Below are 144,179 nucleotides of genomic sequence, written 5' to 3'. Positions count from 1 at the left end.
AAAAAGAATGAAAAGAATTTAGGACAGTCTCACACCTCTAGGACAACATTAAATGCACCAACATTCGAATTATAGGGGTCTCAGAAGAAGAGAAAAAGAAAGGGACTGAGAAAATATTTGAAGAGATTATAGTTGAAAACTTCCCTAATATGGGGAAGGAAATAGTTAATCAAGTCCAGGAAGCACAGAGAGTCCCATACAGGATAAATCCAAGGAGAAAAACACCAAGGCACATATTAATCAAATTATCAAAAATTAAATACAAAGAAAAAATATTAAAAGCAGCAAGGGAAAAACAACAAATAACATACAAGGGAATCCCCATAAGGTTAATAGCTGATCTTTCAGCAGAAAGTCTGTAAGCCAGAAGGGAGTGGCAGAACATATTTTAAGTGATGCAAGGCAAAAATTTACAATCAAGATTACTCTACCCAGCAAGGATCTCATTCAGATTCGACAGAGAAATTAAAACCTTTACAGACAAGCAAGAGCTAAGAGAATTCAGCACCAAGCACCACCAAACCAGCTTTATTTAAAACAAATGCTAAAGGAGCTTCTCTAGGCAAGAAACACAGAGAACGAAAAGACCTATAATAACAAACCCAAAACTATTAAGAAAATGGTAATAGGAACATACATATCGATAACTACCTTAAATATTAATGGATTAAATGCTCCAAGCAAAAGACACAAACTGGCTGAAAGGATCCAAAAACAAGACCTGTATATATGCTGTCTACAAGAGACCCACTTCAGACCTAGGGACATATACAGACCGAAAGTGAGGGGATGGATATTCCATGCAAATGGAAATCAAAAGAAAGCGGGAGTAGCAAGTCTCCTAACAGACAAAATAGACTTTAAAATAAAGACTATTACAAGAGATAAAGAAGCACATTACATAATGATCAAGGGATCAATCTAAGAAGAAGATATAACAATTGTAAATATCTATGCACCCAACATAGAGCACCTCAATACATAAGGCAAATACTAACAGCCAAAAAAGGGGACATTGACAGTAACACAATCATAGTAGGGCACTTTAACACCCCACTTTCACCAATGGACAGATCATCCCAAATCAAAATAAATATGGAAACACAAGCTTTCAATGATACATTAAACAAGATGGACTTAATTGATATTTATAGGACATTCCATCCAAAAACAACAGAATACACTTTCTTCTCAAGTGCTCATGGAACATTCTCCAGGATAGATCATATCTTGGGTCACAAATCAAGCCTGGTCAATTTAAGAAAACTGAAATCGTATCAAGTATCTTTTCCGAACACAATGCTATGAGACTAGATATCAACTACAGGAAAAAATCTGTAAAAAATACAAACACATGGAGGCTAAACAATACACCACTAAATAACCAAGAGATCACCAAGGAAATCAACAAATACCTAGAAACAAATGACAATGAAAACACGATGACCCAAAACCTATGGGATGCAGCAAAAGCAGTTCTAAGAGTGAAGTTTATAGCAATACAATCCTACCTCAAGAAACAAGAAAAATCTCAAATAAACAACCTATCCTTACACCTAAAGCAATTAGAGAAAGGAACAAAAAAAAACCCCCAAAGTTAGCAGAAGGAAAGAAATCATAAAGATCAGATCAGAAATAAATGAAAAAGAAAAGAAAATAATAGTAAAGATCAATAAAACTAAAAGCTGATTCTTTGACAAGAGAAACAAAATTGATAAACCATTAGCCAGACTCATTAGGAAAATAAGGGAGAAGACTCAAATCAATAGAGTTAGAAATGAAAAAGGAGAACTAACAACTGACACTGCAGAAATACAAACGATCAGGAGGGATTACTACAAGCAACTATATGCCAATAAAATGGACAACCTGGAAGAAATGGACAAATTCTTAGAAAAGCAAAACCTTCAGAGACTGAACCAGGAAGAAATAGGAAATATAAACAGACCAATCACAAGCACTGAAGTGGAAACTGTGATTAAAAATCTTCCAACAAACAAAAGCCCAGGACCAGATGGCTTCACAGGCGAATTCTATCAAACATTCAGAAAAGAGCTAACACCTATCCTTCTCAAACTCTTCCAAAATATAGCACAGGGAGGAACACTCCCAAACTCATTCTACGAGGCCGCCATCACCCTGATACCAAAACCAGACAAAGAGGTCACAAAGAAAGAAAACTACAGGCCAGTATCACTGATGAACATAGATGCAAAAATCCTCAACAAAACACTAGCAAACAGAATCCAACAGCACATGAAAAGTATCATACACCATGAATAAGTGGGGTTATTCCCAGGAATGCAAGGATTATTCAATATATACAAATCTATTAATGTGATAAACAGTGTTAAAAAATCGAAGGAGAAAAAGCACATGATCATCTCAACAGATGTAGAAAAAGCTTTTGACAAAATTCAACACCCATTTAGGATAAAAACCCTCCTGGAAGTAGGCATAGAGGGAACTATCCACAACATAATAAAGGCCATATATGACAAACCCACTGCCAACATCGTTCTCAATGGTGAAAAACTGAAACCATTTCCACTAGGATCAGGAACAAGACAAGGTTGCCCACTCTCACCACTATTATTCAACATAGCTTTGGAAGTCCTAGCCACAGCAATCAGAAAAGATAAAGAAATAAAAGGAATCCAAATCAGAAAAGAAGTAAAGCTGTCACTGTTTGCAGATGACATGATACTATACATAGAGAATCCTAAAGATGCCACCAGAAAACTACTAGAGCTAATCAATGAATTTGGTAAAGTAGCAGGATACGAAATTAATGCACAGAAATCTCTTGCATTTCTATACACTAATGATGAAAAATCTGAAAGAGAAATTAAGGAAACACTCTCATTTACCATTGTAAAAGAAGAATAAAATACCTAGGAATAAACCTACCTAAGGAGACAAATGACCTGTATGCAGAAAGCTATAAGACACTGAAGAAAAAAATTAAAGATGATACAAACAATGGAGAGATATACCATGTTCTTGGATTGGAAGAATCAACATTGTGAAAATGACTCTACTACACAAAGCAATCTACAGATTCAATGCAATCCCTAACAAATTACCACTGGCATTTTTCACAGAACTAGAACAAAAAATTTCACAATTTGTATGGAAACAAAAAGACCCCAAATAGCTAAAGCAATCTTGAGAAAGTAAAACGGAGCTGGAGGAATCAGGCTCCTGGACTTCTGACTATACTACAAAGCTACAGTAATCAAGACAGTATGGTACTGGCATAAAAACAGAAATATAGATCAATGGAACAGGATAGAAAGCCCAGAGTTAAACCCACGCACCCATGGTCACCTTATTTTTGATAAAGCAGGCAAGAATATACAATGGAGAAAAGACAGTCTCTTCAGTAAGTCATGTTGGTAAAACTGGACAGCTACATGTAAAAGAATGAAATTAAAACACTTCCTAACACCATACACAAAAATAAACTCAAAATGGATTAAAGACATAAATGTAAGGCCAGGCACTATAAAACTCTTAGATGAAACACAGGCAATCACTCTATGACATAAATCACAGCAAGATCCTTTTTGACCCACCTCCCAGAGAAATGGAAATAAAAGCAAAAATGAACAAATGGGACCTAATGAAATTTAAAAGCTTTTGCACAGGAAAGGAAACCATAAACAAGATGAAAGGACAACACTCAGAATGGGAGAAAATATTTGCAAATGAAGCAACTGACAAATGATTAATCTCCAAAATATACAAGCACCTCATGCAGCTCAATATCAAAACAACAAAAAACCCAATCCCAAAATAGGCAGAAGACCTAAATAGACATTTCTCCAAAGAAGCTATACAGATTGCCAATAAACACATGAAAGGATGCTCAACATCACTAATCATTAGAGAAATGCAAATCAAAACTACAAGGAGGTATCACCTCACACTGGTCAGAATGGCCATCATCTAAAAATCTACAAACAATAAATGCTGGAGAGGGTGTGGAGAAAAGGGAACCCTCTTTCACTGTTGGTGGGAATGTAAATTGATACAGCCACTATGGAGAACAGTATGGAGGTTCTTCAAAAAACTCAAAATGGAACTACCATACGACCCAGCAATCCCACTACTGGGCATATATCCTGAGAAAACCATAATTCAAAAAGACACATGCGCCCCAATGTTCATTGCAGCTCTATTTACAATAGCCAGGACATGGAAGCAACCTAAGTGACCATCGACAGATGAATGGATAAAGAAGATGGGGCACATATATACAATGGAATATTACTCAGCCATAAAAAGAAACGAAATTGAATTATTTGTAGGGTGGCGGATGGACCTAGAGTTTGTCATACAGAGTGAGGTAAGTCAGAAAGAGAAAAACAAGTACCGTATGCTAACACATATATATGGAATCTAAAAAAAAAAAAAAAGAAACAAAGTGGTTCTGAAGAACCTAGGGGTAGGACAGGAATAAAGACGCAGAAGTAAAGAATGGACTTGAGGACATGGGGAGAGGGAAGGGTAAGCTGGGACAAAGTGAGAGTGGCACGGACATATATACACTACCAAATGTAAAATAGATAGCTAATGGGAAGCAGCCACATAGCACAAGGAGATCAGCTCGGTGCTTTGTGACCACCTAGCGGAGTGGGATACGGAGGGCGGAAGGGAGATGGAAGATGGAGGAGGTATGGGGATAATGTATATGTATAGCTGATTCACTGTGTTATAAAGCGGAAACTAACACACAATTGTAAAGCAATTATACTCCAATAAAGATGTTTAAAAAAAAAAATGGTCACACACCATTTTTAGCCAGGTCTTCTATGCCTGAGTGGGAAACAAGGCAATGGTCTAGTTAATTTTTATCTCAATTATCTGGGCAGCTGCTTGATTCTGACCCTCCCTTTGTCAGTGAAAATATGACAGATTGGAGAAGTAAGACATTACAAGAATGGGCTTAGAAAACCTTCATAAAACTGCCTGATTTCTCTCTTCAGTAAACACGTTCATGCCCATCTCTCTTCTACATTTACCCTCTTATACCTGCTCCTCAAAGTGTGACCCAAAGACCTGCAGCATCAGCATCAGCTGGGAGCCTTCTTAGAAATGCAGGCACATCTAAGGCAGCACCCTAGACCCACTGAATAAGATTTCCAGTTACACCCCATTTCCTAGGGTTTTCACATGCACTGTAAATTTTAAGAAGCCCTACTGTGTTAGTTTCCTTTGGCTGTTATAACAGATTATCACAAATTTGGTTGCTGGAAACAATAGAAATTTAATTTCTCACAGTTCTGGAGGCCAGATGTCCCTGTATCACTGGGCTGAAATCAAGGTGTTGGCAGGACCACACTCCCTCCAGATACTTGTTGGAAGAATCTGTTTCTTGCCTCTTCTATCTTCTGGTGGCTGCTGGCTTCCTTGGCTGGGTCCAATCTCTTCCTCCGTCTTCTAATTACTTTCTCTTCAATGTGTATGTCAGATCTCACTCTGCTCTGTCTCTTGTAAGGACATCTGTGATGGCATAATTCAAAATAATCTCTGTCTCAAGACTCTTAATTTAAATCACATCTGCAAAGACCCTTTTTCCCAATAAAGTAAACACTTCAGGTTCCAGGGATTAGGATGTGGATAGCTTTTAGGGAGCCATTTTCACACCTATCACAGCCCTGCATCTAGAAATATTTACTTCCACATGCTAACAAGGATACAACCAGACCACATAAGTGATCTGTACATATACCATCTCCAAACATAAATTTAATAAATTTAACAAAGGGTCATCCTTCAAAACCTATTTTCAGCAAAGAAGCATTGAAATTTCAAAACTGCTCTGTGAGCCAAACCCAAGGACTCTGAAGCTTCCTCCTATTAGGAACTCACAAATGTAGCACTTACCCACCTGGGGCTCCTATCAAACATTTGGATTTCTATGCTCCACATGCAGGATCTGAGTCACCAAGGAAGGATCTGGGAATTTGGATTTTTAACAGGCATTCTCTGGTAATTCTACTGGTAATTCTAACCATCAGACACATTTGAGAAACACTGCTTAGACCAGTAGTCCTCACCCCTCACTGCATATCACAATCATCTGGGGAAATTTTTAAAAGTACTGAGTCCCAGGTCTACCCAGACCAATTCAATCTGATTCTCTTGAGATGGATATTTTCCAAAGCTCCCTAAATGATTCTAATGTGCATCCAGGCTTGAGAACCACTGATTTTACCTCTCCAGGTTAAGTGAATTAGAGGTGATTTACAAGACCCAGGTAAGCCACCCAATAAACGAAAGCCTATCTGGGCTGCTGCCCTTTTCAGGAGATGTACTAAAGAGTCCCTCTTCACATGATGGGCCAGGCCTGTGAAGAACTAGGCAACTATGAAAGTGCTTTGGAAAATCTGCCCCACAGGAGTTCCCACCCCAGCCGTGAGAGCCCATGCACAAATGACATTCACCAGCCACTCGTGAGCACTCTGCATCAAAGAATAAAGCCATGCCCAAGCCAGCCTCTTACTCACCCCAAATCCCATCCTTCTTTATGGAGAAGAATTTATTTTCTTCTCTTCTCCACATCCTTCCCCAATCTCCATCATGCCACGCACTTACTTCTAGCCCCATAATACCGAAGTAATAAAGTTAAAGAAAAAAACTGAAATGTTTAATTACTAATCAAAATATTCTCTACTCCACTAAACGCACTGGCCCTGCCCACACAAGGGTTAGCCAGTCAGTCCTTAGGGGTCTGTAACAAATGCGATAAGACCCTCCAAAGTTAACAAGGCACAGGGCTCATCTAAAAAGGACAGTTTGGCTAGAAGTCCTGAAAATTTACTCAGCGGCCTAGAGTTAGATACCATCAAAAGTTAGAAGTTGGAATAATGATGTCCTTGCAGAGAAAGCAACACCATGAAGGATGTGTTAAGAGCATCCAAGGAACTGCACCATGAAAGTAGGAGTTCTGTTCATCTTGCCAGCATGCAAGGACATGTAATGCACAGCGTCTTGCCATTTTCATTCTATGATGTAGAGAATGAATTACAAGGGCAATTGAGGAGGCAGAGAGACCGATTTAGGACACTACTGGAATAATCCAGATGCCAGATGATGGCAGTTTGTACCAGGGGCAGTGTTGGGAAGAGGTGTCTGGATTGGGGATTATTTTGGAAGTATAATTGGCCAAACGTCTTGGTGGATCAAATGGAGGGAATGCATGAAAGGAAGAACTTGTGAATGGCTCCAGTGTTTTTGGCTTGAGCAACTGGGTGGGTGGAAGTGGCATTTTCTGAAACAGGGAAGAATCGAGGGGGTATGACTGAGAATCCACAGTTCTGCCTTGGGTACTGAGTGTTTTTTTTTTTATTTCTGACACCAACTATGTGGTTTCTTTTACAACACTACTCTCAATTGCCCCATACCAACTAGATGTCCCACAATTCAATTTAATTCTGACACAAATTACCTGGAGTTAGCATCAGACTCCACGGGTTTAAGGACTCAGTCTTACAAGACTGCCTTCACTTCAGAGGCCAATTACAAGTATCAAGTCACCTATACTTCTGACCAACCAGCTATAAATCAGGGTTCCCACAACCCCCTCCTCAGGTTCCATAATTTGCTAGAACAGCTCACAGAACTCAGGAAGCCACTTTACTTACATTTACAACTTACTACAAAGGGTACAAATAAGCAGCCAGACGAGGACGTACCCAGGGTGAGGTTCAGAAGGGTCCCAGGAGCTTATGTCCTCATGGAGTTGGGATGCACCACTCTCCCAGGACATGCATGTGTTTACCAACTCAGAAGCTCTGTGAACTCCACTGAGGAGTTTTTGTGCAGGCTTGATTATGTAGGCACAACTGATTAAATCACTGACCATTGATGATCATCAACTCAATCTCTAGCCCCTCTTCCCTCGCTGGAGATTGGGGTAGAGTTGCCTCATTTCAACAAAAGACCCTCCTATTACCGCTATTATCAGGAAATTTCAAAGGTTTCAGGAGCAAAGATCTTTCTGATACCACAAGCACGTAAGTTTCATATGGTGTCACTACCATTTCACCAGGCAGGCAGTCATATACAAACCTGGGGCTCAGGGAGAAATCAGAGGCCAGATTCAAATCCCCTCTCTACCACTTATTAGCTTCTGTGACTGTGGACAGGTACTTGGCCTCTCCATGCCTTAGCGTCTCCATCTCCAGCTGGGTTCTATTAAAATAAGAGAGAGAGAGAGCATGTAAAGTAACCATTCATTCAACATATATGTATTGAGCCTCTACTGTGTGTCAGGAATTATCCTAAGGGCTAGAGGTAGAACATAGGACAAAACAAACAAAAATCCAGCCCTCAGGAATCTACATTCCAATGGGAAAGACAGAAAATAAACAAATGAATGAGAGAACACATACCATGCACTTGACGGTAATAAGTACTACAGAAAAAAAAGTCAGTAGGAAAGAAGAATAGGGAGTGGAGCGTGGGCAATGGTGTCATCTTAAATAGAAGAGTCAGAAAAGGCCTCATTGAGAAGGGTCTATATAAGACCCTTCTGCTATAAGCAGAGACCTGCAGAGGTGAGGAAGAAAGTCAGGCAGACATCTGGGGAGGAGTATTACAGGCATTGAGAAAAGCAAGTGCGAAGAGCCCTGAGGTGGAAGCTTGCCTGGCACATGTGCCAAGCCCAGCAAGGAGGCTGGTGTAATCAGAGGTGACCCACTGAGAAGTGACAGCCGCTGCGCAGAATTCCAACAATGTTCATCATCAGGATGGCCCATTTGGCCTGCATCTTAAGCTACAACTTTCCAGATATATATTGTTTTCACTCTTCAACTGCAGTCTAATTATTTATCTGCTGATTAACTCATTGAGAGCAGAGCCCAGAATACTTTCGTACTGCTATTCCTATCCTAACCAAATACCTCAGACAGGAAAGATCAACTGACCAAACACACACACACACACACACACACACACACACACACACACACGCACAAATTGCCAACTCATTTTACTTCCTGAAATTTTAGTCTCTTTGCCCAAGATTCCTTATTTCCACAATATGACTAAATTATTTTAAAATTATTTGTATTAAGAAGTGTTTGCAGGAGGAGCTTCAAGATGGCGGAAGAGTTAGACACGGAGATCACCTTACTCCCCACAAATACATCAGAAATACATCTACATGTGGAACAACTCCTACAGAACACCTACTGAACGCTGGCAGAAGACCTCAGACCTCCCAAAAGGCAAGAAACTCCCCACGTACCTGGGTAGGGCAAAAGAATAGGGACGGAACCTGCACCTGTGGGAGGGAGCTGTGAAAGAGGAAAGGTGTCCACACACTAGAAGCCCCTTCGCGGGCGGAGACGGCGGGTGGCGGAGGGGGAAATCTTCGGAGCCACGGAGGAGAGCACAGCAACAGGGGTGCGGAGGGCAAAGCAGAGAGATTCCCGCACAGAGGGTCAGGGCCGACCAGCACTCACCAGCCCGAGAAGCTTGTTTGCTCACCCGCCGGGGAGGGCGGGGCTGGGAGTTGAGGCTCAGGCTTCGGTCGGAGCGCCGGGAGAGGACTGGGGTTGGCTGTGTGAACACAGCCTGAAGGCGCTAGTGCGCCACGGCTGGCCGGGAGGGAGTCTGGGGAAAAGTCTGGAGCTGCCAAAGAGGCAAGAGACTTTTTCTTGCCTCTTTATTTCCTGGTGCGCGAGGAGAGGGGATTTAAGAGCGCCACTTAAAGGAGATCCAGAGACGGGCGCGAGCCGCGGCTATCAGCATGGACACCAGAGACGGGCATGAAACGCTAAGGCTGCCACTGCCGCCACCAAGAAGCCTGTGTGCGAGCACAGGTCACTCTCCACACCTCCCCTCCCAGAAGCCTGTGCAGCGTACCACAGTCAGGTCCCGTGACCCAGGGACAACTTCCCGGGAGAAAGCACGGCGCGCCTCAGGCTGGTGCAATGTCATGCCGGCCTCTGCCGCCGCAGGCTCGCCCCGCATCCGTGCTACTCCCTCCCCCCGGCCTGAGTGGGCCAGAGCCCCCGAAGCAGCTGCTCCTTTAACCCCGTCCTGTCTGGGCAAAGAACAGACGCCCTCAGGCGACCTACATGCAGAGGTGGGGCCAAATCCAAAGCTGAACCCCGGGAGCTGTGCGAACAAAGAAGAGAAAGGGAAATCTCTCCCAGCAGCCTCAGGAGCAGTGGATTAAACCTCCACAATCAACTTGATGCACCCTGCATCTCTGGAATACCTGAATAGACAACGAATCATCCCAAATTGAGGCACTGTACTTTGGGAGCAACAATATATATATATTTTTCCTTTTTCTCTTTTTTGTTAGTGTGTATGTGTATTCTGTGTGTGATTTTCTCTGTATAGCTTTGCTTTTACCATTTGTCCTACGGTTCTGTCTCTCCGTTTTTTGTTTTTTTTAGTATAGTTTTTAGCACTTCTTATCATTGGTGGATGTTTTGATTGGATTGCTCTCTTCTTTTTCTTTTTTTATTACTTAAAATTATTTTTTGTTTTTAATAATATTTACTCTTTTATTTTAATAACTATTTTATTTTATTGTATTTCCTTTTTCTTTCTTCCTCCCTCCCTCCCTCCCTCCCTCCATCCCTCTCTCTCTCTCTCTTTTTTTCTTCCTTTCTTCCTTCCTTCCTCCCTCCCTCCCTCCTTTCTTTCTTTCTTTCTTTCCTTCCTTCCTTCCTTCCTTCTTTCTTTCTCCCTTTTATTCTGAGCCATGTGGATGACAGGGTCTTGGTGCTCCGGCCAGGAGTCACGCCTGTGTCTCTGTGGTGGGAGAGCCGAGTTCAGGATATTGGTCCACCAGAGACCTCACAGCTCAACATAATATCAAACGGTGAAAGTTCTCCCAGAGATCTCCATCTCAACACCAAGATCCAGCTCCACTCAACAACCAGTAAGCTACAGTGCTGCACACCCTATGCCAAACAACTAGTAAGACAGGAACACAACACAACCCATTAGCAGAGAGGCTGCCTAAAATCATATGGTCACAGACACCCCAAAACACACTACGAGACACAGACCTCCCCACCAGAAAGACAAGATCCAGCCTCATCCACCAGAACACGGGCACTAGTCCCCTCCACCAGGAAGTCTACACAACCCACTGAACCAAACTTAGCAACTGGGGACAGACACCAAAAACAACAGAAACTATAAACCTGCAGGCTGCGAAAAGGAGACCACAAACAGAGTAAGCTAAGCAAAATGAGAAGACACAGAAACACACAGCAGATGAAGGAGCAAGGTAAAAACCCACCAGACTAAACAAATGAACAGGAAATAGGCAGTCTACCTGAAAAAGAATTCAGAATAATGATAGTAATGATGATCCAAAATCTTGGAAATACAATGGAGAAAATACAATAAACGTGTAACAAGGACGTAGAAGAACTAAAGAGCAAACAAACAATGATGAACAACCCAATAAATGAAATTAAAAATTCTCTAGAAAGAATCAATAGCAGAATAACTGAGGCATTAGAATGGATAAGTGACCTGGAAGATAAAATAGAGCAGAGCAGAATAAAGAAAACAGAACGAAAAGAATTGAGGACAGTCTCAGAGACCTCTGGGATAATATTAAATGAACCAACATTCGAATTATAGGGGTCCCAGAAGAAGAAGAGAAAAAGAAAGAGACTGAGAAAATATTTAAAGAGGTTATGGTTGAAAACTTCCCTAATATGGGAGAGGAAATAGTTAATCAAGTCCAGGAAGTAAAGAGAGTCCCATACAGGATAAATCCAAGGAGAAACACACCAAGACACATATTAATCAAACCATCAAAAATTAAATAAAAAGAAAAAAATATTAGAAGTAGCAAGGGAAAAACAACAAATAACATACAAGGGAATCCCCATAAGGTGCACAGCTGATCTCTCAGCATTAGCTCTGCAAACCAGAAGGGAGTGGCAGGACATATTTAAAGTGATGAAAAAGAAAAGCCTACAACCAAGATTACTCTACCCAGCGATGACATCATACAGACTCAACAGAGAAGTTAAAACCTTTACAGATAAGCAAAAGTTAAGAGAATTCAGAAGCACTAAACCAGTTTAACAAAAAATGCTAAAGGAACTTCTCTAGGCAGGAAACACAAGAGAATGAAAAGACTTACAAAACAAACCCAAAACAATTAAGAAAATAGTAATAAGAACATACATATCGATAACTACCTTAAATGTAAATGGATTACATGCTCCAAACAAAAGACAGACTGGCTGAATGGATCCAAAAACAAGACCCGTATATATGCTGTCTACAAGAGACCAACTTCAGACATAGGGACACATACAGACTGAAAGTGAGGGGATGGAAAAAGATATTCCACGCAAATGGAAATCAAAAGAAAGCTGGAGTAGCAATTCTCCTATCAGACAAAATAGACATTAAAATAAAGACTATTATAAGAGACAAAGAAGGACACTACATAATGATCAAGGGATCAAACCAGGAAGAAGATATAACAATTATAAATATCTATGCACCCAAAATAGGACCACCTTAATACATAAGGCAAATACTAACATCCATAAAAGGGGAAATCAACAGTAACACAATCATAGTAGGGGACTTTAACACCCCACTTTCACCAATGGACAGATCATCCAAAATCAAAATAAATAAGGAAACACAAGCTTTAAATGATACATTAAACAAGATGGACTTAATTGATATTTATAGGACATTCCATCCAAAAACAACAGAATACATTTTATTCTAAAGTGCTCATGGAACATTCTCCAGGATAGATCATATCTTGGGTCACAAATCAAACCTTGGTAAATTTAAGAAAATTGAAATCGTATCGAGTATCTTTACCGAACACAACGCTACGAGACTAGATATCGACTACAGGAAAAAATCTGTAAAAAATACAAACACATGGAGGCTAAACAATACACTACTAAATAACCAAGAGATCACTGAAGAAATCAAAGAGAAACCAAAAAATACCTAGCAACAAATAACAATGAAAACACAATGACCCAAAACGTATGGGATGCAGCAAAAGCAGTTCTAAGAGGGAAGTTTAAAGCAATACAATCCTACCTTAAGAAACAAGAAACATCTCAAATAAACAACCTAACCTTACACCTAAAGCAATTAGAGAGAGAAGAATAAAAAAACCCCAAAGTTAGCGGAAGGAAAGAAATCATAAAGATCAGATCAGAAATAAATGAATAAGAAATGAAGGAAACAATAGCAAACATCAAAAACAACTAAAAGCTGGTTCTTTGAGAAGATAAACAAAATGATAAACCATTAACCAGACTCTTCAAGAAAAAAAGGGAGAAGACTCAAATCAATAGAATTAGAAATGAAAAGAAAAAGTAACAACTGACACTGCAGAAATACAAACGATCAGGAGAGATTACTATAAGCAACTATATGCCAATAAAATGGACAACCTGGAAGAAATGGACAAATTCTTAGAAAAGCACAACCTTCTGAAACTGAACCAGGAAGAAATAGGAAATATGAATAGACCAATCACAAGTAATGAAATTGAAACTGTGATTAAAAGTCTTCCAACATACAAAAGTCCAGGACCAGATGGCTTCACAGGTGAATTCTATCAAACATTTAGAAGAGCTAACACCTATCCTTCTCAAACTCTTCCAAAATATAGCAGAGGGAGGAACACTCCCAAATTCATTCTATGAGGCCACCATCACCCTGATACCAAAACCAGACAAAGAGGTCACAAAGAAAGAAAACTACAGGCCAGTATCGCTGATGAACACAGATACAAAAATCCTCAACAAAATATTAGCAAAGAGAATCCAACAGCACATTAGAAGGATCATACACCATGATCAAGTGGGGTTTATCCCAGGAATGCAAGGATTCTTCAATATATGCAAATCAATCAATGTGATACACCATATTAACAAACTGAAGAATAAAAACCACATGATCATCTCAATAGATGCAGAAAAAGCTTTTGACAAAATTCAACACCCATTTATGATAAAAACTCTCCAGAAAGTGGGCATAGAGGGAAATTTCCTCAACATAATAAAGGCCATATATGACAAACCCACAGCAAACATCATTCGCAATGGTGAAAAACTGAAAGCATTTCCTCTAAGATCAGGAACAAGACAAGGATGTCCACTCTCACCACTATTATTCAACATAGTTTTGGAAATCCTAGCCACAGCAATCAGAGAAGGAAAAGAAATAAAAGGAATGCAAATTGGAAAAGAGGAAGTAAAACTGTCACTGTTTGCAGATGACATGACACTATACATAGAGAAACCTAAAGATGCCACCAGAGAACTGCTAGAGCTAATCAATGAATTTGGTAAAGTTGCAGGATACAAAATTAATGCATAGAAATCTCTTGCATTCCTATACACTAATGATGAAAAATCTGAAAGAGAAATTAAGGAAACACTCCCATTTACCACTGCAACAAAAAGAATAAAATACCTAGGAACAAACCTACCTAAGGAGACAAAAGACCTGTATGCAGAAAGCTATAAGACACTGATGAAAGAAATTAAAGATGATACCAACAGATGGAGAGATATGCCGTGTTCTTGGATTGTAAGAATCAATATTGTGAAAATGACTATACTACCCAAAGCAATCTACAGATTCAGTGCAATCCCTATCAAATTACCAATGGCATTTTTTACAGAACTACAACAAAAAAACTTAAAATTTGTATGGAGACACAAAAGATCCCGAATAGCCAAAGCAGTCTTGAGGGAATAAAAGAGAGCTGGAGGAATCAGACTCCCTGACTTTAGACTATACTAAAGCTACAGTAATCAAGACAATATGGTACTGGCACAAAAACAGAAACATAGATCACTGGAACAAGATAGAAAGCCCAGAGATAAACCCACGCACCTATGGTCACCTATTCTATGACAAAGGAGGAAAGGATATATAGTGGAGAAAAGACAGTCTCTTCAATAAGTGGTGCTGGTAAAATTGGACAGCTACAAGAATGAAATTAGAACACTCTCTAACAGCATACACAAGAATAAACTCAAAATGGATTACAGATGTAAATGTAAGAGCAGACACTATAAAACCCTTAGAAGAAAACATAGGAAGAACACTCTTTGACATAAATCACAGCAAGATCTTTTTTGATCCACCTCCTAGAGTAATGGAAATAAAAACAAAAATAAACAAATGGGACCTAATGAAACTTCAAAGCTTTTGCACAGGAAAGGAAACCATAAACAAGACGAAAAAACAACCCTCAGAATGGGAGAAAGTATTTGCAAATGAAGCAACTGACAAAGGATTAATCTCCAAAATTTACAAGCACCTCATGCAGCTCAATAGCAAAACAACAAACAACCCAATCCAAAAATAGGCAGAAGACCTAAATAGACATTTCTCCAAAGAAGCTATACAGATTGCCAACAAACACATGAAAGAATGTTCAACATCACTAATCATTAGAGAAATTCAAATCAAAACTACAATTAGATATCATATCACACCAGTCAGAATGGCCATCATCTAAAAATCTACAAACAACAAATGTTGTAGAGTGTGTGGAGAAATGGGAACACTCTTACACTGTTGGTGGGAATGTAAATTGATACAGCCACTATGGAGAACAGTATGGAGGTTCCTTAAAAAACTAAAAATAGAACTACCATATGACCCAGCAATCCCACTGCTGGGCATATACCCTGAGAAAACCATAATTCAAAAAGAGTCATGTACCACAGTGTTCATTGCAGCTCTATTTACAATAACCTGGACATGGAAGCAACCTAAGAGTCCATCGACAGATGAATGGATAAAGAAGATGTGGCACATATATACAATGGAATATTACTCAGCCATAAAAAGAAACGAAACTGAGTTGTTTGTAGTGAGGTGGATGGACCTAGAGACTGTCATACAGAGTGAAGTAAGTCAGAAAGAGAAAAACAAATACCGTATGCTAATACATATATTTGGAATCTAAAAAAGTTTTTTTTAAAAAAAGGTCATGTAGAACCTAGGGGCAGGATGGGAATAAAGACGCAGACCTACTAGAGAATGGACTTGAGGACATGGGGAGGGGGAAGGGTAAACTGGGACAAAGTGAGAGAGTGGCATGAACATATATACACTACCAAATGTAAAACCGATAGCTAGTGGGAAGCAGCCACATAGCACAGGGAGATCAGCTCGGTGCTTTTTGACCACCTAGAGGGGTAGGATAGGGATGGTGGAAGGGAGATGCAAGATGGAGGAGATATGGGGATATATGTGTATGTATAACTGATTCACTTTGTTATAAAGCAGAAACTAACACACCATTGTAAAGCAATCACACTCTAATAAAGATGTTAAAAAAAAAAAAGAAGTGTTTGCTCTTGGGAATTCACTTTTAACATGCAATTTCCATCAAGCCTGGCTTTCATGAAATTCCTTCAGCAAGGATACTGTTTGCATTGGCTGCATCAACACCTAACCTGGCACTGGCAAAAATTAACCTGAATATCACACACCAGAATGCTTTAGCATTCAGGATGCTTTATTAGCAACATGTATTTTCTCTACAGTTCATAAAAACTTGTTGTTCCAAGGACCATAATTTGAGGAGCAAGCTTCCAAAGAACTAGAAATGCATATGAAGGAAGTTAGAAGAAATCATTAGTCTTCATAATTGCCCTGTTAACAAAGAACAGGCATTCCAGGGAAAATAATCACTACCATTTACTGAGCATTTATGATCAGTCATATAACTGTGCTAAGTGCTTCACTTAGCTAATTAAGTTAAATCTTCACAATACCCTGCAAGGTAGGTATTAGTCCCATATTACAGATGAAAAAATGTCATCTCAGAGAGGTTAAGTCATTGGTCCAAGGTCACGTAGCTAATGAGGAGTAGAAGTAGGATTTGAACCCAGACCAACCAGTAACAAAAACAGCACATCCGCTGTGTATGCAACAGAGATCCAACAAGTGATTTCACTCTGAGGCTCAAGGCAAAGTTCTCTTTGCAGAAGTAGAAGGGTTGTCCCTACTGGTAGCCATGAAAAGCTACAGTTGAATACCTGATCAGACTGTGATCAATTCCCAAGATGAGAGGGAGAGACATGCTGAGCGCCTGGACCCCTTTCCACAGGAGCAAATTGACAGACAAGTTGAATTTGGGTCCATGGTGCTGGAACCTTTCCCCATGAATTAGCTTTGGGTGCTTAATGTTGATGACTGAGAACAATTATACCACTCAGAGCAGATGGAAGCCTATGGTGCCAGCCAAAATGAATCAATGTGTCATAGCAGCAAAATTTTTGAATAAGAGTTAGAAACGTTGCCAAACTATGATTATGATACTACCACTGGGGTGAGGCCAGCAGTTACATCTTTCGGTGAGTAATTTATGGCACTTTCTTTTACCCTTATCCAGCTGTCATTGTTATGCCTCCAGTTTGCAGATGGAGAAATGGAGGTGCAAAGTAGTTTGCCCCAATTTACAGAGCAAGTCACTGGCAGAACTTTTGGGGCTTTGAGAGAGCCTAATAGATTCCCTTTTCCTGTCTGGATCTTGAACCAATTAAGAAATAAAACAAATAAAATGGCAGAGGCAGAGATGGAGCACAAGATACTACCTTTATTACAAATAAAGCTAGGTTGGAAGACAAATGGCTAACTTCCTCACAATCAACTCAAGTATAGACAACCTGAGGTGAAGGTAAAGCTGGTCAAGTCACTGTCCCCCACTCACTGGCTTGGATAGAGGAAGGAGAAATCCCCGGCTCTCAAGGCCTTGGTAAGATAGATTAAAAACTGGGACCAGGCTTCCCTGGTGGCGCAGTGGTTGGGAGTCTGCCTGCCGATGGAGGGGACGTGGGTTCGTGCCCCGGTACGGGAGGATCCCGCGTGCCGCAGAGCAGCTGGGCCCGTAAGGCATGGCCGCTGAGCCTGCGCGTCCGGAGCCTGTGCTCTGCAACGGGAGAGGCCACAACAGTGAGGGGCCTGCATACCGCAAAAAAAAAAAAAAAAAAAAAAAAAAAAAAAAAAAACAGGGACCAAATTCCACCAGGTAGCTCACTTCATCCACCTGGGGAGTCAGTCTCCCCTCTGATTTTTCTCGTCTGGGTCTTCAGGTCCAACCATATTGTTCTAAGTGGGAGAGAGGTTTCCCTTGAATGAAATAGATGTTATTGTTATTAATCATCCTGGGAAGAGGTTGATTAGGACAGGAAATTAGGATTCACAGAGACAAGCCCTACGTTGAGATGAGGACAAAAATCCCTTCTTTCCAGGGCTGGACGTGGTATTGGAGCAAAAGGTCCTGTCTCCAGGGAAGACACAAAAGAAAGTGTCCATGCTGCCACCTTGGCTCACTCCTCGGACTTGTTTCCAGGCCACTCTTTGTCGATGCTGCCTGACGCCACACAGGCATAGGCCCACCTCAGCACCCAGGCAGGAAGAGTAAACAAAAATCTCACTGAGGGCTGGGCAGCACTAAAGGCCGTTACAGCACTGAGCGGATTCCATCAGCCTGAACGTCACATTCGGATGCCCCAGGTCCACAGGCCAAGCCTCACCAGCTCTGGGCATCACCGTCTTTCCTTAGTCTCTAATCTGCAGCCTGTTGCCAAGTCTTCTACCAATAACTCACATCCCAAATCTCCTTCTTCAGGGTCCTTTCAAAGGAAAAACCATTTTATGCTCCCAATCAAAATATTCTGCTATTCCACCCAACTGAAGATGACATTCATTTTCACAGTTTACTTTAGACATTTACTTCAAACAGAAGCAGTTTAGCTTCTGGCTGCATTAAACCTTTCCACTCCAGAATAGGCTCTTGCCTTTATCTTTACGTAACCAGAAGGCCTATTCAAGTGTTGCTTTTGTCGTTAAAGGAGAAATCTACCCTCAAAAGTCAAGTCAGGGACTTACCTGGTGGCGCAATGGTTAAGAGTCTGCCTGCCAATGCAGCGAACACAGTCCGAGCCCTGGTCCAGGAAGATGCTCCACATGCAGCGGAGCAACTAAGCCCGTGCACCACAGCTACTGAGCCTGTGATCTAGAGCCCGCGAGCCACAACTACTGAAGCCCACACACCTAGAGCCCATGCTCTGCAACCAGAGAAGCCACCGCAATGAGAAGCCCGTGCACTGCAACGAAGAGGAGCCTGCACTCACCACAACCAGAGAAAGCCCGCATGCAGCAACAAAGACCCAACACAGCCAGAAATAAATAAATAAAATAAATAAATTTATTTTTAAAAAAGAGTCAAGTAGACTTGCATCTCTAGGAAAACAGAGAAAATGCTGACAATTTTTAAGTAGCTATTACTTCATCCCAGACACTGCTTCTAGCCCTCAAGATTTCAAAAATATTGGGGATTCCATCTAGTCCTATTACAAAAGTTCTAGTCGTGTCTCAAAGTAGAGTACAGACTGAGATAAACATTGTCCTTCTGACCTTAATAGAATCTTCATATTTTCAGAGCTCTGTCTTTCAACATCTTTTTCTGCCCCAATACACCCAAGGGAGATAATAAACTCTGTCGGTAACAGCACTGCACAGACTCCAGCAAGGATTCTTTTTTGGGGTGTGGAGTACACAGACCTTACAGAGACATAGCAAAATATTTGAGGAGAAGAAATTTTGCAGTTTGGAAGGTGATTATAATACCTCTCCACTCTCAATCCCCATATTCCCTGAAAATAAGAATAAATTCTTTGGAGGCTCTAACTTGCCTACTTTCTTTCACCACAGCCATTACATAATTCAGCTGGATGTGCTTATTACAAACCTCACCACTCCCTCAAAAGCCCTAGTCCTTGGGTCACATTAATGACTGCTTTCATTTTTCCTTATTCTCTGCCCAAGCTGTTAATATCTCAAGGTTCAGGAGGAGCGCTATAGAGAAGCCTAAAGCTCACCTCATTAGAATCAAAGTTTACATCTGTAAAGAGGAGAAACACTGCCTCAAAACACAATGACCTGATTCCTTCCAAATTCTCTTTAGCCTTATGGGTGTCCTAAAAAATAGTGTGCATTTGTTAAGAGTCTAGAAGAGTGCTGCCCTATATGCTTAAAGCCTTTCTGTGGTTTTTCACCCTTGGTTTTCAGTTGTTTCAGGACTATTCCTTCTTTAAGCAAGACCAATATATGGAAATTATATGACAAAAGAAAAATAAATGCATATTCACTTTGTAAAGGTCATTTACCCATAAAGTTTCTTTACTAGCAAGTTTGAAAATGACTCAATTTATTTGAAATTTTGATTTACACACACATGGGGGGAATAAACTTATAATGTAAAGTTAGGTATACCTACACCCATAAAAAAATTCTTCCTCAAAAATTCACCAACTCATCTCTGTACATGCCTTATGTTTATTCATTATAGTTATGTATATCCCCAAAGATACAGAATATGAATAACTGCACAAACATATCATTGCTAGCTGCTATTTTGGGTACTTGCTGCAAGAAAACCTCAGGTTTTCACATCACATCAGAAAAGACTGAGCTGAAGTGTCAGTTTTCATAATAAATGCTTCGAAGTATCTGAATAGGTGAGTTAGCAGTTAGGTATCTCAGGTGCCAAAAGGCTCTGCCCTAAAATTCACTCACTCCCAGAGAAAACAGCTATGTTGAGTCAGAGGCAGGAAGATAAGAAAAACTCTTTAAGACTTCAAATTAAGTTAGTCTCTCATTTTGCAACTGTGTTCACTTCTGACAGCCTGATAGACAAATATTTCGGAGGAAATTGTATATAAAGAAAATAAATTGCCATTTGGAAATTTCATGCCCAGCACCCTTGAGAAAAAAAAAAAAAACCCATCCTTATTCTGCACACAGCGCTTCCTGCTGCTTTGTTCTTTATTTAGTTCTCCTTAAAGTTCAGCAGCATATTTATTCTTTCTCAAATTCTCCAAAATTCTAAACCATTCCATATGTGACAGAATTCTGAATAAATACTCAAGTTCTCAAAATGTAAAGTACTGAGCCACAACTGAAAACAGCAGCTGGTGGCTTTGTCAGGTACCCCTTCTCCTCTGGCCCAGCTTGGTGCCCTTGGCCAGCACATCTCTCCTTCCCCACTGACCACAGCAGCCTGCTGTCTGCCAGTCTCCTCACTTAGATCTCTTGGTTCTCTCCTCATTGCATGCATATTAGTCTCATCACCCTCTCCTCCTTCCTCAGATTCATCTACTCCATTTCAGTCACGCATGCTGTTTCAACCCCCACTCCTTTCCACATAATGTTCCCTCCCCTGCAGTCCTTGCCCAAGTCCTTCCTTCTTCACATAGATGAATCCTCCCTGACCTTCAACTGTTGGGTCAAGCATCACCTCCTTCACAAAGAGTCCTCACCTATGTCCTCCCACCCTCAGCCAGGCCACAAGTTCCTCCTCTGTGCTGCGAATTCTGTGCTTGAAACTGTCAAAATATTTATTTTGCTGTTCTGGTTATGTGTCTTTTTACCTCCATTTACTCCCTTGGATGCTGAGGTAGTGAACTGAGGTCATGGTAGTTTCTATACATCTGTAGCCCACTCACAGGTGGGTACTCAATAAATGACTGCTGAATAAATGAAGATTCTGAAAGGAAGGAAAGAAGAACAATAGGAATAAAGAAAGAAAGAGGGAATTCATTTAAATGCAAAAGGATAGACTGCATTTAAATCTTTAAGATTCAGAAGAAAATTCTGAATGAGACCTGAGAAACATTATACCAACACCAAGGGGTAAGACCTGTGGTGACCCTCCCTCATCCACTCCTCTGGTTTTGACACAATGATGTAGAAACCTACCTACCAATTGTAGCCTTTTCAAATTATGCATATTATGGAATTATTGAACACAACAAAAGATAATCCAATATGAAATTACCTAGCTTATCTAAACTAAGCCTTCCTATTAATATACATACCACACTTCTCTGGGATAGGAATAAAAGGGCACAGTAGCAACCTTTAGGTGGGATCTGTGATAGTGCACTATCACCCTGTAGGTAAGAATGTGCTCCATCACCCACCTGCTACTGGAGATTGGATCCAATAGGAGGGCCTCTTTGGAGCAATGTCAAGAACTTTTCTCAGAGGCTCAATCTCTAGGCTCAGGCAAGGAGAAGGAGAGCATGCACCCTGCAATGGGGGCAAGTATCATATGGCTATGAAAGCTTGAGAGTCAATGTAATATACCATATTAATAGAATAAAAACAAACTCTTATATCTTCTTAGTAGATGCAGAAAAAGCATTTGACAATATCCAATATCGCTTTTATGATAAAAACACTTAGCAAACTAATAGTAAGGAACTTAACCTGATAAACAGTATCTATAGCTAACATCATACTTAAGTGTATGTCAATGTCAAGCTCTGCTTCTATGACACAAGTTCCCTGTACTTGAACCCTTAAAACTTACAGTTAGCACATTTTTTTCTTGATGTCCTAAGAGAAAAAAGAAAATTATAAAAAATTACAGGTCAACAGGTTGATGGTCCCATAACAAACAACATAGTTCAAAGATGGAATCAGTACTGATGCAACACATAGCCATACAGTAGAATAAAAAGCAAGGAGACAGATTTCCCAAGATTCATACAAGCCTATTAGTTTCATTTCTGTAGTTGTGCCTCATATGTCAAAAGTCTTTAGGTGGGAGAACTGGTCACCTGGGGGCATAATATCCTCACTTCTCAAATAATCAAATACTTGCATTTACTATGGCAGGAAAGTACACCATGTACTGGGCATCCCTCTCCCCCAAAGCTACGTGGTCATGGGACATGGAGAGGCCATGGGGAGCACCAAGTCAAGGCATAAATACAGCACATCTTCCTAAAGGTCAATTTTACTGAGAGATTTGAATGGGGGAAATGATGTGAAAAAAATGGAAAGTAACTTAAAACATAATTTGGTATAAAAACAATTTATATATATTATAATGTCTAATGCATAGTGTCCATGAATTATAAAGATTAAATGAAAAAAAAAGTGTCAGCTTGCTGCAGGCAAGTTTAGTTCTGACTCCAGCCCCCATTTTCCCCAACCCCATCCAGGCCAGTAAGCACTCCCTTTTGCCTTGGGGTATTTTACCTTGGAGAAGTTTAAGAAGCACTGAATCCCTATAGATTTTCAGAAATATTGAATGAGGGCCTCAACCAAAAGGAATGTTTGTGTGTACATATGGAAAATTCATCTAAATGGGATATAGATCTCTCATTCTAGAGTCTGTTCTCCTTTTTTTCTGTTGTACCATTGTACCTGCCCCAACCCCTGCAAAAAAGAAACCCACGTACATATTTCTGTTGCCCCCAAGCATTCTCAGTCAGCAAAGCTTTGATGCACTGATGACAATATGCATTACACATGGACATATCCATCTATCCCCACATCTAACAATCACTGGGCTGGACACCTCTGAGGACACAAAATGAGTGTGATGTTATCCCTACCCTGGAGAAATTCACAGGTAGGTGAGGGATCCAGATACCAATTTTTAAATGACTTTATAATGTGATAGATCCATTAACGAAGCTACAAAGTGCTGCAGAAATAGAGAGGGTGAAGGGATTCCCTGATCCTCATGGGAAGAATTGTCAGGAAAGACTTGTCAAATAAAGCAGCATTCAGGGCTCCACACTTAGTGTCTCTGCAGCAGCAAAGTGAGCCTCCAACTGGGTGGAATCCAGACGTGCTCTGAAAACTCTGCCCAGCTGGCTTCTTCCTTACGCTTCTCCCTCGCCCCAGGCCTAAGTGCCTCCATTGCCTACACTTCACTCAACAGCCCAAAGACAGTAAACTACTTTTAAAATTATGTTATCGTTGCACCATTTGTTGAACATGTGTTCTATGAAAGGCTGCCCTTGCACAGCTTTTACTCCAACACTTAATATTCCCCACAACGTATTTTATTATTCCTACTTGACTCATGAGGAGACTCAGCCTTAATGAGTTTCAAACCGAGATCAGTCTACACTCTCCACTGTACACACTGTGTCTCTTGGTTATAAAGCTGCCTTTGCCTGCAGGTATTTGACAAGTCTATGTTTATGAATGAAATACCAATATCTAGCCTGTTTAGTAAAAAAGATTCAGAAAGGAGAGGGTCACTTTTGATGATGAAATTATGGATTTTTAAAAAATTCTTTCTGTTTTTATATGGATCTAGAGACTATCACACTAAGTGAAGTAAGTCAAAGACAAATATCATATGATATTGCTTATACGTGAAACCTAAAAATATGATACAAATGAACTTATTTACAAAACAGAAACAGACTCACAGACATAGAAAACAAACTTATGGTTACCAAAGGGGAAAGGAGGGAGATAAATTAGGAGTCTGGGTTTAAAATATACACACTACTGTATATAAAATAGATAACCAACAAGAGCCTACTTTATAGCACAGGAAACAATACTCAACATGGTGTAATAACCTATAATGGAAAAGAATCTAAAAAAGAATATATATAATTATACATATATGTAGTTATATATATAGTTTCATCTATATAGATAAAACTATATTTAGTTATATATATAGTTTCATCTATATAGATAAAACTACATATAGTTATATATATATATATAGCTGTATATATATATGTCACTTTGTGTACACCTGTAACTAACACAACATTGTAAATAACTATATTTCAATAAAAATTTTACCAAATTTATTTTGCCTTAGCCTGAGTATATATTATTTATAAAATGGAAATTATGCATTATTTATTTATTTATTTCTACTGAAAGAAGCAGTGTCATGCTTAGGAAGATAATAGAGAAACCCAAATTAGAAGATGTGGGGGGAGGGGACACAGAAAAAGAGAAAGAAAACAAGCAGCCAGAGAGACCTGACATGAGGCAACTTTAGAGGAAAAGGTCACAGAGCCCAATCTCAACGTCCTTTGAAATTTTAAAAGCCCAGAAACAGTGTTCATAAAACACTGATCTAAAACCAGGAGGCTTCAGACTGCAAAGTGAGCCTGAGAAATGTCAGGGAAGCAAGGCTCTTGAACCTGATGTGCAACGGCTCAAACAAGCAACCCCTGGTGAACCCCTGGTGTCCACTATGCCCAGCGGTGCTCAAGAGGGAGGCCAGCATGGGCTTGCTGCTCCCTAATCAGATGTGGAGAAAGAGCTTTCACTCGTGGCAGCACTGTCAGCTCCTCTGAGCTTGGATGCAAAGCTGAAGCTGGCAACATGATGTCCCGTCCCACCCCACGCTAGGCCCAGGGGGAAAAGAGAACTGCCTGTGGAGCTAGTATCTGGGCCTAGGCTAACGTGGGATGCCGGGAGTCCACGAGCGAGGGGGAGAAACATAAAAACACCCCCCCCTTGTCTAATTCCTGACTTCTGTCTGGTGCCCTGAGAGTCATGAGGGGCAGCACGTCCACGGCCACTTTGTCAAGGAACATTTCTAAGGGTGGGCTTGTTGAGAGGCTGAGGCAGCGCTTTCTGCCAGAGCCCGCCTCATCCTGACCCAGGTGGCTGCAAGAAGGCATCTCAAGATAAAGACTCATCAACAAGAAAGCTAAATTTGACATTTTCAACTCCACTTTGATTTCCCCTCTACTTCTGTGAGGTCCTTTTCAAAATCCATGTGGGTTCATTAAGGCTTGCTTAGACCTATTAGAAGAGGAAAAATCAGTAACCCCGTTCCTTTGTTTTGTAGCTGCCACATCAAAGGACTGGTGGATTCAGTCATAGTTGCCATTTGCCAGGAGCTAGTTATCACAAAGGGAAAGGATTTTATTTAAGGTGAAAAAAATAAAAGCCAGAAAATTGACCAATTTGTTTCTTGGAAGCAGCAAATGCCAGGGACTAGATGCAGATAAGATTATCTGAACTAAGAGTGTAGCAGGGATAGCCTGTCTCCCGGTCCATTTCTCATATTCTATCTACTGATAAAGAACTGCCAATTAAAGAGAACCTCAACCTTGTATTTGTGAAAAGGAAGAGTCAGTAATCAGACTGAAAAACTCAGATGAGTGGTATCAGCAACATTCCGGAAGCAAGTTGAGAGAAAAAGATATACACACACACACATATACAGTATTAGGGGGTAGTCCTGCGGGTAAAAACAGATGCAAAGCTCTGAGGTATAATTAATCCCTGCTCCTGTAACCTCAGCAAAACCAAGACTGTTATCCATCCAAACCCTGAAGAGCCTGTCAAAATGAGTCAGGAAAAAAAAAAAAAAACAAGATCCAGTCCTCCTGGTCAGGTGTTCTGATGTGGATGGAGAAGACAAACATGCCACAGAGGCAGAGTTCTTCTGACACTGAAAGGAGGAAAGGAGGTCCTCTGCGGGTTGCAGCTTCTGATCTCCCCTCTGGTGGCAGCTACAGAGAAATGTTTGTATGTTTCTAGTAACAGAAGATGAACTACATTCTTCTCAACAGTCATGGCCCTGGGAAAATGAGCCTGTGATATCAGACCGCCCACGAACTGGAGCTAATAGGGACCAGCGTGTGTTGCCATTCTGCCCAAGGGTCCCACGTATGGCCTACATCTCTCTCCTGACACTTACTGTGACTCTCCCTGTACTAATGAGTGCTTCTCAGGAAACAGTCAATTGTATTTTCTTCTCTCTTTCTGTACACTTCTATCTAGCTCACTTTCTCACCTCTCATAGAGGATGCACTGCAAGAAGGAGATAGTACAAGAAAACCTCTCTGTAATCCAGCATTTCCCCTAAGAAGCAGTTATCTTAGAACACAGGTAGGGCTATCTTTGCTCACAACATAGTGGGTGTTGCCAATGTATACAGCTGTGTTAATTCAAACTGGCCTACCATGAAGTCTAAAATTCTGCTCTGAATGATTAATTTCTAGAATACCACATACTCAAATGTACCCTTATAAAATTCAACAAACAGAGAATACCTCAAGCATCATTAGTGTGCAGCAATTGACTTACTCAGCTATGTTGTATGACTACATGGGGATCTGGCAGAGAGAAGAACAAGGAAACTCTTAGAACTTTTACTGCAACCCAGTAAATCCCAGATCCAGCCCAGTCCCTACCAACTGGTCTGCCCTGGTATTCAGAGGTCTGTGAGATAAAGCTGAAAGTATCTCCATATGCAAAACAAACTTTTAAAAAAATTATCTTTAAATACAATACTAGGACTTCCCTGGTGCCACGGTGGTTAAGAATCTACCTGCCAATGCAGGGGACACGGGTTCAAGCCCTGGTCTAGGAAGATCCCACATGCCGCAGAGCAACTAAGCCCGTGTGCCACAGCTACTGAGCCTGCACTCTAGAGTCTGCAAGCCACAACTGCCGAGCCCACGTGCCACAACCACTGAGCACCTAGAGCCCATGCTCTGCAACAAGAGAAGCCACCGCAATGAGGAGCCCACACACTGCAATGAAGAGTAGCCCCCGCTCGCCCCAACTAGAGAAAGACTGCACACAGCAATGAAGACCCAACGCAGCCAAAAATCAATCAATTAATTAATTAATTAAAAAAATACAATACTAAACTCTCTTCAGCTTTGCATGCTCATTTTTGTTCATTACTGGCCTTTAGCTCAAGCCATTTCCCATAGAAAACAACCAGTGACCTTCCTGGAAAACTCCATTCTCCTTCCAGCCACTCCCTAACAATTTTTTTTTCTTTATCTCTTTAAATTGAAATATAGTTGATTTATAATATTGTGTTAGTTTCAGGTGTACAACAAAGTGATTTAGTATTTTTGCAGATTTTACTCCATTATAGGTTATTACAAGAAAATGGGTATAATACCCTGTGCTACTTAAAGAGTATATTTTCTCTTTCTCTCTTCCCCTCTTTTCTCCCACCCTGTGCCCCTCCTTCCTTCTACACCCATCCCCCAAGCTTCCTCTCCTATATTTGACAGAAGGGGGATGAGTTACATTATCAAACATACCACATGAAGCTTCATCCCAAATGGATTTCCAGTGATTTAAATGAAACTTGGAGTTCACATTTGTGTTTCCATTGAGCTGATTAAAGCCCAGATTTTAACAATTTGGAGACACGGCAAATAGTAAGACTATAGGAATTTACTGAATGTTTAAGTATTGCATCTAACCCTGCTGGTAAGGAGATATAGTAGAAAGAGCATGAATTTTGGAGGCTGCTGGACTTGGAAGTCAAAAACAACTAGATTTGGGACTTCCCTGGTGGTGCAGTGGTTGAGAATCCACCTGCCAGTGCAGGGGACATGGGTTCGAGCACTGGACTGGGAGGATCCCACATGCCTTGGGGCAACTGGGCCCGTGCGCCGCAACTGCTGAGCCTGTACTCTGGAGCCCGCGAGCCACAGCTACTGAGCCCACATGCCACAGCTACTGAAGCCTGTGCGCCTAGAGCCCGTACCCCACAAGAGAAGCCACCACAATGAGAAGCCCACGCACCGCAACGAAGAGTAGCCCCCGCTTGCCGCAACTAGAGAAAGCCCACGCATAGCAACGAAGACCCAACGCAGTCAAAAAATTAATTAATTAAAATTTTTAAAAAAGTCCATCAACAGATGAATTGATAAAGAAGATGTAGCATATATATACAATGGAATACTACTCACCATAAAAAAAATAAACTAATGCCATTTGCAGCAACATGGATGGACCTAGAGATTATCATACTAAGTTAACTAAGTCAGAAAGAGAATGACAAATATATGATATCACTTACATGTGGAATCTAAAGTATGGCATAAATGAACTTATCCACAAAACAGAAACAGACTCACAGACATAGAAAATAGACTTGTGGTTGTCAAGGGGGAAGGGGGTGGGAAAGGGATGGATTGGGAGTTTGGGATTAGCAGATGCAAAGTACTATATAAAGAATGGATAAACAGCAAGGTCCTACTGTATAGCACAGGGAAGTATACTCAATATCCTGTGATAAACCATAATGGAAAAAAATATGAAAAAGAATATTATATATATTCTTTTATATATGTAATTTATATATATATATAAAACTGAATCACTTTGCTGTACACCATAAACTAACACAACATTGTAAATCACCTATATTTCAATGAAATAATTTTTAAAAAATTACTTCAGGGAAGCAATTGCCCTCTGTTTACCCTCTGCTACATATGTTGCCAGGTCTCTAATTAAAAAACTCAGATTCCTACTGGAAGCAATCTGTACTCATCTTTTTTGGTGAAAAGACAGAAACAGAAACCACACTGAAACTCTTTCAGAGGGTCCTTGAACTTAAAAAAATACCTAATTCCACTTACATCAGAGGTGCTCCTTGGGAGTTTGTAAATGCTTATATTCAAGAAGTCTAGTATATTTTTAAAAAGAAAGAAAGAAAGAAACACCTCAACACCAAAATCACATAACTTCTAAATTTTTAAAAAGACTGAAGCTGATATGGCGCCGCTATTGACATACACTGTATTTTCTATTGTGAATTCTGCTAATGTGTAACTGCAGTCAAAAACGATGTACCCACAGAACCGTCAAAGAACAGAAAGACCAGTTGAAAACCTACTATTTAGAATGTTCATGTTGCTAGTTCAGGTTTCCTCTCTGTGCTTTTCCCAGATAACCTTAATCTCAATTGGGAATTCTAATAGAGTTAGGTTGGTAATAAAAATCAAAAGGACCTCTCTCCTCCCCCCTGCTGTTTTCTATTAGCAGTGCTTTGCATTGTATTATTTTCCAATATTTACTTAAAACATCTCATAAATATTAGAGAACTAGGCTAGCAAGAATGGTGACCACAAAATAATGAACAGTTGAACATTAGACGTTTGAACAGAAAAAGTTCATACAAGCCATACTCATGTGCATAAAGGCATTCCAGGCCCCCCTTCAGTGCAGTACACTGTGTGAAATCACATGGGAAAGAAGCAGATTTATTTGCTTTTGCACTGAATCCTACAGTTACTCCCTTTTTGCTAGTAGATGGTGACTCTGAAGTTGTAACTGGAAACCAGGAAGTCAGCAGGCAAAGTACATACCAATATGCAAAACTACCCACTTCTGATCACCCATCACCTGGCAGACCCAAGGCCAGAAGCCTCCACTGTCTCATGCAATTCTCAAAATAATATTATCTCCATTTTACAGGTAAGAAAACTAAGATTTTTTTTAACATCTTTATTGGAGTATAATTGCTTTACAATGGTGTGTTAGTTTCTGCTTTATAACAAAGTGAATCAGTTATACATTTACATATGTCCCCACATCTCTTCCCTCTTGCATCTCCCTCCCTCCCACCCTCCCTATCCCACCCCTCTAGGTGGTCACAAAGCACCGAGCCTGATCTCCCTGTGCTATGCGCTGCTTCCCACTAGCTAACTATTTTACGTTTAAAACTAAGAGATTTTAAGCGACTTCTCCAAGGTCACTCAATTGGTAGGTGATAAACACCCAGTTCTGATAGATTCCTAAACTCCTGTTTGTTTCTCTACACTGTGAACAGAGAATACCAGAGAACAAGTACCATCATAGTCATTGAGGGATAAAAAGACACCCTATGCTATGGACTAAAATGTTTCCTCCAAAAATTCATATGTTGACCTCCCAATCCCAGTGTAACTGTATTTGCAGATAGGGTCTTTACAGAGGTAATTACGGATAAATGAGGTCCTAAGGGTGGGGGCCCTGATTCAATAGGATTAGTGTCCTTATAAGAAGAGACACCGAAGAGTTCCCGCTGCCCTCTCCAAGGGTACACAAAAAAGAAGTCATGTGAGCACACATCAAGAAGGCAGCCGTCTACAAGCCAGGAAGTGGACTTTGACCAGAAACTCCGTTGGCCAGAACCTTCATCATGGACTGCTAGCCTCTAGAATTATGAGAAAATAAATTTCTATTTAAGCCACCCAGTCTCTGGTATCTTGTTATGGCACTCTGAGCAGATTAAGACACCTACATATCCTGTGAACCTACTCCCCCTTCTCTAATCCTCCTAACATTTCGTCTCTCATCTGTTGCGCTGTCCTTGGTCCACCCTCTATCCTACCACCAATGTGATCTTTCCAAAATGTTAAACTGATCCTCACTCTCCATGAAACATTTCCATTGGCTTCTGAACTGTTAATAAGAAATCCACTCTCATAGAGTTTTCAATGTCACTGGGAGAAATCAAAACAGACATAAAACTGGAGCATGAACTCCAAACTCCTGAGCTAATGTGGCTCCTCACAAAGCCCCAGTCTGTTTTTCTATTTTTATCTCTGATCATTCTTACCACACTCCAACACACTCCCTAACCAAATATATCCTGAATATGTGTTTATACCATATTCTCTCCCCCAAGAAATGTAATTTCTCCTCACTTCATGTTCTCCCCATCCATCTGGACAATTCCTATGCTCTCCTCAAGACCCACTTTACTTCTTCCTGGAAACCTTCTCTGGCAGAACCTTCCCTCCTTCTGGGATTTCATAATGTATGATACTTGCCAGATGATAAGTAATTATAATGTCTGGTTCCCTAGTAGGCCCTGGCATTTAGCCCTGTGCTTGACACACAGAGAGTCCTAATAGATGTCTGTGGTATGAATGAAAAAATATGTTTTCTAAGAGGATTAAAAGGACCATATCAGTGGTTTCCAAACATTGCTGCATATTAGTGCAGTGATTTCCAAACCTTCTTCAAGCACATAACTCTCCCTAAATTTCCATGTGTTCACCAATCCAGAAGCTCTCCAAACCCCCATCCTTTGGACTTTTCATGGAGACTTCATTAAATAGGCATTATTGGTTAGATCATTGGCCACTGATGATAAAATTCAATCTCCAGCCTCTCCCGCCTCTCCGGAGGTCAAGAGATGGGACTGAAAGTACCAACTCTCTAATCACATGGTTGGGTCCACTGGTAACCAGTTCTCATCCTTAGGTGTAGTCCAGAAGTCACCTCATTAACATATCAAAATATATCTTTGTCACTCTCATCTTTGGGAAATTCCAAAGGTTTTAGGAGCTCTGTGCCAGAAATGGATGAAGACCAAATATTTGTTTCTTATTATATTGGGATGGCCAAAAAGTGCCTTTGATTTTTAAGTAGAAGTAAAAGACACATTTTTCATTTTCACCAAGAACTTTATTGAACAATGTATTTACCCTTTTGTTCCACTACCTTCTGCCATTTTTCAGGCAACTTCATAATTCCGTCTTCCCCAAACTTATCTTTTTGAGCAAAGAATTGTTCCAGGTGCCTTTTACAGTCTTCCAGGAAATGGAATTTTTTTCCATTAAGAGTATTTTATAAAGACTGAAATAAATGGAAATCTGAAGGTGCAATGTCTAGTGAATACAGCAGATGAATCAGAACTTCCCAGGCGATCTGAAGTTGTAACAGTTTTTGCCTGGTCATCAAAGAAACATGCAGTCTTGTGTTATTCTGATGGAAGATTATGTGTTTTCTGATGACTAATTCTGGATGCTTTTCGTCGAGTGATGCTTTCAGTTGGTCTAATTGGGAGCAGTACTTGTTGGAATTAATTGTTTGGTTTTCTGGAAGGACCTCATAATAGAGGACTCCCTTCCAATCCCACCATATACACAACATCACCTTCTTTGGATGAAGACTGGCCTTCATTTCATTTGCCCCACTCTCTCTTCCATTCCACATTATTGTACAGTACCCACTTTTCATCACCCATCACAATTTGTTTTAAAAACAAAACATTTTTGTTATGTTTAAATAGAGCATCGCATGCAGAAATACAGTCAAGAAGGTTTTTTTACGCTTATCTTATGTGGAACCCAAATATCAAAGCGATTCACATAACCGGGCTGGTACAAATGATTTTCAGTGCTTGATTTGGATATTTTGAGTATGTCGGCTACCTCCTGCGTGGTATAACATTGATTGTTCTCAATTAATGTCTCGATTTGATCGCTATCAACTGCAACTGGTCTACTCAATTGTGGAGCACTGTCCAGCGAGAAATCTCCAGCACGATACTTTGCAAACCACTTTTGAACACATTTGATCAGTCACAGCACCTTCTCCATACACTGCACAAATCTTTTTTTTTTTTTTTTTGCATTTTGGTTGCGTTTTTACCTTTCTTGAAATAATAAAGCATAATATGCCAAAAATGTTGCTCTTTTTCTTCCATCTTCAATATTAAAATGGCTATCACCAATTTTGATAGGTCTTTTTTAAATTCACACTGATATGACAGCTGTCACATACCATCTAACAAAATTGTTTTGAATTAAGTTAAAGACAACTAAGTGCTACTAGAGTCATCTTCTGGAAAAAAACTGAACAAAGCTTTTGGCCAACCCAACAAATCACAATCACACAATTATCTGCTTTGGAACAATGTCTATTCTGGTCCTTTGCCCACTTTTTAATTGGATTATTTGTAGGGGTTTTTTTGTTGTTGTTTTTTGTTTTTTTGCTATTGCATTGTATGAGTTCTTTATATATTTTGTATACTAACAGCCTATCAGATAATCTGATTTGCAAATATTTTCTCCCATTCCACAGGCTGCCATGTTATTGACTGTTTCTCTTGCTGTGCAGAACATTTTTAGTTCGATGTAGTCCCACTCATTTATTTTTGCTTTTGTTGCTTGAGCTTTAGCTGTCATATCCAAAAAAATTACTGCCAAGACCCATGTCAAGGAGCTTTTTCCCATGTTTTCTTCCAAAAGTTTTATGGTTTCAGGTCTTGCATTTAAGCCTGTAATCCATTTCAAGTTAATTTTTGTGAATGGTTTAAGGGGTCTAATTTCATTCTTTTACATGTGAATATCCAGTTTTCTCAGCACCATTTATTAAAGAGATTGTCTTTTCTCCATTGAATATTCTTGGCTCCCTTGTCAAATATTAACTGACCATGGGTTTATTTCTGGGCTCTGAGTTTTGTTCCATTGGTCTATGTGTCTGTTTTATGCCAGCACCATACTGTTTTGATTACTATAGCTTTATAATATAGTTTTAAATCAGGAAGTATAATGCCTCCTACTTCATTTTTCTTTCTCAGGATTCCTCTAGCTATTAGAGGTCTTTTGTGGTTCCATATAAATTTTAGGATTGCTTTTCCTCTTCTGTAGAAAATGCCAGTGGAATTTTGAGAGGGACTGCATTCATATATAGATTGCTTTGGGTAACATGGACATTTTAACAATATTAATTCTTCCAATCCATGAACACAGGATACCTTTCCATCTATTTGTGTCTTCTTTGACTTCTTCCATCAATATTCTATAGTTTTCACTGTAGAGATATTTCATCACTGAATAAATTTATTCCTAAGTATTTTATTGTCTTTAATGCTATTTTAAATGGGATAATTTACCTCTTTTTCAGACAGTTCATTGTTAGTGTATAGAAATGCAACTTACTTCTGTATGTCAATTTTGTATCCTGCAACTATACTGAATTTGTTGATTAGATCTAAGATTTTCATGGAGTCTTTAGAATTTTCTATATATAAAATCATGTCTTCTACAAATAGAGACAATGTACTTCTTCCTTTACAATTCTGATGTCTTTTATTTCTTTTTCTTGCCTGATTGCTCTGGCTAGGAGTTCCAGTATTATGTTGAATTGGAGTGGTGAGAGTGGGCACCCTTGTCTTTGTTCTGATCTTAGAGGAAAAGTTTTCAACATTTTACCATTGAGTATGTTGTTAGCTGAGGGTTTGTCATATATGGCGTTTATTATGTTGAGATATACATTCCTTCTAAACATAACTTGTTAAGAGTTTGTATCATGAACAAATGTTGAATTTTGTCAAATGCTTTTTCTGTGTCTACTGAGATGATCATAAGATTTTTCCTTTCATTCTATTAATATGATGTATCATATTTATTGATTTGTGAATGTTGAACAATCCTTGCATCCCAGGGATAAATCACACTTGATCATGGTAAATGATCCCCTTTTAATGTGCTGGTGATTTGAGTTTCCAATTTTTTAAAGAATTTTTGCATCTATATTCATTAGGGATATTGGCCTGTAGTTTTCTTTTCTGTAGTATCCTTATCTGGCTTTGATATCAGAGTAATACTGGCCTCATAAAACGAGTGTTTGGGAGTGTCCCTCCCTCTTTGACTTTTTGAAAGTGTTTGGGAAGAATTGGAATTGATTCTTCTTGAAATGATTAGTAAAATTCACCAGTGAAGTCACCTGGTCCTAGGCTTTTCTTTATTGGGAGATTTTTGGTTACTGATTCAATTTCCTTACTAGTAACTGGTCTGTTCATATTTTCTATTACTTCCTGATTTAGTCTTGGTAGGTTGTATATTTCTAAGGATTTTTCCATTTCTTCTAGGTTGTTCAGTTTGTTGGCACATAATTGTTCATAGTAGCCTTTTATGATCCTTTTTATTTCTGTGGTATCAATTGTAATGTCATAGAGATAGTCTTAGAGATATTCTATACTTCTAAAAGAGTATATGTATGTATATATTTTTCATTCTTTCCTTATAGAAATAAGAATATACAATAAATGCTCTTCTGTACCTTGATTTTGTTTAACCTAACAAATAAAATTGAAGGCCATTCAATATCAATACATAAACAGCATCCTCATTTTTTCAGATATTCATAGTTTTCCATTGCATGAATATATCACAATTATTTACCCAGTCTCCTTCTGTTGCACAATTATGTTGTTTGTAGGATTTTTCTTTTACAACAAAGCTGCAGTGGATAGCTTTGTGCATGAATCATTTCATACATGCAATACTTACCCATTTTTGCCTATTGCACAGGCAAATGTTCCAGAATTTGCTCTTAGGCCTTTAGAATTAACCTACTGTTAAACAATTCTCTGATGTGCCCATTTTCTTGCCATTCCATTATTTTTCTTCTTTGCTTTCATCTCCATCCTAATCACATGCCTCTTTCAACTACTACTGTCAACATTCTTTCTGTTTAACACTGAAGAAATATGATGAGGTTAATAATGTTCATGTATAACCTCAAAGCTAGATGCAAACAGGGCAAACATGTGGAAGGCTGATAAGCAATGTAGTGAGTACACATAACCACTGCTTCCATCATCTTTCTGTTGAAAGAGGGCTCTCTGGTAATGTTTGACTCTGGAGTATAGCTTTGTTTCTGATCTGTGACTTCAGGTAAAACTGGGGGTAAAGGAGTTTCTACAGAAATAACAAAGACCATGTTTTCTTCATGATAGAGCCTCTAAATCCTCAGAGCGTGCCTCTGTTTGGCTTACAGGCAATTCTAATGAATAAAGTCCTCTGGGTTCTCTCCCCAGAAGATTAAGAGTAGCACATAATAAAGCTAGAACTAGACACTAATAACAGCTGGAAGTGATGCTTTACAGTGAAGGTGAGGCATCAAAAGCTATAAAAACATAAAATAACACTCAAAGATAATTTAATGTAGAAGAAATAGCCCTATATAAGCAATCTGCTCCTGAGGGCACAACTCATATTACAACACAATTAGCTGATGAACCAGAGTCACAAAATACTAAATTATGGCTAATCTGTTCTTTTTAAGAAAGCAGAAAAAAGGGGAGGGGACATGTGTGGTTTATCTACCTATTAAAAGATAGGGAATACCTTGAGAAGGATTTTCATATTATCTCATTTGACCACCAATTGCTTTGGGGTAGCCATTATCATTCTCATATTACAGATGAGATTCAGAGAGCATAAATAATTTGCCCAGGGTTACCCAACTACTCAAATTCAGGTTTGATTCCAGAGTCCTTGTTTTTACACTACATCGCACACTGTCTCTCTTGCTGTGCTCATTGCTACATTGAGGATAAAGTGCTGTGAGCCAACCCAGGAAGCTAATACCCGTTCATAGCATCATTTCTGTGGAAAGAATGAATGACCTATATCAAGTAGCCTACACATGAATTTTAAAAACTCAACTTATTCATTCCTTGGGTTTTTTCTGTAGTATACTTGTTACCCCTTAAAATACTTACTACCTAGCACAACACAGGACAGAAAAGACTTCATAAATATTTGTTGGATTTTTAGATAGTTTCTCATGTCTTAATATTGTCTATTTAGAATCCTATTTTAGGTAAATCCTTATAATTTACTAATATTTGGGGAAATGTACTTTTTTATGGAAATAAGACATCTTTGTCGATTATGTACCCTATACAGTTGTTGAAACCGTTTACTTCCTCAGATCTATTGGCAGGAAGTTCTCTCCTAAAATAGTACCAGACATACGTACGTGTTTTAAAAATTGCCAGTGAATGAATGCATAAATTAGTGAATGAAGAGTGTGGTTTATAAAAGGCAACTCAACTTTGGGAAACTGGTTTGCCTGGGGAATCAGAATCTGGAAGAAAACCGATGCATTGAAAATCAATTCATTGACTGAGCAATTCGCCAATGTTACAGCAAAACTGAACCAAATTGGTGAATTTATTATCTTCTGAATTAATCATTTGGCAAATTTATGCTGGCAAGCTAGTTAATAGGTAAATTGGTCACTTGAAAAAGCAGTCATTATTTTTAAAGCACCTCTTGAGTAACAACTGGGCCTTGCATTTTAAAAGCAAAGATCTAGCCTGCTTAGACTGTCTCTGTGGTTATGTCCATCTGATCAAGTATACGTCAAAGTTCATCTATATAAGTTCTCCTCTCCCTTACCTAGGCGACCCTTCCCTTCCTTTTTTCTGTGTCCTTTTACTTCTCAAGCTACTGCCTTCTGTCACAATAAATTTCCCTTTCTCTTATGTCTGGTATATGCCTCCATCAGGTCTACAGCTCTGGGCACAAACTGTTGAATGTTTTTGTCCTTTCTGCTCTCACTCCTCATCCTAGTTCTATCCTAACCCTCCATCCACATTGTGGTCTATTTGAGGCACACATTTGGTGAGGGGGAAAAAATGTGTTTCAGTAGAAAACTATGCTTTGTCTAGAGGATGTGCTTCTGGCTTTCATTGTTGAGCACTGTCTACATACAGCACACTCTGACAGGTTATCTGATTTTAGCCCTTTCATTGTCTTTATTTTACAATTCTATAAATACATCTGTTCTTTGAATTGCCTTTTGAACCGGTTATAACATCTGCCTAGTTCCCATATTGAACGAATTAAATAATATCTTTAACATACGTTCATTTTTGTATCTGTATGAGAACCATGATTTTACCTCTTTTTGAAAATTATCTTTTAACACATTCTGTTTTCCTCTAGCTTACTTGCATTAGCACAATTTTTTTAAGAGTGTCATCACAGAAATGGGAGTAGAGGGTAAAACCTGTGTGCTGCTGTCTATGGTCTTGCATAGCCATTATGAGCCAGAGTACCTTGGCTCACTGGTAACTTTTGACCAATTACTGCTAGTGCTCATGGTGTCTTCTTTGACTTTACTTATTTTTTTTAATTAATTAATTAATTTATTTATTTTTGCCTGCGTTGGGTCTTCGTTGCTGCATGCATACAAAGTACATAATTCAATGGTGTTTAGCATATTCACAGAGCTGTGCAATCATCACCACAACAAACTTGGGAACATTCTCATCACTCCAAAAAGAAACTCCACATGGATTATCCATCACTTGCCATTTACCAACAACTCCCCAAGCCTGTGGCAAACACTAATATACTTTCTGTCTCCAGGAATTTGTCTATTCCAGATATTTCATGTAAATGGAATCATACAGTATGTGGTCTTTTGTAACTGGCTTCTTTCACTTAGCATGATGTTTTCAAGGTTAGTCATATTGTAGCATGTAACAGTACTTCGTTTATTTTGATTAAAAAATTATATTCCATTATATGATGGAAATACTACATTTTATTTATCTATTCATTTAGTTGATGAAAATTTGTGTTGTTCTACTCTTAAGCTAGCATGAAAAATGTTGATATGAACATTCTGTACAACTTTTTGTGTAGATGTGCATTTTTATTTCTCTTGGGTGACCCAGACTGGGTCATATGGTAACTCTACGCTGAAACTTTTTAGGAACTGTTCTCCAAGGTGGCCACATCATTTTACATTCCTCCCAGCAATATATGAGGGTTCCCATTTCTTCACATCTCTGTCAACACTTGTTATCATCTGTCTTTTTTATTGTAACCATTCTGGTAGGTGTGCCATGATTTACATTTTACAATTTGTATAACTAATTTCATTTTCTTTGGCCATTAGTTTAATTATGATCATAATTTTTAAGTCCCCTCTGGAAAGTTTTTTTTGGGGGGAGAGTGGAATGGAAGTCCTATAGTACTCATTCATGACTACTCATGACTACTGCCTTCTTACTCCCTTCCTGGCTATCCACAAAGATATTATCATTCTCCATTACCATTATATATGGAGGCCCCAAGTTATCTAACAATGTAAGAGGGTGAGAAGAAGAGAGTTGGTCTCATGCTCAGTCTTAACACCATTTTGGCACCATGTAATTATCATATATATCTGATCTCTTTGCATAGAAGTCATTCTTATATATCATCCTCATCAAATCACTGCTGCTACTGTTTATCACCATGTGGGAAATACTGTTTTCCTCCTATACTCATTCCTTCCTACTCCTCTCATTAACATAATACTCTGTTTCAGCTGGACACATCATCACTACCAGGTAAAGAACACAATTTCAGTCTCCTTTGCAGCTGGTATGGCCATGTATCTAGAGGTTATTTATGTATACAGCTTCTAAAACATCCTCTTAAAAGGAAAGGATACACGCTTCCCTTTCCTTTTTCCTTCTTGCTCAGATGTGGACATAGGGGTAGTGAGCCATCTTTGAATGTGTATAAGAACATGCTTAATCTAGAAATGGCTGAGCAGCAAGAGAGGAGTTTGAGACACCACTGAACTGCCATGCCAGCTCCAAACTATTTTTCAGACTGCTTTGTGAGAGAGGACAAATTTTGTACTGTAAGAGAAACACACAACAAAGCTTTCAGGGATAAAAGGACTAAAATACATGCAACTTAATTTCAAATGGTTGAAATTGTCCTGGACCTTGATCTTTAAGTTGCTTCTAATTTGGGTAAGTCTAATCATTAACTTAACAGTTCAGAATCCAGACTTCTGTTCCAGCTTCTAAGTCCAGTCCACCTAACTTAACCCTGTTATCTCTTCCTCCCTTCCAGAGTGAACTAAACAAACAATATTTTCATGACCTAAGATATACTCACTTAAAAGAATACTTTAAAGCCATTTTTAAAAATTAGTTTGTGAAGACTTTATAATAATGAAAAAGTAGTTATGGTATAATTTTAACCAGAAAAAGATAATTATATATACAGTATTATAATAACAGATTTTTTTCAAATATAATATTTTATTTCTTCCAGGAATCTGATGGGTTCAGAATATTTCCAAAAACATTATTTAACCAACTCAGATAATGGAATTGCTGATTTGTTGCTGTAAGGGATCTTGCCTACATTCCCGAGTAGAGAGCCCAGAACAAAAATCTGACCAAGTCTTTGCCCAAAGGCATTACACCAGGGAACCTTGACACCATGTTTCTGTTTCAACATGCCACTTAAGAAAAATAGCATCAGAAATGCCACTGATGAGAGCAGTAACAAGGTATCAACTTGTCAGCAGAAAGCAAGGCAGCCAGCACAGCTAAGATATATATATATATAATAACAGATTATTTTAAAAGGCTGTGCATGGAGAAAAACTGCATGGAAAACACTAAAATGTGAATAATTACTTTTTAAGTGATTGAAATGTTATTTTATTTCAACTTTTCTAGGTTCTCCAATGTGTGTATACATGTGGTAGTAAAAAATAAACAATATGAAAATATATAACTTTTAAGAAGCAATAAAATAACATAAAGTATAACTTAATACCTTACATTTCTTAATTTTTAAAAAGCAATATATAAATAATCAAAATTTCCTTTGTCAATTCAGTCAGAATCCTAACATTGTCAATAGTTCTACCCAGAATTTGATTTTCAACTTCCAGGCTGCCATGGTCTTCAACGGTCTCAAGTTTCTTAATTCCTAAAGGTCAGTTGCTTTCTGTCTCAGCACGGGTTGGTCTCTTCACCCTTTGCTGTGTAGGCTTATGGTAATATAGGCCACAGCTCATTCGTGTACCACAAACCCTTCACAGGTAAACTACTATACATATACAATTTACTTTTGCTACAAGTAAAAATATAAGGATATATACTGTTACAATAATTTGTATTAGACTTACACTTTATGTGAGAGATTAGCACAGAGAAGATACAACTTGCTGTAAATTAGTAATAAGAGATGTGATGGAGCATCTGGTCAGTTCCAAAAAAAAAATTTGTGATTTGCTAGAACATGTAAGAACTGAAAGCCTCTGAGTATGAAGGAGAATGTAGACAAAAAATCAATAGTGTCAAACAGTAACAGCAAAGAATACAATAACTGTGAAATGCATTTTCTATTTCCCAAAACTTTTTTAAGAAAAAAAAAATCCATCTTCTAAATTCCTTAAATAAAATGCCAAAATTTCTACTCTTCAAAAGTTCATAACAAACAAAATGTTTTGGAACACTGAGGTGGGTAACACTTCCCTCTAATCTCTCTGCATGTAATGCCTCTTTTCCCTTTCTCTCAAACTCTGATAATAATGAAGGAAAGCAAAAACTATACAGCATACCTACTGTGTTTTGTTTGCCCTCAAATTGAGAGATATTTCCCTCAAATGGGTGTGAGAGTTAACAAACTCACTTTAATCTCTTACTCAAACCAGAACTGGTAATTTCGAATTCCATATTACAGTTAATTATTTGTTCTACATAAATGGTCCCTGGCAATGACTTTCGCATGGAAAATGAGCTTCAATTACAAACTGTTTCTGTTAAAGGGATATCTCCTACAATAGTACATTTTGATAAAAAATTAAACATACACAGAAATTAATATTTATTTCTTTACATGTATAGTGAATCTTTCTGCCAGCCATTCAAGAAAATTATCTTTACACTTGAAAATAACAAACTTCTGATTTACCAAAGTAGTCAAATAATGGACAACTTGATACCTAAAGTAAGAGCATTTTATTTCCTGTACAGAAGCTATCCTTCCAAGTGTCACTTCAAGAAAACAATCAGGAGAAAAACATTTTAACTCTCTCAAGAATGTAATGGCAGACTTCCCTGGTGGCACAGTGGTTAAGAATCCACCTGCTAGTGCAGGGGACACGGGTTCGAGCCCTGGTCCGGGAAGATCCCACATGCCGCGGAGCACTTAAGCCCGTGCACCACAACTACTGAGCCTGCACTCTATAGCCAATGAGCCACAACTACTGAGCCCGCACACCACAACTACTGAAGCCCGTGTGCCTAGAACCCGCGCTCCGCAACAAGAGAAGCCACCACAATGAGAAGCCCGCACACTGCAACGAAGAGTAGCCCCCGCTCACCACAACTAGAGAAAGCCTGCGCACAGCAACAAAGACCCAACACAGCCAAAAATTAAATAAATTAATAAATGTAATGGCAATAAACAGACATGCAAAAATTGTAGAGTTCCACTTCATTTTGGACTCCTCTGCTAAGACAGAGTTTTAGGTAGATTCGCTGACCCCAAGATTGATTCACTTTTGTGGGAGACACCACTTTAGGATTAACAGCATTTAGCAAGAGATTCTCCTCTCATTTTCTTCACAGATATGCCTTGTCTCAAGCATATTGAAGGCTTTCTAAAACAGACTCATACCTCTTAGTGTTTTCAGCATCAATCCTGGTGTCCCACACATAATTTCAGTGATGATAAATGTGATCCTTGCCAAAACGTAGTCACTCATGCTTCATTTTCCTTCTTTTTCTGTAAAAGAGGAATAATATTTGCACTTTCTGGGGTTGTTGTGAAGATTAAACGAGACAATGTAGACAAAATACCTAGCATCCATCCACTCTAACTTCTGCACTGAGGTAATTGATGCTACACAGCATTTTATTTTTTCTGTTACTTTTACTTTTATGTATGTATATTCTATACAACTGTCATATTTTCTTTGGAATTATTCTTTTTCACTGTTTGCATTTCAGTGTGTAGTGTTCCAAACCTGCTTTTATGCATCCATACATCTTTTTCCATAAAAATAAGAATGTACACATATTCTAATTGACTATAAGCATAATATCTCTTTTTATAAAGCTGGGGTTTTTTTGTTTTTTTAAGAAGTATAGTTGATTTATAATGTCAATTTCTGCTGTATAGCAAAGTGATGCAGCTTATATATATATATATATATATATACACACATATATATACATTCTTTTTTATATTCTTTTCCATTATGGTTTATCTCAGGATATTGAGTATAGTTCCCCATACTATACAGTAGGACCTTGCTGTTTATCCGTTCTATGTGTAATAGTTTGCATCTGCTAAACCCAACTCCCAGTCCATCCCTTCCCCACTCCTTTTCTTTAGCAACCGCAAGTCTGTTCTCTATGTGTGAGTCTGTTTCTGTTTCATAGATAGGTTCATTTGTGTCATATTTTAAATTCCACATATAAGTGATATAATATGGTATTTCTCTTTCTGACTTACTTCACTTAGTATGATAATCTCTAATTCCATCCACATCACTGCAAATGGTATTGTTTCATTCTTTTTAATGGCTGAGTAGTATTCCATTGCATATATGTACCACACCTTCTTTATCCATTCATCTGTCGATGGACATTTAGGTTGTTTCCATGTCTTGGCTATTGTGAATAGTGCTGCTATGAACATAGGGGAGCTCCATAGCTTTTAATTAGGAAACAAAATAGGAAACAAATGAAACATTTCCAGACTTCAGAAATTTTTAACACAAAAGGAGGGGAGAATTCAAAGCAGTAGATTAAACTAACAACCAAAGTATGTTTTAAAATCAACTGTTATATCAGGGTCTAATGTAGTTAATTTCATTAAAGTCATCTATGACTACCCTGGCTCAGATTTTTACTCTGAATATGCTATCATCGTGTTAGAACAAACCACATCCCTTCCCAACCTGCAAAAATACAATGACATAATTTTGTCAAGCGCATTAACTAGTAAAGAATCAAATTTAAAATAACCTCTAAGCATGACTTTAAACACTACCATACAGGAAAAAAGGTCATTTAATGGGGCATAAAGTTTATTATTTGCTTTAAAGAAAAGGCTGAAAATTCTTACAGAAGCCAAAAGAAATGATCTGGGTTTTCCTACTAAAGCAAATTGTTATCACATATTTATATGCTATGGCTGATGCTTATGCGAACTTGAAAAGGATATATGGAAATAAAATTTTGTGAATCATAAATAGAATTGCAGGAGATGATGCAAGCCATGACTCAGGCAAGTACAATAATCATGACCAAAATTATGCTTGCATTATTCATATACAGTTTGTCACAGCAACTGTAATTTGCAGTTACCAGTTAGTTGCCATAAATGGAGCTGATATCAGATAAAAATAAATCATGATATTCAAGGAAAAGCAAGTAAGTGTTAAGATATTGATATGTATAATATTTTGGGGCAGTTACAGAAACACGATGGTAATAACAAGTCTGTACCTTAGTAGAAGTTGTTCAAGAAATATTTTATGTTTCCAATTTAATTCTTTCAGCAGCTATTAATCTTCCTCTAAATGAACTAGTAATGTTAAAAAAAAAAAGGTGCAGGGAGAAGAAAAAAGGGGAAAGAGGAGATAGGAGAGAAAGGAGGGAGAGGGTATACAAGACAGGTATGCAATATAAACATTACTTACCTTTTAAGGAAATGAAGAATAGTAAAGACCTTCAAAGTCCAAGTCCTTCAGGCTATATGTATACAATGACTCTTCTCCCTTGTCAAGTACAGTTGAAAGAACACATGTAAAAGCAGTATACAGGGCTAATACAAAAAGTTTGTCAATAGTTCAATTCTTGAGCTAAGTAATTTTGTGGTCTTGTTTCTCTGGTATTTCTCTTCTTTCTGTAAAATATAAGTCCTTCTAAATGTTTGTTCTTATCTTCTCCCTTGATGAATTTTTTTTACCATCTTAGCTGAAATTCAAAAGAATGACATTAAATTCTTTGAGAACATCTCTACCTAAACTAAAATTTCCCCAAGACCTTTAACTCTGAATAGCTTTATTTTATGAAAAAGACTACTATGTTTCATAGACTGCTTGTCAAATATTCTCTCCTTTAAAAAAAAAAAAAAAAGACTTTAAATTGGAAAATCCTTCCCCTGGTTATTCCAGTAGACAGTTTGATTTACTTGACCATACAATTGGATTCTTGCCTCCATGATTTTATTCTCTGGTATGAAGAAACAAATTGACATTTGATGACATCTAATGTAGAGAGAAACTGAGGATTCCTTGAAGGGGAAGAAGAGAAAGCAATTTTGGTTAAAATGGATATCAACAAATTAGGCTCTACTTTCTTTTAAAAGTGACTATATTCTGTTTTACAACTAAAAACAGCAAAATATTTTCATCTGGGAGCTATTTTTAAACTATGAAGTATATCTAAAGGTAATCATCTTATCGTTAAAATTAAAATGAATAAGCATACTTCTTAAAGAGTAGATTTACCAATTCCTACAAAATAACCTTCAGTAAAAGTTTCAAATCACTCTTTAAATTTATCATTCAACTAATATTTTTTGAATGTCTGTCATTGTGCTAGGTATAGTCCCAAACCTTATAGAGTTTAAAGAAATACATACATTAATCAAATAATCACACTAAAGAAAAATTATAGTTTTGATGAGTTTTCACTGTACAAAAAAGTCTGAAAATTTCTATTTCCATGACTAATTTAAATCTTCTTAAAATTATCATTTCAAACAGCTAGTAACAAACATATTTGCTGCATAACCCAAAACTTCTGACTCGAAGGCTGTGGAGTAAGAAAGTCAAGTTCCAGGTAAGAGAAATTGTGGCAAAGACATTTTGAACAATGAAATAAATATATAACCTAAATTACTTTACATCTTAATGGAGGAGAAATTTACTGTACCCTCACTCAAGAAAACAAAACAAGTCTGATTGCATTCAGAAGTTACCTTTACTACAACCTTCCTTACAGATGCGTATCCCAGGATGTGATAGGTCCAGAGCTACACCTTGTGGCCATATACATACTTACAAGAGTTCTAAGCCTTTCAGTGAAATTTAAGTTACTCCTCTGTTAATCAAAAATAAGCGTTTCTCAGGAAATGTCATATTATTACTTGAAAACTGGGGGAAATTTTTAAATTTTTATTTATTTACTTTTTTCTGTTCTTTTTCAAATTCTTTTCCCGTTTAGGTTGTTATAGAATATTGAGATAGATAACGAACCAGGACCTACTGTATAGCACAGGGAACTCTGCTCAATATACTGGGGGAAATTTTAAACTCAATAAGAAACAAATATAAAAATATTAAGGTAGGTAAAGAAAAATTATACGGTAAAGTATAGCTACATGTTAGTGATATACCTTAAATGATGATATATGAATAGTCACTGTAAAATTCTTTTAACTTTGCAGTATGTTGGGAAATGTTAATGAAACGTTGAAAAAATGAAGAATTTTTAAAAATGTTTCATTACCCTTGTATTTCTCACAAGCACATTTTTAGGTATTGTTTCCCATATGTATGAGCATTACGTGTGTGCCTTCATAATTTACGCTTGTGTAGCAGTCTATTATACTGATGTACAATGAATTATGAAACAATTCACTTGTTGAATATTTATTCAGTTTCCAATTGAACATTTATGTATGTGTAACTTTATTTCTGTTAAATCACGTTCCTAAGACAAAATTTTAAGACTAGTATCATTAGGATCAAAGGAGAGGATCATTTTCATGGCTCATGAGACATAGGATCAAACTACCATCTACCAACTTCACACTGCTTTCGTAAATGAAAACCAGCACCAATTTAGCTAATATCATAGGACCTTGCCATTTTAATATTTTGCTGCTTTACTAAGCATGAAATCTGCTTTTATTCAGAGGTCAATTTACACTTCTTTGATTTTTGAAAAAAAATTTACATATTTATTTCTGCATTTATCTACTGGAATCTTAATAATTTTCTTATAAATTTGAATAATCACTTTATGCGTTATAACTATTAACCCACTGTCTTCTAAACTCATGCAGATTTTTCTGGACAGCTCTCATCCTGTATTTTTACTATGTTGATTTTTATATATTTTCATCTGTCAGTCTCAACCTTCATGATTTCTTCAATCAATTTAGAACTAGGAGATACATTATTGCTCCACACATATTCTAATTTTTTTGTTTTAATCTATACACATTCAATGAAGAGAGTAAAGGTCCCTTTAAGAAGGGACTAGGAAAATAAATGAATAAAATGTGTCTGGTAAAATTCTCCTAGAGCACTTTTTCTAAATCTGGTCCTCCCAGAGTAGCTACATCAGACATAATTATGGGTACTTGTTATAAATATAGATTCCGAAGTCCCATCTCTGACATACTGAGGCAGAATCTCTGGGTACGGACATTGGGAAACTTGAATTTTTTAAAAAGATTATCAGATGATTCTTATGCAGATTTAGGCTTGAAAGTCACAAACCAGGAGAAAAAGCAGGTGACTCACACACAGTTGGATTAGTAGAAGACAACAAAGCAACATAAGATGGCTGACATTCAGGAATCCCTCAAATATTTATTGAATGAACATATATGTGTATTTTTTCTTATATAATAGCTTTTTGAGGTATAATTCATGTACCATAAAATTTACCCTTTAAAAAAAGTAAACAATTCGGTGGTTTTAGTATATTCAGAGTTGTGAAACCATCGTCACTATCTAATTAGAGATTATTTCTATCACACCAGAAAAGGTCACACACCCATTAGCAGTCATACCCTCTACCCTCCACCTCCATTCCCAGGCAATTACTAATCTAATTTCTGTCTTTATAGATTTACCTATTTGGAACATTCCATAATGCCCAGATATGAAATGTTCAGATAAATGTATGCAGTCTTCTATGACTGAGTGTTTTTCACTTATGCTTTCAAGGTTCGTCCATGTTGTAGCATGTATTAATACTTTATTCCTTTTTATTGTTGAATAACATTCCATTGTATGAATATACCACATTATGTTTATCCATTCATCAACAGATGGATATTTGGATTATTTCCACTTTTTGGCTACCATGAATATGCTGCAATAATTGTTCAAGAACAAGGTTTCTGTGTAAACACAGGTTTTCATGACTAATAAGTAATTAGCTAGGCGTTAAATTCCCAGGTTGTATGGTAATTCCATGTTTAACATTTTGAGGAACTGCCAAACTGTTTTCCAAAGCAGTTGTACCTCTATACACTTCTACCAGCAGTTCCACTTTCTCCTCATCCTCCCCAACATTTTTCATTATCTGACTTTTTAATCGTAGCCATCCTAGTGGGTATGAAGTTGTATCTCATAGTTTGATTTGCATTTCCTAAATGACTAATGATGTTGAACATTTTCTCATGTGCTTATTGGCCATTTGTATATCTTCTTAGGAGAAATATCCGTTCAGAGCCTTTGCCCATTTTTAATTGGTTTGTCTTATTATTCAGTTGTAGGAGTTCTCACACTAACTACAAGTGCTTTAGCAGATACATGATTTGAAAATATTTCCCCCATTTTGTGGGTTGTCGTTTCACTTTCTTGATAGTGTCTTTTGAAACACAAAATACTGTAATTTAATGGAAACTCTCCTGGGCTTCCCTGGTGGCACAGTGGTTGAGAATACGTCTGCCAGTGCAGGGGACATGGGTTCAACCCCTGGTCCGGGAGGATCCCACATGCTGCAGAGCAGCTAAGCCCATGTGCCACAGCTGCTGAGCCTGCACTCTAGAGCCCGCAGGCTACAACTGCTGAGCCCACATGCCACAACTGAGGAAGTCCGCGCGCCTAGAGCCTGTGCTCCGCAGCAGGGGAGGCCAACGCAGTGAGAAGCCCACGTACTGCAACGAGGAGTGGCCCCCACTCACTGCAACTAGGGAAAGGCCTTGCGCAGCAATGAAGACCCAATGCAGCCATAAATAAATAAATAAATAAATAAATAAATAAATAATAAATAGAAACTCTCAATCCTATTCCATGGATCTACATATCTATCCTTACGCCAGCACCCACTGTCTTGATTATCACTGCTTTATAGTAAGTTGGAAATTAGTGTGATTCCTCCTGTTTGTTCTCCTTTTTCAGTATTGTTTTGGCTATTCTGGGTCCATTCCATTTCCACATGAATTTTAGGATCAGCTTGTTAATTTCTGTAAAAACAGAAGCAAAGATTTTGATAGAGACTATGTTGAATCTCTAGGTAATTAAGTATTACCAACTTAACAATATTGTCTTGTGATGCATTAATATATCTTGGAGTTTATTTAGGTTTTCTTTACTTTCTTTCACCAATGTTTTGTAGTTTTAGTATACAAGTCTTACACTTCTTTTGTTAAATTTACTCCTAATTATTTTTTATGATATTGTATACGAAATTGTTATAAAAATTTATAGGCTGCAGAAATGTAATTTATTTTTATGTAATGACCTTGTATCTGCAACCATGATGAACTGATTACTTCTAAAAGTTTTAAAATGGATTTCTTAAGATTCTCTGTGGACAAGATCAAGTCATCTGAGAATAGAAATAGTATTACACCTTTCTTTCCATCTGGATGCCTTTTATTTCTTTTTCTTGTCTAATTGTCCTAGCTAAAACCAATAGTACAATGTCCAAGAGAAGTGGCAGGAGTGGAGGCCTTGACTTGTTCCTTATCTTAGGAGAAATCATCCAGTCTTTTACCATTAAGTATGATGTTAGCTATGAGCGGTTTTTTTGTTTTTTGTTTTGGCTGCGCTGCGTCTTTGTCGCTGCAGGCAGGCTTTCTCTAGTTGTGGTGAGTGGAGGCTACTCTGTTGCAGTGTGCAGGCTTTTCATTGCGGTGGCTTCTCTTGTTGCGGCGCACAGGCTCTAAGCACGCCAACTTCAGTAGTCGTGGCTCACGGGCTCTAGAGGACAGGCTCAGTAGTTGTGGCGTAGGGGCTTAGTTGTTCCGCAGCACGTGTGATCCTCCCAACCCAAGGCTCGAACCTATGTCCTCTGCATTGGCAGGTGGATTCTTAATCACTGCACCACCAGGGAAGCCCTAGCTATGAGTTATTAATGATACTATTTATCAGGTTGAGTAAACTCTTCATTATTAGTTTTTTATCATAAAAGGGGTATTGGATATTGTCAAATGCTTTTTCTGCATCTATTAAGATAAGCTTTTTGTTTTTATTCTATTAATATAGTATATTACATTGATTTTCAAATATTAAACTGGCCTTGCATTCTTGAGATAAATCCCTGTTGTTCATTGTATGTTGCTAGATTTAGTTTGCTAGTATTTTGTTGAGAAATTTTGCATCTATATTCATAAGAGATATTGATCTATAGTTTTTATGTGTGTGTGAGATCTTTGTCTGGTAGAATTCACCATTCAGTCACTTAGCTTGGGCTTTCCTTGGTAAGAATTTTCTGATTTACTAATTCTTTCTCCTTATAGGTCTATTCAGATTTTCTTCTTCTTGTGCCAGTTTTTCAGGTTTGTGTCTTCCTAGGAATTTGTTCATTTCATCTGGGTTATCTATTTGTTGGTATAAGTGCTTCCTTACAATCTCTTTTACTTCTCTAAGGTCTATAGTGAAGTCCCTTCTTTAATTACTGATTCTCATAACTGGAGTCTTTTTTTTTTTTCTTGGTCCATCTAGCTGAAGTTTTTCTCAATTTTGTTGATGTTTTCAGAGAACTGACTTTTGGTCTCAATTTTCTCTATTGTTTTCCTGTTCTTTCATTTATTTGTTTTAATCTTCATTATTTTCTTCCTTCTGCTTGCTTTTGGTTTAGTTTGCTCACCATTTTATCGTTTCTTAACTAGAGAGAAACTAAGGCTGTGTTAGGTTAGTGATTGACATCTTATTCCTTTATTAATATAAGCATTTACAGCTATAGATTTCTAAGCTCTGCTTTAGCTACATCCTGTAAGATTTGGTATATTGTGTTTTCATTTTCCTTCACCTCGAAGTATTTTCTAATTTATGCTATTTCTTTCTTTGATCCATTGGTTATTTAGAAATGGTTTTTCTTTTTAATTTCCATATAGTTGTGAATTTTCTAAATTTCCTTGTTATTGATTTCTGATTTCCACTGTGATTAGAAAACAAACTTATGATTTAAATCCTTTTAAACTGTTTTGAGACTTGTTTTATGATTTCATATATAGTCCATCCTGTAGTCTGTTCCATGTACACCTGAGAAGAACATGCATTCTGCTCTTTTGGGGTACAGTGTTTTAAAGTTGGCCTTTAATTTACAGTGCTGTTCATTTCTTCCATTTGTTTATCTTCTGCCTAGTTATTCAATCCACTATTAAACCTGAGGTAACAAAATCTCCAATTGTTACTGTTGAATTGTCTATTTCTCTCTTCAATTCTGTCAAGTTTTGCTTTATATATTTAGGACTCTGTTGTTAGATGTATATATGCACACATCTTTGTGATGTATTGACTTTTTTCCATTACAAAATATTTTTTATCTTTAGTAATAATTTTTGCCAAAGATTATTTTGTCTGATATTAGTGTAGGCACTACAGTTCTTTTGGGTACTGTTTGCATGGTATATCTTTTCCATGTCTCTACTCTTAATCTATTTGTATCTTTGAAACTAAATTGGGTCTTTTAAAAAAATTCTAATTCTTTAATCAATGTAATATATACTGTATATATTTTATATATATACATGGAAATGACATTAATAAACTATATGTGCAGTTTTCTACCTCATGTACAGGAAAGGAAACGTATAAGCGTTGCACAGGATTTCATAGTCTGTTTAAAAAGCAAAGGATAAAGCCAGGTTTCCATTCTCTCTCTCTCCTTCTCACACACACACACACACAAAGTGACCCAGTAGTTCAAAGGACTCCAAACCTTAGAAGGGTCACAGGTAGTAGTGCTGAATATCACTGATAGACAAGGAAATATGTGCTCATTGTTAATACTGAGCCATCTGATATAGTGTGAAATTTAGGGTCTTGCCTAATTTATTTTTTCTTCTAATCAAGGAAGCTCTACCTACTAACTGTATAATGTCTTAAAAAGAAAGCATAACACTTTAGCTTATTCATTTTTTTAACCAATCATATTTGCATCAGAAACTTTACCCCACTTGCTTACAATCCTTCTCTAAGGCTGCCAAATCTTCCCCTGGTGTCTGAGAACTCCCACACCTCTTCTGATATACCGATGTAGAAACGCCCTCTTGGCATACATGTGGTCAAACGTGTGGTCTAGTAGGGTTAAGGCCTTCACAACTGCTGTGCTGTTGCTCAGCATGCAGATAGCCTTCTGGACTTCAGCCAGGTTAACTCCTGGCATCACCACGGATGGCTGATTGTTGATGGCCACCTTGAAACCATTTGGAAGCCAATCTATAAACTGAACAGAGCTCCTTGACTTTATGGCTGCAACTGTTGCATTCACACCCTTGGGAACAACATCCCCTTTGTATAGCAGGTAGCAGGCCATGTACTTCCCAAGTTGAGGATCACACTTAACCAGCTGGTGAGAACTCAAAGCAAGCAGTAGTGATGTCTGAAATGAAGAGCTGCTCCTGGTAGGTTCTGTCAGCAGACATGATGGGGGAAAGGGTTGTCATGGGGAAATATATTCTCAGATAAGGTACTAATTTGTTCTGGAATTCAATTAGGTACCCATTCAAAGGCCCTTCAAACCAGAAGCAAGCAGTAACAGAAGACCCGTCAGCCTATTAACGCTAACAGAAGAGGTAGCATTATACACCAAGCATATGATGGCATATGTCACAGATGGCTTCATTGTCCACCATGCAGCTACAGTCTGTGTGCTCTTAGAGCTGTAAGACTCTACAGCAGTGAAGATACTGAAGGCTGAATATACAGATAACTCAATTTAGTCTTCCTGCTACATTCTATCATGAGCCACTCTATTAAGAGAGATGTAAATCCTGATTCGATGCTTCCTCTAAAGCTTCAGAAAGTCAGAAACTGTTCTGCCAGCTTTCTGACGCTCTCTAGTCAAAGGCAGACAATCTCTGACCCCATAGTGACCTCAGACATAGTTGTTCCCACTACCCTCCTTTCTGCTAACATGCTGCTCTGGGTAAAAGAGTGACTGGTACTTCCCTGTATGAATCCCATCTCTAACAGTTGGTTCTAGGTTGGGAAGAGCGCTCTGGGCACATGATTCCCAGCTCTTGTCTCACAAAAGATGCATTCATATGCTCTATTTTAGCATTTTCCTACTGATCCTTTTTACTGCCAAGAATGACGCCATCTGGCTGAATTCCATACTCTAGACAACAGAGTTTCCAGCACGTGCCCTCAATCTAGATGTCAGCTTGGCCAATATGAATGCAAAGGCACTCACTCCCTCATGCTGATCTGAAGGTGTCAACACCACTCTGTGGTTATGACATTAAAACTGCATCTCTAGGGCTTCCCTGGTGGCGCAGTGGTTGAGAGTCCGCCTGCCGATGCAGGGGATGTGGGTTCGTGCCCCGGTCCGGGAGGATCCCACATGCCGCGGAGCGGCTGGGCCCGTGAGCCGTGGCTGCTGAGCCTGCACATCCGGAACCTGTGCTCCACAACGGGAGAGGCCACAACAGTGAGAGGCCCGCATACCACAAAAAAAAAAAAAAAAAAACTGCATCTCTTATAGACAGCATATAATTTGATCATATTTTAAAATATATTTTTCCAGTTTCTATCTTTTGACTGGAAAATTTAATACACTTGTACTTAATGTAATTACTATAGCAGATTTACAGCTTTCATTTTGCTGTTTGTTTTCTGTATGTCTTGTATCTTTTTTCTCTGTATCTCCACCACTGTCTTCTTTATTGTTAGGTATTTCTAGTGTACCATTCCTTTGTTGTTTCCTCTACCATACTTCTGATTTTCTTAATGAACCATACTTCTGATTTTCTTAATGGTTGCACCAGTTATTACAATTAAAATCTTAACTTAAATCAATCTAGTTTGGATTAATACCAACTTAATTTCAATAGCAAACAAAAACTTTGCTCCAATATACCTCCATTTTCTCCCCTCTCCTTTGTCAGAAAAATTACATCTTTCCACATTATAAGGTCATTAACACAGTCTAATGATTAATGCTTTATGCAGTTTTCTTTTAAATCAGATAGAAGAAAAGAGTTACAAACAAAAATACATTAATACTGTGTTTTATATTTACCCATGCATTTTCCTTAACCAGTGCTCTTTGTTTTTGTGTGTGAACTGAAGTTACCATCTAGTGTGCTTTCATTTCAGCCTGAAAGACCCCTTTTTTGTTTTTGTAGGGCAGATATTCTAGTAACAAATTCTGTTTATCTAGGAATGGTTTAACATCATAAATCTAAATCTTAATAACTCCTTCATTTTTGCTGGATATACAATTCTTGTTTGACAAGGCTTTCTTTCTTTTAATGCTTTGAATACATCATCCAACTGAATTCTAGCCTCCATTTATTTCTGATGAAAAATCAGATGTTGCTCTTATTGAGGATGCCTCGTGGTCAGTAAATCATTTCTCTCTTGCTACTTTCAAGATTCTGTCCTTGGTTTTAGCTTTCAGTAGTTTGATTATGATGTATCTAGCTGTGAGTCTCTTTGAGTTTATCCTACTTGGAATTTGATGAGCTTATGTAGATTTATGATTTTGTCAAATTTGGAAAATTTTCAGCCATTATTTCTTCAATATTCTTTCTGGCCCTTTTTCTTCTCTCCTTCTAAGACTCCCCATTATGCTGTTGGTATGTTTGATGGTGTCTCATAGGCCTCTTTAGTCTCTTCATTTTTCTTCATTCTTTTTTCTTTCTGTTCCTCAGTCTAGATGACTTAAATTGACCTACCTTTAAGTTCACAGATCTTTTCTTTTGTTAACTCAAATCTTCTGTTGAGCCCCTTTCATGATTTTTTTATTCCGGTTGTTGTACTTTTCAGCTCCCTAATTTATATTTGGTTCTTTGTTATAATTTCTGTCTCTCTACTGGCATTCTCTATTTGGTTAAACATTATTCTCACACTTTCCTTTAATTCTTAGAAATGATTTCCTGTAGTTCTTTGAACATATTTTAATAGTTGATATAAAGTCTTTATGAACTTAAAGTCGGACATCTAACTTCCTCTAGGACAGTTTTTATTGGTTGCTTTTTTTCCTTGCATACAGACCATACTTTCCTGTTTCATGCCTCACCTTTTTTTTTTGCACAAAACTGGACATTTTAAACATAGCAATCTCCAACTTTGAAAATCATATTCCCCACACACACCAACACAGAGATTGTTATTGCTAGTTGTTATTGATGACGATGATGATGTTTGCTTAGTGACTTTCCTGGACTAATTCTGCGAAGTCTGTATTCTTTTCATGTGCAACTTAGCTTCGTTTGACAATTTTTGCCAGTGTTCTTGTTGCTTTTATGGAGGAGTAGATCTTCAGAGGTCCTTACATTCCAGAACTGCTTCCACATGTAGTTTTGATGGCAGAAGATATGGTTATACTAACAACTAAGAAATGATAAAGCATGTCATTTGTTGAGTTAAAAGAGAGATACTAAAAGGAAACTTAACAAATACTGACATTTAAATATACACTGAAATGACTTAGCACTGATACTATGAAATCTATGAAATGGACCAGAGGGTCCCCATAAATTTCTTTTGAGGAACAGTTTATACTCTTAATTCTCTCCTTTTCAATACTTTGATCTAAAACAAGATGTTTTCTTTGCCTCAATTACTTTAATGAAATATGCCATCCTTGACTTTTCTTTATTTCTATTATTTCCCAAATCATTCTCTCTAGTTAGCTATTTTATTCTAAAATAAACATGACTGTGTGATTCAGCTGCTCATACATTTATAATAGAGTCCCATCTCTTATAAGCAACTCACGACCCTCTATGATCTGCCCCCAAAATACCTTCTTAAGCTTTTTTTCTCAGCTACCCCATGAAGATCCTATACTCTAGCCAAATTCTTGCCCTTTCCCAAATCTACCCTTTGAGCTTTCTTAATTTCCTTTGTATGGAATACCTTTTTCCAGTTCTAAGTAAGCAGAATACTACTGCACCTCTAGAATGAGTCAAACAGCTATCCTCCAAACTCATATTCCACTCTTCCCTTCCTCTTCTTTGTGAAGACATACATTTCATTCTTGTAGCTTATTACATACTGCATTATTCTCAGACTGCCCACAGGGCCGTGAACACATTTTTTTGCCTCTGTATTGCCCTTATACATATATACACATATCTCAAGAAACATCTGTGGCATTGAAGAGACACATGAATTTGTCTCTTTCCGCCACACATTAATACTTGCCATTTTAAAACAAGAAATAAAAATAAGTACTATCTAACTTGGTATGCCACAAAATCTGAAACTCTAGTTTCACAAGAGAGAAGTTGCTAGGTATTATGTGAAAAAACGGAGGTCTCATTGTCAATTTTGGTATATGCTGGCTAAATAAAATTAAACAGGTTTCCTTTCTGGAAAACATTTTAGAACCTTTACCCTCTAATATGCATGATCAATCTCCAATTTAGCATTCATTATTTTCCAAACAACTAATCACAGAATTCTTTTTGTAATGAACATCCCAAGGGACTAGTGTTCATTCAGCAGAACACATTTGGAAAATGATAATCTAATTCTTTATTTAAAATAGTGAGTATAAGTAAAGTGATCTATTCTTTGCCCTTTTAAATTATCCAAGTTTATTTTAAACCTAACTGCTGTGTCTTTATTACTTAATCAGGTAGAATTAAGTTCTGCTATAAAACAAGAAACCCAAAATGGAACAATAGCTTGACTGTGTGGCAACAGTTCTCTTTAGTATGTATTACAATGACTTAATAGTGCTTGTTAAAACACAGATTGCCAGGCTCCACCCAACCCCAGAGATTCTCATTTAAAAAATCTGGAGTGGAGCTGAGAATCTGCATTTCAAATAAGCCTCCAGGTGATACTGAGGCTGCTGATATAGGGATCACACTCTGATGTAAGGGTTTATTCTCTCAAATAACATGAAATCTTGAGACTAGTACAAAGGCTCCAGAATTATTAGGAACATCAGCTCCTTCTAACTTGCTGCTCCATCATCCTAGTTTCATGAGTTTCCTCAAAGTCACCTCATGATCCAAGAAGACTGCTCAAATTCTAACCACCATGTTAACTTCTAGGCAATAGGAAAGGGGTAAGGGTGAAAGGGCACATCTCCAAGCTAAGTCAGCTCCTTTTAAGGAGTCTTATTTGCAAAAATTTAGTCAAAAAGCTTCAACTAATAGAGAAGATGCTAAATGTAGTCTTTTAACCAAGTACACTGCAACCCCGAATAAAACTGCTATGTACTACTAAGGAAGAAAGAAAGACTAGATTTTGAATAGGCATCTAGAGACTCTAACATATTACTTTAGTCTACATACGCTTCAATCACCAAGTCCGACAGAACTGCCTAACTATTTCATAAATTGGACCCGTATGTTTCTTCACTGTTTCTTTCTCCTCTGTACATCTTATTTTCATCGCTGCTCACCTACTTTATCATAATATCCTTCTGATCAGTCTCTCTACCACTTAACCTGGTAGTAGGTATAAGACAGATTTTGAGGGAGCTAAAGCTGTTTAAAATTCTTCAATGGCTCCACATTTCCTATAAAATTATAAGGTATGAGCATTTTATTGCTTCATATAAAGCCCTCATCTACCTATATGACTATTCCCTATTAAACACACAAACTGTTTCTCCCTTCAATGCTTTCATCATGCTTTCTCTGCTAGTAAGATACTCTTGATCGTCCTTCACCTTCACCACCCATCCTTTATGATTTAACTAAGGTAGTATCTCCTCCAGAAAGCTTTCCATGACACCCCTCTTCCATAAGATGAGTATCCCTCCTGTGTAATCACATAAAAGCTCTGTCCAGAACTATCATTAGATATTCTATACTGTATTATGAAGATCTGTTTAGATCTCTAACTTTCTCAATAGATTTATGTGCTTTTTAAGTGTAAGGACCACGTTTAACTTATCTTTATATTCCCAAAACTGGGTACAACGCATATGCCAACTATCATCTGTTAAACAAAAGTATTACCCTTCATAAGGAGCTGGCCTACATACTGAAAATCTGTGTAGGAGCTGTCCAACAATCTAATAACCTTTTCTATTACAAGTAACACAGTTGTACTATACAATTTCAAAAAGTAACTACAGACAGAAAATCCTCCCTTAACAACTCTAGTTAAATGAAATTTCAAAGTATACAATTTTTTTGCATAACCAAACATCTTTTATTTTCACAACTGGAATACCAAAGACACACCAACTAGCTCCAGAACACTCCCAGATTTTTTTCTGTTTATTTAACCAAACTAAACAAAGTTTTAAAAAGGAACATCTGCAACAACAAAAGAATATTAATCAATCAAAGCTGGCTTCACCATATCTTGTCTTTTCCTTATCTTTATCCAAGTTCTCCACCTTTAATTATTCTTCCTCTTTTTTTGGGGTGTATTCAGTATCTTTTTCTGAGTTTGGAGTTGATTTCCCCTTTGGTAGCAAGAAACATTCAGCATTGAAAACTTGCTCAGCAGTCATTGAACTTCTACAATAGATCAAGCTACAGAGGAGGGATTTGACATTATCGTCCTGTAAGAAAAAAGATGTTACAAAACAAAAATAAAATCAAACCAAATGAATGAAAGGACAAACTTGTAATAAGTAAGGAGTATCCAATTCAAAAATACTTTTAATCAATGATACAGAGCTAAAATCAATTTTTCCTATTTAGGTTTTTAAAAAATTTTTACCAAACTCAACTGGCTTTTATTGGAAAGGGATTAATCCAGTATTAAAACAATGGAATCAAATTACAGGGAAATAATATAAAAGGAAAAAGAAAAGAATAACAACTGAAATTGATCAAAAACAAGTGAAATTTTTTTTAAAAAACTGTATATTTTCCTTCTTTTTTAGGGCACTGGTCAGAATTTGACACTATGAAAATTTTACACTGAAGCTCCTCTGTCTGGAAGGGTAGCCTAACCTTTACTTTGTCAACTGCTTCTGGTTTCATCTGTGAAATGATCTCCTCTTGAAACATTTCTACCACCCCTAACACATTATCATCATTATTACAGAGGCCATATTTTATTATGTACCACAACTTCGAAGAATGTTATTTGTGTTATCACATGTAAATAACATTATAATGTTCCTCTTCCACTAGTTCCACCTCCCAAAGTATGCTTTTTTTCTTGCTCCCTATGATGAATCCAATCAGAGCACATTTCACACTGAATAAAAATCACCTATTTATTGGTAGTGTCCTCATTAGACTCTAAGATGCATAAGACCAGAAACCTTAGTTTCTCACTTCATCCCCAACAACAAGCACAGTGTCAGGGATATAGCAGGTATTCAGTATACATTTGCTAACTGAATGAATGCCAATGCCCATACTGAATTCTACAGAATATGTTTTTAAACATATTTAAAGATAATACCTTTAGTAAGTATAAACTGACTAAAAATTACAAAATCTAAATGAAAAAAACTAGCACACACTCTTGAAAGCCACAAAAATAGATTTAGAACAAGTAGAAAATCATATCATGTTCTTGGACAAAAAGGATCTCATCAGTAATGAGCCAATTTTTAAGTTAATTTATAAGCTTTACCTGATTCCAATAACATACAATCAGTTTCTCCCTCTTAGAACTAGATTAGTTAACTGTATAGATCTTTTGTAAGAATGGTGAGGACATGAAAGTTCTGATAAAAAGTATCAAGAAGGAAGAAACTAGCCTTTCCAAGTATTAAAAGATATCATACAGTCTGTAAATTAAAGGAATATGGCAAAAGAATACGAATAAACACACCAATGGAACAAAACAGAAAAACTAAAAATACACTCTTGTACAAATAAAATTTTATTATAAGAAATACAACATTTCTAATGGGAAAAGGGGATAACTTTTTAATAAAAGGTACTGGGACAAATGGATCCAATGGAAAAAAATAAAATCAGATCTATTCCTCACACCAAACACCAGGATAATTACAAATGTATCAAAAATCTAAATGTATAAAATAAAATTATCTGATTACTAGGAAAAAAGTTTTCTCAATTCCCAAAAGTAACTATAGACAAAAAATTTCTACCTTAAGGTTATCCCTCTCGCAAATTATAAAATATTGTAAAATTATAAAACACAGCTAAAGAACAAAAACAAAAGCAATCTCTAAATGTCAAAATTAAACAAATGAACTATGTATCAGGTAACATAATCACACAGAAAATTATTTTAACTGACTTTAAAACAAGTATTTTGGCTATACAATCATAGTGGGATAATGATCTAGTGAGATACATCCTAAAGAAAGACCTTCAAAGAAATGTTAAAGTGTACTCAATAACCTTACTGTTTCTAATAATATCACTGTTATTTTCAAACTATCAAATTTATTTCAAGATGAAGCAATTATGTAATTGTTAATATCATAAAAATGAATATTAGTATAAAAGGAAAGAGTGAATTTGTAATTAAAATTAAGTAAAAAGCCTATAATCTTGAATTTTATTTGGAAATACCTATACAAAATATGCATTCATTTTTCTTTTTCTAAAACAAAAATGAACTTCCAATAACAATTAACAACCTTTGCAACCCATATTTTTGTCTCTAAATTTCCTGCTAAAAGGATACCAGCTTCCTTGGGAAAATGGCTAATTCCAGTCATTGGGCAAAGAATGTACAAGATAATAAGGGACATCTTATGCAAAAAGCAAGTTATAAAAGACAATTCAATTTGCGACAAAGGTCACAGGATCCATCTTGAATAGGGTTCTCAACAAATTAGAATTTGAGCAAAATACTTTTTTAAATGACTTCAACAAATTGAGACACATTAAAATATGTTTAAATCCACAAGACTATAATCATACCATTAAAACAAAATTTTAAAATTTGATTGATACCTTTTAGAGGTTGCCAAGACACCAACTAATTTTTCTTAAAATTTCTTTCCCTGAACGAACTAAAATGTAGGGTAACCCAATAATTGTTGAGACAAAGTTTATCAACACATTTCAATTAATAAACACAGATGCAATAACAGAACTGGAAAATCACCAGTATTCAACAAAACGAAGTATCTAGAGGACCATCACTAAATGATGCTAAAATCACTAGGCAGTGAATGGAAAAATTAAATAATGAATGGAACAGTTTAAGAAATAATGAATGAAACAGTTTAAGAGATCTTTGAGATAATATGAAGCATACCAACATTTGCATTATAGGAGTCCCAGAAAAAAAAGAGAAAGTGAAATGAGTTGAGTTGAAAATGTATTTGATGAAATTATGGCTGAACACTTCTCAAACCTGAAGAAGGAAACAGATATACAGGTACAGGAAACACAGAGGGTCCTTAACAAAATGAACCCAAACAGACTCATACCAAGAGGTATCAAAATGTCAAAAGAGAAAGAATTATAAAGGCAACAAGAGAAAAACAAAGCATCACATACGAGGGAACCCACATGAGACTATCAGCTTATTTTTCTGCAGAAATTTTTCAGGCCAGAAGGGAGTGCAATAGCATATTCAGAGTAATGAAAGGGGAAAATCTTGAACCTAGGATACTCTACCCAGCAAGATTATCATTTAGAATTGAGGGAGAGATAAGGAACTTCTCAGATAAGAAAAGCTAACAGTTCATAGCTTAAAGATTTTTCTCTAAATGGAAAAGAAAAGGCTGTAACAAGAAGAAAGAATCTACAGGATAGGAAAAATCCCATTAGTAAAGGCAAATATATAGTAAAGGCTGGGGATAAACCACTTAAGCTAGTAAAAGATTAAAAGACAAAAAATTCTAAAAGCAACTGTAACTACTAAGAGTTAAGGGATAAACACAAAGATGTAAAATATGACATAAAACATACAAAATGTGGGGGAGGGAAATAAAAATATAGATCTTTTAGAACCTGTTTGAACTTAAGTAACTACCAGTTTAAAACAAGCAGATATAGTTATAGGTCAGCATATATGTACACCATGGTAACCACAAATCAGAAACCTTCAACAGATACACAAAAACTAGAAAGAAAGAAACAGAAGCAAACTACTAAAGAAAATCATCAAACCATAAGGGAAGAAACAAAAAGAGAAGAAATAAACAGAAAAGAACTTCAAAAGTAACCAGAAAAAAGTAACAAAATGGCAATAAGTACATACCTATCAATAACTTGAAGTGTCAATGGACTAAATGCTCCAATCAAAAGACACAGAGTAGCTGATTGGATAAAAATTAAGGCCCATCTGTATACTGCTTACACAGAACTCACTTCAGAGCTAAAGAAGCACACAGACTGAAAGTAAGTGGATGGAAAAACGGTATTTCGTGCAAATGGAAACAACAAAAAACTGGTGGTAGTAACTCTCATATCAGACAAAATAGACTTTAAAACAAACTCTGTAACAAAAGACTAAGAAAGGCATTATATAATAATAAAGGGATAAATACAAAAAGAGGATATTACACTCATTAACATATATGCACTCCACACAGGAGCACCTAAAGATATAAGGCGGGAGAAACTGACAACAATACAGTAACAGTAGGGTACTTTAACACCCCACTTATATCAATGGACAGATAGATCATCCAAACAGAAAACCAAGAAGGCCACAGTGGTCTTACATGATACAATATATCAGTTAGACTTACTAAATAATCTCCAGAACATGCCATCCAAAATCACCAAAATACATGCTTTTCAAATGCACATGTAACATTCTCCAGGACAGATCACATGCTAGGCCACAAAACAAGTCTCAACAAATTTAAGAGGACAGAAATTATATCTAGCATTTCTTCCAATCACAAAAGAAGCTAGAAAAAAATTACAGAAAAAAAAATGGGAAAAGTACAAATATATGCAGACTAAACAACATGCTACTAAAAAACCAAGGAATAAAAGAGGAAATCAAAGAATAACTCGAGAAGTGAAAATGGAAACAAAACTTTCCAAAATCTATGGGACGTAACAAAAGCAGTTCTAAGAGTGACACTTATGGCAATGAAGACCCATCTCAAGTAACAAGAAAAATCTCAAACAACCTAACCTACAATCTAAAGGAATTAGAAAAAGAACAAATGAAGCTCAAAGTCAGTAGAGGAAGGAAATAATAAATATCAGAGAGGAAATAAATAAAATTTAAAACTAATTAATGAAACCAAGAGATGGTTTTATGAAAAGATAAACAAAACTGACAAACCTTAAGCCAGGTACATGAAGAAGAAAAGGGAGAGGCCCCAAGTAAACAAAATGAGAAGTGAAAGAGGAGAAATAACAACCAATACCATAGAGACACAAAAACAACAGAATACTACAAACAGTTTTATGCCAGTAAATTGGACAACTAGAAGAAATGGACAAATATCTAGAAACATAAAACCTAGGAAGACTGAGTTGGGAAGAAATAGATAATCCGAACAGACTAATCACCAGGAGTGAAACTGTAATTTAAAAAACTCCCCATATACAAAAATCCAGGAGTAGACAGCTTCACAGGTGAATTCCACCAAACATACAAAGAAGAGGTAATAACTGTCCTTCTCAAACTATTCCAAAAACTTGAAGAGGATGGAACACTCCCAAATTCATTCTACAAGGCCACCACTGCCTTGATACCAAAACCAGACAAACACTCTATGAAAAAAGAAAATTACAGGCCAATATCTCTGATGAATAGAGATGCAAATATCCTCAATAAAATACTAGCAAACCAAATCCAACAATATATAAAAAGGATCATATACCGTAATCAAGACAGATTTATTCCAGGTATGCAGGGTGGTTCAATATTTACAAATCAATCATTATGATACACCAGATTAACAAAAGGAAGGATAAAAATCACATGATCATCTCAGACACAGATAAAGCATTTGACAAAAATTCAACATCCATTCAGGATAAAAACTCTCATCAGAGTTTGTACAGAGGGAGCATATCTCAATGTAATAAATGCCATCTATGACAAATCCACAGCTAACATCATACTCAACAGTGAAAAGCTAAAAGCCTTCTAAAATCAGGAACAAGACAAGGATGACCACTCTCACCACTTCTATTTACAATAGTATTGGGAATCCTATCCATAGTAATCAGACAAGAAAAAGAAATAAAAGACATAAATTGGAAGGGAAGAAATAAAACTGTCACTATTTGCAAATGACATAATACTATATATACAAAACTCTAAAGTCGCCACCAAGAAACTATTAGAACTAATAAAGGAATTCATTAAAGTTGAAAAATGCAGGATTAATATATAGAAATCTGTTTATTTCCTACACACTAGTAACGAAGTATAAGAAAGATAAAGCAAGAGAACAATCCCATTTAAAATCACATCAGGGACTTCCCTGGTGGTCCAGTAGTAAAGAATTGCCTTACAATGCAGGGGATGAGGGTCAGGGAACTAAGATCCCACATGCCACGGGGCAACTAAGCCCACACGCCACAACTACTGAGCTTGTGCACCTCAACTAGAGAGCCTGCATGCCGCAAACTACAGAGCCCATGCACTCTGGAACCCGCGCACCACAACAAGAGAGAAGGCAGCATGTCACAACAAAAGATCTCGCATGCCTCAACAAAGATCCCACGTGCTGCAACTAAGACCTGATGCAGCCAAAAATAATAAAATAAATAAATAAATAATAAATCTTTTAAAAATAAATAAAGAAAACCACATCAAAAAGAATGAAATACCTTGAAATAACCTTAACCAAGGAGGTGAAAGACCTATACTCTGAAAACTATAAAACTCTGATGAAGGAATCTGAAAATAATACAAAGAAGTGGAAAGACATACTATGTTTTTGGACTGTGAGAATTAATATTGTTAAAATGACCATACTACCTAAAGCAATCTAGAGATTAAATGTAATCCCTATCAAAACACGTATGACGTATTTCACAGAAATATAACAAATAATCCTAAAATTTATGTGGAACCAGAGAATAACCCAAATTGCCAAAGCAATCTTGTGAAAAAAGAACAAAGCTGGAGGTATCACACTCCCTGACTTCAGACTATACTACAAAGCCACAGTAATCAAAACAGCATGGTAATGGCACAAAAAACAAAGACATAGGTCAATGGAACAGAATAGAGAGCCCAGAAATAAACCCATGCACATATGATCAATCAATCTACAAAGGAGGCAAAAAAAAAAAAAAAATACAACGGAGAAAAGACAGTCTCTTCAATAAGTGGTGCTGGAAAACTGGTCAGCTACATGTAAAAGAATGAAATTAGAACATTCTCTAACACCATATACAAAAATAAATTCTAAATAGATTAAAGACCTAAATGTAAGACCTGAAATCATTAAACTCCTAGGGGAAAACATAGGCAGAACATTCTGTGACATAAACCCCAGCAATATATTTTTTGGGTCTATCTCCTAAAGCAAAGGAGATAAAAGCAAAAATAAGCAAACAGGACCTAATTAAACTGAAAAGCTTTTGCACAGCAGAGGAAATCATTGACAAAATAAAAAGACAACCTACTTAATGAGAGAAAATATTTACAAATGATATGACAGATAAGGGGTTAACATCCAAAATAAACAAACAGCTCATACATCTCAACATCAAAAAAACCAACCCATTTTAAAAATGGGCAGAAGACCTGAAAAGACATTTTTCCAGAGAAGACATACAGATGTCCAAGAGGCCCATGAAAAGCTGCTCAACATCACTAATCATCAGAGTAATGCAAATGAAAACGAGACATCACCTCACACCCATCAGAATGGCCATCATCAAAAAGAGCACAAATAACAAATGCTGGAGAGGGTGTAGAGAAAAGGGAACCCCCCCTACACTGTTGGTGGGAGTGTAAATTGGCACAGCCACTGTGCAAAACAGTATGGAGGTTCCTCGGAAAACTAAAAATAGAACTACCATATGATCTAGCAATTCCATTCCTGTGTATATATACAAAAAAAATGAAAACAATTCAAAAAGATACATGCACCCCAATGTTCATAGCAGCATTATTTACAATTGCCAATATATGGAAGCAACATAAGCGCCCACTAACATATGAATGGATAAAGAAGATGTGGCATATATATTCAATGGAATATTACTCAGCCATAAAAAATAATGAAATTTTGCCATTTGCAATAACATGGATGGACTTGGAGGGTATTATGCTAAGTGTAACAAGTCAGACAGAGAAAGACAAATACTGTATGATATCACTTATATGCGGAATCTAAAAAAATAAAACAAATTAGTGAATATAAGAAAAAAGAAACAGCATCACACATATAGAGAATAAACTAGTAGTTACCAGTTTATTGGAGAGGGGAGGGGGGAGGGGCAAGATATTGGTAGGGAACTCAGAGTTACAAACTACTATGTATAAAATACATAAACTACAAGGTATATTGTACAACACAGGAAATATGGCCAATATTTTATAATAGCTATACATGGAACATAACCTTTAAAATTGTGAATCACTATGTTGTACACCTGAAAACTCATAATACTGTATATCAAATATACCTCAATAAAAAAATAAAGTGAAAATGCAACCCACAGAATGGGAGAAAATATCTGCAAATCATATATCTAATAAAGGACTTGTATCTAGAATATAACTCTTACAACTCAGTAATATAAAGATAACCCAATTTAAAAATGATCAAAGGTTCTGAATAGACATTTCACCAAGAAAATATATATATATATATATATATATATATATATATATACACAAACAGCCAATAAGGAAATGAAAAGATGCTCAACATCGTTAATCATCAGGGAAATGCAAATTGAAACTACAACAAGATGCTACTTCACACCTACTAAGATGGCTAGAAGCAAAAAGTCAGGTAAAAAACAAGTGTTGGGGAGGATGAAAACTTGGAACCTTGCCTGATACACTGCTGATGGAAATTTGAAATGGTTGCAGCCACTTTGGGAAACAGTCTGGCAGTTCCTCAAACAACTAAACACAGAGTTACAGCTTGACCCAGAAATTCCACTCTGAGGTACATACCCAAGAGAAATGAAAACATATGTCCACAGAGAAACCTGTATACCAATGTTTACAGCAGCATTATTCGTAATAGCCAAAAGGTAGAAACAACCCAAATGTCTATTAACAGACAAAAGGATAAATAAAATGTGGTAAATCCACACAATGGAATATTATTCAGCCATTAAAAGGAGTAAGTACTGATACACATTAAAACTTGGATAAACCTTGAAAACAGTATGCTAAATTAACGAAGCCAATCATAAAAGTTTACGTATCATATGATTCCATTCATATGTATGTCCAGAATAGAAAAAATCTAGAGAGACAAATAGTACATTAGTGGTCATTTAGGACTGGTGTGGCTGGATAGTGACACAGAGTGTCCATAACTAAGGAATATGGAATTTCTTTTTGAGGTAATGAAATGCTCTAAAACTGACTGTGGTGATAGTTTGCATGCATCTTTGAATATACTAAAAATCACTGAGTTGTAAACTTTAAATGGGTGAACTGTAAGGTGTTTAAGTTATTTCTCAATAAAGCTATTTTAAAATGATTATAAAACTTCACTGAAAGACATGCCATATTTCATTTAACATAAGGGACATTAAAACACTAAGGAATTAAAATATTCCCAATAAAACTATGAACCATGATAAAAAGACTTCGATTATGAGAAATAGCCTAACTTCAGAGATAATAAATTGTTTTAAAAAATAGTAATACTGGGACTTCCCTGGTGGCGCTGTGGTTAAGAATCCACCTGCCAATGCAGGGGACACGGGTTCGAGACCTGGTCCAGGAAGATCCCATATGCTGCGAAGCAACTAAGCCCATGTGCCACAACTACTGAGCCTGTGCTCCTAGAGCCCGCAAGCCACAACTACTGAAGCCCGCACGCCTAGAGCCCATGCTCCGCAACAGGAGAAGCCACTGCAATGAGAAGCGCACGCACCGCAATGAAGAGTAGCCCCTGCTAGTCGCAACTAAAGAAAGCCAGAGCACAGCAACAAAGACCCAATGCAGGCAAAATAAATAAACAAATAAATAAATGTTTCTTTAATAATAATATTGTATTTATATTTGAAAGTTCCTAGAAGAGTAGATCTTAAAAGTTCTCATCACACACACACACAAAAATTTGTAACTGTTATGGTCATAGATGTTAACTAGACTTACCGTGGTAAGCATTTTCACAATGTATATAAATATTGAACCATTATGTTGAATGCTTAAAGCTAATATAATGTTATATGTTAATTATACCCCAATTTTAAGAAATGAAAAAAAGAATCAATTTTTGCTACATGATATATGTACCTTTGAATATAATTAAAACTACTTATGTAATTAGTTAGAACAAAAAATATTAGTAATAATAATAAAATCTATCTTATAATCAATACAAGTAAAATAATGTCCTAAACAAATGGAGAGCTATTATTTTCCCAATCACAAAAATAGTGTATCATTAAGATAGCAATTCTCCTTCAAATTAACCTATAAATTCAATATACTTTCAAAGTCTCAACAGTGTTTTTCAGAAGAGTTATTAACAAGTTGGTGCCAAAATTCATATGGAAAAATAAAGTGACAAGAATAGCCAAGGCAATGTTAAAGAAAAATGTGAGGAAGGAAAGCCAAAGCCCTCTACAAAGATACAGCATTTAAAATAGTGTAGTGCCAGCACAGGGATCAATAGTCAAAGAACAGAATAGGCCCAAAATAGGTTCATGAATACATGGAAATTTGATACAGCATAGACTGGCATTATTAATCAATGGGGAATGACCGATTATTGAATAAATGGTGCTGGGTCAACTATCTGTCCACATATAATAAGATAAAATTAGATCCTTAACTTCATATCATACACAAAAACTGATTTGAGAAGGATTAAAAATATAAACGGGAAATGGAGGGAAAAGGCAGGTCCAAGAAATAGCAGATGAAGATCATTTAACCAGAAAAAATATAATAAAGCAAGATTCATTCATTCAAAAATATTTATTAAGGTCCTACTATGTGTAAAGCAGTGCTACAGACACTGGGGATACAATGATGCATAACACAAAGTCCCTGCTTTATTGAGCTTACAGACCAAATATAAATTTTTTTAAAACTTAATGAAACAATTATCTATTTTTAAAAGGATACATACACAGACTTTTATAGAAAGATTCACAAGAAACTAGCAATAACAAGTGTTTCTAGGGAAGGGACTTGGATAGCTGATGGAATACAAATAGAGAGATTTCTAACAGCATGTGCTTCCTCTTGTAACTCTTGAATTTTGCATCATACACGTTATGTGAAGGAACAACTATTTGAAGGAACTAACCTTATAATAAATATAAGAGTTGTACAATAGTGAAATGGGTTGCTCCAAACTTAAAGGTATTTAAGCAGAGAATGAAGGCCATTTGTTAGGGATATTATTGAAGAAGTTCTCCCAGGAGGCTGGGGACAAGTGAATTAATTATCCTCTCATACCTCTTTCATTGCATAATTCCATGATTTCTCTCCATTTGTGACATGGGCCCTGCAAAGTCCAGACAAGAGCTCCCTCATTTGTTTGATAACTATGCGGGATCACAAAATGTGGGTAAAGACAACACCATTCCCAGCACTAATGGCTGCCTCAGATAGAAGCAAATACTGCACATGCCAAGTATTCTTCTAATTTAATGTCCACACATAGCTACCCACATTAAAGAGAGACTTCTTGTGTTTATTCATCTTCCTTACACATACAGCTAGCAGAGTGTCTAGCACATGGCTGACAGATTACAACCTGTCGTAGGCAGACCTCTAAGATGTCCTCCAGTCAGCCCTACTTCCCAGTATTCATTTTGTTACATTATCCCATCCCTTTGAATATGGGCTTGACCTAGTGAAATGGCTCTAACAAAGAGGAAAAGTGATGGATATCACATCCATGAGCTGGTTATGAAAAACTGTGACTTATGTCTAACTAACACACTCTTTTCTACTGCTTTCTCTGCTTATGCACTTTGATGAGAAAAGTTGCCATGATGGAAATACAGCAAGCTCTGGTCAACAACTAGAGAGAAACTAATTCTGCCAACAACTATGTGAGCCTGGAAACAGATCCTTCCTCAGTCGACCTTTAAGATGACTATAGCCCACCCAACAACTTGACTGCAGCCTGTGAAAGGACATGAAGTAGAGGATCCAAATAAGCTGCACTGCTGGCTCACAAACTTTTAAGACAATAAATGTGTGTTAAATCACTAAATTTCTGGATAATTTGTTACACGGTAATTTTTCTATCAAACCTGAAAGAACATGAGTTTCAAGTGTTCGCTTTGGGTGAAGCTGTAACCTGTAACTGCTAGTTTTTTAATGGCAAAAACTCTGTATCATACATTTTTCAAAAATGTAAAACATTATCAACCTTCTTCGTTATTCCATTCTATAGAGATGGCCGGTAGGTGTAATGAATAGTTTCATAATCTCCCAAAAGTTGTCTCCAATGTTTTTTACTACTGCCCAAGAAGTGGGGCAAAACTCCTTAATAATCATTCTTAATGTGTGTTTAAAAATTAATTTCATGGGCTTCCCTGGTGGCGCAGTGGTTAAGAATCCTCCTGCCAGGGCAGGGGCCACGGATTCGAGTCCTGATCCAGAAAGATCCCACATGCCACAGAGCAACTAAGCCCGTGTGCCACAACTACTGAGCTTGCACTCTAGAGTCTGTGAGCCACAACTACTGAAGCCGGCGCGCCTAGAGCCTGTGCACCGCAATGAAGAGTAGCCCCTGCTCACCGCAACTAGAGAAAGCCCGCGTGCAGCAATGAAGACCCAATGCAGCCAAAAATAAAGTAAAAAAAAAAATAGATAAATTTATTTAAAAAATTAATTTCATGGGATAATAGTAGGTACTACAAAACAAAAACTTTTTGGTCAAATAAGAGACCATACAGAGTTAAACAAAACTATGTGTGTTCCTTCATTGCAGTTCAAACTACCAAAAGAATATGAGGTCATGTCAGCTGGAAGGAAGAAATAAAACTGTCTTCGTTCATAGATGACATGACTGTCTATGTAGAAAATATGAAAGCATCCAATAAAAAACTCCTAGAACTAGTTGAGTGACTATAGAAAATTTGTAGGCATAAGGTTAATATACAAAATTCAATCATCTTCCTATATACCAGCAATGAACAAGTAGAATTTGAATTTTAAAACACAATACCATTTGTATTTATACCCTCCAATATTAAATACTTGAGTAGAAATCTAACAAAATATGTACAGGATCTATTTGAGAAAAAAATTATAAAACTCCGATGAAAGACATTAAAGAACTAAATAAATGGATATTCCATGCTCATGGAAAAAAACACAACATTGTCAACATATCAATTCTTCCCAACTTCATCTATAGATTCAATGCAATCTCAATCAAAATCCCAGCAAGTCATTTTGTGGATATCAACAAAATGATTCTAATGTTTACACTGAGAGGCAAAAGCCCCATAATAGCCAATACAAAATTAAAGGAAAAGAATAAAGTTAAAGGACTGTTACTATCCAACTTCAAAACTCACTGTAAAGCTAGAGTAGTCAAGACTATGTGGTATTAGTAAAAGAATAAGCAAATAGATCAGTGGAACAAAACAGACCCACATAAATATAGACTGATCTTTGACAAAGGAGAAAAGGCAATACAATGAAGAAGATAGTCTTTTCAACAAATGGTACTGGAACAACTGGACATCCACATGCAAAAAAATAAATCTAGACACAGATCTTATACCTGTCACAATAATTAACTCAAAAAGGATCACAGACCTAAATGTCAAATGCAAACTATAAAACTCCTAGAAAACATAGGAGAAAATATAGATGAAGCTGGGTTTGGCAAAGATTTTCAAAATACAATACCAAAAGCACAATCCATGAAAGGAAAGAATAAACTGGACTGCATTAAAATTAAAAATTTGTTCTGCAAAAGACACATTCAAGAAAATTAGAAGACAACCACAGATTGTGAGAAAATATCTGCAAAAGACGTATCTGATAAAAGACTGTTATTCAAAATATACAGAGAACTCTTAAAACTCAACAATAAGAAAACATGATTAAAAAATGTGCCAAAGACCTTGCCAAATACCTCACCAAAGAAGATATACAGGTGGCAAATAAGCATATGAAAAGATGCTCCACATCACGTGGCACCAGGGAAAAGTAAATTCAAACAATGAGATACTAGTACACATCTATAAGAATGGCCACAATTCAAAACACTGACCGAATGCTAGTAAGGCTGTGGAGCAACAGGAGCGGTTACTCATTGCTAGTGGCAATCAAAAACAGTACAGCTTAGAAGACAGTTTGTCAATTTCTTTAAAAACTAAACTATTTAAATATATTATTACCATACAATCCAGCAGCTGCACTCCTTGCTACTCACCCAAGGAAATAAAAAACTTATGTCCACACAAAAACCTGCACATGGATGTTTATTGAAGCTTTATTCATAATTGTCAAAACCTGGAAACAACCAAGTTGTCCTTCAGTAGGTGAAGAGATAAATAGTGGAACATTCAGACAATGGATCAAGGCTAAAAAGAAATGAGCTATCAAGCCACGAAAAGACATAGAGGAAACTTACGTGCATATGATTAAGTGGAAAAAGCCAATATGAAGAGGCTACATACTGTATGATTCCAACTATATGACATTCTGGAAAAGGCAAAATTATGAAGACAGGAAAAAGATCAGTCTCCAGGTGTTTGGAGAAAGTAGAGATGAAAAGGTAGAGCACAGAGGATTTTTAGGGTAATGAAAATACTCTGTATGATATTATAATGGTAGATACATGGCATCATACATGTGTTCAAACCTGTAAGAATGTACAACACCAAGAGTGAATCTTAATTTAAGCTATGGACTTTAGGAAATAATGATGTATCAATGTAGGTATCAGTTGCAACAAATGTATAACTCTGGTAGGGGATGTTGATAATGGATAAACTGCATATGTGGAGGAAGGAAACCTATGGGAAATCTCTACCTTCTCATTTTTGCTGTGAATCTAAAACTGCTCTTAAGAAAATAAAGCCATAAAAGCAGTTGTAACATAAAATAGTCTCTTAAAAAAATGGCAAGAGAACTTTTACAGTCTGATCATTATGACTTTTTTAACATCTTTATTGGAGTATAACTGCTTTACAATATTGTGTTAGTTTCTGCTGTATAACAAAGTGAATCAGCTATACATATACATACGCCCCCATATCCCTTTCCTCTTGCATCTCCTCCCAACCTCCCTAACCCACCCCTCTAGGTGGTCACAAAGCACTGAGCTGATCTCCCTGGGCTATGCAGGTGCTTCCCACTAGCTATCTATTTTACATTTAGTAGTGTATATATGTCAGTGCTACTCTCTCACTTTGGCCCAGCTTGCCCTTCCCGCTCCCCCAGTCCTCAAGTCCATTCTCTACGTCTGTGTTTATTCCTGCCCTTCCCCTAGGTTCATCAGAACCATTTTATTTTTTTAGATTCCATATATATGTGTTAGCATATGGTATTTGTTTTTCTCTTTCTGACTTACTTCACTCTGTATAACAGACTCTATGTCCATCCACCTCAGTACAAATAACTCAATTTCATTTCTTTTTATGGTTGAGTAATATTCCATTGTATATATGTGCCACATCTTCTTTATCTATTCATCTGTCGATAGACACTTAGGTTGCTTCCATGTCCTGGCTATTGTAAATAGAGCTGCAATGAACATTGTGGGACATGACTCTTTGAATTATGTTTTTTTCAGGGTATATGTCCAATAGTGAGATTGCTGGGTCATATGGTAGTTCTATTTTTAGTTTTATAAGGAACCTCCATACTGTTCTCCAAAGTGGCTATATCAATTTATATTCCCACCAACAGTGCAAGAGGGTTCCCTTTTCTCCACACCCTCTCCAGCATTTATAGTTTGTAGAGTTTTTTGATGATGGCCATTCTGACCGGTGTGAGGTGATACCTCATTGTAGTTTTGATTTGCATTTCTCTAATGATTAGTAAAGTTGAGCATCCTTTCATGTGTTTGTTGGCAATCTGCATATCTTCTTTGGAGAAACATCTATTTAAGTCTTCTGCCCATTTTTGGATTGGGTTGCTTGTTTTATTGATATTGAGCTGCAGGTATATTTTGAAGATTAATCCTTTGGAAACACAAAAGACACTGAATAGCCAAAGCAATCTTGAGAAAGAAAAATGGAGCTGGAAGAATCAGGCTCCCTGACTTCAGACTACACTACAAAGCTATAGTAATCAAGACAATATGGCACAAAAACAGAAAATATAGATCAATGGAACAGGATAGAAAGCCCAAAGATAAACCCATGCACATATGGTCACCTTATCTTTGATAAAGGAGGCAAGGGTATACAATGGAGAAAAGACAGACTCTTCAGTAAGTGGTGCCGGGAAAACTGGACAGCTACATGTAAAAGGATGAAATTAAAACACTCCATAACACCATACACAAAAAATAAACTCAAAATGGATTAAAGACCTAAATGTAAGACCAGACACTATAAAACTCTTAGAGGAAAACACAGGAAGAACATTCTATGACATAAATCACAGCAAGATCTTTTTTGACCCACCTCCTAGAGAAATGGAAATAAAAACAAAAATAAACAAATGGGACCTAATGAAACTTAAAAGCTTTTGCACAGCAAAGGAAACCATAAACAAGATGAAAAGACAATCCTCAGAATGGGAGAAAATATCTGCAAATGAAGCAACTGACTAAGGATTAATCTCCAAAATATACAAGCAGCTCATGCAGCTCAGTATCATTATACTTTTATAGACATGTTGCTGCCATATTTAACTCCTTAATATCTAGTCACACTGGGGACTATTCCATTTCAAAAGATCAACGTTGAAGATTCACCTCAAATAACTATTTGGTGGCATTTTTGAACAGCCTCTTTCCTCCCCTTTTTTCTGCCAAATTAAAGATCAGCTCCCTCCAGAGTACTTTCTTAATATTCTATATATAAATATTGGTTGTTTACTTGTTCACATTTCTAAATTATTAACTCCTTCAATGCTGTAATCCTATAAAGCAGCACCTAGTTCAATTCCTGATATAGAAGATACTCAAAATAGGTTGTCTGTATATCTATATCTATCTATCTATCTATCTATATATATATATCAAAGCAGTATGAATGACACAGATGTACGACAAAGAAAAGATACAACCAGGTACTTATAAAAAGTAGTAAAAACACTAATTTTAGTATAATGTGATCTTTGAAGATATAGCAAAGACTGTTTTTCCTTAATTATTACACAGATTACACATACAATTTGTGTGACAAACATACAATCCAGTAGTACTCTCTAGCAGTAGTTTTCTGGCAATAGTGTAAGTTCTGCACTTAAATTTTTTCAATACTTCTTTACTGTGAATGCTATTTTGTATTCTTACAAAAATAAGAGGACATCTTCAGTCAAATATTTAAGTTTATATTACTGTTACACACCTATATCACAGGTTTCCAACCAGTAAATGACAAAAAGGTAACATACCAAATGAAACTGATCCACCTTTGGGATTCCATCCTCATTTGTCTCAAATTTCTGATTTTGAACAGAGAGCTGTTAAAGAGAATGAGAATGAATAAGTTCCCAATGTACCAAAATACTGATCCTATAGCAGAGGCAAATCTGGAACTTTTTAGGTTCTAGAGAGAAGAGCAGAGCTCAAAGAAAGCACATTAGTTCTTGCAGGATAAAAAAACTTTCATAATAACAACTACCAAACAGTCCCTGGGGCTCCTAACATATCAAGCAGAGTTGATGTACACACTATAAGCACTTTTAATACTTCCTCACTTTATAAGCAAATATATTAAAATTTTGTAGCACTCCCATTCATGGTTCTACTTTATGTCCACAACCATTTTCTTCTTTCTTCTCATCTTCAATTTATAATATCTTGCTCTGTTTTCAAGTACCCCTGCGAACTGCCTTATATCCTTTCTGGAACAAGATAAGGTATTTAATAAATTAAGGTAAAGTCAGCCAAAAGGAAGGCATATATACACAAGGCTGAAACTCTGGCAAGAGGACTAGATTACTCTCATAAGTGTAAGAACTGCAACAAACAGGTGGTACCAGAAGCTATGAGAGTAAACAACAACACCCAAGGAAGGGCTGTACAGTGAAAACTTTAGTAGGATGTGGGCTAAATCCTTCGGAACACTAACATTTAACAGATAGGTAGTAAAGAGGAGTAAAAGAAATGCCCAGTCACAGAGGCAAAAGAAGAACTTAGAAGGTATTGTGTCACAGAAAACAATGGGTAAAGTAATTACTGTGGATATTTTTTTCCTGATAGATCAGACTTAACCATATTTTTAGGCTAAAGGAAAGGTGAAGAATAAAAAGAAAAGAAATAGACTAAAGATACAGCGAAGACAGAAGAATGGTAAAAGTGAGGTATTAGAACAGGAGAGAGAATGGGGTCAAGGTCACATGCAGATGGCTTACACTAGAGAAGGAGCACTTTAATTCTCTGAGATAGGAGTAGAAGACAGAAGACCAGGTAAAGAGGTGACCAGTTTGTAGACAGAAGCACTGAAATTTTATGGAAAGCACATATCTCAGTTTAAAAAAAAAAAATTAAGAGGCAAGGTCTACTGAGAAGAACGGGTATAAGATTTAGGTAGGGGCTTGAGGAAAGCAGTAAAAGGTTTAAAGTAATCGTTGAGGGAAATATGAGAATGAACTGACTGTGGGCAGGTGAAAGGACTAAAAGAAAGCACTGAGGACCTAACAGAAGTAAGACTGATATGGTGGTAACATTCTGCAAAAGCATTCAGTTCCCAAGGTGTTCAAGGGGTCCCATTCCATACCAGTCTCCCCTCTTAAAATAAAATCTAAATATAACATAACCAACAAACCTAAGAAGACTCTGAAAAGTGGAAATAAGAAGCTAAAGAGGAAAGAAGAAAGTGAAGTGGCTAGGAACCTTGGGATTTAAGAAATGACACAAGGGTGAATTCCCTGGGTTTTATTTCTGACTCTCCTATATCCCACAATGGATGCTAGAGAAGCTTGCAACCCAGAAATGGCAAGAGTCACAGACCAAAAGAGCCCCAAGAAAAGCCTGCTCCATCTAGCTAAAGGACTGTGAATAGGGTAGTCTAGCAGAACAGAAAACCTTTTTGGTAACAGCCTCTACTCCAGCCAAACACCAAAGGAAAAACTGTCAGCGGGGCTGTGGGTACGAGTGGGGAGCTGAACTCCCACCCATACTCATCAGCAAAAAGGCAGAACAAGGTTGTATGTGATGGCACTAGTTGGCAATCTACTCCAAGGGGTACTGTCAGTGGGACCCAGTGGACAGCTATCTTCTACTACCACTCAACAGCAACAAAGTGGAAAAAGCAGTGTGAGGCAGTGTTAGCCAGCACTCTATTTTTCCCTCTCCGCTCCCCAGGTGACAGGAGGACCCAGCGGGAAAGGAAACTTATACCCTCACCAGGTAGCAACAGGTACACGGAGATGGAATAAGGCAGTGGTGAAGCAGTAACAGTTTAACACTCTGCTCCTCCTGCTCCCTGCACTCTGTTAACAGAGAGATGAATTTCCACTCCCAACCATCAGGAACGAGAAGAGGCAAAGTAGTACAAATCAGCATTCCACTTTTGCTGAGGTGGTGTCAGCAGAGCTCAATGGGGAGCTGAAGATCTAAAGTCATCTGAAACTGTACACTACACCTAAACAAGGTAACTGTCTGCAAAAAAGGAAGATTAAATAGGATGCAGAGTCTCAGAACATAATACCCCAAATGTTCAGGCTACAATCAAAAATCACATGTCAAGTTTAAAACCAACAAAATCTTAAATGACAAAAAGACAATCAACAGAAGACATCAAGAGGACACAGATGCAAGGATTATCTGACAAGGATTTTAAAGGAGCCATGATAACAATGCTTAGAGATCAATTAGAAACATGCATGAAAGAAAAAAAAAGTAGAAAGCCTCAGCAAAGAAGACAGAAGATATAGAGAAAACCAAATAGAAATTTTAGAAATGAAAAACAACAACAGAACAACAGAAATAACTCACTGGATTGGCTCAACATTGGTAGAATGAATATGACAGAGGAAAGCACTGATGAAACTGAAGATAGAAAAACAGAAAATATCTGGATTGAACAACAGAAAGAAAATGAACACAGCCTCAGGAACCTGTGGGACAATAACAAAAGATCCAAAATTTGTATCATCAGTCTCAGAAAAAAAGGAGAAAGAGTGTAGGATTAACAAAATAGTTATATGAATAACAGCTGAACCAAATTTCACAAATTTGCTAAAAAACACAAACTGAAGAAACTGAGCAAACCCCAAAGAGAGTAAACCCAAAGAAATCCGTGCTAAGACACATCATAATCAAACTTCAGAAAACTAAAAACAAAGTCTTAAAAACAGGTGGAGAGAAACATCACATTACCTATAAGAGGAATAATGATTCAAATGACAGTGGAGTTCTCATGAGAAACCATGAAGGCCCAATGAAAGTGGCACAGCATTTTTGAAGCACTGAAAGAAAAGAACTATAAACCCAGAATTCTGTACGCAGCAAAAAACATCCTTCAGAAATGAAGGCGCAATTAAGATGAAGGAAAACTAACAATTTGTCACCAGCAGACTTACCTTGAAAGAATGGCTAAAGTAAGTTCTTAAAATAGAAAGGAAATGATAGAAGAATAAATACTGAAACATCAGGAATGAAAAAAGAATTGAAAAGAGTAAAAATACGGGTAGATGTTACAGATGATCCTCATAAATAACACACTTTGAGAAGTGAACTCCAAGCTCTCTGCACTTGGATCCAATAAGAAAGGAATAGTGAGTCTGAGGTTCTTGGGTGGGTCTCAAAGGAGGTCCAGAAACACATGAAATTCCTGCACAGAGGAGGGCATTAGAGATGTTAGTGGCTCCATCCAGCCTGGAAGCCTTAATCCTCCTACATACAATTCGGTAATAATGAGATCCATTCCACTCAGTCTGCTTAATTACGATATTAGCATCACTTCCAGATTTTAGGGGGCTGCCACCCATTTTCCTTCTCTTGAGATTTCTCTTAATTGGAATATTGGTGAAAGGCACTCATCATAGGCCACATCAGCTGTACCTAAAGGAATGACAGATATGGAATATTACTTTTCCCCTTGTCTCTTAGTTGGGGATTAAACATCAAAACGAAGCATAATGTATAAAAAGTACACCTGACCTCTAAACAGAAGTGTTACTCACATCCATGTAAGGCTTTCTAAAAGGAGGACTTCTCACCAAAGAGCTCATAGAAGACAAGGTTAGAGATGCCTTAATAGGGCATTGTAAAATATAAGAGACTTCACTGTAATCAGTGCAATGACACTTATTAGTAACTTATTTCCAAAGCCTGGGCCCCTTCAGCAATTGTTTATCATTGGCTTCAGTGAAGACTGCACCTTCAAGGCTTAATATGTGATGTGAATGCAGAAGGTGGTCTTGAACGCAGCCTCAAGACACTGAAATTCTGAGATGGGACGTTACTTAAGAAGTGATGTCCTTCTCTGACTTTCACATGCCTCACGTCTACACTTAGGATGATGATGTGCTCCCTCACATGGTTGTTTAGGAGGATGCAATGAGATGAAGTTCATAAAGCACTTATTAACTAAGTTCCAAACATGCACTATGTGTTCCCAGCAAGGGAGGATGTTATCACCTCCAGGCTTCGGAGGTCAGATCCCAAGGAGAGGACTGGGGTTGGCTGCGTGAAGACATCTTGAAGGGGACAACTGCACCACGGCTAGTGGGGAGGGAGTCTGGGAAAAAGTCTGGACCTTCCTAAGAGGCAAGAGACTATTATTTCGGGGTGTGCAAGGAGAGGGTATTCTTTCCCTGTCTGTCCACAGAAAGCAGAGCAAAACCTAAACGAGCTCCAGAGATGGGTGCGAGCCACGGCTATCACCTCGGACACCAGAGACGGGCATGAAACGCTAACTGCTGCTGCAGCCACCAAGAAGCCTGTGTGCGAGCACAGGTCACTATCCACACCCCCACCCCAGGAGCCTGTGCAGCCCACCACTGCCAGGGTCCCAAGATCCAGGGACAACTTCCCCGGGAGAACATACGGCGCGCCTCAGGCTGTTGCAACGTCACGCCAGCCTCTGCCACTGCGGGCTCGCCCTGCATTCCAATTACAACTACCTTACCCCTCCCTCTTCCCGACCTGAGTGAGCCAGACTGCCCTAATCAGCCGCTGTTTTAACCCTGTCCTGTCTGGGTGGGAACAGAGGCCTGAAGACAACCTACATACAGAGGCGGGGCCAAAACCAAAGCTGAACCCCAGGAGCTATGCAAACAAGAAGAGAAAGGGAAATTTCTCCGAGCAGCCTCAGGAGCAGCAGATTAAATCCCCAAAATCAACTTGAAGTACCCTGAATCTGTGGAATACCTGAATAGAAAACGACTCATCCCAAAAAGAGCTTGTGGACATTGGGAGCAACTGTAGACTTGGGGTTTGCTCTCTGCAACTGACTTCTTTCTGACTTTTATGTTTATCTTAGTATAGTTTCTAGTGCTTGTTATCATTGGTGGGTTTATTGAGTTGATTGCTCTCTTCTTTATCTTTTTTTATCATTACTACTTTATTATTCTAATAGTTTTTTAAAAAATTTTTTATTTTCGTAATTTTTTTAACTTTCATTATTTACTGGGTTTTTTTCTTTCTTTTTTTCTCCCTTTTCTTCTGAGCTGTGTGGATGAGAGGGTCTTGGTGCTCCGGCCTGGTGCCAGGCCTGAGCCTCTGAGGTGGGAGAGCCAAGCTCAGGACACTGGACCACCAGAGACCTCCCAGCCCCACATAATATCAATTGGCTAGAGCTCTCCCAGAGATCTGCGTCTCATCGCTAAGACCCAGCTCCACCCAACAGCCAGCAAACTCGAGTGCTGGATGCCCCATGCCAAAAAACTATCAAGACAAGAACATAACTGCACCCATTAGCAGACAGGCTGCCTAAAATCATACTAAGTTCACAGACACTCCAAAGCACACCACCGCACACGGTTCTGCCCACCAGAAAGACAAGATCCATCCCCACCCACCAAAACACAGGCACCAGTCCCCTCCATCAGGAAGTCTACACAATCCACTGAACCAACCTTACCCACTGGAGGCAGACACCAAAAACAACGGGAACAATGAACCTGCAGCCTGCAGGAGACCCCAAACACAGTAAGTTCAACAAAATGAGAAGACAGAGAAATATGCAGCAGATGGAAGGAACAAGGTAAAAACCAACCAGACCAAACAAATGAAGAGGAAATAGGCAGTCTACCTGAAAAAGAATTCAGAGTAATGACAGTAAAGATGATCCAAAATCTTGGAAACAGAATGGAGAAAATGCAAGAAACATTTAACAAAGAACTAAAAGAACAAAAGAGCAACAAAACAATGATGAACAACACAAGAAATGAAATTAAAAATTCTCTAGAAGGAATCAATAGCAGAATAACTGAGGCAGAAGAACAGATAAGTGACCTGGAAGATAAAATAGTGGAAATAACTACCACACGGCAGTATAAAGAAAAAAGAATGGAAAGAATTGAGGACAGTGTCAGAGACCACTGGGACAACATTAAATGCACAAACATTCGAATTATAGGGGTCCCAAAAGAAGAAGAGAAAAAGAAAGGGTCTGAGAAAATATTTGAAGAGAGGATACTTGAAAACTTCCCTAACATGGGAAAGGAAATAGTCAATCAAGTCCAGGAAGCGCAGAGAGTCCCATACAGGATAAATTCAAGGAGTAACATGCCAACACACATAGTAATCAAACTATCAAAAATTACAAAGAGAAAATATTAAAAGCAGCAAGGGAAAAGAAACAAATAACTACAATGGAATGCCCCATAAGGTTAACAGCTGATCTTTCAGCAGAAACTCTGCAAGCCAGAAGGGAGTGGCAGGACATATTTAAAGTGATAAAAGGGACAAACCTACAACCAAGATTACTCTACCCAGCATGGATCTCATTCACATTTGACAGAGAAATTAAAACCTTTACAGGCAGCAAAAGTTAAGAGAATTCAGCACCACCAAACCAGCTTTACAACAAATGCTAAAGGAACTTCTCTAGGCAGGAAACACAAGAGGAGGAAAAGACCTACAAAAACAAACCCCGAATAATTAAGAAAATGGTAATAGGAACATACATATCGATAATTACCTTACACGTAAATGGATTAAATGCTCCAAGCAAAAGACACAGACTGGATGAATGGACACAGAAACAAGACCCATATATATACTGTCAACAAGAGACCCACTTCAGACCTAGGGACCCACAGACTGAAAGTGAGGGGATGGAAAAAGATTATTCTAAGCAAATGGGTATCAAAAGAAAGCTGGAGTAGCAATTCTCATGTCAGACAAAATAGACTTTAAAACAAAGACTATTACAAGAGACAAAGAAGGACACTACACAATGATCGAGGAATCAATCCAAGAAGATATAACAATCGTAAATATTTATGCACCCAAAATAGGAGCACTTCAATACATAAGGCAAATGCTAACAGCCATAAAAGGGGAAATCAACAGCAAGACAATCATAGTACGGGGCTTTAACACCACACTTTCACCAATGGACAGAGCATCCAAAAAGAAAATAAATAAGGAAACACAAGCTTTAAATGACACATTAAACAAGATGGACTTAATTGATATTTATAGGACAATCCATCCAAAAACAACAGAATACACTTTCTTCTCAAGTGCTCATGGAACATTCTCCAGAATAGATCACACCTTAGGTCACAAAGCAAGCCTTGGTAAATTTAAGAAAACTGAAATCGTATCAACTATCTTTTCTGACCACAACGCTATGAGACCAGATATCAATTACAGGAAAAAACTGTAAAAAATACAAACGCATGGAGGCTAAATATGCTACTAAATAACTAAGAGATCACTGAAGAAGTCAGAGGAAATCAAAAAAATACCTAGAAACAAATGACAATGAAAACACGATGACCCAAAACCTATGAGATGCAGCAACAGTTCTAAGAGGGAAGTTTATAGCAATACAATCCTACCTCAGGAAACAAGAAACATCTCAAATAAACAACCTCACCACACCTAAAGCAATTAGAGAAAAAACAAAAAAAAACCCCCAAAGTTAGCAGAAGAAAGAAATCATAAAGGGCAGATCAGAAATAAATGAAAAAGAAATGAAGGAAACAATAGCAAAGATCAATAGAACTAAAAGCTGGTTCTTTCAGAGGATAAACAAAATTGATAAACCATTAGGCAGACTCATCAAGAAAAAAAGGGAGAAGACTCAAATCGACAGAATTAGAAATGAAAAAGGCAGAAATACAAAGGGACACTGCAGAAATACAAAGGATCAGGAGAGATTACTACAAGCAACTATATATGCCAGTAAAACAGACAACCTGAAAGAAATGGACAAATTCTTAGAAAAGCACAACCTTCTGAGACTGAACCAGGAAGAAATAGAAAACATAAAAAGACCAATTACAAGCCCTGAAATTGAAACTGTGATTAAAAATCATCCAACAAGCAAAAGCCCAGGACCAGATGGCTTCACAGGCAAATTCTATCAAACATTTAGCAAAGAGCTAACACTTATCCTTCTAAAACTCTTCCAAAATTTAGCAGAGGGAGGAACACTCCCAAACTCATTCTACGAGGTCACCAACACCCTGATACCAAAACCAGACAAAGATGTCACAAAAAAGGAAAACTACAGGCCAATATCACCGATGAACACAGATGCAAAAATCCTCAACAAAATACTAGCAAACAGAATCCAACAGCACATTAAAAGGATCATACACCATGATCAAGTGAGTTTTACGCCAGGAATGCAAGGATTCTTCAATATACAGAAATCAATCAATGTGACACACCGTATTAAAAAACTGAAGGATAAAAACCATATGATAATCTCAACAGATGCAGAAAAAACTTCCAACAAAATTCAACACCCATTTATGATAAAAACTCTCCAGAAAGTAGGCATAGAGGGAACCTACGTCAATATAATAAAGGCCATATAAGACAAACCCACAGCCAACATCGTTCTCAATGGTGAAAAACTGAAACCATTTCCTCTAAGATCAGGAATAAGACAAGGTTGCCCACTCTCACCACTATTATTCAACAGTTTTGGAAGCTTTAGCCACAGCAATCAGAGACAAAAAAGAAATAAAAGGAATCCAAATCTAAAAGAAGTAAAACTGTCACTGTCTGCAGATGACACGATACTATACATAGAGAACCCTAAAGATGATACCAGAAAACTGCTAGAGCTAATCAATGAATTTGGTAAGGTTGCAGGATACAAAATTAATGCACAGAAATCTCTTGCACTCCTATACACTAATGATAAAAAAATGTGAAAAAGAAATTAAGGAAACACTCCCATTTACCACTGCAACAAAAAGAATAAAATATCTAGGAATAAACCTACCTAAGGAGACAAAGACCTGTATGCAGAAAACTATAAGACAGTGGTGAAAGAAATTAAAGATGATACCAATAGATGGAGAGATATGACCTGTTCTTGGATTGGAAGAATCAACATTGTGAAAATGACTCTACTACCCAAAGCAATCTACAGATTCAATGCAATCCCTATCAAATTATCAATGGCATTTTTCACAGAACTAGAACAAAAAATTTCACAATTTGTATGGAAACACAAAAGACCCCAAATAGGCAAAGCAATCATGAGAAAGAAAAATGGAGCTGGAGGAATCAGGCTCCCTGACCTCACACTATACTACAAAGCTACAGTAATCAAGATAGTATGGTACTGGCACAAAAACAGAAATGTAGATCAACGGAACAGGATAGAAAGCCCAGTGATAAACCCATGCACATATGGTCACCTTATCTTTGATAAAGGAGGCAAGAATATACAATGGAGAAAAGACAGCCTCTTCAATAAGTGGTGCTGGAAAACTGGACAGCTACATGTAAAAGAATGAAATTACAACACTTCCTAACACCATACACAAAAATAAACTCAAAATGGATTAAAGACCTAAATGTAAGGCCAGACACCATCAAACTCTTCGAGGAAAACATAGGCAGAACACTCTATGACATAAATCACAGCAAGATCCTTTTTGACCCACCTCCAAGAGTAATGGAAATAAAAATAAACAAATGGGACCTAATGAAACTTAAAAGCTTTTGAACAGCAAAGGAAACGGAAACCATAAACAAGACAAAAAGACAAACCTCAGAATGGGAGAAAATATTTGCAAATGAAGCAAACTGACAAAGGATTAATCTCCAAAAATATACAAGCAGCTCATGCAGCTCAATATCAAAAAAACAAACAACCCAATCCAAAAATGGGCAGAAGACCTAAATAGACATTTCTCCTAAGAAGATATACAGATTGCCAATAAACACATGAAAGGATGCTCAACATCACTAATCATTAGAGAAATGCAAATCAAAACTACAATGAGATATCACCTCACACTGGTCAGAATGGCCATCATCAAAAAAATCTACAAACAATAAATGCTAGAGAAGGTGTGGAGAAAAGGTAACCGTCTTGCACTGTTGGTGGGAATGTAAATTGGTACAGCCACTATGGAGAACAGTACGGAGGTTCCTTAAAAAACTAAAAACAGAACTACCATATGACCCAGCAATCCCACTACTGGGCACATACCCTGAGAAAACCGTAATTCAAAGAGTCATGTCCCACAATGTTCATTGCAGCACTATTTACAATAGCCAGGACATGGAAGCAATCTAAGTGTCCATTAACAGATGAATAGATAAAGAAGATGGTACACATATATACAATGGAATATTACTCAGCCATAAAAAGAAACGAAATTGAGTTATTTGTAGTGAGGTGGATGGATCCAGAGTCTGTCATACAGAGCGAAGTCAGAAAGAGAAAAACAAATACCATATGCTAACACATATATATATATGGAATCAAAAAAAAATGGTTCTGAAAACCTAGGGGCAGGACAGGAATAAAGACACAGACACAGAGAATGGCCTTGAGGACACGGGGAGGGGGAAGGGTAAGCTGGGACAAAGTGAGAGAGTAGCATTGACATATACACTACCAAATGTAAAATAGCTAGTGGGAAGCAGCTGCATAGCACAGGGAGATCAGCTTTGTGCTTTGTGACCACCTAGAAGGGTGGGATAGGGAGGGGGGGAGGGAGATGCAACAGGCAGGGTATATGGGGATATATGTATACATATAGCTGATTCACTGTGTTATACAGCAGAAACTTTACAACACTGTAAAGCAATTAATACTCCAATAAAGATGTTAAAAAATAAAAGAATAAAAAACAATGTACATCCCCTAATTTAAGAATATATTTTATTGTTAAAAAACGTTAACCATCATCTGACATGCAGGGTTGCCACAAATCTTCAATATATAAAAAAACACAATATATGTGAAGTGCAATAAAGTGAAGCTCAATAAAACAAGGCATGCCTGTATTAATAGTTCATTCCTTTTTATTGCTGAGTAATATTCCAATGAATATATAGCAGACTGTTTTTCCATTCATCTGTTTATGGACATTTGGGTTGTTCCCATTTTTTGGCTCTTACAAATAAAATGTCTTTGAATATTTTTGTACAAGTCTTTGTGTGGACATATGCTTTTATTTCTCTTGGCTAAATATCTAGGAGTAAAACAGCTGGGTCATATAATAGGTATATGTTTAACCTTTTAACAACTGCCAAGTTGTTTTCCAAAGTGGTTGTTACATTTACATTCCCCTCAGCAATATATGAGAGTTCTAGTTGCTATACATCTTAGCCAACACTTGATGTGGTTAGTATTTTTAATTTTAGACATTATAGTGGGCGTGTGGTAGTATCTCCTTTTGGTTTTAATTTGTATTTCCCCAATGACTAATGATATTGAGAGCATGTTTTCACATGCTTATTTACCATCTGGACATTTTATTTGGTAAGTGCCTATTTAAATATTTTGTCCATTTTTGAGTTGTCTTCTTATTATTCAGTTGTAAGAGTTCACTGTAAGCTGTATAGAAGTCTTCTGTCAGATATATGTTTTGCAAATATTTCCTCCAAGTTTGTGTATGACTTGCCTTTCATTTTTGTAACAGTGTCTTGTGAAGAGCACAATTTTAAATTTTGATGAAATCCAAATTATTTTCTTTTATACTTGATGTTTTTTGTGTCCTATTACAAAAAATCTTTGCCAAACTCAGTAAGATTTTCTCCTGTATTTTATTCTTGAGTTTTAGAGACTTAGGTTTTACATTTTGGTCTAATATACACTTAGAGTTAATTTTTATACATTGTGCAATGAATGAGTCAAAGTTTATTTTTTATGTACAAATACCCAATTGTTATCCATTTGTTGAAGACTATCTTTTCCCTCATAGAACTGTCCTGGCACCTTGGTCAAAAATCAACTGACCATATTTTAGTGGGTGTTATTTCTACTGTCTCTATTCTGTTCCATTGATCCATGTCTAACTTTACATCAATATCACACTGTCTTGATTTATGGTAATTTTATTAAGTCTTAAAATCAGTTAAAATCCTCCACTTGTATTCTTTTTCAAAATTGTTTTAGCTATCCCAGATCCCATGTATTTTCATATAAACTACAGAATCTGATTGTCAATTACTGTCAAAAAAAAAAAAAAAGTAAGCCTAGAAGGAGTTTTGTTGAAATTGTATCAAAACTATGACCAATTTGAGAAGAACTCACATCCATACAACACTGATTCTTCCAGTCCATGAACATGGCGCATCTCTCCATTTATTTACACCTTCTTTAGTTCCTCTCAACAATACTTTTGTAGTTTTCAGTATAAAGATCTTGCAAATCTTTTGTCAATTTAGCTCTAAAAGCTCCATATTTTTTATACTTCTGTAAATGACTGTTTAATTTCAATTTTCTAGTATAAAGAAACCCAATTAATTATTATACTGACTTTGTATCCTGCAACCTTGCTAAATTTGTTGGTTTTAGTAGCATTAATGTATATAACATTCATAAAGATTTTCTACATAATTAATCATGTCACCTGCAAATAAAGATGTCTTTACTTCTTCATTTTCAAACTGTATGCTTTTTGTTTTGTTGCCTTATTTGACTAACTAGAACCAGGATTAGCAAACTACAGCCTGTATGCCAAATCCATCCCACTGCTTGTTTTCATGCAGCATGCAAGCCAAGAATGGTTTTCACATTTTAAAATGTTTAAAAGAAAATCAAAGAATACTATTTCATGACACATGAAAATTATATGAAATTCAAATTTCAATATCCATAAATAAAGTTTTATTGGAACAGAGGCACTCGCTCATTTATGTACTGTCTATAGCTGCTTTCAGGCTAAAGCAGCAGAAACCATATGTCCCACAAAGCCTGAACTATTTACCATCTGGCCGCTTATGGAAAATTTTGCTGACCCCTGGCTAGAACCTCCAGTACAATGTTAAACAGAAGAAGTGAGAACAGACATCCTTCCCTGTTAACACTTAACCCCTCATATTTCACAGGAAGAACGGGTTTAAACCATGGATTAGAAATAGCTATTTGGTTTACACTCAAAGCAGGAACTTTTACTCAAGGCTTATTTAATATCATTTAATATTTATTTTCCATATATGCATGAATTACTTCCAGATTAATATAGGACAAAACCATCCTCACTGTTAATCTTGACTTCAATAAAACTAAGACAGTAGCATGCTATGTAAAACATATTATCAAGCCAATTTTTAGAAAGTACACAACAGATGATAAGAAGTACAGCTGACTCTTGAACAACATGGAGGTTAGAGGTGCCGAAGCTTGGCACAGTTGAAAACCCGCATAGAATTTATGGTTGGCCCTCCATATCCCTGGTTCCTCTGTACGTGCGCAACCATGGATGGAGTGGTACTATAGTATATACTTCTGAAAATGAAACTGCGCTTAAGTGGACCCAGGCAGTTCAAACCCATGTTGTTCAAAGATCAACTGTAGAGCAACAGTTTATGACAACCTTTTAAAAACAAGTGGGAAGAAATTTTTTTCTACTAAAAATCTACCACTATTTTTTATTCAGAGTAATATACTGAGGAAAGCCACTTCAAACCATCACTTTCTATACTGAAATATATATAAATAAATGACTTATCTGTTTCAATAAAAAAATAACATACCCACAATAAAAGGCAGCCATAAGCATATAAGTCAGAACTTGGAGAAGCAGGTTTTCCCATTTTCAATTCAGGTGATAGCAAACTCAAGTCACCAATCATCATGTTCACTGAGGCTCGCTGACTCTACAAAAACAGTAGGTTAAATATTTTAAAGGCAACACAGTTGAGGCAGCATTCTGTGAAGTAATCTGCATTTAATCAACACAAAAAATATTCATTTGAAATATTTTATTCTCTCTTGCTTTCAAATATTTTTACCTAATTTCCACTATTATAAATTGCTCTTAAAATCAGTCTCATGAAATTAACAGTGAGACTATGGTTACATTTCACATTGTAGACTCCAGCAGACTAAAAACTAAGAACTAGTGATTCTTTAAGAATTTGGTACTCTTTTGTAAAAAAAACACACTTCATAAGGGCTAGAGGCAGTGCTATTTTCTAATTCTGAAAATTCTAAATAACTTTTAAAAACCACAAGTCTACAAAGTACTTCCTTACTGACCATTTTCTAAGTACACCATTTCCAATGTACCAAAGGATGATGAATGACAAGAACATGAACCCTGGATTCAGACAAACCTTGACTGCAATTCCCACTCTGCCATTTATTTGCTATGTGACCTTGGGCTTTAACCACTTTGAGCCTAAATTAATTAATTTGTAAAAAGGAAATTAATTAATTTGTAACTACTTTACAGAGTTATTGTAAAGGTAAAGGTAATCAGTACAATAATTACCCAGTACATATCACTACCATCATTATCCTTGCTTCTCAGAGTGTGGTCCAAAGACCAGCAGCTAGAGTATCACCCAGGAGCTTGTTAGAAATACAAAATCTCCATCCCAGAAATGCTGAATAAAAATCTGCATTTTATGTACACCTGAAACATATAGTATCATATACTAGTTTTAACTCAATTTCTAAAAATTGCATTTTAACAAGATTCCCAGGAGATTCACATGCAGTATGATGTATGAAAAGCAATGTTCTTGACTACAGTCTGCTTTTCAAATTACCCTTCCTGATTAGTACTTCAATCTGAGAGTGGGTGAAAAATGCAGCAAAAGGTGAGTTTAATCCATATTTCAAAGTAAATAATTTTAAATAGAGATTAAAAACAATGTTTTGTTGGATAATAACAGCTGACAAATCAGTATAAAACAGGAAGAATTCTTTGGAGTCATATCTATAGTTGTGCAAATGGCATGTTCAAAAGGTAAACTAACCAGGATCCCTATGAATTGAGAACTTTTTAAAACTCACAGTTCAGTTATTTTTCTTAAGATGTTATCCTAATTTTCATTAAAATAAACATTTCAGCAAATCTACTATGTATAAATCCTCTATAATCCAGCATTTCATTATAGTTTTACATTTTTATTTTCTCTTCTTTTTGGGGTACCACATGAACACCACTGAAACTGTATACAGACAGGTGGCATTATCCTATAACTTGCAGATGACCAACAAATAAAGCATTATGGGGACTTCCCTGGCAATCCAGTGGTTAAGACTTTGCCTTCCAATGCAGGGGGTACAGGTTCGATCCCTGGTCAGGGAGTTAAGATCCCACAGCCTCGCGGCCAAAAAAACCAAAACATAAAACAGAAGCAATAACTGTAACAAATTCAATCAAGACTTTAAAAAAATGGTCCACATCAAAAAAAACTCTTTAAAAAAAAATTAAAAAGCATTATGACTTTTACTAGTCAAAAGGGAACTCCTCAGACAATAAAATATTGGCAGGGATGTTGAAAAACTGGAATCCTCATACATCGCTGATGAGAATGAAAAACAGTGCAGTCATTTTGGAAAACAGTTTTGTTCATTAAACGGTGAAACACAGAAGAGTTACCATATAACCCAACAATTCCACTCCCAAGAAAACATATCTCCACACAAAAACTTGTATACTGATTTTCATAGCAGCATTATTCATAATAATCAAAAAGTGGAAACCCAAATGCCCACAAACTGACGAAGGTAAAAACAAAATATGGCATATCCATACAACGAAATATTATTTGGGCATTTTTAAAAGGGAATGAAGTTTAGACACATGCTACAACATGGATGAACTTTTAAAACATTACGCAGAGTGAAATAAGTCAATCACAAAAGGCCACACATGATTCCATTTATAGGAAATGTCCAGAAGAGGCAAATCCATAGGGACAGAAAATGGATTAGCGGTTTCCAAGAGGCTGAGTAGAGAAAGAAAGAGGGAGTAACTGCAAACCGGTATGGGGTTTCTTTTTGAGGGTGATAAAAAACGTTCTGGAATTAGACAGTGGTGACTGATGCAGAACTTTTTGACCATATTAAGATTAGTAGTGAATTATACACATTATGGTATGTGAATTATATCTCAATAAAGCTGTTATTTTAACAAAGAGAACTGCTCCCTCGTGATTGTATATATATACTTTTTTTTGTGGTACATGGGCCTCTCACTGTTGTGGCCTCTCCTGTTGCGGAGCACAGGCTCCGGACGCGCAGGCTCATGGACCTAGCCGCTCCGCGGCATGTGGGATCTTCCCGGACCAGGGCACGAACCCGTGTCCCCGGCATCGGCAGGCAGACTCTCAACCACTGCGCCACCAGGGAAGCCCCTCGTGATTGTATTTTGAAACTGCCCATTCTACCAAAAAGAAAAAAAAAAAAAAAGATCACAATATGCTCTTTAATTGTCTGATATTGTTATTCCCACAAATTGCCTCTTCTGAGGTAACATGACACCAAAATTCACAGGCAATGTCATCAAACTCGAACTTGAATTAAGTGGAAAAGTCCAAGGTTCCCAAGTTTCTAAAAATGCCCATTAATCAAAAAATAGCAAAGTATGTATATCTAAATTTAATCTATCGAGGGGAAGGGCACCAGTAGACTGGGAGACAGGAGATGGCCACCTAGTTTTCCTTGTGTACTTCCAGCAACTAAATGTTTCTTGATGAATTAACTGATTAATGCTAATGCTGTCAATGCCATTGACTGTAATTTCAGGCTGCTCCTAAGACTTACGGTTAAAAAATATAATGCACAACTTTAGAAACTCTTGTTCCAGCACCCACCTGATAACACATAATTGCTTGCACTATATGACACACCTTAACTGAAGGCAAAGGTCTTATAATAAATTACCATATGATATAAAAGTGCTGAACTACTGCCTAATAATACTAAATGAAGTCTAGAACTTATTTACAAAACCACTATATTTTACCACAGATTTGGTGAAGTCAAAATCTCCAACAATTCCCTGTTGACGGTTTAAAGCAAATACATTGTTCTGATGAAGTGATCCATGAATTATGTCAGCCTTGTGCAATGTATGCAGGCCCTGGGCAACACCTTTCATGACCTTTAAAGCTTCCTACAGACAAATACATACAAAAGAAGTCAGGAAGTAGACAAATCATTTTAACAGCTGAACATTTTCTCTAACTAAAAGACTTTTCCAGAAGTGACTAAGCTTCCTCCAAATGAACCTTTAAAAAGAATACAGCAATAGAGAAAGAATTAAAGGACAGAAGTCCTGATTATGTAACTGGTAATACCATGTGTGTGTGTGTGTGTGGGTGTGTGTGTGTGGGGGGGTGTGTGTGTGTGGGGGGGGGGGGGTGTGTGTGTGTGTGTGTATGACTTAGAGACTACAGTCTCTAAGAAGACTTGGATTACAAATAATGAGCAGAAGGCATCTAAAAAAGAAAAAGAGACTGAAAAAGTGTTACTGGGTAGCAAGAATCTGGGCATCCTTTATTGTTATTACTAATATAAATTTACAATAGAAATTAAAGCTATTGCTTAAAACTTAAAATACCAAGTGCTATACTACACAATTTACATACAGTACAACTTAATAGTTATAAGGATGGGCTTTGGTGCCAAAAAGACCCAATTCCAAGTCCCAACTCAGCCACTGGATGAGGGACCCTGTGCAAGTCACATTAATCTCTGTGAGCCTCATTTTTCTAATCTGTATATAATAGGATAACTCATATCACAGGGCTGATATGACAATTAAACAAAATGAGTCAAAACTGTACACTGTATAAAGCATGTAGTATATCCTCAATAAACTTTAGATGTTATTTTTCTCATTTAATACATCCATGGAAATAAGGTTTTTTTTACTTACTTCTAAAGTTAAAGGCATGCTGGATTGAATAGCACTCAGGTTTGCCCTAGGATAGTATGGGACCATCAGATAAGCCATAGGATCAGACTGAGAAGCAAAACAGAGAACGAGAATCTAAGTGAAAAATTCTTCAATATATTTTTAGTATACAATGACTGTACAAAATAACTTTTCTGGAAAGAATTACTTCTGTGCTGTGCAAAAGCTTTTAAGTTTAATTAGGCCCCGTTTGTTTAGTTTTGCTTTTATTTCTTTTGCCTTGGGAGACAGATAGGAGAAAATATTGCTACAATTTATGTCAGACTGTTTCTTCTACGTTCTCTTCCAGGAGTTCTATGGTTTTATGTCTTACATTTAGGTCTTCAAACTATTTTGAGTTTATTTTTATATATGATGTAAGGGAATGCTCTAATTTCTTTGTTTTACATGCCTAGCACCACCTTTTGAAAAGACTGTCTAATTAAACTTAAAAGCTTTTGCACAGCAAAGGAAACTATCAACAAAATGAAGACAACCTACGAAATGAGAGAAAATATTCACAAATGATGCGATTAACAAGGGGTTAATATCCAGAATATACAAAAAGCTCATACAACTCAATATCAAAAAACACCAATCAAAATATGGGCAGAAGACTTGAATAGACATTTTTCCAAAGAAGACATACAGATGGCTAACAGGTACATGAAAAGATGCTCAATATCACTAGTTATTAGAGAAATGCAAATCAAAACCACAATGAGGTATCACCTCACACCTGTCATAACGGGTATCATCAAAAAATCTACAAATAACAAATTCTGGAGAAGATGTGGACAAAAGGGAGCCATTATACATTGTCAGTAGGAATGTAAATTGGTGTCGCCACTATGGAAAACAGTATGGAGGTTCCTCAAAAAACTAAAAATAGAACTACCATATGATCCAGCAGTTCCACTCCTGGGTATATATCCGGAAAAAACAAAAAAAACTTATTCTAAAAGATACATGCACCACAATGTTCATAACAGCACTATTTACAATAGCCACGACATGGAAGCAACCCAAATGCCCATCAATAGATGACTGGATTAAGAAGATGTGGTAGATATACAATGTGGTATTAGCCATTTAAAAGAATGAAATACTGCCATTTGCAACAACATGGATAGAGAATATCATGCTTAGTGAAATAAGTCAGAGAAAGACAAATACTATATGATATCACATACGTAGAATTAAAAAATAATACAAATGAACATATATACAAAACAGAAACAAACTCACAGACATAGAAAACAAACTTGTGGTTACCAAAGGGGGGAGGGAAAGTGGGAGGGACAAATTAGGGGTATGGGATTAACAAATACAAACTATTATATATAAAATAGATAAGCAACAAGGATTTACTGTTTAGCACAGGGAATTATACCCATTATCATGTAATGGAATATAATCTGCAAATATACTGAATCACTATGCTGTACACTTGAAACTAACACAATATTGTAAATCAACTATATACTTCAATTTTTAAAAAGTTAAAAGGAATTAATTACTTCTCTAAAGCTTGGAGCTAAAACGCACTTTAAATAAAATGTTTTCTGCAAGAGATTAGCATAAAAACTTTACCTTACACAAAAATAGGAATATCAATGGTAGCAACCCAGACTCTTCTTTAGCTTCTCTCCAAGCTCTGTGATACGCGGCTGCTCTCTGAATTACCCTGGCTTCTGTGTCGACATCCACAGAATAGCCCTTGTACCAAAAAAAAAAAAAAAGAGGGACTGGCAATTCCAAGATTAAAAATCTCACTCTAATTATATATCATTCCAACTTAAATTAGATTTTTATATAAGTTAAAATATAACTAAATTTATTTTTTTAATACTTTTTCTATCTGCTTTAAATGATATGATATAGAAAGAAAAGAACATTTCTACCAGTAGCTTAATATACACTCTACAATATGCATTCACTAAAGCCAAAGTAATTATCCTACTATCATGATTAACAGTTTTCCAGGTCAATGAAGAGAAGAAATCAAAGAACAGAAGACTGTGTTGGCAAAATAGTTGAGATTTCAAAGAGAAATGTAAGAAAAACAAGAATTTTAAAAGGCTCTTGGCTAGAATGTAATAAGTTCACCCGAAAAAAAGGAAAGCAAGTATATTCTATTAAAGACATACATTATTTAGGGAAATGAGAGAAACTTTAAATTCAAAATTAGTTCCGGCAACCACACTGGAAGCATAATCATCATACCAGTCAATTCACATAATTTAGAAAATAAACAGTGGGTCTTTACTTTCCTGAAAAGTACCACCAACACTCCCCTTTGTACTTCTGAATCTCCCACAAGACCAAAGAACTTACCTTTAAAAGAATTATCTGCCCGTTAACCTCAGAACATACCAAAGGACGCTTCCCGCTAAGTTCCTTCATGGGCTCAGCATCAAGAAGATCCCTTTCCAAGCTCATTGTAAGAAGACCACCAGAGTTCTAGGCACAAGTTTTTGTTACAGTTGAAGAATCCAAATAATCCCACCACTTTTAAATAACCAACAAAATTAGTTACATACTATTAGATGGACTGGACATCAACCCTACTGGAGACACCAATAAATAAAAATATTTAAAGTTTCATATTTTTTCTATTTCCTGACTCTTGAACTCCCACCCAAAATGTAACGACCATACGTTTAATCATTGCAACAGCTCTCTAACAGATTCTTAAGATGACTGGGAGGAACCAGACGTGCTTCCAAGGGACCCTGATGTTTACTTGGAAAACTTCATGTGTTTCCTAAAAAATATTAAAATGATGACAAATAAAAAGGAGACTGTACAATGGGAATGAGATGTCTAAAAATTATGACTACTGTGAACTCTAACACCCCTGCCTCTGAAGTGGAATCCTCAGAAGTGAAAATGGCTTTTAAATAATTTAACTCTACTAGGTATTTCTGCTACTTTTTAAAAGGAATAATTTTTTTGCACTAAAACATGACTATCAACATTTTAAATCAAGCTGAGTTTTACTATGGTAGAGTTTTAGTAAGAGGGGTTGTGATTTTTTTTTTTTTTTAAAGTGTTGTCAGCATATTTAAGTAAGCCACAATACATAATCCACAGGGGTTTCCTAAGGATACATCACAGGAAAACATCTTAAAATAATTAAAGGCATCCATAAGCCACAATTCGAACCTTTTATAATCTTCCACAATAAAACAGATTAGCATATTTTTAAAATTAATTTTCAAGTCCTATATAGCACCACATATTCACTCACCCATCCTATAAGAGAGAGTCTCTAAGCAAGAGTTAAATAATTGCAAGGAAAACACTACATTATTTTAAAGTTCAGTCTGAAAAGATTATACAGTAATTGCTTTAACAATTTATGGGACTTATTAATCTTACATATTTATGAGTTCACAAGTCTATGTGAACATCCCTTTATGTACTGTATTTAAGCTATTATCATGGACTTAATGACAATCTTAAAGAATACACATCTTGGGCTTCCCTGGTGGCGCAGTGGTTAAGAATCCGCCTGCCAATGCCGGGGACACGGGTTCGAGCCCTGGTCCGGGAAGATCCCACATGCCGTGGAGCAACTCAGCCCGTGAGCCACAACTACTGAGATTGTGCTCTAGAGCTTGCGAGCCACAACTACTGAAGCCTGCGTGCCTAGAGCCTGTGCTCCGCAACAAGAGAAGCCACCACAATGAGAAGCCCATGCACCGCAACAAAGAGTAGCCCCCACTCGCCGCAACTAGACAAAGTCCCACGTGTAGCAATGAACACCCAATGCAGCCAAAAATAAATAAATAAAATTAAAAATAAAAAGAAAAGAATAAACATCTCATCTAGTCCCTCATCCCTAGCAGACAACATAAAACACAGAGCTAACAGATTCTGCTCTGAGAGCCGAAGTTTACCAATCCTGCTCCACAGAGTCCTTCTAATACACTGATCTCCCAGACTTTGAATCCTGCCTGCTTTAACTTAAAAGATAAATTCTGTTTAAATTCCTCATGACTATCAGTGTCCTGCTTTTTTTTGTGTGTGGTACGCGGGCCTCTCACTGCTGTGGCCTCTCCCGCCGCGGAGCATAGGCTCCGGACACGCAGGCCCAGAGGCCATGGCTCACGGGCCCAGCCGCTCCGCGGCACGTGAGATCTTCCCGGACCGGGGCACGAACCCGCGTCCCCTGCATCGGCAGGTGGACTCTCAACCACTGTGCCACCAGGGAAGCCCAGTGTCCGGTCCTGCTTTTATTCTAACCTGGAACAGAAGCTAAACTGCTTCATCACTTCAAAAAATAAACACCTGTAATTCAAATAAGTGCCATGCAATGTATTGAGTGGGTATGAGGAAAAGAGAAAACAAAGGAAAACATGCAAATTGATATAAAAATTGACATAAAAAACATGCAAATTGATATAAATATAGTATGCAAGTATTAAAGACAGTCTTGAGAAAAGTTCTAATAATACCTAAAAACCACTCCTCAGGAACATTTTCATAAAGTAAGGATATTATAAATTTAACACTAACATATAATGTTAACGTCATCACTTTTCAACACTCTCTGCAGAATAGTAATTCTCAGGGGAAACAAAGCTTACCATGTACTTAAGTAATCCTATTTCAGGATAAAGTAGAGGAAGCTCAGGGAACCATTTCTGTACCAAGCTATTCAGCTTCTCCTAAATTTAAAAAATATTTTTATTATAGATCAATATACATTCAATTGTGACATGTTGGTAACTCCCTTATTATATATCTAACAAGATATATAATCTAATAATATATATAACCTCATAAAATATATAATCACTGATTTGGCCTTCTGCTACAAGAAATATTAAACGAAAACCAAGAGTCATTTGGTTCTAAATTACCATCTTACTAACAGAAGAAAAACTTAATTACCAATTTTAAGCTTAATATACATATACAGGCACAAAAGCTTGCCTAAGGTCAAAAGTCCATACTCATTCACAAGCTAAAATGAAAAAGTGTCATGTAAAACCAATTTGAGTCATAAAATTGTGACTATTTCTCAAAATAGTAGAACACAGTACAAACACAGAACAAAACAGAACACAGTAACATTTTAAAATAATGGCTATTTCATGTTAGGAAGAAAAAAATCATAAAAGCCTTGAAAGAAAAAATTAACATGTAGCTCTGCAAAAGCTACTTTGAAGCAAATGTGTAAATTGAGAATCCTTAGAAAAGTCACATCACATGTTTATTCAGTAAAACTTCTAGATACTTATCAAGTTCCTGGGAGATAGCTATTTTATCCAAGGTTCATAAGGTGAACAATGAAGCACACACTGTCAGATAAGTTTGCTAAATAATGCATAACACTTAAAATGCCTATTATTTTCATAGTATTTTTATTTTTCAGAGGCACTGTTTCTTATCTTCTTTCCCATAACATCCCTGAAACATAAAATACAATATTCTTTCCATTTTAAAGACAAAATATGCTGACTAACTCTTCCAAAGTCACAAAAATTCATGGTAGAATTTTCCCCCAACCCAGTAGTTTTATTTTGTTATATTCTTCAACTAAATTATGATGCCCTATTAATGTTTTCATTGCAGTTTTAAGCTAAAATGATGTTCATACAGATTTTAATAAAGGAAAAAAACTTTAGGCTTTATCTTCAACAGAAAACAAGCAATATGCAAAAGTGTCTGTTATGATCTCGATTCTTGTAAAAACAAGCAGAAAGCAAACTAAAAGGAAGTAAACTCAAAACTTAAATGTGATTATACTACTGTTACCACTGAGTGAGAACATTACAGATGATGTTTCTTCTTCCTTATACTTTTCTGTAGTTTTCACATTTGGCACAATGGTTATGAATTATTTTGTCATCAGAAATTAATTTCTAAATTCACAAACATTACTATACCAACTTAACTATGCCAATATAATCTCTGATCTTTTGATTATAGTACACTTCATAAAAATGGATATTTGAATTCAATTTTTACAGTAGAAACTAATTCAAAATTTCAAAGCATCAAATACTTACATATTCCTCCCGCTCATGATAAATTTCCTGAAAGACACTATTCTGCAACTGAGTTATTTCCTGTTTTATTTCCTCAATCTCAGATCCATCATGGTCATCGGACTTTAATCAGAAAGAAAAAAGTGACCTTATAGACTTATGAAAGTAGACTCAAAACAAGTCTTCCTAGTAAGAATTAATGCAACTTCTACAGCAAATCACTCTGTCTGATTTCTATTCATCCTTCTATACCTAGCACATAACAATCTCTCATAACACTTGTCGAATTAATATTTATTAGTTTATTCTAATCCTGACTTTTCCAAAACCTACAAAAAGGAATTATAAAAATAAAGTCATAAAATTAATTACATAGATTTTTCTTATCTCTTAATTTGCTGTACATTTTCTCTAAGATGACCAACTGCCACCATAAAGTAAATGTCAAGAATAGGAACCAGAATACAATTAAACTCCCTGGAACCTTTTTCTATGTAAGATTTGATTTTTAAAAAATTAGTAAACATGTGGCATGTCTACTACAAGAAAGACAATGTAGGACTCACAAAGACTCCATAAAACTCTAAGATAATTAACAAGCCTCCTTAAAAGGTACATGTTTTCAAAGTTAGATGTTTCTATAAAAGTTAAAAAATTAAACTAAAAAAGACCCCATTCCCCACAGCCCAAAATAGGATAAAACTAGAAAAATTTTAAACTATTAAATTAGCTCTACTCCATGCTTAAATGCTCCAATGAGGAAGAAAGCTAACTCAAGTTGGATTAAGATATAATGTAAATCCCTTTGACAAGTAAATTCTTTGTTCAAGGAAACAAAGAATGCCAGTTTATTCACAGTTTCAAGCCTAAAGAAGGAGGTTTAGTCCAGTTTAAAGTGTCCTAATTCTTCCAGTTCTATTATAATATGAAAACAACTTAAACTATTTGCAAGAAATAGTATGTCCAGCCATTAAAAAGAGAGCTAACAAAAGACATCCTGATCTTTACAACAAAATTCTGCCTTTGGGGGAGTACCCCATTGCCTTGCAGCATGTAGCAGGCTTGTTTTTAATAGACATTATAACAGTCCATTATCAACAGTTTTTTAAATTATTCGAAAATGCTTATCTTACTAACAACCAAGGCAAAGATGTAAAATGTATTTTTAAAGCACTTCATGACATGGGAAAATGTTTACACTATTAACGTAGTTATTTTATTTAAACACAAACACAGAAGGGAAAAATAAAACAAAATGTGAATAATTTTAAAGAGTGTATTTATGCATTACTCTTACGCATAAATAAAATGAGGTACACACAGAGTTCACTAAGAACCAACTGTTTCCTTACTTCTTCCAAATTATTCTTTTCAACCAATTTCCATCTCAGTCGAGCCTTTAAGCTTTTCAGTGTCTTTTTAATGGACAGCAAGTGATCCACATTGGGGCTCTTATTTAAACATTCAATAATCTGTTTCTTAAACTAAGTGAGAGAAAGAGTTGTTATATTTTCAACACACAGACAACAATATTAATCGAACAGTCGCTTCCTGACCACTCATTAATTTTCTATTAAGATTCAACTAGTATTTACTGAGTTCAGATTGAAATAAGAAATACTTCAATTTTCAACAAGACAATTCTACCCACTGATTTCTTAATTATCCACATATCTATTTAGAAGAGTATCATTCTAGCAATCAAAGAAACAACGGGAAAAAATATTTCAAGCTGAGACACGCAGTGAGACACACTTTGCTACAGAAAATGCAAATTGAATTTCTAGTGAGGATGTAAATTGAAATTACCCTTCCCAAAAGTAGTTTGACAATATGTATCAAGTTTTAAGAATGTTCATTCCTTTTGACTTAGTAATTAACAATTTTTAGGACTCTATTTGAGGAAATACACACAAAATTATGTACAAAGATTATGTACAGGGCTTCCCTGGTGGCGCAGTGGTTGAGAGTCCGCCTGCTGATGCAGGGGACATGGGTTCGTGCCCTGGTCCGGGAAGATCCCACATGCTGTGGAGCGGCTGGGCCCGTGAGCCATGGCCGCTGAGCCTGTGCGTCCAGAGCCTGTGCTCCGCAACGGGAGAGGCCACAACAGTGAGAGGCCCGCGTACCAAAAAATAAAAAATTAAAAAAAAAAATAAGATTATGTACAGTGTTATTTATGGTAAAAAAAAAAAAAATGGAAGTAACCTTAACATCTGATAGATGAAAGGTTAAATAACACTGTACATCTATGCAAGAGATGATGTTTTAATCACTCAAAATGACCGTATACAAGAATTATTAATCATATGGGCAAATGTTTATAATACACAATTAAATGAAGAAAACATTTTCAAAACAGTTTACAAAATGATGCAGTGTACATAATATTCATACATACATATAAGTCACCATTCACAAAGGAAATACTCTGAAACTAGCAGTAAGTATCTCTTAAGCAAAGGGGACTATAATCAATGTTTTTATTTCTTATCTTTCTGTATATAGCAAGTTTTCTACTGTAAACTTGTATAGGCAAAAAGAAAATGAGGGCTTCCCTGGTGGCGCAGTGGTTGAGAGTCTGCCTGCCAATGCAGGGGACATGGGTTCGTGCCCTGGTCCGGGAAGGTCCCGCACGCCGCGGAGTGGCTGGGCCCGTGAGCCATGGCCGCTGAGCCTGCACGTCCGGAGCCTGTGCTCCGCAACGGGAGAGGCCACAGCAGTGAGAGGCCCGTGTACCGCAAAAAAAAAAAAAAAAAAAAAAAAAAAAGAAAATGATAAAAGTTATGTTTTAAAGGACATAAGAAAATCAAAGATTTAAGACAATAAAAAAATCTCAATATATTTATATCAGTGAAATGTCATTTCCACTACAGGATGAATTATCAGAATTACAGAATATAATTATTAATTATATACCAGCTAACAATGGCTATAGTGTTTTTCTACAATAGTAAATAATTTATCTACACACTGGGTATTAAACTACTTGAGCAAAGTTTAAGTATTAAAAATTTCAAAGCATCAGTATATAAGACCAATAATATAAAGCATAATCCAACCTCAACACTGTCCTTGTACTTGGATTGTACTGTGGCAATAAGCCTTTCCTCTGAACGGATCTTTTGTACTACTTGACTATATGCATTTAAAGTGATCTCCTTGTCTGCATCACCTTGCTCCTAAATGAAATCATACACACAGATTTATATACAAAGGAATACAAAATAGTTAAAACCTTCGATAACAATGGATACACTTTAAAATGATATCCTTAACGAATTTCTATATCTATTTCAAAGTATTTCTTAAACATAGATATTTTTCTAGGGAGAAGAGAGATTGATATCAAAGATGTTCATACAGGAAATTTTATTCCCATAACGCTATTATACTTAAAGCTGTCTGAAGTAGAGTGTTAAAGGAAATCAGGGATACTGTTATGCTAAATGTAAGAACTAAACAATATATAGAACTTCAACACTTTATTTTTAGATATCTGTTAACAACCCCTTCTAAAATCAAGCCTGACTAAACCATCTAAATAAGGACAATTTGACAATAGGGAAATATAGTAATGCGTATTTTTTAATGCCAATCTTTATAAAATCACAAAAGGTAAAGAGAAACAAGCAAAATAAAGAACATAACCAATGAGACTTTGGTAGGCAGCCTGAGAAACTGGTTAAGAGTTCCAGTGAGCAATATTAACATTACAAAATACACTAATTTTTAACTTTACACAGCAAAAGAGAGTATACACAGTAGGGAAAGGGAGCTACTAATCAAACTTGTGTATCCACTTCCAAGAGCTGTTTCAGATTTTATTTCAAGTTTTCACAAACTCTAAAGAGTCTTATCTTACACTTACAGTCACTGGGTATGACGGACTCAAGAATCAAGTGCTAACGAAAGCTGACACACTCAGATTAAGAGTTGTTTTCCTGGGGCTTCCCTGGTGGCGCAGTGGTTGAGAATCTGCCTGCTAATGCAGGGGACACAGGTTCGAGCTCTGGTCTGGGAGGATCCCACATGCCGCGGAGCAACTAGGCCCGTGAGCCACAACTACTGAGCCTGTGCATCTGGAGCCTGTGCTCCGCAACAAGAGAGGCCGCGATAGTGAAAGGCCCATGCACCGTGATGAAAAGTGGCCCCCGCCTGCCACACTGGAGAAAGCCCTCGCACAGAAACGAAGACCCAACACAGCAAAAATAAATAAATAAATCTGTTAAAAAAAAAAAGAGTTGTTTTCCTGGAATTAAACATTAGATTTTTTTTCATGTGAAATATCCTACTAAAATCAAAATACCAACCACCCTGTGGAAGAATAAGACTTCACACTGTATTTGGATTAGAACTTGACGGTGTTACTATCTCAAATAGGCCTTTACGAGGAAAGCTAAGACTAGTCTTAACACTCTACCTAGTAAGGAAACCACTTTGCTTCAAAGGAAGCAGTAATAAGACTATCAATACTCACAATCAGAGATATCTCCAGCTCTTTGCAGACACTTGACCCAGCCTTTTCTAGGATTTCATCAATATTACCAATTGTGTCTTCAGAAGTCAGTGATTCTTCCACAGATAGATCAAAGGCCTCGTGTGCAAAAATAAAAAACATGAAGTATCTCATTTAATTATTTCAATTAGTATTGTGTCCTTATACCTGGAGCAGAGCATTAACCTATGTACTGGGCATACATAGGGGGAAATAAACACAAGAATCTTAAAGTACAACCCTCACAAAACTTATGCACCAGAAAGAAAAGGTATACACACCTCACATGCCTAAAGAAAACACAGATTTTTGTTTAGGTAATTAGTGATTAAGAGAGATGAGAGGACAATACAGAGGAAAATTATGAAAAAAAAACAGGGACAAGACCAAGATGTTTTGGGGGAACAGTAAAAGAGGCAGTCTGACTAAATACTGGTAAAGAAACTTGACTGCTCAGGTAGCAAGTTTAAATCTGACAGGTAGTGGGCAGACAATATCAGCGTTTATACAAAGAAGGGGTATGATTATACCTGGTACTTAATGATGACCCACTAGCATTAAGGAATATGAAGATTCAAAGTTAAAAATTAAACCCTGATAGTTTCCATCTCATTAGGAAAACTAAGGTGCTTTCTATCAGGAAACAGACTTTATAATAAGGTGTTAAATAGAATAGACATCAGGGGCCCAAACTATAATACAGAACATAAATGTCATAAGCAGTCACTCGGCTTTCAGAGGTTCAGATTTGTGTTTATGGAGGTCTAGATTTGGGAAACGGATACGGAAATGAAAGAAAAGGATAACAGATAATTAACCTAAATGGAAAGACAATTATGATCAATAACAAAAGAAGACAAAGAAATAACTTAGTTACATTAATGTATCCATAAGAAAGTACCAAAAATGAAGAGTTCTAGAAGTAGCAGGAGATTAAAGATTTTTTTTTCCCCAGACAAAGCTAGAACTGCATATTTGGAAATCATTCACACCGAGAGATAAATGACACTATAGGTGTCTTTCCCTTTGCTCAGGAGGATGTAAAGCACACAGAAGAACACAGAATCAATAACAAAATTAGGCCAAAATTTAATTAAGGTTCTGAGTACACTACACAACGCCACATGCCTCCAAGCCTTTTAGGAAATTACATGATGTTTTCACAATAATAATTAAGAACTAAAAAAACAAAAAGATATGCAAGATACCTTTTCTAATATCAAATGAGACTAATATTCCCCATTTACTTTAGATATCTTTAGGATATTTAAGATAACTAAAACTTAAAAGATTTACACTGCTAAACAACATTGTAATCATGGCTAGTTAGCCAACTAATGTTAAAACACATATGTCTTGCTAAAAAAGAAACCAAAAAGAGGAAAGCTCTACTACCCTCAAAGCACATACCCTTATCTCTATACCATAGCTGTAAAATATACACTAGACTTGTAATAAACTCCACTGATATTATCTTACACCTGTAATTTGACTGAAGTTGTTTTCATATATGTCCTAAACAGAGAATGTAAATGTGTAAATCCCTCACTCTTCTATCCCAGCATTCTCATTCATATTCTCATTAATATTTTTTCTCTTTTTTATCTCTCTCTCCCTCCCTCCCTCACTCTCTCTCTCAGAAAGAAGTAAATTACATGTGGACAATTTAAAAATAAAACATTCCCTGGTTTATGCTACGACACCACTCGGCAACAGCTCGTTACCTTTAAGGTACTCTGAAACCATGTTACAAGATGTTGTAGAGAAACCTCTGTTTCACTTCTAACGCTGGTGAACAACTCTCTTTTATTACACTTCCAGTCATAAAATTTCTTCAGTATTTCTTCAGAGTTTGTCCCTTCTTTGGCCTGTCCATATACTGCTTCTAAAGAGGCTGACAAATCCTGCAGAGAGATACTTCTGTTTTTTAAAGTTTATTAATTTTATATTACGATTCAAGCACCATATTAGAATCTGAGAGAAAAGTAGTATGTTGAATCCCTATCTTTGAGCATTTTATAAATAAAACTTAGAATAATTAGACATAAAAGCATAAGACTACCTATAAGGTGATTTATTTGGACTGTAAGAGTAAACGTTAAGTGAATTAAGGTTATAAATAGAAGGTTTTATATTCTTAGGTTTTTAATCAAGTAGAAATTATCCTTTTTTCTCTGACTTTACATAAGAATCACTACTATTTTGTCCTGATATGGAAGTTTCTAAGAGCTACTGCTAAGTAAAAATAAACATACCAAAACATTCAAATAATTCCAATTAAGGAAAGACATTAAGCATATATGTGTGTGTGTATGTGTGTGTGTGTGTGTGTATGCACTTAAAAGCATTTTTAGAAAGGCTTAGAAGAGACAAAAGAGCTTGATGGCTCTCTCTAGGAATCAGACTCTAGAAATGTCACAGAGACAAGAGGAAAACTTAATAGACCCCAGAAATTTTTATCACAAAACTCTGAGAAACCCTTGGAAAGAGAGAAGATGGCTGGTGCTTGGCATTGAATGAATACAGTCATACCAAGTGGGAGAAGGCCTGTACCACAGCAGAGAATATCCTGTGGGACAAGAACTGTCTTCATACGCCCTTCTTTCTCCCTCACATTGGGCAGGAAAGCAGCAGCACAAGCAAGAGGCAAGGATTTATACAAGTACAGTATAAGAACCTAGATGAGGCAGAAACTGATAACCAATACAAAAGGATTGGCCAAGCACTCTCTTTTCTTCCCTTTTGCCCTGAATACCTGGTAGCATTTACACCCATGGGTAGCAGCCCCTGGAAAAGAGCAGTGGCTCTTTTCCTCCCAGGACTGGGAGGTCCTCTGAAGAGTAAGATCACCTAGAAGAAAAGCCAATAAGAAGTAGTTGAGCCCAGACTGCAACCCTAGAAGTTCTGAGTAACAACCCCATCCTATTCCCTAAACCCATGTGAAATTACGGTCCAAGCTTTCACCCCTCCCTAGGTCCCATTACCACACTATCACATATGTATACAACAGCACACTAAGGCAGTTTATAATTCTTCAAGAGAATATGAGGTCCTGAGGGGAAGTACAGGGGAGGATGAAATGTGTGAATAATACAAGCATTCCGAAAGAAATATAATAAACTAAGCCACCTTATAAAAAGGAAGCAAAATCAGTAGCCCAGATAATAGTAAGAACTCAAAATAAACATAACAAATATTCTCAAAGAAAGAAAATTGGAAACATAAAGCAAAACCAAGTAGCTATGAATAACAACTGAAATTATTAAGTATGAAAGAAATAATCTTTGAAATAAAGAACACAAGGGATTGGTTAAGTGGCAGAAGAACTACAGCAAAAGAACCAATTAGTGACTAGGTGGTTAAGTCAAGGATCCTTCCAAAAAGACACAGAAAGGGATAAAAAGATAGAAAAAAATGAATGAACAATTAAAATATGTAAAGAACAGAAGTTTAAACACCCATCTAACAGAAGTCTCAGAATGAAAGAAAATGTAAATGAGGTGGGGGGGAGACAGTATTTTAAGAAATAATTATCAAATATTTCCTAGAGTTAAAGAAAAACCTCAAACTGAATTGCCTCAGATTAAATCTAAACTTATATATGTTTCAGTGCAATTTAGGAAATAAGTCAAGAGAAAATGTTCAAGCTCCAGGAGGAAAAAAGGTAACAGAAGAACAAAAATCAGACTCATATCAACAACTACTGAAATAAGAAAACAATGGATTATTATTGTCAAAGGTCTGAAGAGAAAATGGACCTAATATTTTGTAGCTCATTAAACAATTATTTAAAGAGCTTAAATGTAAGCAATTGTTTAAATATTTAAATTGTTTAAATACAATATCCCGAGACATTCAATACGTCACAAAGTCAACCACTCAAAGCCCTCCTTGAAAGTATTCTCAAAGAAAGTATTCCAATACAGAGTAAACCAAAAGATATCCAATAATTTACAAAATAAATAAGAGTGAGAAAATAACTCTAAAGTCTGTTACTTGAGTTATCATATACAGTATCTGTAACAATCTGTGAGTAAAATCCTAGACAACAATTGTGGTTGTTAGATTCATGGGAGGGAGGTACAGACAGACAAAAAGGCACACCAGAGGCAAGTGAAAATGTTCTAAGATATCAGGGGTAGAAGGTGAAAAAAAAGGGAGGAAAAAAAGAAACCATGATAAACAGAAACACAAAAATAATCACAGAAATAAGTTCTAATAAAACAGTAATTATAAATATATAAATCAAGCTACCCATCAAAAGGCAGATTTACACGTTGGATTCTTTTTAAAAATGATCTGTTAGTGTGTTGTCTCAGAGAGACATTTAAAATAAAGGGAGAAAAAAAGAAAAAATATATAAAGCAAATATTAACCAGAAAGACAGGTGGGATAAGAATTTTAAAAGAAAACAAAAATAAAATTTTATCCCAAAACATCATAAGGGAAAAATAATGTTACATAACAGCTTAAAATACATAACAATCACAAATTCATTAACACTCAACAATACAGCAATGAAATATTTTGAACAATTTAAAGAAGCAGAATATATAACAATATATTAACTAGAATATATAACAAAAATATCCCCAAACTGATCAGATAAAAAAACTAAGCAAAGATACAGAAGATTAAAGCTTAAAATAATAGCTATAGGTCAGAAACTGCACACAAAGAAAACCTAGAATATACTTTCTTTTTGAACTTAAAAGGAATGGTCATGAAAAATTAACCATGTATTGTAGGCCACAAAAAAAATCTCAATAAATGCTGAGGAAATCAAAATCATGACATTTCACTTCTTTGACCCTCATTATCAAAGTATAAGTTATATTTCTTAAGTATTTACTTGAAGAAAAAAAAAAAATCTAACTATTTTTCAGCAAACTAAAGAGAAGCTTAAAGAATAATCCGGTGCCCAGGAGTGGGATTCCTGGATCACATGGTAACTCTTAGTTTTACAAGGAACCTCCATACTGTTCTCCATAGTGGCTGTACCAATTTACATTCCCACCAACAGAGCAAGCAGGTTCCCTTTTCTCCACACCCTCTCCAGCATGTATTATTTGTAGACTTTTTGATGACGGCCATTCTGACCACTGTGAGGTGATATCTCATTGTAGTTTTGATCTGCATTTCTCTAATAATTAGTGATGTTGAGCATCTTTTCATGTGCTTTTTAGCCATCTGTATGTCTTCTTTGGAGAAATGTCTATTTAGATCTTCCACCCGTTTTCTGACTGGGTTGTTTGTTTTATTGATATTGAGCGGCATGAGCCATTTGTATATTTTGGAGATTAATCCCTTGTCAGTTGCTTTATTTGCAAATATTTTCTACCATTCTGTAAGTTGTCTTTTCATTTTGTTTATGGTTTCCTTTGCTGTGCAAAAGCTTTTAAATTTAATTAGGTCCCATTTGTTTATTTTTGTTTTTATTTTCATTACTCTAGGAGGTGGATTGAAAAAGATCTTGCTGTGATTTATGTCAAAAAGTGTTCTGCCTATGTTTTCCTCTAAGAGGTTTATAGTATCCAGCCTTACATTTAGGTCTTCAATCCATTTTGAGTTTATTTTTGTGTATGGTGTTAGGGAGTGTTCTAATTTCATTCGTTTACATGTAGCTCTGGAGAAAACCATAATTCAAAAAGATACATGCACCCTAATGTTCACTGTAGCACTGTTTACAATAGCCAGGACATGGAAGCAACCTAAACGTCCATCAACAGAGGAATGGATAAAGAAGATGTGGTACATATATACAGTGGAATATTACTCAGCCATAAATAAAGAATGAAATAATGCCATCTGCAGCAACATGGATGGACCCAGAGATTGTCATACTGAGTGAAGTCAGAGAAAGACAAATATCATATGATATTGCTTATATGTGGAATCTAAAAAAAGGGTACAAATGAACTTATCTACAAAACAGAAACAGAGTTACAGATGTAGAAAAATATGATTCCGGGTGGGGGGACATATACACACTACTATATATAAGATAGATAACTCATAAGAACCTACTGTATAGCACAGGTAACTCTACTCAATACTCTGCAATGGCCTACATGGGAAAAGAATCTAAAAGAGAGTGTATATATGTAACTTATTCACTTTGCTGTACACCTGAAACTAACACAACATTATAAATCAACTATACTCCAGTAAAAATTTTTAAAAAAAGAATAAACTGGTGACCGAGGGGAACAGTAGAAAGAGAGACAAACCAGATTTGGCAAAACTTCTTTTAAGATTAAACTTTAAAAAGAAAAGAGCTTTAAAAATGACCTTGTTTGCCGATCCTTCACCTCTGTTTTCTAACAGTTAATGAGAAGAAATAAACCTTTACAGGGTAAAGTAGAAGCTGCAATGCAGAGAGGTGAATTCTTTCAACACTATCCTTTTATATGAAAAGCTCACTTCACCATTCTGGAATAACCTGTACTGTTTATGCAATTCCATTTAAGAAAATGTTTCAAACCAGGGCTCCAATGGCTCCTGAACCATACACAATAATATGAAAACTACACCTTCATCTACGTGGACAAAAAGAGACCATGCCCATGTCCTGGCTATTGTAAAAAGAGCTGCAGTGAACATTTTGGTACATGACTCTTTTTGAATTATGGTTTTCTCAGGGTATATGCCCAGTAGTGGGTCGTATGGTAGTTCTATTTTTAGTTTTTTAAGGAACCTCCATACTGTTCTCCATAGTGGCTGTATCGATTTACATTCCCACCAACAGTGCAAGAGGGTTCCCTTTTCTCCACATCCTCTCCAGCATTTATTGTTTCTAGATTTTTTGATGATGGCCATTCTGACCAGTGTGAGATGATATCTCATTGTAGTTTTGATTTGCATTTCTCTAATATGATGTTGAGCATTCTTTCATGTGTTTGTTGGCAATCTGTATATCTTCTTTGGAGAAATGTCTATGTGTCCATCATCGGATGAATGGATAAAGAAGATGTGGCACATATATACAATGGAATATTACTCAGCCATAAAAAGAAACGAAATTGAGATATTTGTAGTGAGGTGGATGGACCTCACTAAGAAAATTCCGTTTTCTTAAATGGAATTGCATAAATAGTATAGGTTATTCCAGTCTGTCATACAGAGTGAAGTAAGTCAGAAAGAGAAAAACAAATACCGTATGCTAACACATATATATGGAATCTAAGGAAAAAAAAAAAAAAGGTCATGAAGAACCTAGGGGTAAGACGGAAAAAAAGACACAGACCTACGAGAGAATGGACGTGAGGATACGAGGAGGGGGAAGGGTAAGCTGTGACAAAGTGAGAGAGTAGCATGGACATATACACACTACCAAACGTAAAATAGATAGCTAGTGGAAAGCAGCCGCATAGCACAGGGAGATCAGCTCGGTGGTTTGTGACCACCTACAGGGGTGGGATAGGGAGGGTGGGAGGGAAGGAGACGCAAGAGGGAAGAGATATGGGAACATATGTATATGTATAACTGATTCACTTTGTTATAAAGCAGAAACTAACACACCATTGTAAAGCAATTATACTCCAATAAAGATGTTAAAAAAAAAAAAGAGACAGTGCCCAGATGTCCCTGAATATCCTTTTCTCCAATTCTCCAGCAAGCTTATTCCCTACAGTATAAAACAAGACAGCTATTATTCAACTTGGTATTAAAGATACTGACAAACAGTAAAAATTCTAAGATACATAAAAGGTAGAAGGAGTAGAAGAGGGTTATTGTATTCAAATGATATGACCACACAGAAAGCTCAGAGTATCAACTGACAAAAACTAAAAGAGAGTTCAGCAGAGTTGCCAGAGAGACATCAATATATAAAAATCAATAGTATCCCTCTACACCATCAAAAATAACTAGGAAATGGAAAATAAGATAACATTCACAAAAGCAATCAAAAGTATAAATGTCTTGGAGTTAAATGAAGAAAATGCATGAGGCGCTATGGAGAAAACTTTTAAACATCATTAAAAAACATAATAAAAGATGTGAATAAGTAGAAAGACTATGTTAACAGGCGGAATGACAACATTGTCACACTCATTCACTCCAAATTAGTCATTTCTGAGCTGAAAGGATAGGACTAAAGACAAGGTTCCATAACATCATACAGCTACTATACTCTATCCCCTATCACAGATCTTAAAAGACCTATAACTCAAGGATCAGGATCCCTCTCCCTAACTCTAACATATGGCTTTACTAGATTTTCTGCTAGAATGCAGTGGGTAACAGGGACTCACCTGCCTGCTACTGCTCCTGTCTCTGTGAGTTTTCCCAAAGAATGCTGCTCTAGCAAGCCTGACATGCCTGATCATTTTACCTTATTTGCAGGATAAATACATATACATACATAAACACGTTAAATATATCAATATAAAATTTTAACACCATTAAAAAGAAACTAGGATTTATCAGAGAAAAACTTTTGCAGCCATCAGTACTATCTGAAGTCTAAAGGTAAATGCTAATTTCACCTCTCAAACGATAAACATATTTTAATGTATATTTAATGTATATTTAGTATCTTTTAAAATTCCAACCTGTAATGTTTTCAAGCGTTTATTAAGAGGTAACTCATCAACCTCCAGAATAAAAACTTCTACTGCCATGTACAGCTTCTGTTGTACTTCATTTCTTTTGGCTATCAAAATATTCCCTTCATTCTGGAGGAAGGAGAAAAAGAATAACCATCATTAATATATCAGGTGTTTTCTTTTACACACTGACCTCTATGAAAAAAACTGATCTCTTAAAGTTAGTAAAATTTAACATTACATTCTCCAAACATAGTAAACACTTCAGACAAACACCTGTCTCCTTAGATCACCAAAATGACAGTTTTCTCTCCCTTAATTAGAAATAAGATTTACGTTCCACAATTCTTCTCTGTTAATCTTCATCTTTTCCTATCATTTCTGCAACAATAAAATTTTTCCTTTTCTTAAGAAAATTATACAAGTATCTATGGCTAATTACACACTGTCTCCTTCCTACTCTCAGCCCACCCTCAATTCCTTCATCTACTTATCTTTCAAGATTCAGTTAATCTCCACCATGATAAAACCTCCAATTCACCCAAAAGGCTATGTTTGGAAATAGATATGAGAGATATCCAAGAATGCTGTGAATTACCTCTGTTATAGTACTTACCAAACTATATTAAAACTATCTATTTATATATCCGGCCAATACCCAAGGTAGATAGAGGGATAGGACCACGTCTTAAACAAATGCATGTGTCTACTGCCTGTAACAGTGTCTGGCACATACACTTAAAAGCCTGAATGTTAGAATACTCTTTTTTGTGTAAGCTCAACCAGACCATTATATAACTAATTATAAAGACAAAAGAAAAGAATCTCTTTCATCAAAAATATACCTGGTGGGCCTCCCTGATGGCACAGTGGTTAAGAATCCGCCTGCCAATGCAGGGGACACAGGTTCCATCCCTGGTCTAGGAAGGTCCCACATGCCACGGAGCAACTAAGCCCGTGCGCCACAACTACCGAGCCCACATGCCACAACTACTGAAGCCCGCGTGCCTAGAGCCCGTGCTCCACAACAAGAGAAACCACCATAATGAGAAGCTCGCACACAGCAACGAAGAGTAGCCCCTGCTCACCGCAACTAGAGAAAGCCCACTAGCAGCAATGAAGACCCAACACAGCCAAAAATAAATAAATAAGTAATTTTATTAAAAAAAAAAGTACACATGGCAATCAAGTTAAGGAACTGTGCGAAATATATAAATGAAAATAACAATACTGACCCAAATTATGTACAAGCAGGGAAATAAAATGACAACTTTATCTGAGGGACAATTATGACTCTCTATTTATCCAATAATCTACTCTTCAGTCTGTCAAATGAACTTTAGGGTAATAAAGCCTAAAAGTAAGTCCTGAAACATCAGCAGTAGTGGAAATAAATTGCTTCAAAAAAAAAAAATCACATTTGTTCTACTAGAATACCAAGTCCTAGGTATATACTAAGCCCTCTCCCTCCCTGTGATAAATCACTTTCCTATGCTCAAATGACAAAAACAAAACAAAAATTAAAAAGTAGTCCTTTTTCATCTTTTCATCTTACTACCTGAAAATACATGATGAAGTATTTTAATACTGGCAGTATGGTTTAAATGGAACTAGAATACACTTTGTAATCAGACATACCTGGGTTCAAATTCCATATTAACATTTAGAACTACGTAATCTTGAGCAATTTCCTTAAACCCTGTGGGCCTCAGTTTCCTGAGGAGCAAAAGTGCCAAGTGCCCTTTTTTTTTTTTTTTTTTATTTCGCAGTACGCGGGCCTCTCACTGTTGTGGCCTCTCCCATTGCGGAGCACAGGCTCCAGACACGCAGGCTCAGTGGCCAAGGCTCACGGACCCAGCCGCTCCGTGGCATGTGGGATCTTCCCGGACTGGGGCACAAACCAGCGTCGCCTGCATTGGCAGGCGGACTCTCAACCACTGTGCCACCAGGGAAGCCCCGAAAGTGCCCATATTTAAAAGTTAGTGTACGAAAAGTTTATAAAGTATCTATAACACTGCCTGTGTTTCATAGAGATTCAAAAATTATTACTTCTGTCACTTTTTTTCTTCCATAATCAGAAGTAACCAGTAACCAGGTCTAATATGTAAAATAACCCAAATCGAATCCTTTATCCAAATTAAACATTCCTGGCATTTTCAAAGGCCTAGTTATTCTGTTTACTTTTCTCATTCAGAGCCAGTTACGCTGCCAACTGGCCAACCTAGAATGAATAGGAAATAAGACTTTCAGGGTACAATCCCCAGAGGCAGAAACCACCGATACTTAAGATAGGACAACTCCAAACACAAGTTTAGGGCTCATAGGTACTATGGAAAGCTATGATTGTTGTACCAAATATCTTTATATGAAAAAGAAGGAGTTCCATTCAGCTCAATATAATAAACTAAAGAAAATTCCAAGAGGAAATAAATATATTTTTACCTACACTAATGAAGAAGTCACATGAAATATTCCATTCTTCATATCCCTCCCCTACCCACACATGGATGGCTTAGATAGCATTTAACAGTAAGGCAGAGTCCTATAATGCAGCATAAAACACGCCACTCAGACCAGAAGACAAGATCCACATTAGCAGTTGTGGGAGCCACTCTGGCTTACAAGCCTCATGCCCCTCAAAAGCCACCATCTCTTATAGGTATAGCTGCCAGGGTCCCTCAATGGGTATGCCCAGTTGCAAGTATTTGTAGTTTACAGTTCCTCCCAGTCCAGATACAATTTACCAATCAGGGGTTTTATTTTTACCTAAACAATGTTGCCAGTAACATGACTGAAATACCATTTCATCAAATTACCAAGGGAACAGAGAGAGGTAAATTCTCATGCAAAAGGGACTGCAAAAGGGTTAACTAACCCTTTTTCCACAATCACTACTTATCTATCCTACCTTTCTTACAAGGCAACAAAAGAAATCAAATTATTAATATGAAGATATGTAAAAGTTAAAGATTTCACATAAAGTATCATTCCAATATCTGCAGTCCTTCTGCTTTCTTGAAAGACATTATCTTCTTATGTTCAACAGATAAAAATCATCATAGAGAAAAATTCTTAACCCACCATATTCTGACAAGCTTGAATCTTCCCCTGAGCCAGACAGTATTCTGCCCAAATTATCTCTAATTCATTCAGAGAAGCTGGGAGAGTAAAGCAGCCTTCATCCAACACTTGCATAGCATCTGACAGGTCATTTCCAAAATGAGCATTGATATTGACGCATCTATTAAAACAGCAAAAAGGAAAAGATCAAGAAATTTTTAAGGTGCTGTGAGAAAAAAAATTACACTTAAATACTAATGGTCTAAAGTTACTATTTACAACACTGGCTATGAAGAGGTACTTTTTAAAATCATATAAAATCATAAATAACTTTGATACAATTAAAAACATAATTGAGAAAAAAATTTAAATATCTTTTTCAGAAAGCTTTATATAAAAAGACAACTTCAAAAGTCTGCAGATTTTAAATGATATTAAATTAGATTTATAAATAATTCTGTAAAATTTTATACTTAAGCCAATCTTGCTTACCAAGATGACAGGCACATAGTCCTTGTACCTTAATAAGCAGACTAGCATTTGCAGAGTTTTTTAAAATATCCAAAAAGAAAAAGCAATGTGAAAGACCAAATAGCAAAACAAACAAGGCCCATCATTTTCTTTTTTCTAGCTTCCAGTTAGACTGCCACCATTCTAACAGCACATTATTTCCTCAAATATGGGTTAAAATATTTTGAACTGTTTTGGTCCAAAGTCTGTCTCACAGCTTTGCAAGTGTAGTCACCTGAATTTTTGGTTATGCATTAAAAGTTGATTAAGCTCTAGAGAGACTTACTCAAACTATTTAGAAACTTATAAACCAGATACCGATTGATGGATTTATACTGGAGAATATAAATTCCCACTGGACAAAAGACAAACGTGCAGGATTAATTCAGGGCAACATCTTCTTAGTGTTTCAAAGTACATGAGAAAATGAATTACTGATTTAAGTTGTATGTATAGCACAAAAAGAGAACTAGGTTGCTCTGAGAACTATTTTTTCCACATTGCAGAAAAGGGTGAAAAATTATCCCTAACCAATAATAAAACAATCCTCTATAAAGTACAATACCTATATAATTCATATATAGAGTCTGAGATATGCTGAATAAACTCTGCACAAAACTTGCTAACCAATTTCTTCTGACTCCATGAAGATCACTTTTCTTCTAACTCCATGAACACTACTTTCTTCTTTCTTTAGACGGAGTATAATTAAGTTATATTACTGAAATCTAGTTTCAGTATAGGACTGAAAATAACCCCAAGCAAAACAAGAGGACATAGTAGTTTCTCATCAAACTACCACTTAGAAGTTGTGTTGACTTTTTAATTTCATTCTCATAGATGACTTTTAGGACACTATCATGCCACACAATGTCAACAGAACACTAACAAAAACAATAGAAAATTTGTCTCAGGAGTAACTATTTTTAGTTTCCTTCTTTAAAGTAATAAAAATACAAAGATTAAGTTACAAAGCAAAAATGTCAGGCATACAAAACAAAGCACCAACTAATTAGCATTTATTTTAAACTATCCTTCTTAAAAATATGCTTTTACCTACCTAATTTCTTTCAATATTTCAACCTTAGCTGCTAGATTTTTCATTCTGGTACCTACACAAGTCTTAAGAGTACTTTCTAAATGTTTAGTCAAATCCATGGTAGTTGCTTTCTCTTGCTGAAGCAAAGAACAAATACATCTTAGTTAGACCCAAATAGGAAACTGTATTTCTACTGTTATTTAAATGATTTTTAGGCGTAATTAAAATTTTAAAGGCTAAAAAATACTAGGCGACAGGATAACAAACACTGATTTCCCTACTAGCTAGGATCTGAAAAAGATAAACTATTCCAGTCTTCTGCCTTCACACAGAGACACTCTTATATTGCATCCTAATAAGAAACCAAATAAAAACAAAATTTCACATATTATATGTCTTAATACTTAGATTTTAAAAAGAAAAATAAAAAGATACCCTTAAAAACCAAATGATAATCAATGACAATTTGTTTTCTGATGAAGTCTGATATCATTCTGCATTTTAAAAGAATCAAAAACATCATTTCCTTGACCCAAGCTACATTAAACTGCTTGATTCTGGTACCTTAACAATATGTCTAATATAATTATTCAAAATAATGCATAGAGCAGTAATATGGATAAAGACCTGCAATTTTATTCCAATTATACTACAAACCAGGTATTACACAGTTAAACACAGAACTTTTACTCAATCTTTAAACACCAGGCTCTCTGGTGTTCACATTCTCTCCAATGCTTCAGTTAAATAAAAAGAGAGCCAATACTGAATGCTGATTAATAGTAAGTTACATTTGGGAATGCTCATGCCCATATGCTCTCATTTGCTGAGGAGGATGACCATGAAGAAGCCGTTATGTTTGTTCTTAAATCTGTTTATATCCACTGTAATTGCTATGATAATTCCTCCAAAAATTACATAAATCTAAGAAACAGAAGTGGGAAAATAAAAAGTTGCTGAATCTTTGAAAATGTGTTTAATGCTTTACAAAGACTCGATAAAAGCAAATTTTTAGTACAAATTGCTAATGAAATACATGTGGATGAGAACTATAAAATTCTGAAGAATCATTTAAATCTAAAAGAAATGTCAACTCAGTTTATTTCTCAACTGTCTTAAACTTATTGTTAATCCACCTGTAAAAAAAAAAAGAACCAGAGCTCAGATGAAAAATAATTAGTATGGTTTTTAAGACAAACAACAAATAAAGCAAATAGAAAAGATGCCAAACTTAAACCCAACCACATTAATAATTACATTAAATGAAAATTAGCTAAACACTCCAATTAAAAGATGTGAGATTATCAATCTGGACAAAAACAGCTTAGACTCAACCATATAAGCTGCTTATTAGAAACACTTTAGATATAAAGAGACACATAAAAATTAAAGGATGGAAACTATATACAAGGCAAACATTGCTATATTAATATCAGGCAATGTGGACTTCAGTACAGGGAGCACTCCCAGCAATAAACTGGGATATTTCATAAAGACAAATGAATTAATTCATCAAGAAGACACAACAATTCTAATTGTGAATGCACCTAATAACAAAGCTTCAAAACCACAAAGTAAAACCTGACGGAACAAAAGGAAGAAATACACAAAACCACAATAATATCTGGATATTTTAACACTCCTCTCTCTGTAACTGAAGGAACAAGTAAACAGAAAATCAGTCATGATACAAAAATCTTAAACAATACTATCAACCAATTCGACCTAACATTTATGAAACACTCCACCACACAACTGTAGAATACACATAATTTCTAAAAGCATATGGAACATTTCTAAGGACAAACAACATGCTGGATAATAAAACAAATATCAATAAATGTGAAAGGACTGAAACCATACTGAGTATGCTCTCTGATGCTAACAAAATAAAATATCAGTAACAAAAATATACTGGAGGGAAATCTCCAAATCTGTGGAAATTAGGCAACACACTTCTAAATAGCTCATGATTAAAAAATAAATAAATAATGGGAAGTTTTTAAATGTTTGATTAAATAATAAAAAAAAATATCAAAATTTGTGGACTACAAGTAAAGTGATGCTTAAAGGGAAATCTTTAAACATTATAAAAGAACAAAAGATTAAAAACAATTATATGATAAAAAATAAAACAATGATACAAATTTCCATCTAAAGAAGCTAGAAGAACAAACTGAAGGAAGGAAATAATAACAATAAGTAAAGAAATTAATAAAGTAGAATAGAGACAAACAATAAAGAAAAAAAAAATCAACAGAAGCAAAAATTAGTTCTTGAAAAATGTTAAGGACTTCCAGTTTCCAGTCCAGCATGTAAGAAGAAAAGTCACCAGTCCATCCTAACAAGTAAAAAGTTGAGCAACTGAAAAATCAACAATTTTTCTTAGATTTGTCACAGAGGTAAGGTCACAAGGCACAACTGGAAAGACAAGACAGGCTAATAAAGGAAACTCAAAACTTTCTGGAGCAGCAATCCCCACCGCCCAGGGAAGAAGTCTGGAGTAGGGAAGCTGCAACTGTAACTGACATATTGCTAGAGGCTCAGTATGAACAACTGAAAGTTAAGAACACCAGGGGGACCCCATCATCAGGATGCCCCCACATTTTTGTGAGTTTTACCTCCTCGATCTCCAGCAGGTTCTCACAGTAAATCCCCTCAAGCTTCCAGCAGGAGGAGGGGAAAAGGAACCATTTTGAAATATGTTAGAATATTCTGTACTTAACAAGATCTGCCCTCAGTGGAAACCATTTAAACAGAGCCTACCTGCTAGGATTTTATCCAAGCCTAATTAACCTGGGGGAAGGGAAATACCCAAATCCAGCCCACTCTAGCCATCCTCCTTTCTAAAGGGAGTGGGGGAGAAAACTAGTTGCAAGTGTGAAATTCACAGTCCGGAGGCACAGGCTCACTAAAAGACCTTCTTAGTCTTTTCAGACTATAAAACGCTTCTCCTTCCCCCACAACTAATCATCACATTTACTAAATTCCTATTTATAGAAGTTCCTTTCACCAAACACATCATGCCTGGCTATCAAAAAAAAAAAAAACTTGTAAGACATGTTAAAAGACAAAAACACAGCTGGAAGAGACAAAGCAAACATCAGCATCAAATTCAGATCCGGCAGGAATATTGGGATTATCAGACAGGAACTTCAAACATGGTAGGACAAATATGCTAAGGGCTCTAACAGATAAAGTAGACAGCATGCAAGAACATACAGGCAACGTAAGCAGAGAGATGGAAATTCTAAGAAACAAACTAACAGAATATGCCAGAAATCAAAAACACTGTAGACAAAAATGAAAAATGCTTTTGATGGGCTTATCAGTAGACTAGATATGGCTGAGGAAAGAATATAATCCAAAATACGTGAATCCATATATCCACAAAAAGACCTGTAGAAGAATAGTCACAGTGGCTTTATTTATAATGGCCAAAAACTGAAAACAACCTAAATGCCCATGAATAAGAAAATGAGTAAATAAACTGCGGTATATTCATAGAATGGAACACTACTTTGCAATAAAAATGAACAAACTACTGATAAACACAACCTCAATAAATCCCACAAACATTATTCTTTAAGTGAATGAAGCCAAACATAATAGAATACGTATCAGAGGATTATTCCATTTATATGAAGTACAGGACCAGGAAAACGAAACTGTGGTTATATATAAATCAGCAGAATGGTTGCCCTGAGTGGGAGGAAGAGAGGATAGGCCAGAAAGAGATACCAAGGAACTTTCCAGGGTTGAAAGAAAGGCTTTATATCTCCAACAGGCAACGCCGTTGGCCTATAATCCATTTACTCTCTTCATGGAAGGGGACGAGGACACCCATAGAGAAAATAAAAGGCAGGTGACTAGTCTAATCTCCTTGTCAACTAAACCTTTAAAAAGAAAACAGACTGTTTTCTAAGAGGAAGAGACCTTATCTCTGAAATGCACTTAGCGAGATGTTCCTGGCTATAGGATTAGTTATAATGGATAAAACCCACAGTTTATGGATTTATGAGTCAGAGTTCCCTGAAGAATGCCACATATGAATCTAGGGGCTGGAGATTGAGTTCAATCACCAATGGTCAGTGACTTAACCAGGCCTATGTAATAAAACCTTGATTTAAAAAAAACTCAGAAAAAAATTTAAAAGTTCAGAATGATGAGCTTTGGGGGAGCTTCCAGACTGGTGAACAAATCCATGTGCTGGGAGAGTGGCAGGCCCAGAGACCCCCCCCCCAACCCCCTTCATAACTTCCCCTATGCATCTCTTCCTTCTACTTGGCTGTTCCTGAGTTTTATCCTTTATAATAAAACGGTAACCATAAGCATAGCACTTCCCTGAGTCCTATGAGTTGTTTTAGAGAATTACTGAATTGAGGGCAGGGGGTGGGGGTGGGGTCATAGGAACCCTCAAATTTATACTCAGCCAGACAGAAGTGTGGGTAGCCTGGGACGTGATTTGTGGCTGGTACCTGAACTGGGCTAAATCTTGAGGGACTGAGTCCTTACCTTGTGGAGTCTGAGATAACTCCTGGTATTTAGTGTCAAAAATGAATTGATGGACATCCAGTTGGTGTTAGAGAATTGGAAAATAGTGTTGGGATAACATATTTAGTATCAGAAAAAGCTACATATTTGAAAACCACAGTATTCTTGGGGGGAAAAAAACTGCCCCGAATGTGAGCAAACCTCGAGACCTAACTACCATAAAAGGAAACACATGGAGATACAGGAGCCTGTTAAGCAACACAAGGATGCAGATTAAGCAATTTAAGAGATCTATCAACCAAAATTCAATGTATGGGCCTAACAGGAATTCTGATTAGAAGAAACCAACCGTAAAAGGACATTCATGGAGCAAATATGGGAAACCTGAACACTGACTGGATATTAAATGATATTAAGGAATTATTGTTAATTTTTAAGTATAATAGTATTATGGTTATGTCTTTTTTTTTTTTTTTTTTTTTTTTTTTTCGGTATGCAGGCCTCTCACTGTTGTGGCCTCTCCCGTTGCGGAGCACAGGCTCCGGACGTGCAGGCTCAGTGGCCATGGCTCACGGGCCCAGCCGCTCCGCGGCATGTGGGATCTTCCCGGACCGGGGCACGAACCCGTGTCCCCTGCATCGGCAGGCAGACTCTCAACCACTGCGCCACCAGGGAAGCCCTGGTTATGTCTTTTTTGAAGTTCTTTTCTATTAGAGAGACATACAAAAGCACATACATTAAAATATTATGAATGGGATTTGTTTTAAAATTAGTAGATTTTAAAAAAGACTGCTGTGTATTTAATAATTGTAAAAACTGGGTGATGAATACATAAGTATTAATTATTCAATTCTCTCTTTTTAAAATGTTTGAGGGACTTCCCTGGTGGCTCAGTGGTTAAGAATCTGCCTGCCAATGCAGGGGACACAGGTTCGATCCCTGGTCCAGGAAGATCCCACATGCCACAGAGCAACTAAGCCGGTGCACCACAACTACTGAGCCTGCACTCTAGAGCCCGCGAGCCACAACTACTGAAGCCCACGTGCCTAGAGCCCATGCTCCTCAACAAGAGAAGCCACCGCAATGAGAAGCCTGCGCACCACAACGAAGAGTAGCCCCCGCTCGTCGCAACTAGGGAAAGCCCGCACACAGCAACAAAGACCCAACGCAGCCAAAAATAAATAATAGATTAAATAAATAAAATGTTTGAAAATTTCCATAGTTAAAAATTTTAAAGAACATAAGAGGAAATGTAACTGAGAAATTATTAATCTCTCAAACATCCAATGAAATCCAAAGATGATTAGCTTGTAGCATAAGAAAAATACCTATAAACAAATATAAAAAAAAGGAGAGAATAAAGAATGGGGAGATGAAGGGAAGGAAAGGAAAGGAGACAGAAAATTAAACAAAAAATAAAAGCAAATGAATATAAGGATTTCCCAGTTCATCATTCTTTACCTTACACCGTTGAACATACCATACCTGCAGCTCCTGGACGGTCTGTTCTACTTTCAATTCTAATGCCTTATACCTTTCAAGAAGAACCTCCTTCTCTGTTTTAAGCCTTTCATTTTCTTCAATCAGTTTCTGGTCCTGCTTAATTTTTGCCAGGCTGACATTCAACCCAAAATTAAAGCCACCAACAGCCAAATTTTCCCTATTAAAAACAAATTCACTCATTGTAAAAAACAAACTGTGTAAGTGTTACAGGGATCAAACCCTAAAATTCTCTTGGGTTTTTTTTAGCATGATATACCTTAAAGTTAATTTTGGAAACTAATCTAAAACCTTTACCTAATTCAACATTAAAAAATATTTTTAATGCAAACTAGATTTTATAACTGAAGAAACACTTCAAAAACAATCCCTCCAAATCTCAAAGAATACATATTTCAACTTCTTCATAGCAATATCAACGCCAGGAAATACAGTAAAAAGCATTTCTGTATCAGTTTCTTCCAATCCCTCCTCCCCATCACCTCCACTCCATCTGACAGTTTAGTTCCTAGAGCACTGATAAGGTCCCAAAAAACAGCCATATTACCCAAGACATGGCATCATGGCCTAGATCATGATACAGAAGTATAAGAATGGTTTGGTAAACATCAAACCTGGCTTTTTGCTTCAAGTTTATATTTCAAAATTATCTAAAAAGTGAACACCTTTGGTAATAATCAAATTCTATCACAGTACATTTTCACAGGAAGAACAAAGAGCCTCTCTTTTGTTAAAAAGGAAAGGCAATTCCCTAAAACTCATTAAAATATTCTTAAAGCCAAAGGAAAAACTTCAAGTTTATCTGAAATTCTGGCTCTTGGCTGAATCGTTTAGATTTAGGGGTAGATTTTTATTTTTAATAAATGTATTCGAAAGAGTTGGAATGAAGAGTTGGTATGTGAACTTCAAACAATTCAAGAATGATTTTTCTTTCAAAATGGCTTTTAATTAAAATATTCCTGCTAAAGAGGAGAGGAATACCTGCTTGAGAAAAACAGAAATAATCAGTATCATCCCTCAGAATCACTGACATAGTTGAGGACTCCAAAAACGTAAGCCTTGACTTCTACTATGACAAGGGCTTACACCATACATCAGAAATTAGTTAAGACTAAAAATTCCAACGTAGTCTTACTTTGGAAATGTCACATGATTTCCTGCATCATTTTCACTCTTCAAGTCAAGAGACAGCCTCCCACTTAAGTGGTCCTTTGGCCTGATGAAAGGTGACTGGTTTGAGCTATGCCCCCACAAAGGAATGGGGCTTTTGAGGTTCCTGAGGACAAGCTGACCAGGATCCGATTTTTTTTCCTCACAGATGTTAGTGCTGGAAGTAAGTTTGCATTTTTCTGCAAATCCTTTCTTAGCCACCTCTTCCCCTATATCCACACTGCCATACTCAGCCTGAGCAATAACTGTTCCATCTTGATAGGTTGCTTTAATTCTCATTTTTATTTGCTTTTCAAAAATCAAGCTCCCCAAAAAGATTCTGCCCTAAGAAAGATTAAAAAAAGAAGCCATAAACCAGCTACACCAACATGTTTTTCTCCACTTATTTTGTTTCTACCTAGTTTTTCCAAAGATCGTATTTCCTCATTCTGAAATCTCTGTAAAAGTGGTCTTACCTTGTTGTTGGCTAAATGCAAATATACTTCTGCATGTGTATGACTATATTCCAATTACACACTTGCTAAAATCCTTTCCAGAAGTAGAGCTGAGACCAGTATAGGCAGCCATATTTATACGTTGTTAAATGTGTACCAATTAAATACCCTAGAATAATTTTTTTAAACCAAGCAGATTCTGTTGACATTTTGGCCCTAACTACATATAATGGTGCCCTGAGGAGCTACACCACATAAAAATGAATTTTGGTATCTAGAAAAAATGCTCAAATTCAACAAAACTTTAAAAATCATTTTATAGGCCTAATCAGGTACTCTCATTTCAAAGTAAGACAAGAGCAGAAGCAGAAAACAGAAACTCAAGGCATAAAACATCAACAATTTTTTTTAAAAATCAACAAACTGCAATTATGAAATATGAGATGTTAGAAATTCCTAAATTAAAACTCTCTTAAATAGAATTTTGTCTGAGGGAGCAATACCTGTATAACTGGCATATGAGAAGACATGTGAGTAATTAGGTACTTGATAACATTTAGTTAGATTATAACTAAATTATAGTTATATAGTTATTATATAACTATATAATTAACTATAACTATTATATAATTAACTATGTAATAGTTTAACTAATTAACTAGTTTAACTAATTAACTATAACTATTATATAATTATATAACTATAATTATAACTAAATTATAACTTTGCACAGCACTGAGCAAAGACATACCTAAAACATATTTAGAATTGAAGATATCTTGAGATTTAATTTTAATAAGAACTTGCTTACATCTCCAGAAATCTGAACTCCTAAAATTAATTTGATATGATCCAATTTGATAACTATTCCTCTCTTCCCAAATTTCTCTAAATTCCTTACCTAACTTTCATCCTATAGAGGAAATGAATCATTTCTCAGAATATATAAAGTATAAATTTGAGACAAAAATATCTTGTTTCATATCTTCCTTGGAATCCCTGATGTAATTAATCTTATGGGCCATAACTCTCTTAGGGAGAAGCTTTATTTTTAGCTATATTCTCACTAGGTAAATATGACAAACAATAAAGTTTATGCAAATAAAACCGAATAGGTAATCATACCAATAATCATCCAGGCAACACGAGCATAAAGAACAAATTAAAAACCAGAAAATACAAGCTAGTCACATTTAAAAAAAAAAAAAAGAAAAAAAATGTTCAAGGTACAAGTAACTAAATAATATTGATAGGGAGTAACTATTTCCTTTTTAACTATATGGTAGTATAGTGGGTAGAAGGGAGATCTATGTAGGAGTTCTTAACTTTTTCCATGCCATGGGCTCCTTTATCGATCTGGTGAACCCTTTGGAATCCCTCTTGGAAAAATGTTTTTAAATGTATAACATAAACATAAGGAGAACTACAAAGAAAATTATTTCACCATGATATATTTTAAGCCCAGGTTAAGAACTCCTGAGCCTAAAAGGATGCATCTGAAAGGGTACAGGAGATTCAAACTACACAGGCTCAAGGATCACCAACCATCACTACCAAAAAGAAAAAAGAATTTTTTTAATCCGTAAACCAAAATGACAAAGTATTCTAAGTTACCAAAAACACAGGTTAAATAAATTTTTCAAATCATAAAAATTTTAAATACACACATATTGAGATACTTGAATTCACCAAGAACACCAATATAGAAAGCAAAGACAGTCCAGAATGTATCACCAAAAAATGAGATCAAGCAGGCAAAGCTAACAAACTCAAAATATAATTCACTGAAATATATCTAAGATTTTGATCAATCAGAATATAGTTTTTAGTTAACCTCTTTCATTAAAAAAACCTTAATTTCAACCCTTAATGTTGAAAGTCTATCTAAAATTCAAGTATAACTTCCACCCCTAACCAATCTTAGTGGAAGCGACAGTGTCTGAAAATTATTGCTGCAATATGTGAAATTCTTAATACTTAACACTTCAAGAAACTCTGTCCTTGGGCAACATATGAATTTAAGTGGAAATAAATCTACTTTTTACAAAAGTTCCAATTACCTAAAGCTGAATGTTCTAAAGGTATACTGTTTATTTAGAAATTTTTACACATAAACCTGATTTTCAGACTTTTCTCTGAAGTCAAATTCTTTTTAGTTATGGTCATTAATCACAATTAGTACAAAACTGTTCAACCAGATTCTCCCTGAATCATATATAATTACAGGTAGAACCCTGAATTTGGAATAAAATCTGAGTTCTCCTAAATACTAACAAAAAGCTTTATTCAGAAATAGGAAAGCATCACTTGCTTTCTTAGCCTACCCAACCTTGTCTGGATATATTAGAAAACAGGTTAAAAGACCTTTAAACTGTTAAGCCCATATTCCAATCTCTACCTCTCACTGCATGATTCTACATGAAAATTTTCAAAGTAAGAAAGGCATTTAGGACATAATTTAATCTTCTTTGATCTTCAGCAATTTTTACCACCATTTTGAGTTACAGTTTCAACTGTGCTTCAGCATAGGTGTGAAAGTGTTGGTTTAAAATGTGTTGAAAGTATTTCAGTGCCCAGGACACCCTCTGGAAGTCTCTTTTTTTAAAATTTTTTTTATTTTAACTGAATCCCTACTTATCCATTCATCCATTCAAATGCTAGATAAACTGGATGCTCATCTAACACCTAACAGGCAGAAGCAGGGAAATTAGGCATAAAAAATGAATAAAATACTTGTCTCTACCAAGACAGTCTTGTCTCTACCAAGCTCACCATCTTGTGGGGGGAGGAAAAAAATTACACCTCTACATGCCTATACACTGAACTAAAACAGCTGCAGGAGAATGAATGGTGGGTATCAGCAAAGACTTCTTATAAGAAATTACACTTGAACCTTCAGCTGAGAATTAATGGCTAAACATGGACTTTCTAAGCAGAGGCACTCAAGAATAACCATTTCTTTCCAGAAAACATTCAGTTTGCTAATTAGTTCAACTCCAATGAATAGTCTTTTTATTGAATGTAAGCATGCAAATACAAATAATACCATCTATTAAGAATCTATGAAGCACATAAAACATTCTCAATACTGAAGTTTATTTCTTCAGTTCCAAAAATAAATTTTGAAAATGACATTTTCTTTGATTCATGTTTGTTTCAATCTACATAAATTTTATATCATCTTACTACGAGAACAGCAATGGACTTGAGTTCTAGCCCTAGCTCAGCCCTAATTAGCTTTATGACTTTAAATAACTTATTTAATTGTTGTAGACCCAATTTCTTTATTTGCAAAACAATAAGATGAGAGCAGATGAATTCTAAGGTCTGTAAATTTAAAATTCCAAGTTTCTAGGCATGCAAGAAATTCAAAACAAGCCTCTACCTTGGTCAAGGTATTTTAATATTTATATTAAAAAAAAAGTAATAAATTTTAGATTTTAAACCAAAAATTTAGGGTATAATTTTACAATAATATCTATGCTTTACTCTATTTATGAGAGTCTAAAGTACAGAAACATTTCTTATAAGTAACTATAGGGCAGACAAAACTACACCCAACGGCCTAAAAGATTCTAAAAACAACAAAAAGAGAAGGTTTTCAAATTTTACTGTTCCTGGGCTTCCCTGGTGGTGCAGTGGTTGAGAGTCCGCCTGCCGATGCAGGGAACACGGGTTCGTGCCCCGGTCCGGGAAGATCCCACATGCCGCGGAGCGGCTGGGCCCGTGAGCCATGGCCACTGAGCCTGCGCGTCCGGAGCCTGTGCTCCACAACAGGAGAGGCCACAACAGTGAGAGGCCCGCGTTCCACAAAAAAAAAAAAAAAAAATTTTACTGTTCCTTCTAGTACTGATTAAATTATTTCCAAATAAGTCATTTGAGCTGCTAAATATACAATACAAATCTGATTACTTTGCAATGTGATATTCCCTCAATGGCAGTATCAGCTACCAAAAGAACATCACTGTTGCACAGATTTAAAAGGAGGTAGGATTCTTGTTAAGACTACCGCTGAAATTATTAGAGGTCTTCCAGAATTAGGTTGCTAACCCAAAATTTAATGGAAACGAATACAAACAGTAGTCTACATTAGTAGAACATCACTGCCAATTACTATATCGAACAGTATGAGCCTCTGCCAAAAAGATACAACCTAATTAATTTACAACTCCACTAATTTCAAATTTGTGATATTTATCGCCAGGGCTAGATTAAAGAGCACTTTTATTTAATAAATACTTTCGCAAAAGCAAAAAACAAAATAATTAGATTCATCATTCTCTCCATCATAAAAGAGACTATCCTTTGAAGCTTTCACATCAGAAGAAACTACTTACATTTATTATATGTGTGCACATATACATACACACACACACACACACACATATCAGTCTTATCTGATCAAGAATGTTTACCTAGCAAAGATGAGCACAAATAAATGTCTGTGAATTATTCTATAATTTCATATTTTTCATTAATTTATACAAGCTTTTACATCAAAGAAAATTAATGGATTTTTAGCACACTTATACTGCATTTCCAGCACATAGTTTTACTTTCATTAGCAAAAATATTTACAATCTTTGACTTGCCTGATCAAACTGGGTAACTTCTTGGCCAGAAGGAATCTGTAGTCCCCAAAGTCTATACTTTTTGGCAACACTAGAAAACTGTAGATCTAAAGGAATCTCAGCTATATCAGATCGACTTAGAATTTCACTATTTCCATAGTCAATATATCTCACCAGATACTGGAAAAAAATGAGAGAAATGCTAATACAGAACTTAGATTAAATATCTCCAAAGAAACTACCCATTTGCTGCTTTCTGTTAACTACCTGTAAATCATGATAGCATTTTACCTGAAACTGACAAAATGCATTCAGAAATGAGAGCTCCAGCAATATCCTCAAAATATAGAAAATCCATAGTCCATGAGATCCCGAGGATTTCTATATTTGGTACTAGTTCAACCAGTACCAAACTACTATTTCCAACAGTACCATTTCTCATTTTGATTTTTTTTAAACAATAGTATTTAAATAAAACATAAATCTGTGAAACTTATGACTCTCTCCTATCTCAAATGTTAAAATCAATCAACCTTCAAAATCAATCAACCTTCTTAAATTCAAGTGGGAAACAATAAAATCTGAAAATAAAAGCAAAGTTATGAAACTTTCTTTGATAAACTTAAGCCTACTCTAACTGTTAGATCTTGGAAATGAATCAAATTCACCCTTACCTCCAGCTCTATATCTGTGTGAAAGGTAAAAAAGAAAAATAGTTTATTACAAGGTCAAAAGCCATCTCGTCCTTTAATTTAAAAAAGTTACAGCCAAACCAAAAGCAAACACAAAATATCATCTCCAGTTGTCAAACTGTGGAGAAAAGGTCTATTTCACTAAGATAAACCACTACCCATGACAGTAATAAATCACGAGATTTTTTAAAGATATTTGGAACATTACTCAAGGTGTTTCACCTTACCTTCTTATTACACCAAGAACAATATTTACAAAACATACATATTATAAAATATTTTAAGTCCAGGAAAGTAGACACAGAAAAAAACAGTAAAAGAAACCCTACAGAGATGCTTTTACAGAGCCTGCAATGTGCAATTGCCAGCAAACAGCTACTCAGAATCCTATCTCCACAAATTCCCTTAAAAATCTCCCACAATTTCACAACGTAAAAAACAAAATAGCTAAATGCAAAGAAAATTCATCACATTTAACCAAGGCGTGAGAAAGTGGCAAGCCAATCTTCATTATTAACAATATGCATATCAACTAAGTAAAAGATAACCATAACTTCAGGATCAATCAAATATTCTCTTACTACTCAACCTTAATAGAATGAACTTTTAAGTTACTCAGCAACAATCAAACACAATTATTAAGAACTGAGGTACAAAGGACCAACTGGTCACCAAAAATAATCACAAATTATGTAACCTATACTTGGATAATCTGGGGTGATTATACAACAACTTAAAATCAGAAGAATATTCCTGAATCTGACTTGTATTTTTTTAAGCAATTCATTTCTTTTGTGTTCTCTACGGGGAAAAATTCATGTTTTAATCAGTTTATAAGTTCATTCAACCATATTTATTACTACTATGAATAAGCAATGAAGAACTAAATAAGCATCAAATTTTGGAACCAAAATAAATATTCCTCAGAGCAAAAAAATTGAACACTTGTTCCTGCCTTTTCATCACTGATTATTTTCAGTACTTTGCATCTGTACCAACATTTATCTTCAGAAAATAATCCTCCATAAATCTACAAAGAGAAAAAGAAAGTAAAATTATTTGGCATTTTAATGAATTTAATGCTAAGTAGATCAGAATAATAATTAGCGTTTATTAAGGACTTACTATACACAAATAAGCATGTATAGATAACAACCCTATGAGGCAGGTACTTTGTTTTCACCATTATGTGCCCAAAGTCATAGTAGGCAGCAGAACCAGGATTCAAATTCAGGCAACTGACTTCAGAGTTCATTATGTTTTTCTGCCTCTCCAAAAAACAGGAGAGAGAAGACGAAAGACATAAAAAGAGAAAACTCAAAAAAAGGCCCAAGCATCAAAGACTTAAAGTCATGCTGTTTTGATGTCTGAAGACATAACTGGTACAATTAATTGTTCTTAAAACACAAACATGCCAAGTACATGCCACTTAAGTCTAATTCTCAACCATGGTAGGATCCCTATGTCCAACCAGACAAGAAAGATTCTTACACTTTTTACTTTATACAGAAAGACTTCAGTGTTATTGTAAATATAAGTAAATAAATTACATTAGATAATATCCTTCATACTGAACCTTCATATATTTTAAATTTATATTTTAATTTAATTATGTTTAATAGAGAACAAAGAGAAAAATTTACATACTTTAAGTCAGTGTCTCAACCTCAGCACTACTGACATTAGAGACAGGATAATTCCTTGGTCGGGGGACGGAGGCTGTCTTCTGTCATATGCGTTGTAGGATGTTTAGCAGCTTCGCCCCCTGGCCTCTATGTACAAGATGCCAATAACACTCCCTCCAGTTGTGACAACCAAAAATGTCTCCACGCATTGCCAAATGTCTCCCGGGGGTGGGAGTGGAAGATACAAAGTAACCCCAGGTTGATAACCACTTTAAATCATACATTCTCAATGGGAGAAATATTATCCCCATGGGAGTAAAAACTGGTTCTTGGAGCATGGAGGAGAATCTTAGATATTACAGTGGTTTGTAGTCCTCCAAAGTTCAACCCTACCTGACAACATAAACAGATATCCAGTGTATCTGTGGTGTTAAAATGTCTTGCAGAGAGGAGACCCATTAGGGGAAAAAATGCCTTAGAAGGGCATAATGAAAAAAAGGTTGAGGAGCATGGCTTTAAGTGATGGAGTATAAAATTAATTTACCACTCTGAACTAGGACAAATTCACAGATTTTAAAGCAAAAGAATACAGAGGGTGAAATGTAAAAATCCTCAACTCCTCAAAGCAACAAAGTACAAATCAACTTAGACACACAAATGGATAGCTAAGAAAGCAAATGCTACAAAGGACAGGTGTGTTCAATTACCACTTAACTCTGGTTCCCTCAGCTAACACTCAACAACTGAAGGGCAAGAGACAGCACAAGTGGCATGGTACCCTCTTCTAGCCATCTTACTTCATTTTTCAGCAAGCAAACAGGTTTAGTAGCAGAAATACCTGATCATCAACCGTCCTATCCAATTTCAAACCTTGCAAAAGATCACATTACCGTTTGTTACGATTTTGTAATATATACCAATAAAATTAACAATTCAATACAAGGCAAGTGACAGAAATGGTGTATCATTGTAACCCAGTCTAGGTAGGGGTGGGGATACCTCTAGAAATAGAGCTCGAACCCAACCAAACTGAGCAATCTAAGGTCCTTGCCTCTGTTAGTGTGAATAATCACAACCACCATCATAAATACAAATCTATCCCAAACAGGTTTGTCTTGAGAGCACAGTCACAACTATATAGTCATTCCCACTGTGCCTAGTCCCAATCTTCTCTCACGACTCCACAATTCACACCCATGTCCTGACTACATGGTAAGAGGAAGAGAACTACTCAATCACTAAAGAAAATTTACACAATATAATCCATTCACAGATAATCAGAGGTGGCTAAGTAATCATTTATAATGAGAAGTCTATTACTGACAATAGGTTGAATTTTTTGTAAAGTAAGTAATTTATTTTGCATTCAACAGAGGAAAAACGGATATGTCTTAACTCATAATACTATTAAACACAGTCACAGACTACAAGGATGTTTAAAAAAAACCCTAAAATCTTTACAAATTGCATTATCTTATCCATTCTGATGCTCAGCTCCAAGCTACAATCCTTTCTTCCTTCTAAATTTCTTTTTATACGTTTTTATATATGTCATTGGGGTTTAAAATTATCTTTAAATAAAACTAAATAAAGGCACATTATTAAAAGAAAATCAAAGTATACCCAAAGAGGTAAAGAGTAAGACTTCCTTCCCAATACTCTTCCACTTCCTGAAAATTTTTTGGAATGTTTTTGATCCACAATTGGATGAATCCATGGATGTGGAACCCATGGATATGGAGGGCCAACTGTACAGAACTTCCTACAAATCAATCTAGACAAACAACCTTGAAAACTGGGAAAAAGATCTAAATAGGTACTTCACAAAACAGGATATCCAAATGGGTAATAAAACCTGAAAAGCATGCTTAAGCTTAGTACTCCTCAGGAAAATGAAATTAAAATCACAAAATAACAATACACACCCACCAAAATGGCTAAAATTAGAAAGACTGACAATGAGAAAGGTTGGTGAGGACACTGAGGAACTGGAACTCTCATACTTTGCTGGTAAGGATGCAAACTAGTTCAATACTTTTCCAAACTGATTGGCCAGTACCTACTATAGTGAAACATGCCTACCCCATGACTTGGCAATTTTACTCCTAGGTATATACAAAAAAGAAATAAGTTAAACTATCCATTAGAAGGCTTGTATAAGGATTTCACAGCAGTTTCATTCACAGTAGCCAAAAACTACAAACACTCCAAACGCCCATCAAAGAAGAACAGATAAATTTTGGTATATTTATACAGTGAAACACTGCATAGCTTGAAAAAGAACAAACGCACAATAATATAGATGCACACAATAATATGGATAAATCTCAGAAATTACGTTGAACAAGCCAGACATATACAAAAGAGTACATATTGTATAACTTAAGAACAGGCAAATGAACCTATGGTGATAGAAGCCAGAATAATGATTACCTTTGTCAGGGGACTACTGACCAAGAATTCACTGAGAAGGGGCCTAAGGGAATTTTCTAGGGTGATAAAATTGTATCTTGATCTGGGTGGTGATCACACAGATGCATAGATATGAAAAATTCATCAAGAGATTAAGAGATACACTCTTCACTGTAAGTTATATGTCAATTAAAAAATATATGTACATATATATATTGTCCAACTGTTCTCCATAAGTATGTCTCTTACAAATTTTTATGAATCAGTGTCAAGGGCAAGGATTCTATTTTGTTCACCACTGTATACTTAATGCTTAACACAGTGCCCAGTACCTAGCAGATGGTTCATAAGTATTTTTGAAAAAGTAAACTTATTATGACTGTAGTTTATACAAATTCTAAAAACTTGCCTCTTCCTTTCAAATATATTAAAAATTCCAAAAACTATAAAATCTGAGACACAGGAAAGCTAATAAGATAGAATAATTATACCCAAGAATATGGCTCACCTTCTTTGGATCAAGTTTCCCAAAAACTGAACTGGCATGGGGACAGACTTCAGACAGTGAACAACCAATCTTCATAATATCCTTATTTCTACTGATACTCTAGAAGGAAGAACAGATATAGTATAAGATTCAGTAAAATATTATTTGACAGTGTTATGCAAATGAGGGTTCTACTATGCATAATACTTAAAAGGCTTTGGAGCATTAGAAATTAAATCAATTCTTATGTCATTATTTTTTCATAATTCAAAAAAGTTCTTTGTAAGAAATGGAACTAGGCTATAGAAAATTTTTACTTCTCAATGAGTTCAAATTACTTGGAATTCAAACTAAGATACCAAATATTATTAATATCATATTAAGAGGTAACTTTAAACAATTGTCTCTGGGTTTTACTTTAGCTCTAATTGCTCAAAATAGATACCATATTTTGGTCAAATGACATGGATCTTCTCACATATTTGTTGTTGTGTAAAGGAAACAGATGTAAAAACAATTTCAAAATGTACAGGTTCTCTGTATATAAATACTGTAATCTAGTTAGTAAATTTATTTCTCACAGGGGCATGGGCTAACAATTTTGAAACTACTTTAGGTGTATACTAGGACTGAACAAGTAAGTAAATATGTTCTAGATAATGAAAGCAGGGAGAGAGAAATTACAAATAAGGAAAGAAGGCTAGAATGAACCTGCAGTGTTAGATTACAATTGGAAAGTATCAGTATGAACTCGTGTGTGTGTGTGTGTGTGTGTGTGTATATACATACACACATACATATACACAAACACACATATATGTGTGCAAGTGTATACATGTTTGTGTGTGAATATATGCATATATGAAAGAGACACACAGAGATACAGATGTGTATATGTGTTAGTTATATATTTGTACTTATATAGTATATTTATAAATATATATATAGTTCCTATCTCTGTCCACTGAGAGAGCCTAGAAACAATGACACTCAAGTAGCAATAAGCACACCTAGTGCCCAGATCTTGATTTTTAAACACCATTCTCCAATAAAAGGAACAAGAGTTCTTTGGAGAGTGGTTGAATCCAGGGCTAGGACAGGGAAATAAAAGATGATCCTGGAACATCTGGTGATGCCAAAAAGTAAAGTAATATTCAAAAAAAGAATGGGTGCATTTTAAAGGATACAGTAGCTAATGTAAACAATCTCCTATTGGCCAAAGCTGGAACAATTTAAACAACAAAATAAATGATAGTATGGGATTATAATCCATGGAATAAATACCCATGGATTTATATTAATATAAATAATTGAATAAATAAATACATAAATGCTGGAGAGGAAATAGCTCTTCCTTAAAGAGGAATTCCAATTAATAAATGTAGAAGGAATGAGGAAAATAGAAAACCATCATTAGGCAAAGCCCATAGCAATAAATAAAAAATTCGTGGGTAAAAAGTTTAAGAGAAACAAGATTAGATAGTCTCAATGCATCTCCCTCTAAAACACTTATTACTTACAAAAGTAAACACAGTAACTTTACAATTAAGAAACCCAGCAGTTACCACCTTAACCAAGTGGATCAAGGTTAACATCATCAATAGTGAAATATAACAACATCATAAATCCCCAATATGACATACTTTCAGTACACATCACTTCTGTAGTATTACTGCCAATCTATTTATGAGAAATCATAAACAAATAAAAACTGACCAGAATTCATTAAAAATGTCAAAATCATGAAAAATAAGTATAAATAAAGGAACTATCAAAGGTTGGAAGAGACTAAGGATACATGACAACTAAATATAATGTGGGATCCTGAATTAGATCCTGGAATAGAAACAAAAAAAAAAAGGCGAGGCGGGGACGGGGAACTGGTAGAATTTGAAATAAGGGCTGTAGTTAAGATTTAACAGCATTGTACCAATGTTAATTTCCTGACTTTGACCCTTGTACTTTGGTTATGTAAAATGTTAGCAACAAGGAAAGCTAGGTGAAGGGTATAAAGAAATTAATTTTACAACTTTCCTGTAAGTCTAAAGTTATTTCAAAGTAAACTGTTAAATATATATATATATATATATATGTTCTTTAAAAATATATCAATAACGTGAAGTCAGAAAGAGAAAAATATTGTATATTAATGCGTATATGTGGAATCTAGAAAAATGGTACAGATGAACTGGTTTGCCAGGCAGAAATAGAGACACAGATGTAGAGAACGTATGGACACCAAGGAGGGAAAGCGGGGGGCGGGGGGGGCGGGGGGGCGGAGGGTGGGATGAACTGGTAGATTGGGATTGACATGTATACACTAATATGTATAAAATAGATAATAAGAACCTACTGTATAAAAAAAGTAAGTTAAATAAAATTCAAAAAAACAAAAAACAAAATATATATATCAATAACATATTCAATAAGACTAGAAAGAACATGATTATCTCTGTAACAAAATAAACTCTGAAAGAGCAGTTCAAATGACATCATGATGAATATAAGTACTGATAAACAGTAAAAATGGGAAGTGAATTTAAACTGACCCCAAGACACACTTGAAGCAGCCTTTGTAAATAAACTCCTGGAATGAGCTCGCTAAAGTTCAAAATACACCAAAGTACTTTACATAATTAGATTTTGTAGGTATATGGACTAGCATAAATGGAAGCTCTTTTTTTTCAAAGGTCAAACACTTAAGATTCCTTCAACTGCCACTCATCAAACTAGGCCTACCAAAATTTCTGAAGTGTTTTCATGTAAATGGCTTAAATGGCAGAAATCCATAGTGGTAGAAAAACAGAGACTATGTGTGAGCAAACCTTCAACTTGACCTGCCTCCACGTGTTTCTAAATCTCTATTTACTCTTCATCTACACCCTATCCCAACCTAAATAAATGTTAAAATTTGCATCTTTTCTCTCCTGCCATATTCTTTCTGTAGGATTACTATTTTATTGTCGCCCTTCCTGTTACACAGGATGTACACAACTGGTGTTAAAAAGTACAATACATTCTACAGCTGAGCACCACTTTCTATAACTGAACAGGCAAAGAAATTATACTGAACATCAGCATCTGGCAGTATTTTTCAGAAAAAAAAAGTGTCTAAAGTGGGTTTAAATTGATTAACACTATTAAAGCACTTCTAATATTTGATATTATATGATACAACACAGCCATACAATTACATAAAATGTGTTAACATCAAAGAATACAACCAAAATTAAGATAGCAAACAAAGCCTATATAACTTTTTTTTTTTTTTTTTTTTTTTGTGGTACGCGGGCCTCTCACTGTTGCGGCCTCTCCCGTTGCGGAACACAGGCTCCGGACGCACAGGCTCAGCGGCCATGGCCCACGGGCCCAGCCGCTCCGCGGCATGTGGGATCCTCCCGGACCGGGGCACGAACCCGCGTCCCCCGCATCGGCAGGCGGACCCCCAACCACTGCGCCACCAGGGAAGCCCCTATATAACTTTTTTTAACAGAAAATACTCTTGAAACCTGCATGTAACTGCCCATTCTTTTAAAGAAAACCTACTTAAAGCAAAATTAGCAACCTCCAGAAAAATCACACACAGTAAGCCTATCCCCACAAAGTGTACAAAATGCACACTTGAAAAATACAAAATTAAAACAACTGTAAGCAACAGGTGAGCTGCATATTTATAAGAATGTGAAAAGAAGTCCTCCCATTTTTAGCGCTGTTGTATAAAGAACTGTCTTTTGATGTGAAATTCATGAATTGTCCTGTTGGGACCACACTTTACAAAAATACCATGTTTTTGAAATGAGATTACAGAGCAAGATAGAGCATCTTAGCAATGTCACCTTACTTAAGTTTTTTTCTTTGATTTTTACTACTTTATCAAAATATATCAAAACTTTATCAAACATCAAAAGATGTTCCTTAGATATGTAGGATTCATTTTTAAAATTCTTGCTTAGAAACAATATACAAAGGAGAAGCATATTTACTCCCAATCACACTCCTGAAAGATGCTTCTCAAGGTTGAGAAGGGTCTTCTCTCTTTTTCTCACTGGTTGTTTTTGGCCTTAGCATGTGCTAAGATGTGAGATTTCAGGTTAGTCGACTGAGCAAACTTCTTATTACAACCGTCGAAGGGGCACATACAGGACGTGGCTCCGGTATGGATTCGCACATGTGTGCACAAACAATTTGCTTCTCGAAAAAAATCATTCGATTCATATGGACGCCTTATCAGTTTTCACTTAATCTTTTCATCCAATTAAGATATTTTTCCTCACTTTTTGAAATATGTTTAAATTTCTACAGGGGCCTCAACTTCATGGTTGAAATCAGAGGTTGGCAAATTATGGGCTCTCCTACCTGTTTTGGTAAATAAAATTTTAATAGATCACAGCTATACATATTTATTTATGTATTGTCTATGGCTGCCTTTGCACTACAATGGCAGCTTTTGTAGAGCTGAACAGTTGCAAAAGAGACCCACAAACCTTAAAATATTTACTATCTAATATTTCACAGAAAAAGTTTGCTGACTCCTGGTTTAAATCATAGTTCCAAATTCAAGCAACAGCTTCACATAAAGGTCAATAAAAATCAAAGTCTAGAGCTGCAATGACCAATACAATAGCCAATTCTTACTTGAAATATGGCTAGTCTGATTTAAGTTGTGCTGGAAATCTAAAATATACACTGGATAGGAAAAAAAGGAAAATAAACTATCTTGGTAACATTTGTATTTATTATATTTTGAAATGATATTTTGGATATGCTGAGTTACATAAAATATATTTATTAAAATCAGTTTTGCCCATTTCTTTTTACTTTTTTATGTGTCTACTAAATTTTAAATTACTTATATGGCTGACATTGTATTTCTACCAGACAGTGCTGGTCTGAAAATCTTATTTAAGATAATAAATGTTTTTCCTACATAATGAGCTTAAAAATATCATTTATCATCCAACCTGGAACACTGTTGAGAGGGTCACAGGTGCTATTAATGCAGAGACAATGGGCATTGAACCAGAACATTGTGGGTAACCTTTAGAAAACATGTTCATAAGCAGAGATACAAATTTGCCAAAATTTTTCTATGACTATCACCCTTCTAAAATGTTTTCTATATAGATTTAAGAACACTGAGTTAATCATATGTCTTCTATAACCTTTCTTCTCATAAATCCTATTTCCCACATTGCCAATTCACTCTACCCGTACAAAAAGGAGTTCTCAGGCTGTAGAAGTACAGAGAAATGTTATTCCCTTCCCTCCTATATCATGTAGTTCACAAAATTAAAAATTAGTGAGTAATTGTGTACCTCTGAGGGATTCACCTTTTAAATTCTGGAACATAAGCACTTTGGTGCCTTGCTTTGTATTTAAAACGGAGTAAACTTATCTGTCCTGACGCATGCCAATGTAAAATTATAAATGTTCCATTAGTACTTCCAATTATATGATGAGAAAAACATTATACCTCAAATTCAAAATTAAGCCAATAGAAAAAAATGACTGAAATTTTAAAACTTAGTATCACTTAAGAAACAATCTTATCAAAGACCTCTAGATGGGGCTGTAACTTCAGAAATACAACAGTTTTTCAGCATCTTCAGTAATTTATGCAGCCTAGATGTGTTAAATTGAATGTAATTCTAAAACCACTACAATTTTGCTGTTTTCTTTTTCAACTCAGGGTATTATGAGCATACTACTCATAATTCTGGTATTAAGTTCCAGCTGTAGCCATTTGTCTTCTAATAACGCCCTGTGTTAAATAATGTTCCATAAAAATTAAGCATTGAGAATAACAATGATATATATACATTAAAGGGTTTTTATTTTTATTTTTGTTGGGGAGGACCTGGATTAGTGGAGGAAAGGGTGGGAGAGGAAATCAACCAGGCTACTATTTACCTGGGCCCAAAACGTTACTGCATCTTCTACGTGACTTCCAATCACATCTTCAACTAAAACCAAATCACAATGCAAAGAAAATTAGAAATTAATCAACATCATCTAGCTCTTACAACCAAAAATAATTTTTAGTGTCAGTACCTTTACTGTAATGTACTTCTTCATCCATTTGGACAATTCCTGAAAAACTAAAACAATTCAATACTTTGAATTAGGTTCTATTAATCTGTCCATTAACACTGAATAAAGACTAAACCATATAATGTCCGAATTCCTCCAAATACGTTTTGTCCTAAGTTATCAAAATTTAAACTCTATATTAAAAACAACCCCAAAGATATTTTCTTCAATAATTGTTTTCAGTATATTGTATTTTGCAATTTCATCATACGCAATTTCTATCTTTGAAATTATCTCTTTAGCCAAACCTTTACAAATTTACATTGAAGTGTATAATTCATGCACACTTTGATCAGTTAAATAAATACTTCAGAACAATGTGCATACTCTTTTAAGATAATTGATGCCCTCCCCAAACATGAGTAGGACTTCCATAATTTAAACAAAAAGAAACACTACAAACATATGTAAAACAAATGCTTCCGACAGGTATTTAATTTTTAAATAAACATATCCATTTTATTTAAAAGGCATAGTTGTTTCTGCTTTTGAAGATACCCTGCATTTAAAAACTGCAAAATGAATCAAACTTTATACATACCTTCAAAAATAATTTTCATTAAATAATTTGCTTTCCCAACTGCAAAATATTTCAAGATAAATGTCTACAAGTTTATAAATTTATCCTTAAAACACCAGAAGATTGCACTTTACGTGCATAAATGTTATTTTTTTTAAAGGAAATGGAAAACAATAAAATTTTTTAAAGAAATTTAAGAGTTAACTAAACATCACTACACCAAAGCTCCAAATACTCTCCCAACTATGGGGGGAAAAGTTAACCCTATGGGGGTGCAGGGGAGAAGGTCGTAAAAATTTTTTAAACTTTATTCTTATTTTCGTTACAACTTTAAAAAAATTTTTTCGCATACACTAACATATCTTTAAAAGAAGGATTCTTCCTCAAATACTGGCCAAAAGTAATTTTTAAATTGAGCAAAAACTTGTAAAACCAAGTTGGAATCTGTTCAGGGAAACTATATTTCACTGGAAGACACTGGCTTAAACTTAGTAAAAATGAAAATGTTTACTTTGGAAATCGCACCACACGATCTAAAAAGCCACAGCTAGAATAACGTTTAAATGTTACTTTTAAAGGGGTCAAAAAAGACTTTTCCACATGGTTATGAAGGAAGTGATGCTGCACCCACTTTCTGCAAACCTGGATTACCAAACGGCACTTCCAATTCACATCGAGAGTTTCGAATAAGTTAAGTCCAGGTCGCTCCTTAACACCTATTTCAGGAGGGATTTCGAAGCTTAAACGGCACGTAGTTTGCGGGAAGAGAAAATTCCACCCGACAACAGGCCTGCAGGTCCCTGTCTTCACCCAGAACACGCAGGCCTCAGTTATTTGAAGGCCGGCTTCGCCTCCCGGCACCACACTCAGCAACTGGGGTGCCTGTCACCCTCAGAAGTGCGCCGGCGCCTCGGAGACCAAGAAGGCAGGGAAACGGGCCGTGCCCACACTGGTCAGCCCTAAAGACCACCAGAGGTGAAAATACGGTCCCTGAAGCAGCCACCATCGAACCTACAAAAAAGACTCCTACTGACCTCGCACTTTTCGCCAGAGAAGTTCTAGAAAAGTGCCCCCGGCCCACACGCTGGGCCCTCAGCCCTCCGTCCCTAGGCCGTGGCTCGCAGTCAGCTCGCCGTCAGCCGGACGTGACGTCACCTCGCGTGCCCCGGCCACTCTGGCCCCACACTGCGCTTGCGCGATCTTTGCTGCGCCTTCATACTGGCTCAGCGCGAGCCGGTGCCTCGCTCACGTGACCACCAAGGCCTGGGGGCCTAGGGCGGGGCGTGCTGGCTGAGGCCAGGCAGCCGGCGGGCAGTGCGCGGAGACTGCGCCTGCAAAATTTATGGGCGGGTATTCCCAGCACCTGCGGGCTAATGGCTACTTCTTTAACAAGCCATCAAATAATGATATAAGGTGGTGGCTTGGATTTTGTGGCCTTTCCTAATTTGTACGCGGTGATTAAAATTTTAAAGCAGCCAAGTTAGAAGAATCCCGGCATCCTTTTTTACAGGTGGAAAGGAGAAAATGACTTTAGTTAATGAAAATGTGGTTTTCAGATTGGTAGCTTTACAAGCATTTCTCGGTCCAGCCTAGCGTCAGATCCCTCTCTTGTGTTGCAGCGTTTTTCACATTAAGGGGGAAAAACTAATATAGCTTATCTATCCGGTTATAAGCAGATATTACCCTTTGTGGCAAACCTTTCATAACAGTAGAAAATTATCTGCATTCTTTTTTTTTTTTTTTTCTGGTACGCGGGCCTCTCACTGCCGCGGCCTCTCCTGTTGCGGAGCACAGGCTCCGGACGCGCAGGCCCAGCGGCCATGGCTCACGGGCCCAGCCGCTCCGCTGCATGTGGGATCCTCCTGGACCGGGGCACGAACCCGCGTCCCCTGCATAGGCAGGCGGACTCGCAACCACTGCGCCACCAGGGAAGCCCCCCTCCATTAATTTTTAACTGCTTGATTGAAGTATAATTAATATACAATAAGCTGCAGGTATTAAAAGTACATATTTAGATGGCTGAACATACTATATACTGTTGCAGTCATCCTCACTGTTAACAAAGATAACAGTCATTTCCTTTACCCCCCCAAAAGTTTCCTCATGCCTCTTTATAGTACTTGGCTCCCCATGTCTACCCCAAAGAACAGATTCTGCTTTCTGTCACCATATGTAAGTTTGCATTTTCTAGAATTGGATGTTAATGAAATCATACAGTATGTCCATTTTCTCTGTTCTCTTTCATTCAGCATAATTATTTTGAGATTCATCCATTTTTTCACATGTATCAATAGTTCGTTGCTCTTTATTGCTAAGTACTATTCCACTGATACCAGCTGTGGGGTTTTAGTAGATACTCTTTATCAGATTGAAGAAATTACCTTCTATTCTTAGTTTGCTGAGAGCTTTTATCATGAATGTATGTTCAATTTTGTCGAATACTCCTTCATCTATTGTGATGATCATGTGGTTCTTTTTTAATTAGTTAATTGATTAGTTAATTAATTAGTTAATTTAATTAGTTAATATGATGAATTACACTGGCTAATTTTCAAATGTTAAACCAACCTTGCATCCCTTGGATAAAACCCACTTGGTCATGATGTATTATCCTTTTTATATATTCTTATATTAGATTTGCTAAAATGTTAAGAATTTTTGCATCTATGTTCAAGAGGGATATTGGTCTGAAATTTTCTTTTCTTGTAATGTCTTTGTCTGGTTCTGATACAGAGCAAAGTAGATGACCTTCCTTCTGACATATCTTTAGGAAGTCAGTAGCAGCCCAATGCTACATCACAATGCCTATGCCATTCACTTCACTTCATCTAATCATGTAGCCACTGTATCATCTCACATCATCACAAGAAGAAATGTGGCTACAGTACAACAAGATTGTGAGAGAAAATTTTTATCACATAATTTTTTATAGTATATTGTTATAATTGTTCTATTTTATTAGTTATTGTTAATCTCTTACTGTGCCGAATTTATACATTAAACTTTATCATAGGTGTGTATGTATAGAAAAAATGTAATATTTATAGGGTTTGGTACCATCTACGGTTTCAAGAATCCACTAGGA

General features: G+C 36.4%; 1 protein-coding gene and 1 pseudogene across 1 annotated transcript; both read right to left on the bottom strand.

Moving 5' to 3' along the window:
* Positions 1-52,072: 52,072 nt before the first annotated feature.
* Positions 52,073-57,749, bottom strand: LOC101318291 (tubulin alpha chain-like 3; annotated as a pseudogene).
* A 464-nt stretch (positions 57,750-58,213) lies between these two features.
* STK31 (serine/threonine kinase 31) lies at positions 58,214-140,578 on the bottom strand. The gene is given in 23 exon segments (XM_019931277.3): positions 58,214-58,582; positions 75,592-75,660; positions 89,282-89,404; positions 92,509-92,658; positions 93,424-93,510; positions 95,035-95,160; positions 95,779-95,904; positions 98,037-98,117; positions 99,465-99,566; positions 100,796-100,927; positions 102,506-102,625; positions 103,924-104,040; positions 105,666-105,845; positions 112,497-112,619; positions 115,572-115,731; positions 117,121-117,236; positions 123,079-123,253; positions 124,229-124,587; positions 129,290-129,448; positions 130,916-130,990; positions 134,506-134,604; positions 140,395-140,447; positions 140,536-140,578. Coding segments are annotated over 23 exon segments (2,988 nt in total). The 5' UTR covers positions 140,564-140,578; the 3' UTR covers positions 58,214-58,354.
* Positions 140,579-144,179: the final 3,601 nt, after the last annotated feature.

Source organism: Tursiops truncatus, chromosome 9 (genome assembly GCF_011762595.2).
Source record: "Tursiops truncatus isolate mTurTru1 chromosome 9, mTurTru1.mat.Y, whole genome shotgun sequence".
NCBI classification, from domain to species: Eukaryota; Metazoa; Chordata; class Mammalia; order Artiodactyla; family Delphinidae; genus Tursiops; species Tursiops truncatus.
This window is presented reverse-complemented; position numbering and strand designations above follow the sequence as displayed.